General features: G+C 35.9%; 1 protein-coding gene across 1 annotated transcript; it reads left to right on the top strand.

Moving 5' to 3' along the window:
• Positions 1-3,485: 3,485 nt before the first annotated feature.
• Positions 3,486-49,433, top strand: hb (hunchback). The gene is made up of 2 exons (XM_067787121.1): positions 3,486-4,187; positions 42,031-49,433. The coding sequence occupies exon 2, from the start codon at positions 42,085-42,087 to the stop codon at positions 44,854-44,856; it is 2,772 nt and encodes a 923-aa protein (XP_067643222.1). The 5' UTR covers positions 3,486-4,187; positions 42,031-42,084; the 3' UTR covers positions 44,857-49,433.
• Positions 49,434-121,896: the final 72,463 nt, after the last annotated feature.

The following is a 121,896-nucleotide window of genomic DNA, read 5'->3' as shown; positions in this document are numbered from 1 at the left end:
ATTGTATAACGCGATACGGACCCAGAATGATGTGAATAGGTGAATAAATAAAATTTTTTCAAAAAATTAACTCCATTTTCCATTGAAATGTTTATAGCATGTTGTAATAATCAAGGTAATGTCACCAAAGTAACTTCACTTTTTCGATAGCTCTATTTCCCAGTATTTACTTGTATTAAAAAAGTATCAAATTTTGATTGCTTATTTTTAGTACAAAATTCCCCAAAAAATTTGTTTTCTGCAAAATTTTTTCCATATTTTTTTGGGGAGCACAAAGTTACGCAAATCTTTTTGGCTAAACAATTCTAGTAGCGGCTTATATAGTTATAATATTTCTAAACGTATAGTAAAATCTACTCCGATCGTAGTAGAACAGATTTGTATGATAGACAACCCTCTAAAATATGCATGCCGAACTTGTCAGAATAAGGAATGAGAACATTTGAATATTCATTTCATCATGATTTATCGTATTTCGATTCCGACGCTTTTTTTTTTTTTGATAAATGATTGCGGTTGAAGGAATTTGCGAACTGAGTCATGATGCAATCACAGGAGGGTTGCTCGGCTTAAATTTTTTTTAAATTTTTTGGCATTTTGTACCCAAGTCGAATTGACACCCGTTAACTGTATGGTTTCTTTGCGATTTCTCGAAAAATAGGAAGCAATCAGTTTACAAATACCCGATAAGTACTGAACTACATAATTCTTAAGAATATTTTTTTTTAATTTTGGATGAATTTATTAACTATGCAATGATCTATTAGTTTGGCTGAACATAGCTAGTTTTATGAAAAGCACTGACACCAAGGAATCGTGAACCCTCTTAAACCTATGAACGCGGCCACCGTGGTGTGATGGTAGCGTGCTCCGCCTACCACACCGTATGACCTGGGTTCACACCCCGGGTAAGCAACATCAAAATTTTAGAAATAAGGTTTTTCAATTAGAAGACAATTTTTCTAAGCGCGGTCGCCCCTCGGCATTGTTTGGCAAGCGCTCCGAGTGTATTTCTGCCAGGCATGCTTAACTAACGAAACGATATCATTTCGTTACGATAATCAACGTACGAAGTCATTTCGTTTCGTTTATTAACGTTAAGATCGTCAAATTAACGTTAATTTTACGTTCTTAACGTTAATAAACGAAACGAAATGACTTCGTTTCGTTTATTAACGTTGATTATCGTAACGAGATGATATCGTTTCGTTGGTTAAGCATGCCTGATTTCTGCCATGAAAAGCACTCAGTGAAAACTCATCTGCCTTGCAGATGCCGTTCGGAGTCGGCATAAAACATGTAGGTCCCGTAAGGCCAATTTGTAGGGAAAATCAAGAGGAGCACGACGCAAATTGGAAGAGAAGCTCAGCCTAAAATCTCTTCGGAGGTTATCGCGCCTTATATTTATTTATTTTTTATGAACGTACGCAAACTTAACCAATTTAAAATTCAACGACAAAAACTCGACTAGTAAATCGATTCACCAACAAATGTCATTCGTGAATAATCGAGATGCCAAACCGAAATGTACTCATTGAGCATGTTAACTTATCCATTTCGTATGCAAGAGGTAGTATCAAACAAACGTGTTCTGAATATTCTTAATTAACGGTGTATCCGTAGCACTTCCATGAGTACTTAAATGGAAGAGAGTTTTCCGAAATTTCAGAATAAAAATCCCAATAAACCTAGCAGGACCGCAAAAAAGCTTAACACTTTTGTCAAAGTCAAGGCCGGAATATAAAGTTCTAAGACAATAAGCCATTTTCTTTTATATGTTTTCAGTTCATTGCGGCTGCTGAGTAGAGTATCACGCAATGTCGGCTGCCAATTCGAAATCATCCTATCTCAAAGTATTTTCAGGATTTGTCACAAAAACGCCATATATTAAAATTAGGTTGAAGAACGCCTTATCACAGAATGCTTTTCATTAACTCCCTCTTATGTCAAAATGCATTGAACTTTTGCTCCGATATGAAGCTTATGAAACAAATTTTAAGTGAATTTTTTAATAAATTCTGACGTGCGGCATTCTTCAAACAAATTCTGAAAGAATGACCAAACCAACATAACTATTTACCGTTTAGACGGTTAAGCGCCAATTAAGTAAGTAAGTAATTCACGAAATATTTAGTAGAAAATGAATTATTTTCACCAAATAATTTACAAACTTATTATCACCTCTAATATACTATTAAAGGTACTTTTCTACTACAATTTTTTTTGAAGGCGATTGAATTATTCCCCGTTTTTCTTATTTCGTAAAGCAACCCGTGCAGAATTTTCAATTTGGGAGTGTCAAAGCTCTGTCATCATTGGAGAACAAACCTCTAGTAATTTAATCATGGAACTGAATGGGGGTTCTTTTTCCATTGTGAATTCATACAAGTGAAAAATTTTTCTATTCGTCCATTGCCATACCAACCTGTCAAATAATAGCTGACAGGGAGAATGTCTGTCGCGAATGACCAGAGAATGGAAGTTAGGTTTGTTTTTTGCTCGCGGTTATTAAATTGAACTGCCATGAATTGCCCATTTGTGTCTCAAATTAGATTTTCTTTTAAATGTGTATACTGAAAATTAGACTACATATTTTTGAAAAACACTGTTGAGCAAATAATTTAAGTAATCGAACAGCGATTGAACAGGTAATCGAGGCTGTTTACTATTGTGAACGTTTTTGTCAAACATTCGCCACTTGTTTGAATTCACAATGTCTTTTTCTTTAGATCTCATATTTTTCTATCTTTTTTTATTAACATTTTCTTTTTTTTTTTTTAATTTTTTACAATCAATTTCGTTCATGCGACTGAAATTGATTGTAAAATTGATCAATGTCAAAATATTATAAATTTTACATCAAACTTCCATGCAACTAAAATTGAGTTCAAAATTGGTCAACAGCTAATGAGTAACTAAAATTTCACACGATTATAACCTTTTCAACTTGCTGTATCATTCGTCTTAAAAAAAATTTGAAAAACACTATTGAGCAAATGATTTAAGTAATTGAACAGCGATTGAACAGGTAATCGAGGCTGTTTACTATTGTGAACGTTTTTTTCAAACATTCGCCACTTGTATGAATTCACAATGCAGAAGACAGTGCATATTGTATTCAGATACTAAGCCACTGTGCATTATAGACAAATATAAGAAAAATAAATGCATTTTCTGCTCTCTACATAACACCAACTGCACATGTTTAAATGTATGCGTGTAGCACATGAAAATCCTCTCATAACAAATATCCATCTATTGCTGCTGCAGCATCTGAGTGGCGCATATAAAGTTGTATGTGCGATTGTGTGCATTTTTGGTGTGTGTTCATGTGTATGTGAGTTTACACTTGTGTAAGTATGCATTTGACATCTACGCACTTTCTACATACATATGTGTTTCAAAACAGAATTTTGAAATAATTTTCATGTCTACAATTTGTGGTGTTGAGCATCTAATCAGTTAGTTGTGCTCAGAGCCTCAATATGAGAAGGATGCTGCTCATCGGAACGCAATTTTCAATTGGTTAAAAAAAAGACTAAATACAAACAAACAACTAATAAACAATAAGAAAAAGCGTTAAAAATTAAAAAAAAAAGTATTAATAAAAAATAAAATTCAAACAAATTTAAAAAAAAACAGGCATCAATATCAAGTGTTAGTGTGTGTGTTTGCGTTGTTAATTGTTGATTAGCGAAAAAATTAGACAAACACAAAAACAACAAATTATATTATACGACACGCCGCCAAGTCTTGCTCATGCGTATTTTTTCCAAATTGCGAGTCCTGTATCGAGGCTGAAGTTGGCGTTTGTGTCATTTTTTCGGCTGCTTTTATGTTTTTTGTTGTTTTTTTTCGGTTGATGTAAGGAGCGCAAAGTTGCACAAAAAGAGCAAAAAGGCAAAAGAACGCGAATTTTTCGTCACAATAATGCATAAAAAATTATTAAGGAAAGAGAAAGTTGTGATTCTATGAAGAAATATAATTAAATAAACAAATACCGATTATTTTTAAATAAAGTGACTAATTGATGCTCTAAATCGTCTAAATCACACATCTCAACAAACATACAAACAATATTGAAGTTCAGAGCACAAAGCCAATTTAACCGCTTAACTGCCTACTAAAAACTTTTGTTGAGCACGGAGGAGTCATTCAGCATTCCATCCCACTTTATAGATCTTAAGGTAAGTACCTACACAAAAAGGATTTTCCACTCATACCAATATGTCTGCGTTTTGAATTGATTTTTAGAATTTTAAAATTTTTGCACTTACACTTGCAATTGGAAAAAATCAACACTACTTTCGTGAATACATACATATATACATTATATACATACCTCTATATATAGTGTAAGTAGTCTCTGGAGAGAATCGGGACAGGGAGAAGCATACATCTATATTGGGCCCAAGGGCATATGGGAATAGATGGGAATGAAAAAGCGGACGAACTAGCTAAAAAGGGCGCATCCCTTGAAGCTTGCTCCGTAGATGTCCCAATTAGATTGGGCGAGATTAAGCGAAGGCGAGAGGTGCACATGAACCACAAAGCGGGAAAGACGTGGGTTCAAGCGCGGGGCTGTAAAGTGTCGAGGATTATGTGTAGGTCTTACAACCTTAGACTAAAAAAGTTGCTTCTATCATTAAAAAGAGAGGACTGTAGACTCATGACGGGTATTCTGACTGAACACTGCCTTCTGGCGTCACATGCCTTTAAATTAGGCTTAGTCAGTGATAGCAGATGTAGGAAGTGCGGGTTGGAGGAGGAAACGATCGAGCACGTTCTGTGCTCGTGCCCTGCACTTGCCGGGCTAAGACTCCAGCTATTAGGAGTGATACAACTGTCAGATCTAGAAGCAGCAAGTGGCTTAAGTCCTAGGAAGCTTCTAGTATTTGCCAAGGGGACGGAGTTATTTTATAACATAGGTCCTGGTTTTTGATAGGGTTTTTCAGTTTGGTCGTTAAAACAAACTTCTGGTAACACGGACTACGGACTGGTAACTGGGGACTCAATCAGTCTATGTGAGGTCCTCATGGACCGGCCAGTTCAACCTAACCTACCTCTATACATATATATTTTGTACATATGTATGTATGTGAGAAGTAGTTTTTGAAAAAGTTAAAAATGTTTTGTAGGACTTTTAAAGATTTTTAATTATCTATCAAACAAATTCTATGATAAAAAATAGTTGCATTTTCTAACTCAGGGCCTTATGCCCTGAAATTTGGTTTGTCCTTAAAACTTGTATCTTAATTCTTTTTTACATATGTACATGAAACATACATACAATTATTAGGGTATGACTAATCTTGTAATTTGATTATAGAAACTCAAAATCTCTCCGCATAAAAGTATGCCTTGAAAAAATTTGAACATTAAGAAAGCGGGTACTATAGAAATGAGTTGAGGAGAGCGCTAAAAAGGATTGTGTTGACATGTTGTAATGTCGAGGGGCAACAACCCAACGCTCACAAGTGTCTAATATGATAGTCAATTAATTGTCAACCGCACCTACCCGTGGCGAATCCTGCCGAGGCTCTGGCGAACCCGTATTCCTGATGGATCTAAGAGGTGGGAGGGCGGTAGGGCCGAGAAGGTTGCATGTGGTCATATAAAATCGTTCCAGAGATGGTCGGGCTAGTACCTTTATGGTGCTTGTTACAGGAACGTACCGGATCTGCATCCGGCAAAGGACCATCAACATCGAAACCACTCCCCAAGGCCTTCGGGTAGTGTCCTTATCGCCACAACACCAACAACAACATGGCAGTCAGTCCGTTTCTCTTCTTTGGATTCCTGCTCTGGCGGAAAGCGAAGTATGGTGCCAGGAGTTCGATGAGAGCCATAAATTTAAGCTGCCCGATAACTGATACGTCCTACCAGGTGAAGGCAGCCGCTATTAAGTTTTTTAATAGATGAGATGTTAAGCGCCGCTTTAACTGTTAGGTTTTAGATAAGCGCTAAGCTCTGCCCTCAAATCGAGCGCTGTGAGGGATTGCTTTACTTCAATCACAGTGGCATCCAACTCTTTTGTGATACAAATTATATTGGTAAAAGACGAAAGAATATATGTGTATTAGTCAACTGTTGTTCATGGCCAGGGCAGGCGCCTGTGGCTGTATGGTTTCAGACATGTTGAATGCACTATGGACTAGATCTTCACCAAATGCTAAGTCCTGGGGAAGACTGACGATAAGAGAATCCAGATATACCCTCCCCTTTGTCGACTTCGAAACCAACTTTTGACAGCGCGAAGCAACAGCAGCTCTCTAAGGAGAACCACGTTTGAGGCAAGGCGTTTCCTCGCATTAATGCTTAATAAAACGATTCTAGCAGTTGTTCTAAGCCGCGGTTGCAAAATCTTGCACACAATTGCAAGTGTATGCTGATATTGATATTATTGGCAAGTTCTCTCCTTTGTATGAAGAGAAAAATAAAATGTGTATTGCTGTGTATGAGGGCAAGTACTTGCTGATTATGGCAGCCGCGACACTGTTGAAGGATATAAATCCCAATTTGTGAAAGACTTTGTCTATCTGGAAATGAGCTTTAACAGCACCTATCATACCTCTACTGAGGTATGTTATGTTGTCATTATATATATTCAAATATTTTTATATATACATATGTATGTATATGTTTACTTAATGTTGAGTTCTTTTAAAATAGATTTCCAAAAAATTTCGATTACTAACCGCAAAAAGAACTTGAACCAATTTTTTTTTAAACGGGTAATTACAACCTAGTGTCTTGTGGATTTCAACTTTAATATATGTACTTCTTAAAAGCTTCAATAGAATATGTGTATGTAGAACGTAGTATTATTATTACCTAGTCGCATAGTCCGTTTATTCATTTTTGAATAGTTAAAAATCAATAAACACCTTTGTCGATTACTTTTCGTATTTGAATTTCAAATCTATCTAGGTAATTTTACTCGAATGGGTGAACCCTCAGTGACAATACTTACGTGAAGAGTCTAAAATCTAAAACACTATCGATGTACCAAATTTCACCCAAATCAGTTAATCCTTTCACGAGATAGTAGTGGATATACAAAGAGAAGTAAATAACAACGTGAGGTGGCAACCCTAAGTGGCAACCCTACTTATAAAAGTAGCTATTGAAATTCGGAGGGGAAACACCCATACTGGCATGGGTGGCAACCTTCTAAAAACATCCTCAGGTCATATAATGTGATACACTATCTATGTATAACATTTTTTTCAAACGGGTTAAGCTGTTTCCGCGATAGTAGTGGATATACAAAGAGATATAAATAATAAGGTGAGATGGCAACCCTAAGTGGCAACCCTACCTAAAAATTTCTCTTTTGAAATGCGGAGTGAAATACCTTTCGTTTGATGGGTATCTCATGTTATTTTTTTTATTTAAAATGGCAACACCTAGGTAGAAAGTCTTAAACATGGTATAACTATCTATGTGCCAAATTTCATTCAAAACGGTTAAACCATTTTCGAGATCGATCCGGATATACAAACAATTATTACTAGTTTTTTTGTGAAACAATAATGGTTGTGATAGATTGAGAATGCAATTGTGAATGCTTTTAATGTTTACATACAAATAAGACACACGCTAATGTACATACGTTCCTAAATATTTGCAGTAATACATTAATGCCAGCGCATAATTTATTTATATTGTGTGAACAAAACTTTTTTCTTAGTTCACATTTGCAATTTTTAGTTGAAATCATGTAACATGCAAACATTAGGGTGTGTAAGCATGTAGTCTTTACCAAATGGCTTAAATTTCCTCTTTTGCAAACCGACGGCGCTAATAAACAGATGAATTTTCTAAGCAGAAGTGCAATGATACAGTTACATATTTTAGTATTGTAGAGAGATTGTTGTTGATGTAACAGAAAGTATGGGGAATACCTTTTAGTGCGTTCAACATAAGTGTAAGCCTTTTTTTCGAAATTTAGTTCTACTTTGTTAACCTGCCCCCGAGTTCCATCCTTGGTTAACGCTAAAACTCTATCGCTAAAGTATGCAACATGTAGTATCACATTTCAACAAAGAATAATCACCTAATTCCTATGTAAATGTATAAGACTAAGGCTGTTATTCCTGGTGGTCATATGCTACTAACTGTTGCTTTTCTTTCAGCGCACTTGTTACTGCTTAAGATATTTTTGGCGATGGTGTTAAGCGAACTACTGGATTATTGGTTTGTCGATATAGTAGTAGTAAATAGTCAATGTTCTGCCATTTTTATAATAACACTTTATTGTCTGTCAGTATAATGTCAGTCTAGTTTGAAAATGTCTGATTTATCTGCTGTCTGCATTCTGAAGGTTTCACCTTCATTGTCAAAGGCAAATAGGTCCTTCACGACAATAAAATTGGGAGCTATAAACAGTGACGTGGCTTTCAAGCGGTAAGTTCAGCTAGCCCCATGGCTTATGACAAATTGGCTTAGTCCTAGTATCCGAACCGTCATTTATCTTTTGTTTTTGTTTAGTGTATTAATGTACTTCGTTGCATGACAGTTATTTTGATCTTGATTCATAAATAATAAAAACTGTTTTCCACGAAAACATATATCGCAAAGCAATCGAGATATTCTCTTTCTGTCTAATGAGTTACATATATTTACGAATGAGTTTCAAATCCCCCTATCTCACTCTTTGTCAAAGTATTCTCACGTACTAATCTATAACAAACCCAAAATAGTTAATCTACGCGTTCAAATATGTGCTATCCCTAGGAACTAGATTATAAGCTGCCAAATGCTCTGGTTTCTCGTTTATATCTTTATTCTATTTAGAGATGTCACCCTAGAGATGGTTTTAGGTCTAGGAAAAATAGTCGGCATCTCTAAAAGTTGTTCAATGATGAACCAATTATAGTTGGGAAAAATATACATATATCTGGAAATCTGGTCTTTTAATGACCGATTAGAAGTTATGTACGAAAATGAAGATTATTTAGTTATATGTAAATTAGGTCTTACCAAACTTTTTCAAAGCACTATCGCAGAAAGTTTTTCCAAAATATCCTACCTCAACGCTGTAGGAACAGTAACCAGTGATACAAATTTTTGGTTCCGAACATGACCTAAAGTCCCAAATAAGAACTACACCTTTTCAGTTTTAGTTAAGATTCAGTTGAGCTTCAAGTGTAATTTTCTGAACTTTAATTGAAAATTCTGAACTTCAATTGTAACTTTCTGAACCTCAATTGGAAATTTCTGAACTAAAATTGAAAGAGGTGTAGTTCGATAGTAGAAAGATTGTCACTAGCTCGGACCTATAACAAATCTAATGCGGCGGCCGACAATTTCAATGCCCAGGATATCTTCATGTTAAAGTCGTCAGTTGAAAATAAAAGAGATTGAGAGCGAACTAGAAATGGTTCTGAATGCTCTAAAAGTGCTCATAACTAGACAGTTTCACTACAGGAAAATTAAATCCTTTAATTTTTAGGTGATATGAAACTACACACCGACTGTTGCGCAAAATATCACGGCAGCTCCTTCAAAAACGCCCTATCTAAGCAAACTTTTTAAAAATGCTCCACTTCAGGTTTGTTTTCATATACGTTCTGCACAAAATATAACGGAATAATGCCTTTTTCAGAGTTCGGTTCAAGAATATGCAATCTGTGAATTTATTTCAATAACGCGCCATTTCAACTGGAATTCATATGGTTTGTACTGTAAGAGGAGCTGGATAGGGCGTTTTTGAAAGAAAGTTTTGAGATATGGCATTCTTGAAAAAAAAAAAAATTGATACAGCGCTTTCGAATGAGTCTCGTTGTTGGAGTTGCAGTTCTAAAGCAGAGGGCATTCTTGAAAGAAATTGAGAGATGGGAAAATGCTTGAATAAAGCTGAAAATAAGTAATGGTAACTTTTTACTTTGTACGATTTTTAAGCAATTATAACTTTCCTTATCTATAAGGCACTCCATATTTATATAGAGCAATAGAAAAAACCAAAAAACGGCACCCAAAAATCACACACCCTAATGTTACAACGCACATATGTTAGTCACATGCATTGCAATTTTTTGTGTAAAAAATTTTTTGATAATTTTTATTTTTACCGACAAAAATACTGTGGCCGTCATAACTCATTTTACTAAATTTCAAGTGCACTGTTTTGAGTTTGCAGACAAAGCTAGAAAATAATAAAATTAAAAGACCTTTGGGCTTTTGTGCTTTTTTTCGTGAATGTAAACTAAATAATGCAAATGCAAATAAAACACAGGAATTAGAAAAAATTAAGAATTAAGTGATTGGCATGTGATTAAGATGGTTAATAGCGCATGCCAATGTCGTTCTTTGGCAAAGTACTCAGGTATTTAAATAACTAAAATTTTAAAATTCTTCTTCTCAAGGACATATTTGCTAAAGGGACGAAAATATAAAAATGAAATACAAAGTCACAAAACCTGATGTATTAATGTTTAAAAATAGAACTATGGACTTGATCTAATAAGAGGGTGCCGATAGCAGGAGATAAATCAAGTGAACATCGATCAATAGTTATACCGTTTGTTTTAAATGTGGGTCAAAGCAAAGCTTGCTATTATAGTTATCCTTGGTATTCAGCCGAAATCGTTGTTGTTGGAACTGGAGATAACGTGACGCTATGTGCCACAAGGAGTCCATTGCATGGGAATTCTTATTCTCCAAAAATCCGTTTCATAGGATAATTGTAAGCAGCATGACATCTTGAAGATTACCAAAAACAACGGCACTTTGGCTCCCACCATTAAACAAACCCATTTCGGTAAAATAACATTGAAGCGCAGCATGCTTCGAAATCGTTTTCCTTAGAGATATAAATTAGCACATTACTCATTGGAATGCGTTGGCTTCGTACAATTATCGGTTGACATTTACTCGCTGTTGATCAGCCAATTGCTGCTTGATTTTTGGATTCACTTCCCGGAAAAATATGCGATTAGTCTAGAATGAGTCCGGGATGAGTTGCATAGTGGCATACTCCACTAATGCTAGTTCTGATCTCTTTGAATGCATTGAACTTTTCCCTTTTGTTCGAGCATGTCCTATGAAGAGACTAACTGTACCTATTTAAAACCGAACAGGAACGATAGGATCAATTGCCTTTGTACCCATATGGAAACGAATGAAAGCTAATCACTTTTCGTATCAAAAAATGTTAGTTTTCGCAAGAGATTGTTGATTGTGATTGTGCATCGGAGTAAAAATATTATTTAGTCGCCAACTCATTCTTAAAGATATGGCTGGACGATAATGAAACTTATGGTCCTAGTAATTTAGGTGCGATAGAAGGCTACGTATTCTTCTTAAATAATTCGATTCAATCATTTGTAGTCGTTTTTATTTTACTAATTAAGTTGAAGTTATTTTTTAATGACTAATCGCAACTGTACCCAAAAGCTACTACATAGAGGAGATTAATTATGCCCCAATGTAGACAAAAGGTATCAAGCGGAGGCCACAACCTTAAGGGATTAATCGCACTTTTTTTTTTGTTTCAGTGTTATATAAATGGTGCACACGCGAGCTTTTCATAGCTTCGGAAAAACTATTCGGCGGTAATCAACATAATATTAATATTAATTGAAACTGTTCCAGAAATTTCGGCGCAATTTAAAGATAGTATATGTAATAGACTGGGTCGATTCATTAACCGATATCGCGCCATCGATTTTTCGATAGAATTGGGGCTCAGGAAAAAAAGTTCCACTATGCATACCCAACAAAAATAATTTTCGAGCCTGCGAAATTTCATTTTTTGACTTTAATTTTTAAGGTTTTTTCATGACCTATTAAAAAATGTTCATTTGCTTGTAAAATTTTCATGTCCGGTGCAAAAATGTCCGCTAAAAAGTTGGCGTTAGCATTTTTTTCGAAAAAAAAAAAAATTCATTATGAATTACGAAAAGGTATACATATGAAATTTTTTTAGTAGGTCATGAAAAAAAACTTAAAAACCAAAGTCGAAAAAAGTAAAAAAAAAAAATGAAATTTCGCAGGCTCGAAAATAATTTTTTTTTTGGGTATGCGTAGTGGAACTTTTTTTCCTGAGCCTATCGAAAAATCGATGGCGCGGTATCGGTTAACTTTCGTCCATACAAATCGACCCACCCTAATATGTAAAGATGAAAACTATAATATTGTTGGTCCGCCGTCGCTTGAGGTAAAATAATCAGATGGTCAATGGCTAGAATAAAACCATCTTCTTACCACTTACTTACTACGCATTGCGAACCTTAACTGAATAAAATTTATTTTACACTCATAAGAGAATATGAATCATACTCAATCGGTCCCTGTCCAATTTATGTTTTTGTAATACCAGCTAGCGTGCGGCATCGCTTTTTTGTGGTGGAAAACGGTTTTTTTTTAGCCATGTGCCCTCAAATTATTTTTCCTTAAGAGACGCTGTACCGTTGCGATTCTAATTTTCATTTTTATACCATCTTTAAACTCAATAGTAACTTCTGCAGCAGGTGTAAATGTGTTCAGAAGAACTTTCTTGTTTATATCCTTATCATCAGGTTCGTGACGTTTCGTGGTCAACCGCTTTCAAAATGACGGGATAAAATCTGCGATTCTATATATTTCATCCAGAATCTACTAAAGGATGACTTATTGCAATCTACATCGCCTACGCTATTCATATTTCGGGTCATTTGCGGTTTGTAGACATCTATGTAATTTTGTTTCCTAAGGATCACACTATTACTTTTATTAAATATCGCTGCTTTTACGAAAACTGCTAGGGGCTTACTAACTTTTTTGTTTCAACATATCACCAAATGAGATGAGGTATTATCAATAGTGATCATAAGAACTCATAAAATAATTTAAAAAAAAATTTTAAGTTAAACGGTTTTGTTGAAAACAATGGTAGTAGTGCAGTTTAGGGGCCCCACCCTAAAGTTGGGCCAAGATCTTCGAGTGAGGTGTCAAAAGACGCGTATTAATCTCGAAAACAATAATCCGAAAGCGGAATAGAAAAATTTTATCTCTGACCGGAGATATTTGCAGTTGAAGTTGGCGCTAACGCAGAAAGGTGTTCTGTGCAAAAATACTATGGATCCCACCCCCGGTTTCGGAAGTACCCGCGGGTCTTTTTTCGGTTTTTCGTTAATATCTTTTGAACGGGTAAAAAAAGTTAACTTCCGCTTTCGGATTCTTGATCTAGACGTGAATACGCGTCTTTTGATACCTCACTCAAATAAAAAGGCCCAATTTTAGGGTGGGGCCCCTAAACTGCACAATTACCAAAACAATATTTGCAGTAAGTAATAATAATACTAAAAGCTAGAAAATAATTAGGTAGGTCCTAGGTACTAGTCATCACACTCCTCATCAATTTAGGGCGTTGATCAGACAATTAAATAAAAGCATTTAGAAAAAAATGACCACTTTTAAGTGATTTTATTTCAAGACGTCCAGCACATGGTGCAGCACTTTTCTCCATACAAATAAATGCTTTTTGCTTCCTAAGGCTTTTGGGGTGTCTCTTCACTTTTATTGCACAAATGAGAGGGTCATTCTCACGTATTATATTGTATGCTCGTTTTGATAATAATATTTCATCATGTAAACGTGCTTTTCAATAATACAAATAAACTTGCAGTCATAATTTGGTTGCAGTAATTAAATCACAATTAACATGTTAAACAAATGCCACTACGACAACCACATGTTGTCCAATGTCTGCAGAGGCCAATGAAGACGCAAATGTAATTGGGGGTTAACTTGGAACTTGGTTTGCTAACGCATTTTGCAAATTGAGTTCTACTTTTCAAAGAAAGCAAATACTTATTTTAAAACATTTCCACCACAATTTAGTTTTGCTAACTTTATATAAAACTATTTCATATAATCAAAACATACAATTGTCCAAAAATATAAACCTACATAAATATGTACATACATACGTACATACATACATACATACATGCATACATATGTACATATCTTGCGTTTACACTGAATATCATTTTAGCCAAAAAGTGCAGAGGCAGTTATTAAAAATATCATAATGCTAATTAACACAATGAGCGTAATTGTTATCATAATGGCCACTAAAACTGTTATGGTGATGATTGTTATCATAATGTTTTTTAGTTAAACAATATCCTTTGGCTTCCTCTCCGTTCTACATTACGAGTACTTGTAATTTATTATGATATTGTGCGCGTTTACCTTAAGATAAAACTAATTTTGCAAATTTTTACATGGCTTTGTTTTATGTACTAAATTTTTTTATTTAGATGACAATTTGTTGATTATTTTTTATATTTTGTCATGACGCAATAAAACCAGACACGGGAAGTCAGTAGTACAACAAAAGATTGACAGCCCTCAAAATGCGGTCATGAATTTTAAAGCAGTAGGAAGGGAACATTTTTGGTACTATGTTGATACTTTTTTAGTACTTTATGACTTTAGTGTGCGAAAAAGAGTTAAACTCGATATAACTCACACATTAGAAATGGGAACATGACAGAAAAGTGATGAGAAAACAGAGGTAATAGGAGGAAAAAGTAGATAAAGTTGGAGGGAAAAGCAAAGAGAGAAGAGGAAGAGGGAGAGTGAGAGTAAAAGTAAGAATAATGGCAATAGTTTGAGAGAAATTAGTAAAAAAGGGGTTTACAGGAAGAGTAAGAGTAATATAAGGATAAGATTAAGAGTAATAATAATAAGTAATAGTTAGACTTGGATAAGAGCAAAAGTAGGAAGAGTAAGAGGGAAAACGGGACGATTTACGGAAGAATGAAAGGGATAGAAAAGTTGAATGGGCCGATTCAGGTAAACTAGAACATGCAGAGCGGAGAGGAAATAAGAAAGGATGAAAAGATTAGATGAGAGCAGGTGGATATATAGATAAAGTCGGAACCACGTCTGTGGGGTTTGATCATACGGCTATTTCATGTTTGTACAAAAGGTTTCCAGGATCAGCTAGAGCTGTTTAAAATAAAATTTTTGTCTAAACGTTTTCAGGGTCAGCCAGAGCTGTTTAAAATACAATTTTTATAGGCCACATATATCTTTTTTGCCATCAATTAATTTCTATAATCTCTGATTTTTTTAAGTATCGTTGCTGTAAAACCTCTGCCGCTTTATATATTTACGCCAGCCACCATTTTTTGCTCAACGAACCTACCTCTGAACGCTTAGTTTACATAGATAAATTTTGGGACTCAGCAACGTGTATCGCCGATCCCTAGATTCCATATTACAAGCCTCCCAGATACTCTTCTGCGAGCTATTTACTGACATTGTTTCAGGCCGTCAATCATCTCATTGACGTCAAAAGTCTGTTTCCACATTCCTTAGCTTTGTACAATAGGATACTCTGAAGATCCATCTATACAGTTGCGTTGACTAAAAATTTTTTGATTTTGGTTTGAAATTTCGGTTTTCTTGATCTGTTAAGCTTAAAATTTAAAACGAATAAAGTACAGTGTCAAATTGAGAGGTTCCGATTTAGTACAGAAAGGTTTAAGAAATCGCTTAAGCCGATAGATGTTTAAAAATATACGCTAACATTTTTAACCGTGTAAAATTTTGGTGGATGGGTGGTGCCTTAATATCGAAATAACCACGAAAATAATGCCGAAATGATATCGAAGAATAACACAAAAACTGTCCCTCAAATAATCCCAAAATAGTTCCGATATAGTCACAAAAAAATCCCGATATAATCTCGAAATAATCTCAAAATAGTCCCGGAATAATCCCTACATATTTTTAGAGTAATAAATTGCCTCGAAACAGCGCCAGAATAGTACCCATATATTTCCAAAATAGTTTCGGAATGATCGCTAAAATACTAACATGGAAGTTATTCCTAGAACAGTCACAAAATAATTCCAAAATAGGCGCGAAATGATGCCGATATAGCCCTGAAGTACTCTCAAAATACTCTCTTAATGGCTTCGAAATAGTCCTGACATGATGACGAAATTATTTCAACATAGTTCCAAAAAACATTCCAAAAAAACCCCAAAATACATAGCTCTGAAAATAATCAGTAATTTTCTCGAAATAGAGCCGAAATGATCCCAAAATAGTCTGGAAATAAGCGGGAAAGTACTAATATCGAAGAATTATCCTTAATACAACAACAAAATAACGCCAAAATAGTCCCGATATAGTCCTTCAGTGATCTCAAAATACTTCCTTAATAACTTCGAAATAGTCCCGAAATGATTTCAGAGTCTCAATATATATTCCATAATAGTCCGAAAATATTCCGGTAAATAATCAGGAATTGCCTCGAAATAGCGCAGAAATGATCTCAAAACAATTCCAAATTAGACAAAAATTCTGAAGTTTCTAAATACAAAATTGGAAAATTGCATGCAGTTTTTCAAAAACTTTTCAAGCTTTCGAGTTTATTCGAAAATGTTTTTAGAATAACTTTGCATAGTTGCAGGGAGAGGATTCACTGAATTTTTTTTTTTTTTAAATAAGAAGACAATAAATAACAGAAGAAAATTATTAAGGAAGTTCAGAATTTTGTCCATTTGACGTTGATAACGTTGCTATAGCAAATACAAGCTAGGGATCGTGAGCAACTTTTTTCATTTTAAATTTTTTCTTTGCACTTTTTGTTTTGTTTTGACAGTTGATGATTTGCTATTCAATATTGAGGAAATAAACTGGGGCTTTTGATGTTGCATTTTTGCAATGACGTAGTAAATGCAAAGCCGTGTATATTAGCCGTGTTTTTTTACACGCGTATACGTTTCGTTTGCGCGTGAAAAAAACGCCTATCCTCGCTTAGATAATGCTTAGGAGACCCATCTAGCGGCTGTGGTTAAACAACTAGCTACAGCAACAGGGTGTACAGAAAAGCGGAGACACAACGCTCTGATGGCCATAGGGTATAACATATAGCTGAATCAGTTGCGATGAATTGTGGACACACATAGAATACATAGAATTAGTGTAGAGGGTGAAACAAAAACACATATTTCAGTTACATCTGAGTATAATGCGTATTGAAATTTGGTAGGACAAAATTTATGCGCAGCAATTTCAGAGGTGTATTTAAAGTTTGTCGCTTAGCAGTCCATATAAAGTTTAAGCGTAAACGGATATAGGCGTGTTAAAAAACACGGCTATTGTTAATGTACTGTAGAAAATATGCTACGGAAGTTTGCAATGCACAAAATCCTAAGCTCACTTATTGAAAATTTTCTTTATAATTTGTATTGCAATTTTCGTATTCGCAGTTGCCCACATACACATTTTTATCCAAATGTGAAGTTTTTATTGCTAGTTAGCTATTTTATTATTTTTATACTCAGCGTGTTTTGCACCCAGAGTATATTAACTTTGCTTGGATAACGGTTGTACATGTATAAAGGAATCGAGATAAGTATAGACTACCCTATATCTAAATCATAAGTATCGAAAAAAAAATTGATTGAGCCATGTCCGTCCGTCCGTTTACACGATAGCTTTAGCAAATATTGAGATACCTTCACCAAATTCAGTATACCCAGAATAGATTCATATTAAAAATTAGCGATCGGACGTAAATCACGCCCACATTTTAATAACGAAAATTTAGAAGAAAAAAAATGAGATAATTCAAAAACTAATATCGCTAATCTAATGAAATTTGATAGGTGACTTGGTTTTATGACGCAAAACCTAAATTCCAAAAAATTTTTGGCACCACCCACATTTAGAGGAAGAAAATCTGGAAGTTTAACAAGCCGTAAATAAAAAGCCGTTAAAGATATTGCTTTGAAATTTGGCAGAGAAAATATCCTTGCCAAATTATAAAGATTGAGTGAAGATAATTAAAATCTGTAAAGAACCACGCCCACTTTAATATAAAAGATCTTTGAAAGGATCGTGGAAGTGGAATTGTAACAAGAAAATACAAAAATTTAAAATTTTTGAAAATGGGCGTGGCACCGCCCCTTTTTTCAACAAGCAATTTTCTTTATTACGGAGCCAGATCGTAATAAGATTGGGTGCACAAATATTTCTAGTAAAATTTGATGGGATCGGTTAAGACCACACACACTTTTATATATACAGGTCGCAGGTGCCACGCCTCTATTCCGATCAAGCATTACACAATATTTCTAGAACCTAAAAAAAATTCCTTGTAATAAAATTCGAAAAAGTAGTTTATATCATGATAAAAAAAAATGGAGGTAGTTCCATTTAGTGTGATGTTAGTCACTTGACTTTTGCAGGGGCAATGACAATTTCACCAAAAACAAGCTACCAGATTGAAAAAATTAACGAATACGACTAAATTACATTCATAGTTATTTCAAATAAAAAAGAAAAAACAACGAGCCCCATGCCTTGGAAATATTTTAATACGAAATATCAGCCTAGAAAAGAAGGCTTTTAATAAGTTTTTCGAGCTCACGAAAATTGTTGTATGATTCAAGCGTTGCGCTTTAGGAGGGAATTGTTAAACCATTTTTTAGGGAGAACATTACCCTGTAGCTCTGCAGGTTAGCCACTAGTTATGAGAGTGTTTTTGCCCGTTGTACCAGGGGTCATCTTGGGGCAGCCCCGCCTGTACACATTCTGTGCCCTTTTAGCATTGACATAGATGTGCAGACTTTGGAGGTACACTTTTTCTCATCATGCCTTTGAGAAATATTCACTGTAGGGGCATGATAATAGGGCCATGCCAGAACAATGGGATTTTTCGTATATTTTTTTCTGTCTAGGGGTCAAGCTGCCATAAAGATATGAGTCATTAACCAATGTAGGAGTCATTATCCACTATTTTTCAATAAAATTGCATGTTTTACTGTATTCTCAATCGATATGTATGCACATAAATCGTGTTAAACCATATTATTATTGTCGCAGATGACCATTGCATTTTCATTCTAAAAGAAATTTCCATCCCGAAAAACCACAATTTCGCTTTAACAGTAACGGTATGGCAACGCTTCTGGCAAAACAACAAACATTATGAAACTTCAAAAATCCCCAAATACGTCAAAAAAATTTGAGTGGGACTACCTTCTTTTTGTATCATGGTTTATCTAAAATGAATTGTACAATCGAAATTCACGTTGAGTTTATAATGTTCGGTTACACCCGAGCTTAGACACCCTTACTTGTTAGTATATTTTCAATTTAATTGTACTTAGTTTTTTTTTTTTGGTATTTCACTGCACTTTGACGCCAGATTATAAACAATAAATAAATTGCTAATTCTAAAAGCAAAAATATTTTATTCTCGCAAACATGTTAATCGTTTTCTTTTTGTTGGCAGCCATTCTTTTTCTAAGTTATTGTAAACAAGTAAGAAAATTGCATTTTTTAAACTTTTCGAAAATGCAATGCCGCACCGTACACACATACACGCAAGTATATATTTTACGTAAATAAAATAAATAAATATATACGTACATATGTAACTATTTGTGTGTGTATGTAAATAATAATCTACAAGTGCATTACAAAGCCAATGTACAGACCTTAACATACCCAAGATCAAGTGAAGACGGAAGGTGCGCGGCGGCGTCTCCTCAATACCTCGCTGCATACATTTTCAACAATTTATATCAGACAAATTTTTTTGCGCTGCAATTCGGTGTTGCGCATTTTGTTAAAAACTGTAGTGAAAAACTGAAAAACCTATCATCTCCACCCTGACTACCCCCACCGCACACGTTTTGTTTCCAACAACTTGAATGCCTATTCCTTTGCCGCGTCCATTATTTCCGCCTGGCGCGCAGATTTGGATATTACTCGTGATTTTTATTTGTATTTATGTGTATGCAGCACCCGGTAGTCAGAAAAAATTTGCAAGTTTTTTTTAATTTTAAATATACAATCTTTACTAACAAAAAGCACAAAATCTAAATGCATTTAAAATCAGCGAATTTCATAAGCAACTACCACACAGCGCCCACCTCTGCACGCTCCACAATGCTTAACTTAATCCACATAAATGAAGGTATACATAAACTATTAATGTGTGCATGTGTGCGTGTATGCATCATGTATGTGTGTATATTTCACTGATGCCCGTGCTAAATTTCTATTCTTCCTCCTTTTTGGCCATTTTTTGGTTTCTTACAAAAATAAACGCTGATGCCGTTGCTGTCGATTTTGTATAAACAACAAGTTGCTTTTTCCAAAGTTTATGCAGCAAAAACAAAGGTTACAGCAAAAAAAAGAAGAAAATTTATAATTTTTTTTAATTTTTTTTGCACTGCGTTTTCTTGCGCATGCGATAATGGAAAGATGCGGCATGCAAGGGGGTTTGGGTTGATCCGTATGCAATATTGTAAACTCAGTGCCCCTTGTTCTCTTGGTTTTCCTCATTTTATCATCGTCAGTACGTTTGGCTGCCATAATCGTGGTCGCCGTCGTCAGTTGATAGTGTTGTTTTTTTGTTTCTAAACATTTGCAACCTGCAAAAAATGCATCCATAAAAATTTTCCATTTCCCCATTTTCATTTCGTCGTTACTCTGCAGCAGCGATTCCTTTTCGTATTTTTGCCAAACAGCAAAGTCTAAAATATCTAAAAATTAGCGGCACATGTTTTGATTCCTTCAAATGCACAAGTATTCATTATACATTTATTTACATATGGGACTTTCCATGCTAACTCAACGTAAACCAATTGTTTTCGCAACTCCGAATTCATGAAAATTGTTTGTATCCCTCAAGTAAGGTCTCTTTACTCTTAAATTTCTTATTCCAGCCATGGGAAATCTAAAAACAAAATTCTCAAAAAAATTTTTGGATTTTTTTATCTTAAAATAAGATAGTGGTTATTCGCAAAAAAAAATGTTTAAGTCGAGAATGAAGTAAAAAAGAAACAAGCGAAATAAAAAAAAAATTTAATTGGAAATTTGTTTACTGTATTTTTCGGCCGAAATTCCAGAACGTTTTTAATATTATTAAGCGGGGTAATGCTTTTAATGTACGAAAATATTGTTAAAGCAATTCTTTTATTCTAATTTACTTAATAATTTGGGAAAATTGAAATAATTAATTAGAAAAAAAAATTTAATTATAACCAAGCCATAAATTATGTTTGAAACTTGTGTTTCCAAGAAAAAATCTTACGAAAAAAAAAAACAAGTTAAATGTTTTTTAATTTGAAATTTTTTGGAAAAATATATTTTATAAAACAAAACGAATAAACTAAAAAAATATATGCTCAAATTAAAAATTAGAAGACTAGGTTTAAAGTTGGGTTTTTAGAAGTAGCGTTTTTGAGAAAATGTATAAAAAATCTATGAAAATTAAATTCCATGTTTCAATATTTTGTTAATTTGAAATAAAAAAATTGAATGTGCTATAAATTATTTTATACATATTTTTTTCTCACAAATTAAAAAAAAAAAAAACAAATACAGTTAAAACAATTTCAATAACTTGTCAAAAAATAATTATAAAAATAATTTGACTCATTTGAAAATAAAAAAAAAAAATTTTAAAATTTGAAAACTCAAAAAAATTATACACAAAATTTGGTCCATAAATAAGCTTAAAATTTCTAGTAGTATTTATCAGTAAATATTTGTATAAACAAATTTGCAAAAAACGATTAACATTTTTAAAGTTTGAAATAATAAAACTGATTTGTTTTGAATTATGTTTTGCATTATTTTTTTTTAAGTGAAAAAAATTTCGCTAAATTAATAAAAAAAAAATGTATGTCATTAAGACAAAGCTTCTCATTCTCAACGAAAAAGAAACTTCACAAAAACAAATCTACACAACAAGCAAATTAATAGAGCCAGAATATCTCAATTGCGTTGTTAGTGTAGAAATGAGAAAAACTGAAATAAGAATGAAAACAAATACCAGCAGGATAGCGTAGGGATTAAGGCAACTGCAGTTTCACCGTGTGATTCGCGGTTCGGATCTCTGTGAAACCTTTGATAACATTACGAAATTGCCTGATGATGATTACGTTGGCGGTTTTCGAAATGGTACCATCGCCATTGCCAGTAAATGTTTCTTTTCTTCTTTTCAGTTTCTCTTAGAAAAAACATAGTAATTGAATATTCAATTATTATAAGCCGGTGTTAAGCTCATGAATTCTTAATAATAAGTATTAGGACACAAGTTTAAAGTTTTGTATTTAGAAGTAGCGTTTTAGAGAAAATATATAAAAATCAATCAATTACAAATAAAATTTTATGTTTAAATTAATTTTAAATTAAAATGAAAAAATTAATTTTACTAATTTAAAATTAAAAAAAAAAAATGTTTCCGAATTTTTATCAGAAATCATAAATAGCAAAAAAGCTGTAAACAAAAAATTTAATATTTATTTTGCATAAAAAATTATAAAAAAAAAGATTAAACTTTTAAAAACTGGAGTTCAAACTAAAAAAACACAAAAGTTATATTATAATTTGAAAATTCGTGAAATATTTCAACTAAAATTATCTTGTGTTTTGGCAGTTCTGTTTTCAAGTAATTAAACAAAAAATAAATAAATAGAGATGTCATATTTTAACTTGTTTAATTAAAAATAAAAAGAACTAAATTTGTTACAAATAATTCTTTTCTAAAACTTTTTCAGAAAATTTATCAATAGCCATAAAACTAAAAAAAAAAACTCCACCGCGTTGTTGAAAAAAAGCCAGAACATTTTATTTTATTTTAAAATTAAAAAAATTTAGTTAATAATTTGGGAAAAATTTAAACAACGTGACATCAGGACGGACAAGGCGACAGCTGTTTCGATTATACCTTGTAAATCTCTTCAAAGCATTTTCTCCCGGGAGTGGGAGTCGAACTCGCACCCCTACGATAGTTGAAATGGTTGTAAACGCATTCAGCTACGTCATGCCTGTTGTGAAGTCTTTCCCAATTGCCTTCTTTTTGCATATTTTAATCTTTTACACATTGCATACTTCGTATGCAATTATGTGTTAAAGCTATGCTTGGTACGGCGGTTTTCAAAGAAACTTTGGATTTTGCTGCTGTTTTCGTTCTATTTATAGAACTACAACGAATTAACCAATTTTGTCTGTTTGTATGATTTTTAATAATCGGGGATTGCCCATATTGCTTTTTTTTTTAAATGTATGAAAACATTTATTTGAAGCAATTTTTTAATTTTATAATTTATTTAATAATTTGGGAAAAATTTAAACAACGTGACATCAGGACGGACAAGGCGACAGCTGTTTCGATTATACCTTGTAAATCTCTTCAAAGCCTTTTCTCCCGGGAGTGGGAGTCGAACTCGCACCCCTACGATAGTTGAAATGGTTGTAAACGCATTCAGCTACGTCATGCCTGTTGTGAAGTCTTTCCCAATTGCCTTCTTTTTGCATATTTTAATCGTTTACACATTGCATACTTCGTATGCAATTATGTGTTAAAGCTATGCTTGGTACGGCGGTTTTCAAAGAAACTTTGGTTACAAGGTATAATCGAAACAGCTGTCGCCTTGTCCGTCCTGATGTCACGTTGTTTAAATTTTTCCCAAATTATTAAATAAATTATAAAATTAAAAAATTGCTTCAAATAAATGTTTTCATACATTTAAAAAAAAAAGCAATATGGGCAATCCCCGATTATTAAAAATCATAAAAAAATTTAGTTTAAAAAAAAAAATAATAATAATAAAAAATAAATATAAATTAACCCAATATTTTTCAATATCGAGACTAATCACAAAAGTTTCCGTGTTCTGGGAGCACTTTTTACGTTAATTTTTGTGAAAACGTAGAAGTTTAATCAATTCGTTAAAAAAAAAAAAACTAAAAATTGTATTAACTGAAAAATTTAAAATAAAAAAATAAACATATTATCCTATAACGATATTAATTACAAAATTTGGACTATATTTAAGAATTTGCATTAAAATCCGAAAAATATGAAAAAATTTTTAAATCCACCTATAAGTTTTCTTAACTGTACAAAAAATCAAATTTTCAATAAATTATTTTGTGCATTACTTTCTAGTCTTATTTTTAAGACACTTTATACAAAAAGCAATAAAAATATATTTTTTTATTTTGAATTAAAAAAACAATCAAAGTTGTTAGGAATCATCACACACGATTAAACTTAAAAAAAGCCATTAAAATGTAAAAAATAAAATAAAAAAAAAATGTTACTTTAAAATTGCAGGAAAAAGTTAAGTCCATTTTTCGCCTGTATTGGGACTAGTGAAACATTTTTTCTTCCTGTGAGAGTTTTTATAAAATTGCGAAAAGATGTGAACAATCTTAAAATCATATTTTAGTTCTTCTTAGCTTTCAAACAAAAAACAACAATCAAATTTTTAATAAATTAATTTTAACATCATTTTATCCGGAAAATATTTAAAAAAACTAAAGAGTTTATGAAGAATTCAAACAAGCTTCACCAAATTAAAAAAAGTTCCGAAATTTTCAAAAATTTATGACTACCAATTGAATCGGAAGAAGCTAAAACATTGTAAAAAAATCATAGAAACCTTTTTTGAAGTTTGTAGAAAAGTTACCAAATATACATGATTAAAAATCTCTCGGCAGTATGAGTTGCGTTGGAATGCCCCATAAACTTTTACATTTACAAAATTACTTACGTAGCTGAAGCCGGCCAGCAGGGTGCATCAACGGCAAGTGCAAATATTAATTTTACACTTGGCCTTTAAAAATGTGCATATGTATATACATACATACTTACAAACATACATACATACAACGTTGAACGCAAATTTCAAATTTTTTGTTTGTTTTATTTCATTGCAAGACGTTGTGCGAATGTACAATAGACAAAAAGATGTTGCAAAAAATATATGCAAGGGTGATCTTGTGCATCTGTTTTGCGGCTGTTTTTCCGTTTTTTAAATCAAATGCATTTGTGGATATTTTTAAATTTCTTTTTTTCTACATATTAAAGATTGGGAAAGAGTTTAGGTTTTAATATTAATTTACTTCAATTTATAATGGACTTTGGAATCAATAGCTGCGGGATGATGAAACAAACTAGTGGTTTTTGCGATAACGGTGAATCGTCCACATAATACGCAAGGTCAATGAAGAGAAAGGAGTTAAAAGTAGGGACGAAAAAGGGGGTAGCACACTCGGATAGTTAGCCTGCGATAGCACCAGCGATCTACGAAGGGGTTTGATCAACGGTGTCTAGCATAGTTTGGGAAAATAGACCGTAACTGCTATAGCATTAGGTCCACCTGTGACTTAAGTTTTCGGCTGTTTTTGTTTTGGCTCAGATTTTTCGATCTTGCAAAGTTTGAACTTGAATTTACCTTGGAGCTCGAATGCACTTTTGCTATAGCCTTGAAATTCGCATACACCAAAAAAATTGATTGCGAATTCCGTTCTCGATTTCATCTTTTTCACTTCTTCTCGTAGCGGTGAAGATACCACATGAAGGTTTTTAGGAGTTTTTTCGAAGTTGATAGTCCTTTGCCGGATATTGATCTGGAACGTTCCGGAAAATAGTACCATTGCGCTAATAGCCCAATTATCGCTGGAACGATCTGTTATGACCACGTTAAATCTTCTAGAACATCCCGCTTTCTCCTTCCATGAAGAGTTCGCCAGAAACTCACCTTCTGAATAATCAGGATTTGCCATAGTTGGATGAAGTCGACGATTGGGTTTAAGAAGCTATACATTTCGTTGGCAACCACTTGAAAAGGTTGCGATACACGGCCCTTTCAACCCTAATTTCGATTTTGTCTTCCTCTTCGTCCTTCTCTTTGCTTTATCATCATCGTTATTACCTGATCAGCCTTATCAAGTTTACCCTTTTCTTACTTTTCTTCTGGTCCTTCCCATTTTGAGCTTACTTTTGCTTTTCCTTTCCAGTTTCACTTTTCTCTATATTTCTTTTTCTATTTCCTCTTCATTTCTCTTACTATTTCTTTCTCTTTCTTGTGGGTTTTTTCTCCTTTTTATTTATTTATTTTTTTTTTTTTTTCAATTTAGATTTTTCTTTTCGTAATTGATATTAGAGAAAAATTGTAAGTTTACACACGGCGATGGTTACTAGGACATGTTTCTGAATTTCACTTCTTCATCAGCTAGCTTTTCGTGAGCTGAGCGTTGAACTCGAATCTCCAACATTCATATCAGTGCAAGCCTTTAGCTGCTAAGCCATATGAATGTCCCGTTGTTCGCTGTACAATTGGTCTCTAAGAGTTATATATGGCTTAGCAGCTAAAGGCTTGCACTGATATGAATGTTGGAGATTCGAGTTCAACGCTCAGCTCCCGAAAAGCTAGCTGATGAAGAAGTGAAATTTCAAAAACATGTCCTAGTAACCATCGCCGTTTGTAAACTTACAATTTTTCCCTAATATCAATTACAAAAACCATTGTATAAAGCAATATGAGCAAAGCTCGCTAATTAAAATACATATAATTTTTCTATTCTTTTCCAATTCTCCTTCCCCCTTTTTAGCCTTACTTAATATGAGATTTCCCCTTTTTTGTTTTGATTTGGTTTATATCCACTCACTGAAGTGAGGAGTAAATACTTTTATGTAAGGGGCTACAACGAACAACGTGGTCATATCCAAATGTTATCTTGATGCTGCTATTTCCCGGAACTCACCTGTAAAGTGCAAACAACAACGATAACACTCACAAAACCATTCGCGGAGTGTGTTTATCGCTATTAAAGCAACAAAGCCAAGTCAAAAAAAAAAAAAAAAAATCGGTGTTAGTCACCCAGGCGCAAGCACTCTTACTATCAATCTTTTTCGGATACATAATTGGTGGGGTGACATAAAGCCATAACGTCAATTGACCTTATGACCATTTCAAACAGCCACAAATTCAATTGAAGTTATTATTATGTGCAATGATCACAACGTAAAATTTCAAATGGTTACAATGTGACCGATATTGACTCCATGAGCTTTCTGCTTTTTTGAAATGGTCATGAAATCAACTTCTTTTTCCTGAAGAGGCTTGTGGAAAAACGGATGAAAACTGGCCTAATGAGTTCTTCCCTGAGATAAGAAGAACTTACTGATCTTACATAAAATTTAGAGAAAATGGCATGATATTTTATTCCAAATTTTCGCATGCGCCGCTTTTTTTCTTATATTCCGGTCGTATTTAGGTGAAGTGGTCATAACATCAATCGAAGTGGTCAATGCACCTTTTGGCCTTTGACCTTATGTCATCCCACAACTACATTTTGCTTAGCCATCAGATAATTTAAGAAAGTTTTCTGAATTTTCGTATATTTGTTATTTTGTAGAAAGTTTTGGGGGAAGAGTGGCGTTCTATTCCGATATTTTCAAGAGCTATTCCAATACAAACAAAATCGGCTATTCTAAAATTGAACTTCTTGACAAATAGCTTTTATATTAAAAAGCTGCAACTAATTTCATTTACCTACTTAATTTTGTCTATAATTTAATTCGGTGATATTCAAGCGTCATTCACACTTATTATACCTTACATGAAAATGGAAGGGTATATTAAGTTTGTCACGAATCGCAAAATTATAAGTCCTAAAAGAAGAAGGGCTAAACCCACCAATAAGCATACTGAGATGATTAGAATGTCGAGCTGCGTTGATTTAGCCATGTCCGTCTGTTTGTCTGCTTGAATGCAAACGAGTCCCTCAATTTTTGAGATAAGTATCTTGATGAAATTTGGTTAGCTGGTATATTTGGGTGTAAGATTAATAATTTGTCGGAACCGACCGGATGGAATATAGCATATATTCTCCATATAACCGATATTTCGAAAAAGAGAGTTCTAGCCATTTATTCCTCATTTCAACAGCTAGAGGATTGAAATTTTGTAGTATGAATACATATAAGATATATATTGTTGTCTGAAAAAAACTTTCAAGATCGGTCATATATATAATATATTGTAACGATTTTAGAGAAATTCCGCTTATTTCCAACCTTCTGCAAACGTTCGAATCGCTAAATTGTTGAATAGATAACTCCAATATTCAATAATGCAAAATGGTCTCTATTATACTACTTTAAGGTACTTCACAATAACACTTACACTTCACAACTAATTGCGAGTTTAAATCAAACTGATTACTGACTACTCAGCTTGTGCTGCTTTTATACTCTCTGTTTCCTTGTCCACATATTTCTCCAAATGTCTAGACGTTTCTCCTTCTAGAATCTAGTACTTGGTTACAAGCTTTATGCATGTGTATTTGTAGTTTATAGCCTCTCGCATAGCCATATGCGTGTGAGTACTACTTCGGGTGATGATTACATATGTTAATGAGTATTTATCCGTTGCCTTGTATGTATGTGTGTACATGATAATTGATTTGTTTACGTACATACCAGTGGCTGCTTAGTATCGGCTTAGTGATGGTAGTATCGCTTAATGATAGATACTAATATTCGTCACAATATAAGAGGTTTAACGTCATTTCTTCATCATTTAAACAGCTAGAAACTTAAAATTACGTACGACGATTACATATTAGGCGTACATTGTTGTATGAAAAAATCGTTAAAATCGATCGTGTATATAATATATCCCATACAACTGATTGTTCACAGTTTACGAATTTTCGAACACAGTATTTTTCACCATTTTTCACCTCCATTCATGTAGGTACGAGGTTTTTCGCACAGCCGAAAACAGTACCGTCCTTACTTGTTTTCCTTATATACATATGCCAAATTTTTTTATTGCATTTGTCAGAAATTAAATTTTAGAAACAATAATTTGTAAGTACGCACTAAATTTTAAATAAATATATACCTAATAATATGTACACAAAACTTACGCATACATTGCTACATACATAAACATGTGTAAATAAATGTAATGCTACAAATTTCTTTATTTTTATTGTTAGAAAATCTCTGACGCGCTTTCTTGTTAACAAAATGCTGTGACATTAATGTAATATTCTTTGCCGGCATTGCACAATTATTAAGTAAAGAGCAATTAATTATGAATACTAAACTTAGAAATTTTCCGCAATTTCGACTTGTTTGTAAAATGCATTAAAAATTTTAATAAATTGTCTAAAAATTAGCGCCACTCATTAACTTTTTTTTTTTTTTCAAATCATACATATTTACTTGCATGCATACAGAAGTAAATGCTGCAGTACAAGGAAATCATTTTTTCCCGGTTTTTATTTTAAATGTTTTTATGCTTGTCTAGAAACAGCGATGAACTAAGAAATGCCAAATTGTATCCTTTAACTAAAGGTGGCGCGATAACAAAGGACTGTCTATTAATCCTAACAAAACTGTCGTAATGCCTTTCACCCGGAGAAAGAAAGCATACATCCCAGAACCATCCTGGGTGGAACTAAAATACAATTCTCAATGGAGGCAAATACCTAGGGGTAACATGGGTAGAACCCTCACATGGAATGCTCATTTGGATGCTATCTTAAACAAAGCCACAAGAGCTTTCTTCGCCTCTACTCGGCTCTACGGCAAAACATGGGGGATATCTCCAAAAATGGTATATTAGACATTTAATACTGTTCTTTGGTGTGGTGGCAGAAGGCCACGCAAAGAACGGCAACAGCAAAACTAAGCAAACTGCATCGACTAGTTTGCATTGGCCTAACGGGTGCGATGAGAACGTCCACTGCTGATGCACTTAGTGCTTTAGTGGGCATACCTCCTTTTCCTCCTATTCTGATAGAGAAATAGGCAACACTAGGCGCTCTAAGGCTTCAAAATATTTCGGAGTCGAAGCTAGGAAACATGATAGGGCATATGAAAGTAATAAAAGAATTCATAGGAAATTCCACATTGCAACTGCGTGACGTAATGTCCCCTAAGCTGAGAATTGAAGTTTTGAAGTGAACATTGTAGACATAACCCACTGGGAAATAGGGAATCCTTATAATGAACCTGACTCAGAGGTCTGGTTCACGGATGCATCTAAATTTGATGATGGAAGAACGGGAGCTGGCATCTATGGGCCGAACTGCAAGAAATCGATACCAACGGGATGCAACCCCACCATATTTCAGGCAGAAATCCATGCAATAGAAGTTTGCGCTAGAAAATGTCTAAGAAGAGGCTCATCCTCGAAGAGCATCTGCATTATGTCGGATAGCCAGGCGGCCCTGCGTGCCTTGCAACGTCAGGGACATGAGTGTAATGAAAATGCAGATTACCTAGCAAAGCAGGGTGCTACAGCAGCATTCTGTGGTCCAGAGCCCTTTTGTGGAGTCAAAAAAGCACACACTAGGGAAAGCATTAGTAACTGGGAAGCAAAACAATTCAGACGTTACTGGATTGACTGCACAGAGCAAAGATAGGCCAAACTGTTTATACTTCCGAGAACGAAAGTATCAGCCAAACTCATTAATCTAAGCAAGGAGGACCTACGAGCTCTTACTGCGTACTATACGGGACACTGTGGTCTACGATAACACCTAAGTAAGTTAAATCTACCCGATACTCAAATTTGTCGCTTCTGCGAGCTAGAGGATTAAACGCCTGTTCACATTCTCTGCGAATGCGTCGCTATGGCAAGGCAGAACCTCTCCCATCTAGGTGGTGTGACTCTTAATCCATATGTGATATGGAGTAAAAAGCCTGAAGAGGTACGAAGATATATTAAAATTCTCCACATACAAAATTAGGCCGAAATGGTCATGCACAATAGATTTACACAAAGGTCGCAGTGCTTCCAGGCCTAATAATAATCTATATATATAAAAAACAAATACTGTGTGTGTGTGTTCGCTATGGAAACGTATTTCCCACACTTCAATCTTCACCAAATGTTGGCTGTAGGTTCCTTCGATCAACACGAAGGTTTTAGGCTAAACATAATTTCGATATATAAAAGGGGCGTGGCAACTCCCATACAAATGAAATCTTTGCTACTGCATAACTCTGAAGGTATACATGCCAGAACATTGAAATTCAGTAAGGAGTTATATGAAGTCAATCCCTAACACCACCAAGAAAATGTGGAATTAGGAAAAAGGGGGCGTGACACCTCCCCTGCAAATGGAATATATCATACTGCATATCTCTGGAGGTAATAAGGGTAGGATAATGAAAAGTGGTAAGGAGCTATATGACGTTAAGTGCTAACACCTCCAGTTAAATGTGGAATTGGGAAAAAAGGGGCTTGGCACCTTCCCTACAAATGGGATTTTTCAGAACTATGTCTGCCGTACAAACTTAGGTTATTTTATATTCAGACCAATTCTAAATATTCTCTCGGAATTTTGTTCTCGCGGATTTTTTTATTCCCGCGGAAAAATTCCTCCAATTCTTTTCTCCTAGGGAGAAGAATAATTGGGGAATAGGATTTTCGAATTTTCGAAGTCAGCTGTTTTGTCAATTGAAATTTCGTTGCGCATTTCTTATTTTGTTTAAAAAATTGTAAAGTTTAATTATTGTTGCCAATTTGTTTGAAATTAAGAAATAAGGTATAAACAATGCACATTATTGCATTTTATGTGGTATTCACTGAAATGAGTAATGAATTGGTGGCACAGCAACATCAACAGAGGAGCATAAGAAGAAGACCGGCGGAGTTGCCTGCATTCATTCTGCAAAGCAATTTTCTGGCGGCCAAGTCGAGTTGAATTTTATTTAAGCCTTCTTAAAAAATCCTTGCCCAATTTCTGGATGGCTGCATCAAATATGCGAAGAGCTCTTCCGTTGCTTATGATATACTTTTCGACTTAAAATAAAGAATAGTGTGGTTGTTGTTGTTGTTTTATTAACAGTGAGAATATTGTGGTAGAATGTAAATACATATTTTAGCACAAATTTGTACAAATAAGTGTTCTTTCTTAAAATAACCAATTTCCTTTAACTATTTTGATGCATTCCCTTTAATTTAACTAGTGCGAAAACTCCTATGAAATGGCAGAAACCAAAAATATTGTGTTATGGCATTACAATAAGATACAATAATAAAATGTTTTAAACGAAAATTTCACCAAATATGCGTATAAAATTCAATTTAATTTACAGAACAATAAACTAAATTATCAACAAATAAAACAGAAAAAATAACGCAACATTCATTCGATCTCGGGCATTAAAATGTACGCCGGGTAAAGCTAGTAACAATAATAAAAACGGTTATTAAAAATCTAAAAATAATAATGTAGCGCAATATATCTGCTATGAGATCGAGCTTCGATCCGTGACATATACTAATGAATTTTGGCACAAACTGTTCAGACCTACTGTGCTTATGCCGACTGTGGACATGAACAACTTCTTTGCATTTTTTTGGAGCTTTTACCTAGCATACAAGTTTTGTCAAAGTATTACCGAGAGGTGGCCCAGCTTGAACAGTTTTTTAAACATTTTAGGTTTTGAGAACAAGTACCTGCGGCGGCCGTTGCGAGAAGGATATAAGAAAAAAACACAACTAACTACCGCCCTATTCCAAAATTATCAAAAACGTTGAAGCTGTTGGAATACATCGTTAAACAGTAGATGAATTTCCCGCTAAGTCACATAATTTCCTGCAATAAACATGGCTTCGTGTCTGGCAGATCCACAGTTTCCAACCTGGCGGTTTTCTCTTATTACTGTGTATCAGCTTTCAATGATCGGCTGCAAGTGGAAACTGTTTATACAGACTTCTCAAAAGGCTTCGAAAAGGTTAGTCATTAAATTTTATTAGATAAGTTAGCCAATGTCGGTTTTCATTCAACCCTCCTATCATGGATTAAATCTTATCTTTCTCTTCGCAAGTGTGTAGTCGTTGTTGATGATTGTGCGTCCGGTGCCTTCTTTGCCTCCTCAGGCATTCCTCAGGTCCCCTCCTTTTTGTTATTTTTATTAATGATATATCTTCCTGTTTTTTATCTTCTGAGTTCCTTTTATATGCGGATGATCTGAAAATCTTTTCAAAGTTTTCGTGTATTTCTGATGCCCACAGTCTTCGAAATGATCTGGAAAATGTAGCCAGTTGGTGCAGAAAAATCACCTGCAACTCAATATTAGTGAATTTTTTAACATAACTTTTTCAAAATCCTGTTCCCTAATTCCTACATCATATGATATTAATGGATCTAAATTGGCTACGCAGTCTAAAATACGAGATTTAGGAGTAATTTTTGACTCCAAGTATATATTTGACGATCATATATATCATGCAATTGCTAAATCATACGCAATGCTTGCCTTTATACGCCATTGCAGTACTGATTTTACTGATCCATACACTCTAAAACTTCTTTACACCTCGATGGTTCGTTCCACGTTAGAATCCGCTGTGTTCATATGGAGACCATTTTACGATTGCCATATAAAGAGGGTGCAAAAGACTTTCATAAAATTTGCTCTGCGCAGATTAAACTTTGAAGAGCGTATTCCGTCTTATAATGCTAGATATCTCCTTATTAACCTGACAACGTTGGCTAACAGAAGAATCTTGCTTTCGCTTAGCTGAGTGTTTGACATAATTCAAGGCATAGTAGACGCTCCGCTTCTTGTACAACGAATTAACTTCTTGGTGCCACAGAGGAACCTAAGAAGTAATATTTTTTTTTTTTTTTATTAAATGCATGAGGACCTGAGCTGTAAAAAGATTGAATCAATTGAGTGTGCATTCTCTCAGCATTCTTTTAAAAATTTTGATTTTTTGGTTGCATATTATAAATCTCCATTCCTGAATGGCTTAAAATAGTTTCAACAAAAATATAATTCAATATAGAGTGTGAATGTAGAAACCATTCCCAGTCTTTATTGAGTGTAAAGTTGAAATAAATGCACACTTTTTTCCATTCAGTACTAAATGCTTTTTCCCCAAGGTTATTCATATACTATCATTGCCTTCAGATATGTTAAGTCAATTTAGAAGTTGCGTCCAAAAACGTAAACCTGGTAAATAGAAATAATAGCCCCGGTTAACTCATATAAGTAGACAACATTTGGTTAATTCTTTGCAGTTCTATAAATAGAACAAAAACAACAACAAATACAAAGTTTCTCTGAAAACCGCCTTACAAACAGGCATAACTTCAACACATAACTACATACGAATTATGTAATGTGTGGAAGATAATATATGCGAAGAAGGCAATTGGGAAAAACTTTACAACAAATAAGGCATAACGTAGCTGAATGCGCTTATAACCATTTCAACTATCGTAGGAGTGCGGGTTCGACTCCCACTCCCGGGAAAAAAGGCTTTGAAGAGATTTACAAGGTATAATGGAAACAGCTGTCGCCTTGTCCGTCCTGATGTCACGTTGCTTAAATTTTTCCCAAATTATTAAAGAATTTATTATAAAACTAGAAAGTCTAAAATCATCTTCATGGTGTCCAAACATAAGACATAGTACTTCATATCACATTTTGTATACATCGTAATTGGGTTGATTTTTCTTTCATTAATCGTGTAGTATGAAAAAATATGAGGCTCTTGTGGATTGACTGGTTTCCTTTTTAGGTATATCTCGCGGATAACTCGCTTATATAAAAGCACAGGGGTCTTGATTATGTAAAGTATTCCAAAAATGAAGATATATTCGAATTTCGCTGAAACTTCGCAAATCAATGGCTTTCTTGCTATGTGTCAAAATGTTACTATATGTCCTACTTATCATGCTATTGTTGTAAAATGATTATGTAAATGAACACATTGTGCATTGACCAAATAGAGTAAATTGTGGTTAGTTTTTGTCGATCATATAACAAAAAACAGATACTTGAGCTTAAGTAATTTAAATTTAAATACATCAAAGTACATTGGGCTATCGGCGATTTCGTTGGAGCTTCTTCATTCCGAGAATTTTGATAAAATTATGTCTATTTCCATGGCATTGTCCTACAGCTATTCAGGCGTTTTCTATTCACCTAGGTCACCTTCTCCATTTTCTTTCATCTGTGCCCTAAAAATTGGTAGAAGCTCTTCATAGGTTATTAATTTCACTCCGCACAAAGAGATTGACTTGCTCCAACGGACTACAGTTTTTTTAAAGCTGATGTTTTGACAGTATTTGTGGGGATATAAATATAGGACCTAGGACCCGAGTGGTTGAGAAGGACCATTAGTCTATCTGCCTATTTGCACGGCATTGGTAAAATATTGAAATTGCTGAATTCTATCTTACTTGAGTATATTTGTATTCAAAGTCAATTTTCTTCGCTATCAAAAAAGCTACAACTACCTATAGAGTCTCGGTTAATTGACTGTAATTACAAATTATTGTGTTTAGAAGAATATTTTTCTTAAGAAATAGAGAAAACTAGTATATTGCTATTACAATTCACAAACCCAAAACGAGTATAGATACAGTATTTGACCATATACCGCTAAGAAGAATATATGAAGGAACTTAGGAGCCTTTTCTTTATTGAATTGCCTTTTCTTCAATTGTTTAATCACCAATTGAGGGCGTTCAAATGTAGGTTAGTACTTTTTCATGCAAGCACCTTTTATATGGCACATTGGCAACACTTATTTGAAAAATTCAATAAAAATACTTTTCCAGTTAACTTCTTTGGGCTTTATTACCATTTAAATAACGAATAAATTGGTCATCACGGACAATAATTAAATTTTTGTGTTGATATTTTGAAGTGGTTTTAATTAAATGCAACCATGTGATATTTGAGAGGGTTTTGTGCATGTACGACATTTTTCATAATTGATTGGTACTAGAAAAGTGTGTGCACACTCAGCAAAGCCTGCAATCATTTGAATGCTTATTCTGTGTTGAAAAATGTTTGTGTTTCATTCAATTGCTTCATTCTTTCTTCGAATGAATTCAGGTGTGCAGTCTTTTCTGCCACTACTGAATGAAGAATGGATGAACTTTTAAGCCGCATTCCTTAACAAGGAATGAATGAATGAAGAGCAAGCATTCTTAAATCAATGATTTAAAATTTCATATGATTGCACAGTTTTACAGCTCTGGTGAGGACCTAACTATGCAATATTATGCTGCTCTCATCAGAAACTTACGAGAGTTTAATTTGTTCTCCAATTCTTTGAATATAGATTTCTCAATTGAAAAATCTAAATTTAAATTACAATAAAATGAATTTTAAATTTTTTTTTGTAAATATATTTTTTTATTTTGTAAATATATTTAATTCGTTATGTAGTCTGTAAGAAACCTTGTATTTCAAAGATTACTATATTTAAATAAATAAATAAATATTAAAATTACAAATTAACTGAAGTCAAATGTGGAAACGCTTTCACTGCTTATTCAAAAAGTATTTTTTCTTTGACTAGACATACAAATTTGCTGTTAAAAACCTTCTAATGTTAATACTAGCGCAAGCCTACATTTGGCGTTGGGCGGGACCATCAGGGTAAAGAAGTATCTGTTTTTTTTTTATTTGTTTATAAAGCGCGTGTGTATGTAGAGCAATTTTTGCATGCACAACCTTGGCTCTTTAGTTAGCAATTTAAAGTCAACTTTGAAAGAATAAAAGATTAACAACGGACTGATACAGAAAAAGTAAACGCCTTTAACTCGGCAACTTTTCTCTTTCAATTTACGGACTACCTACTTAGATATTAGTCACACGGATAAGTACGTCTTGAAATACTAAATTGTTGCATATTACTTTGTCACAAAACGCCATACAAAAGATGAACAAAACAATAAAGAATTGTAAACATTGAAATATTTAAATGAGTAGCGGGTTCGAAAGTTAATCATTTCAGCCTCCTGAAGACCGACCATCAATTCGCTGAAATGTTAGATTGTGACAAATTTGTATGATCTTTTTTGTGGAATTTTCTAAGGTCATACATATAGCTGCACACACATATACACACAAACGTATACAAATGCGTATGCTTTGATGTAAAACTTGGACGGATTAAGGATTTGCATGAAAGTCCTTGTATATGTGTGTATGTATGTATATTAATAAAACGCGCATAACTAAAATTATGCCACGGTTACCTGTTTTACATACATACATATCTATATATAAAAGCAATGGTTTTTGTTGTTTTGTGTGTGTGTGTGTGTGTATTGTAAATCTTTTGATCCTTGAAAGGCCACAATTTTCGCTTACTTAGCGCACGCGAATAACCTAAGGCGCGCGTACGAATATCACACACACAGACACACGTACACATAAACATCCTACCTGGTTTCTGGCTAAAGGCGTATAGTGAATGTGCTAGATTTTTGGTTGCAAGTAGTTCATTTTATAATTATTTATTTTGCATATAAGAGCAGTGAGCTCAAGAATTTTGCATTTAGTATAAAGAAGTTGTCGCAAAGACGCAGATCAAACGTCATAATAAAGTCTGGCGTAGTGCGGTGTACCAAATAACTACTAGCTAATTTTGTAAATATTTTTTTTTTTTTTGCAAATTATAAATATATTCTCCTCATACATGGTAGTCAATTGTGTAAAGTACAAAAAACGCGAAAGCCACCATTTTTAATCAGCAAAATAGCAGTCGCCAATCGCAATGCAGAAAACATAAAAAAACTTCAACACCATTCTTGCCAGTCATACCAATCGGAATACACTAAAAAAGTAATAAAAAATATATATAAAAAAAAAAACATTGTTATATAAGCTAATATATGTGCATACATTTGAGCACACATACTCACATTCGCATACAAATAAAGTACCACTCTGCTAAGGGGGGTTGGAAAGAAGTTGGTGTTCACAGTTCAACGGCGTAGCATATTAAGCATAAATAAAACGCTTATATACTTATGTGCTTACAAAAATACATATGTATATGCATACATATGAATAAAAGGGGCATTCCATAAAAAAATCGAGAAAGATATTATATACATTCTTTGTCAACGCGAAATTAACAAAAAAAATTGTTTTGAAAAATGTTCAATATTTTTTTATGCTTAATTATAAATAATTACACAAATTATCCAAAAAACTCTTAAACACATTTTTTTTTGTTTTCAGATCTAAATTTTGCAAAGTAATATGTTTAACTTTTATATTAAATAGTTAACAAATTTAAACCAATTTATTAAATGGTTCCAAAACGAACTGTCCGAATATAATTTTTTTTGTTTTAATTTCTCAAAATAAAAGCTCTTTGCTAAGAAAAATTTAAAGAAATCGTTTTGAAAAGCTTTTTAATTTTTTATTCCAAATAGTTAAACTAAATTATGAGAGATCGTTTTTTTTTTTTTCAAACATAAAGTTGTGAATTAATAGAGTTTTTCAAATCTTGAAAAGTTGGGCGGAATGAATAATTTTCGATTTCAAAATTTAATTTTTAAAATAATTGTAGTATTTATGATTTTTCAGAAGAAAACGCCAAATTTTTTGACAAGCTAGTCTATATTTTTTATATATTTTGAAAAAAAAAAATCTATTAAAAAAATAATTGCCAAAATTTTTATTTTGAAAGAAAAAATTATTTACTTTTCAGAAAAATATTTTTTTAACTTGGCAAATCTGTAGATATTTTTTATAAACCAATTAAGTTTTAGGAGAGAATAGTTTAACTAAAATCTTACTTTGAGGAATTGCATTGAACTTTCAATATTTGAAATAAAAAAGCAATTTCTTTTGTAAAAAAGAAATCAAAATTAAAAAAAAATGGAAATTTTGGAAAAAGATAGAAATTTTTTAGAAAATTATATTATCTGGGCGAGATTTTAAATGGTTTTCCTTTTATTAAACTTTTGCTTATGATGAAACAAAATTTACCACACACTGCGTCATTTTTCGGGAAAATATTATGAGCTCACGAATAGTTCTAATTTGTTTTAAAATAAAGTTAAATACCGAACTCTTTAAAAATTTTTAAAATTTTGGAAAAGTTTTGTAAATTTTGAAGAATTTGTATTTTTGTAAAAAGAACTGTAAAAACGTGACAACAACAACAAAGAACTATAGGTCGATGAAATTTTTGGGAACTCATTTTTTGACAAAAAATATTTTGTTTATATAAAAAAATCAATTTAAAAAAAAAATAAACATTATTTACTTAACAAACATTTTTATTCTGCAAAAAGAACTTCACGTTTGAAGAAAACTAAATTCTAAAACTTAATTTTGAAAAAAAAAAATTACAAGAAATAATAATTAAGTTTTGAAAAAAAAATCAAAATTTATGGTTTTACTGTGAAATTTTAATTTGTGCAAAAAATTACAAATATTTGGAAAAAACTAAAATTTAAATTACTGTAGAGAAATTATAACGTGCAATCTGAAAGTGTAAAAACAACAAAAACTTTCAAAGTTTTGAAAATAATTTTTATTTCAAGAACTAAATTCGAAAACTGGATTGAGTTTTGAAAAAAATAAAAATTCAGAGCAAAGTTTGGAAAAAGTTCTTATGCGAAGTTTTAAAAGAAGAAAGTAGTATTAATCCCTGAAATCATTTTCACTTAACAAAAAATAATGAATTTTTGAGAAAAATATGAAATATGAAACATTTAATCGTTGAGAATAAATTTAAAATTTTTTAAGAAAAAATTTAGGTTTTTTGAGAATAATTTTTTTAGCAATAATTTGAATTTTCGAGGAACAAATTTTAATTTTTAAGGAAAAGCTTTAAGTTTTGAGAAAAAAATGTATATATTTGAAAAAAAAACTTTCTAAAAAAAAATTACCTCAAAAATACACTTTGAATGATTTTTGAACGAAAACATCAAATGCACAGTATTAAAAAACAATTAAAATTTAGAGCAGTAACTTTTAATTGAAAAAAAATAAAAAAAATAAAAAAATAAAAATTTGCGGTAAAAACGATAATTTTGAATACAAATTTTGTATATCTTTTTTTATTTCAAATTTTCATAACAGGTTTAATATTTTTTTCTAAGCGCAACTTTGTTATATAATGCAGTAAAATTTTGCTTTAATATTGGTAATTATGGGAAGAAAATTAAATTTTTTTTAGTTTTGAAAAACAATTTTAAATTTGAGAAAAACTTTATATTTTGAGAACAAATTTTGATTTTTGTGGAAAAGAAATAATTTTTGAGAAAAAAATTTAATTTTGAGAGACAAAATTGAGTTTACCAAAAAAAAGAAAAATTTTTTTTTTAATAATCGGGGATTGCCCATATTGCTCTTTTTAAATGTATGAAAACATTTATTTGAAGCAATTTTTTAATTTTATAATTTATTTAATAATTTGGGAAAAATTTAAACAACGTGACATCAGGACGGACAAGGCGACAGCTGTTTCGATTATACCTTGTAAATCTCTTCAAAGCCTTTTCTCCCGGGAGTGGGAGTCGAACTCGCACCCCTACGATAGTTGAAATGGTTGTAAACGCATTCAGCTACGTCATGCCTGTTGTGAAGTCTTTCCCAATTGCCTTCTTTTTGCATATTTTAATCTTTTACACATTGCATACTTCGTATGCAATTATGTGTTAAAGCTATGCTTGGTACGGCGGTTTTCAAAGAAACTTTGGTTTTGTTGCTGTTTTCGTTCTATTTATAGAACTACAACGAATTAACCAATTTTTTCTGTTTGTATGATTTTTAATAATCGGGGATTGCCCATATTGCTCTTTTTAAATGTATGAAAACATTTATTTGAAGCAATTTTTTAATTTTATAATTTATTTAATAATTTGGGAAAAATTTAAACAACGTGACATCAGGACGGACAAACCGCCCGAGGACGAGGAACCGCCGTACCAAGCATACCTTTAACACATAATTGCATACGAAGTATGCAATGTGTAAAAGATTAAAATATGCAAAAAGAAGGCAATTGGGAAAGACTTCACAACAGGCATGACGTAGCTGAATGCGTTTACAACCATTTCAACTATCGTAGGGGTGCGAGTTCGACTCCCACTCCCGGGAGAAAAGGCTTTGAAGAGATTTACAAGGTATAATCGAAACAGCTGTCGCCTTGTCCGTCGTGATGTCACGTTGTTTAAATTTTTCCCAAATTATTAAATAAATTGAAAAATTTTTTGTTTTTAAGAAAAAAACTTTAATTTTTGAACCAAAAACTGGAAATGCTCAATATTTAAAAAACAATAAACATATATACATACATTTAAAGTTTAAAGCGGATATTTAAAAAAATAATAATAATATTTGTGAAAAAACGTAAGTTTCGCGTTTTTTTTTTTAAATTGTTGAATCATAAATTATAATTTTTTTTTCTTTGAGGCAACTTTGTTTTATAATGCTGCAAAACTTATCTAAAACGGGAGTAAAATTAAAAAAAGACTTTACTAACAATTATCGTTTTGAGTTGGAATAACCCACAACATTTAAAGCTACTTTGTCGTTACACACACACACTCGCATAAAAACACTGCACTAGAGAACAATAACATGCAAAAACCAGAATATATTACGTACCCTCACGAGTGTGGCGAGTACAACACCCCATTCAAGCTAACTAGAAAAAGCAAAAAAAAACTCAACAAAAATCCTCCCCTCGCATACACACGCAACTCAGGTTGAATGCTTACGCGTGCTAAAAATGGTAGTAAATTCCGATTTTTATTGCCTTTTTTGCGCTTTGCTGCTTTTTTTTCTCTCCCACTTTTTGCGCTGCGTATAACTACGTACATACATAGATTTATAGAAAAATGGGTGCAATTGTTGGGATTTTGTTGACGTTGACAACGCGTCACTGCCAGACGCCACCAAACACTCTAAAATGAGGGAATATGGTATGGTAAGGGAAGGGAGGGAAGCTTACTTATACATATACAAAAGTAAAATGTATAGAATAATGGTTATGAGGTCGGTTGTTAATATATTCCACCCTCCTTTTCTGATGGCACACACTCCAAACACAAAACGAATACAAAAAAGATTTAAATTGCTTGCGACTTGTGGCAGCGCAAATGGTGCTTAGGGGTGGAAAATATGACACACAGCAAAAAGAAAAGAAAAAAATTACAAAAAGCGCAAAAAAAAAAAAAAATAATAAAAGAGAAAAAGTAGAAAAAGAATGAAAATGTACAAAAATGAAAATGAAAAATCAGCGCACGCGCAAAACGCGTGTCAAAAGCTGAATTACTGAATTATTAATTTGTTTTTATTGTTGTATTTTTTTGAGCACTTTTATCCAGCCATAAGCATGCTTATGTATGTATGTATGTATGTATACATACCACCTATTTTGCATATTTCCACGACAGCACAACTAAACCGATTTTATTTTAATTTTTGCTTTTTTGCGCTCTCTCTTTATATTGCAGATTCTCTAAAAACGCATACAAAAGCGCCACTTTTTTCGCCCCCACCCAAAGAGTATGCAAAATTGGGACAATATGCAGACTGCTGCTACTGCTGCTGCAACATATGAGCAGCACAACAACAACAACAATAACAATTGGTATAACAGCATGTTTGCACAAACGGAAATAAAAACGGAACCGGATACGGCGTTGACGACGACACAGCAAAAATCGTCTGCGAGTAGCAACGATGTAATGTCACATTTGGAAAATTATTTGCGACAACAACAACAACAACAGCAAGTGCACCAACAACAACCTCAAACGCCACAACAAATGTCTACAGTGGATAGCTTATCCGCCGTAATGACACCCTCACCCAGCAACACTGATAGCCTGCAGCAGCTTGTCTATGATAGTGGCATGCAAACACAACTGCTACAGCAACAACAATATCAAGCGCAATTCCAACAAGCACAACAAGCTGCCGCACATAATCAAGTTACCTCAACAACGCCGCATTTACCGCTCGGTTTCAATCCACTAACACCGCCAGGCCTACCAACTGCGATCATACCAACGATAACACATTTCTATCATCAACAACAAACGCAGCAGCACAATAATGCACGCCACAATGGTCAACAAACACCAAGTCCACAACCGCCGCTGCATGCAATCTCACATACACATGCCGCGCATCTAGCACAACCGCCAACAACGCCTATGGATTCGAGCGAGAAATTGCAATCGGCTTTAACGCCACGTAATACCCCACCAATGGATATTACACCACCAAAATCGCCCACAAAATCACAAATCGCACATCTTGCCGAAACCATGCAGCAAATGCACCAGCAGCAGCAGCAGCAGCAGCAAGATAAACAAGCAGACGATGCGCAATCGGACACGAGTGATGATATGAAGTACACAGCCGGCGACGAGTTGGATGATGATAAAATGATACGCGAACCTATTTATAATTCGCATGGTAAAATTAAAAATTATAAATGTAAATCATGCGGTTTAGTAGCCATCACGAAAGTGCTGTTTTGGGAACATGCGCGTACGCATATGAAACCCGAAAAGATCTTACAATGTCCGAAATGTCCGTTTGTTACCGAGCTCAAGCATCATTTGGAATATCACATACGTAAACATAAAAATCTGAAACCATTTCAATGTGACAAATGTTCGTATACGTGCGTGAACAAGTCAATGTTGAATTCGCATCGTAAATCGCATTCGTCAGTCTATCAATACCGTTGTGCTGATTGTGATTATGCGACGAAATATTGTCATTCGTTTAAATTGCATTTGCGCAAATATGATCATAAGCCTGGTCTAGTTTTGGACGAGGAGGGTTTACCAAATCCGTCGGTGGTAATTGATGTATATGGCACGCGTCGTGGTCCGAAATCGAAGAGTTCGGCAGGCGGCACGCAAAAACGCAGCGCAAGCAGCAATAACCACACGAGCTTGGAACGTTTGCATGCGGCGAAGTCTATGCAACAGTGTCGTGAAGAAAATAATGGTGCGGAGTTTAAATTATCTGCTTCGCAACTGTCAGCAGCGCTACAAACATTTTCAATGCCAATGCAACAGCAATCACATCAACACCAACATCAAATGCCCGTATCACCAGCGAAGAGTCCAAGCTCGCTTTCGTCATCATCAGAGCGACAAACAACGCGTACTCTCTCTCAGCACCAACATAAACAACAGCAAATGCAACAGCTTACGCACGCAACACACGCAAAGCTGCAGCGTCAGTCAAATATAAAAAACATGAATCCAACTCAAGCCGCTGCTGAGCAATGCGCGATCACAGACGCAAAATCAACAATGTCAAATTTATTACCACCACTTGCAACAATTTTGCAGCAAAATCCTAATATGGCTTTCTTTCCTTATTGGAATTTAAATCTACAAATGTTGGCTGCACAGCAACAAGCGGCAGCTTTAGCGCAAATGCCTACAAATATGCGCGAGAAAGCTTTACAAGATTTACAAAATATGCACTCAAATAAAGACACCACCTACAACGTACGCTCACCGCAACATGCTGCTGTCAATAATGAAATAAGCGATGATGATAATGATGTTCATGCTACTGATGAAGATGATGATGATGTTGAAAGTGTTGATCGCAAATCAACAGATTCTGCAATGGATCTTTCACAAGGTTCGCCGTTAAAAGAAGATATTGAACAGAAACGCAGCACTCCTGCAGCAGCTTGCGTCAACTTGAAGCTGCAAGAATTAAATAATGATACACCAATTGTAAGCACAACAAACGGCGCTGCAAGACGTAAGGGACGCGTACTTAAACTTGATGCTACATTGCATGTGAAATCGTCATCTGCTGAATCGCTCGTAAGTGAGGAGGAATCAGCAAAAATTGCGCCTGAAATATCACCAATTCCAAGCATAGTACAATCAGCAGCAACAGCCTCAACAAAAGAAGAAGAAGTCGCAAAGTCAGCTGTTGTTGCTATGGATATGGATAGCGCTGCAGACGCGTTAAAAGATAAAACCGTAGTGAACACCGCTTGCTCTAGAAATACGAGCACAAACTCTACCGCCTCATCTTCGGGCAATAGCTCGAATGCTTCTAGTACGTCTTCAAATACATCATCGTCGTCGACTACAGCAAATGGGCCGCCAGCGTTGGGCACTATGTACGAATGCAAATATTGTGATATTTATTTCAAAGATGCTGTACTTTATACAATTCATATGGGCTACCATAGTTGTGATGATGTTTTCAAGTGTAATATGTGCGGTGAGAAGTGTGATGGCCCAGTAGGACTATTCGTGCATATGGCGCGTAATGCGCACTCATAAAATGTTGTGCATTTGGTGAAGGTAGTGAAGGGTAATGCTTGATCTTTTCATACACACCGAAGGACTAATTTTACTACAAATTGCGGTTATAGTGTAAGTCTGATAAACTCAAATTTTCAGAAATATGTAATCTTTTATTTTCGTTGTCTTGTACGCTCAACCGAAATTCGAAAGGCAACTGAACGTCGACTGGTGTAAAAGTTGCCTAACGCTGCGCGTAATTTTTCATATTTTTATTACAAAAAAAAGTATTTATTGTCGTTGTATATAAATTTTGTAAATAATACTGCGAACGTAATTGTAATTCTGTATAATATATTCTAGGTCACATAAATTTAAGTAATTTAAAAATGTGGTACTTATTCCATGTAAGAATTTACCTAAAGTTAAGACTACAATAAATATTAAACAATAATTTAATTATAAAGTTACAATTAAAATAAAATATTTATTTTTATATCATAATTTAAAGGCATGAAACTAAAAATAAAAGTATTCAGTGTAGCATATTTTTAACAATAAAACAAGAAATGTATTATACGAAAAATATTTGCGTTCCCCTTTAAGCTCGGTGTCCAGCTATGAAGAAAAGTTCAAAATCTAACAAAAACATTATGCGAACTAGGGCAGAACTATTTCATTAAGAGAAGATACTAGCTCTAATTTTGTCTCCTAGCAGTGCTTTTAACTTACACTTGACAATGTGGTGTCCTACGAAACGGCAGTTGTCCCCCTTTTCAAATATTTTGAACGCGTTCTTTTTCAATCGTGGCTGGTTCTGAAATAGTTGATGCGTTTGAGTAATTAATTTAAATTCATATAGCGCAGACTTAAGCGTTTTTACTAGAAATGTGGCTACCGACTCTACCACCCTGCATCCGATTAGCAACAGTTCGGAGTTAGTCATTAAAAATGTAGTGCGAAACTGGTACTTTTCGCTGCAGAGTTCTTTCGCATCGCTATACAGAGTAAGACCCAACGGGTCTTTTCGGACTTAAATAAAAAAAATCTAGTTTATCTGTTTATGCAGCCCTGATTTTGCACACTGGTCGAACGTCTCATGGCTAACGCGACAAAGTATAATTCATTGTTTAGGTGTAATGCAACTTCTTTTTTGAGTACTTACAAATTGGCGGGACGGGACCTACTTGTTTTATGCCGACTCCGAACGGCATCTGCAAATCAGATGAGTTTTCCCTGAGAGCTTTTCATGGCAGAAGTACACTCGGAGTGCTTGCCAAACACTGGCCGAGGGGTGACCACGTTAGAAAAATTGTCTTCTAATTCAAACAACCTTTTGCTAAAATTTTGATGTTGCTTTGCACGGGGCGTGAACCCAGGATATTCGGTGTGGTTGGCGGAACACGTTACCATTACAACACGGTGGTCACCGTAAGCAATACTACATTCGCTAGTTTCCGTACACGATCTCACACACTCAATCATTTAGCACCAACTACTTTGTGAACTACGTCAAATTCCATATATAAATTTTTAACCAACCATTTTATTGGATTACATGGCGAAACCCTATAAGTTGGGGGCAGAACGACATACATACAAACATAAGTAAAAATTCCTTTTACTTTGTTTTTGTAATTCGATGGACTAATGTCAAAATAGTACGGCGCCGCAAGTTAATGTGTCAAATCATAATAAAAAAGTACCAATCAGCTGATTTCGGGCCGTCACCTGTTTGTTCCTGTACGATTATTTCTCCAATTTCTGTTGAACGTTAATCGAAGTCGTCATGGAGACTGAGGTAAAAATGTGTCGTGGTTCGGCCAATACCTCAAAAAAGAAAAAAAAATCATTGAAGAACAAGCGTTTTCTTAGGTTAGGAACAAATTGAGACCTAATTGCCCAATTCATGTAGTGGTTTCAGGTTCAAAGCATTATAATGTATCACAATAAACGAGTCGTATTACGAGATGCGACAACTTTTTTGTGTAGCTGTGTAATTTGTGGCTTTTAATTTTTTGACATTAGTTGTGAGGGAGATCGGTTTTGCTCCTTATAATATCAGTTATATGTACGCTTGGAAAAATATAATTTAAATAAGAAATTTAGACAGACCATGACAAGTTAAATTTTTTTTAATTAAAAAAAAAAAAGTATATATTAGGCGGAAGTCCGAAATTTGAAAGCAGTTGGAAACTAACTTCAAACAATGTGGAAATTTGTTTGCTTATATATTATTATTTATATTTTTTATTTTTAATTAAAAAAATGATCTTATTCCTAAAACAATTTAGAGACCGGTTGACAGCTGTCAACTGTCAAAATTGTATTAAATCTAAAATTTGACAGCTGTTAGCTGTCAAAACTGTATTTAATTTCAAAATTTACACTAACACTCTTAATCAGTAGCGTTAAAAAAATATTTTATTTACAAAACCTTTAAAAACTGCCAACTTGTATTTCATATCTTTATTCAGCTTTAAAGTTTTATCAGAAAGCTATTACTTTTTGACCACTGTGCGTCACAGCAACAGGAATTTTAGCTGCAACTGCTTTTTTTTTTTTTTGAAAATAAATCCACTCATCTGTTCAAGAAATATTTGTTTATCTTATTATACCTCGAAGCAAAAGTACCGTTCAGCATAACAAATGGACAGGTAACGGTAGGCAGACACACAGAAACCAGGGAAATTTCTTTAGCGCTGGATACAGAGCTTAGATAACTACGATATTTTATATAACAGGTATGTGGCTTATTCCATCTCAAATCTAATAATGGCGACAATCGATTACTTGCGATTTGCATGAGTTTAATTAAAACTAATCGGATAGATTTCTTTGTAAGTTCAAAATTAATTAATTCTAGAAGTTTTTATTTACTTTTTTTAAATTAAATTTAAAACTTAAAAACTGCCTCTCAAGCCCGAATTCAGTACCAGGTGTTGTTATCCCAACAGCTGATTGCTTCTTCTTGATTATTTTCCATACAACGCCTCGTACTACGATATGTCAGTTAATCGAAATCAATGAAAATTTTCTTTTGACTTGACATTCTTCTGCACAGCGAATTGGTTGAATTCGCTTTGATACCACCTGGTATGGATTCGCCTTGCATCGACTGCTGAATGCAATATTAACTTAACTCGGCTGCCATTTCAAAAACGTCTTATGTCAGAATTTGTTTAAAGAACGCGCTGCTTCACAATTCGAAAGCGCCTTATCCGAGCGAAAATTCAATACATTTGAATTTTGAAATAGGGCATTTTACAAAAACTAACTGAGCTATGCGTTTTCCAACTGGTAGACGAGATATTTGTTTGTTTGTTTGTTTGTAGTTTTAAGTTGATTCCGTTCATTTATTTGAATGAAAGACTACCTTGGCCCGGCTTACTTAGAAGCTATAAAGCCATAACTAATTCTTAATTTGTGAAATCTTTCAGAGGTTTGATATCTTTAGCTTGCTGTACAGTTGCTCCACCAACACACAGGTAGCACACTAAGGCCAGAATCATGTGCGTAGGTTTCTGCGTAATTGAGGCTAGTTATGTACACTTAAACTTTGTATTTCACTTTAACTTTCTCCGTTAGTTCACTTTTTTGTAATTTCAATTTTCCCGTTATGTGGCGTCGCGCCATTTCAATACTTCCTGTTGGAAGTGCAAAAACTTTCCCTAACTCCAGTTTAGGGAAGCCTTGCACATCGCAACTCCGCCAATTCGCAAGAATGGAGTGCAGGTGCCACCCTTAGGTCCATTTAAGATTTCGGCTCAACCAAGTCAAGCCCGAAATTATTTGGTTGAGCCGAGGTTAGCACTGCACAACCATCCCGACGAAAGGACAAGAACGGAATGCCGGTAGACGAGATAGGGTGATATTCCACTCAGCAGTCGATATGTTGAAAGCATTATTTAGGGGCAGATTATGTATAACGCAACGAGTCATTTTTTCTCGTGTGAGCCAAATTTCGTATGACATAAGAGCATTAATTCACTTCAGCGAGTGACAGTAAACCTGAACGCCATTGTGAAAATTTTGATATTTTATAGTGGTGGACGTGAATGTAAATGACTGCGATGCGAAATGTCACGGCGTCATACATAACTTGGCCCTTAAGCCGTCTAAATCGAAAAGTATCAATTTCAAGCATTAATCGTTTTGAGATTCAATGACCCACAATTATATGCACGAATAATAGAAATGAATATACAAATATAACACACACATGCATATAAACTTTTACACATACATACATGTAAACATCGTACTTACATGCATATTGAAGTAAAAACTATTGAAATAAAAAGTTCGAATTATCGAACTTGATACATATGAAGTTTTCATGCAAAGAATTTAGTCTCGCAAACCAAATATAGTTTATTTTTTTAGATATTAATATATTTAAGCATCTATTTATTTATTAGAACATACATACTCATCAGTGTAAAAGTAAGTCAAGAAATTTGTAAAAAATTTCTGTAATCCATATTTATTTTGTTTCCATCCTTATTTTAAATTAAATTAAATTATGTTTTTTTCATAAGAAAATTGTGCAACTTTAAGAGTATTTATGTATGTATAATAGCAAATGTATGTACAAATAAATGATTTTTAATGAAATAAAGAATCTTTCGTAATAAATAAAATAATTCACACAATATTTTTTTCTAGTTTAACTTATTTATTTACTTTCTAGTAACATCTTTGGTTGAAAATGCAAGAGAAAAAGTCAAGGTAACACCACAATTGAATTTGAGCCCTGAAATGACTCGATGTGATATCCTGACAAAAGTTTGCTAATCTGGCAGCACACCTTGAAAATATTGTACTGAGTTTTCTGGCGTTTTCTAGTATGACAACAGAACTTATCGGAATGCGGAGGGGGGGGGGGGGTGCACAAGTTGGGGAAAATACGTGCTGTCAATATTTTTGTAGAAAACAACTCAAGCTTTAAGTATAATACATTAGGGTGTGCCAAGGAATAGCAAATTTTTTTTCACTCTCTGTAGAAACTTCAATAGCGACGATACAATTTGGTTCGATACATTTTTTTTTTGTTCATAATTTAGTGCTGAATATGAACCATGAATTCATTTTATCAAACAAGAAAAAAGTCTTCATACTTTGCATGTCAAAAAAAAATTGTTAAAAACTTTAATCCTTGTGTTACTTAAAAGGCAAATCATCAAGTTCCATAGAGGAACTCTTAAAATTAAAATTAAATCCTAAGCCTCTCACATACTTTTTGCTTCGATATATTCTTTGATATTTTCGTGTTAGACCGGAAAAAATATCGCAATTCTTATGGCACACCTATTATACGTACTATGTAAATACATTTTGGCAAAAAAGTAATTTGGGTTACAACATTTTAAAAAATTTTCAATTTCCTCCAATAAGTGGTGTTCTTCAAGGCTCTCAAAGTTGGCATTTGAACCTTTTCGATTGGCCCAAAACTCTTATAATCCAGCGATTCTTCAGTTTTGGAAGCAGAAAATAGCCGGACAGGGCTAAGTTTGGAGAACATGCTCAATGGGGCGATATATCATAGAACACCAGTTTTATCTCCGCGATATGCAGTCGTTTCTGCGTCAAACAACAATATCGAATCTGCCCAAACGAAAGGAAAGGAATGTAAAGGAAAAGAAGGGAAAGTAAATAAAAAGTAAAAGAAAGAAGAAAAATAGAAAAAAGAAGAAGAAATAAAAGGAAAGAAAAGTTAGAGAAAGGAGAGGAGAGGAAATAAAAGTAAAGGAAAGTAAGGGAAGTTTGTTATAGAAATGAAAAAAAGAGTCAAGAAAGGAGAGGAGAGGAAATTAAAGTAAAGGAAAGTGAGGGAAGTTAGTTATAGGTGTTTTATCGACGAGATATAGACAAGTTTTTGTTATGTTATCGAAGTCTTATTAATTTGCCGTCTATAACAGAGCTAACTGATGAGTTATCGATTTCTTACCGACGAGTTTACGGATTTTTATCGAAAAGTTATCGATTTATTATTGAAAAGTTAGCGACTATTACGGAATAGTTATCGTTATTATAAACAAAACAATATAGATATGTTATCAAATAAGTGATAAGTGATCAAGAACTTATCAAAAATCATTTTGGAGTGGTATTAATTTATTATCGGCGTTTTATCAGTCTGGGATCAAAAAAGTCTCGATAATATGTTAAAAACCTATCGATATGTTATAGAAAAGCTATCAATTTGCTATTGAAAAATTGCAGATCTATTATAGAAAAGTTATTGATTTGGTATCAAAAAACTAGCGATTTATTATCGAACATTTAGCGACAAGTTGTCAATATGTCATCTATTTACTGTCGAAAAGATATTGATTTGGTTTTGAAAACGTTACCGGTTTGTTATAAAAAGTGATCGCAAAATCTTTAATATAAAATTTATGACACATCTGCAACCCGTCGACAAAAAGCCGATAGAAACCAATAAAAAGGGTGAGCGATAACAAACCGATAACTCGACGATGCTTATTCGCTATCGATAATAAGCCGATAAAAGAGGGATACAAGGGGTTTTTGTTGTTGTTGTAGCGATAAGGACACTTCCCGAAGATCTTGGGGAGTGTTATAGATGTTGATGGACCTTTGCCGGATACAGATCCGGAACATTCCGGTAACAAGCACCATTAAGACACCAGCCCCACCATCTCAGGAACGATTTAGTATGACCACATGGTACCTTCAAGGCCGTCCCGTCCTCCAACACCCTAGATTCATGAGGAACTTGGGGCCGCCAGAGCATCGGCTGTTAACGTAATAGGATTCGCCACGGATAGATGAGGTTAACATTTGGATTGGAGAAGCTGTCAGCCCTATTCTGCATTTCGAACTGGATTGGAATTTATTCGATTTGGCAATTTTAGTATTCTGTGTTCCAATCTCTTTCAATCCAACTTCGAATCGTTCGATTTTGTGTATTCTGCATTTCGATCGTAGTTCCGTTTTTTAAGCAAATTAGTTGGCGGAAAAATATTTTCTTTTTATTAATTTATAACAGAATTTTAACAAAAATGTAAGTAAAACTTGTTAAGAAACGTAGAAGCCTTGATGATGATTGCTTTTTATATGTTTCCAGGTCAAAAACAACATGTCGATGTCGAAGTCCTTGGACGTATTTGCCCCGCAAAAGTATCTAACACATACTTGAAAGCATCGTTATTAAGTCTGAAAGTTTTTTTTGAACCTAAATAAGAAAATAATTCATTAACCTTTACCACTTTTAAGTTCAATTTCTTACAATTCGTCACTCATCTCAAATGGATTACACAAATCTCGCAATATTTTCCTTTCCATTCTCGCCTGGCCATTTTCGTATGCGTTGCTTTCCAACTCCACAAATAGACAGCTATAATTTGTGTCTGTTCGTTCGGTTCAGTTATATGCCAAAGCAAGCTGCCGGAGTAGAGGAAGGTGAAGCGAAAACGTAAACAATCCTTGCGGAAAGAATAAATAAATCTTTATAAAGTATTATAGGCCAGTAAAATGAAATTAGAATTCATAAAATTCAGAAATTGTCAACTATATTCGTGCAGGAATCCGTTTTAACAAAACTTGGTGGCCACGGCAGGGAATTGGCCAAAAGAACGACAAAAACACGCTTACAATTATAAAAGCACTTCACTCAAAAAAATATAACACTGCGGCAATATATTCAGTGTTTTTTACAAATTTTCTTTAATTTATAATGACTTTTTCCGGTCAATTTATTTATAGAATTAAATTTTGGTTAGGCTTTTTTGACCAATGTATTTTAGATGCAAAATAAAAACTTTATTTCATCTTTCTACCCGATGTTTCGCTAGTCTCTCTAGCTTCTTCAGGGGGATATATATTTATATTGTTTTAAATATTAAATTATTCTAAAAAATATTATTTGTACCATTCTTTAGTGGTATCCTTGTCATACTCTTTTAAATATTAAATTATTCTAAAAAATATTATTTGTACATACATATGACAAGGATACCACTAAAGAATGGTACAAATAATATTTTTTAGAATAATTTAATATTTAAAACAAAAAAATATATATGCCCCTGAAGAAGCTAGAGAGACTAGCGAAACGTCGGGTAGAAAGATGAAATAAAGTTTTTATTTTGCATCTAAAATACATTGGTCAAAAAAGCCTAACCAAAATTTAATTCTTTAATTTATTTTGTTCCAATGTTCACACATTCCGTACAAACAGCGGAATTCGAAAAACCGTTTGCTCTTCCTCTTCTCGTTACGATTCCGTCGTAATGCAGAATACCCAACTTCGACTTAAGCGGAGCGTAGAACGGGAACGTAATCGAAATGCAGAATAGGGGTGTATATTTTATGGTGGCAACACCTTGAAAGGTTTGCGCTACACAACCCCTTGAATCAATTTGTTATTTTAGTCGCTTCTTACGACAGACATATCTAACCGCGTATATTCTAAGCCCCTAACCCGCTGGGAGCTAAGAAACAAATAAAAAGTCTCAGCGATAACAATCCTATAAAAGAGGGATACAAATCGATGTTATGAACAATACGAATATTGTAAAAATAAAAAATTACTACAAGGCGCAAATACATTAAAAGCCGAGCTTTTTCTACGAATTTTCGGGATGCAACCTACATGTTGTATGTCGACTCTAAACGGCATCTGCAAAGTAGATAAGTTTTCACTGAGAAGCTTTTCATAGAGCTACTCTTTGCCAAAGGGTGACTCCGCTTAAAGAACCTTCTTTCTAATTGAAAAGCCTTGTTTCTAAATATTTGATGTTGCTTTGTTCAGAAATTGAAACCAGGATCTTCGGTGTGGTAGACGGAGCGCACTACCACCATACCACGGCGGTCAAAAGTATGAGTCAAGTGTCATACATTAATTTAGCAGCCGACGCTTCGGAGCCCCAAGACTCTCATGGAACTAGGAGGTTGGGCTGAATGGGTTAGAAGTTCAATTTAGTTACATGATACAAAACCTGGGAGGGGTGGGGGTTTGGTTAGAAGGGTGGTGTCGTTACAATAAGAAAAAGCCTATAACATAACAATAACTTGTCAATAACTGTTGCTGCCTATAAGAAGCCGGTAAATTTACCTACGATTAACTAAACTAAGAACTTAAAGGTCGGGTTAAGTCAGAATTCAATGCAAGTTTTAAAGATCTTATTAAAATTTTTTAATAAATGTTTCAAAATCAAAATGAAAAGAAAAACACTATTATTGACACAATCGTAGGTCCAAATCAAGAAACAAAAAAATTTCACATCTTTTGGTCATAATTGCTTGACATTGCAGCTGAGGACAAACCGCTGTTTCCTCCCTCATAAATTATTACATATACATACTTGTATGTGGGTATGTGTGCACATTCTGCGAAACTAAAAAATAGACCATAAATGCGCATGCAACAAAACCAAAATTACACCTTTTCATATTATCCAACCAATTTTTTTTTTTAGTTTTGTTCTTGACGCTTTTGTTGTAACTTCATTTCCGATTTGCCATATTCTCATTGCGACTATTGGATTTTTTTAAATGGGGTACAACAAATTGGCTATTCGTTTTTTTTCGTCTGTTCTTTCTTTTCTTATTGTATCTACGTTGAACAATGCAAAGTTATAAAATCCCTCAGAAACAATCCACAATCTGAGATAAGTGAAGAAAACAAACCAAAAACTGCAAAAGACGGCAAATAAAAACTGTGTCCATCTTCTCAATCAACTTTTTCGCTTGCTCCCAGAGGTCACAAGCTGATGTGGTTGACGTTATGTCTTTGTTGTTTGTGAGTGTGTGTGTGCGACTGTGCTGCGTGTGTGTGTGTGCGTGCAGTTGTTGCTATCATCTATTCGCATTTATTGCAGTTTCATTTTTTTTTTACTTTGTAAGTTGGCAGTTTGTGAATGTAAAGTAGGGGTCAGAAAATTCGTCCATTCATTTGTACTAAGGAGCAGCACTTCAAGCGCACTTCAGCCACATGCCAACTGCCACATTGAGACAACGACCCTAACGAGCCAAATGAGCCTATTGTACGAGAAATCGATGATTGAGCAGATGGATGATGGTGGAGTTAACAGATTTTCTTCATTTACTGACCGTTAAGAAAATTTTTTCTTAAGTTTACCTGTGTGTGTATTATGTAGGTGTGTGTGTAGGTACATATGTACAATGAAAATGCACATATAATTATTATATTGTAAAAATTACTTTAACTCAAATAAAAATCGTAAATGCATTAGCATACATGTGCACACATACATATACGAGATAAGAAAATATGAGTTCGGATGAGACCGAACGTAATATACTCAGTTGTTTGGCTTAGTAACGACGAGGAGCTCTCCGTTTCTTTAAACGAACCGGTTTCTTTTTTGGAACTGGTTACATTTCCAAATCGACTATTTTTTTGGAAGCGTTTACTTTTTAATTTAATGAGGATCGGGAAACTGCTGTCGTATAAGATCTTGAAGATGTACTTCGGCCCAAAAAGGTCCCATTGTGATACTACGTGGATCTTTCCCCTACTCAAACCAACAGGTCGATTCAGCAAACGCCAGGAATTTCTTAGGTTCCAACTTAGCCAGATCACAAAGATCGTCAAAGAAGGGAGATCCAGGAGAGTTCTTCCTCTTGCGCCAAGGCGCAGGACAATCGGACAGAAAATGTTTGACTTTTTCTATCTGCTATTCGTCTTTGCAGCTCCTGTAGTCATCATTATAGGGAGCACCCAGCCGTTGTGCATGCTTCCCGATTGCTATGTGGCCGGTTATAATACCAGAGATATGTCCCCCTTCCAAGAAGGAGGAGACTTCTTCTGCGTCTCGCTTCCCATTCTGGCCACACGAGCTTGGTTTGGTAGCAGGATTCCAGATTGCTCCATCTCACACCCGCTTCCCTAAGGAAAATCCCTCTCAAAGGGAGCTTAAAGGTAGCGAGCGGCATGCTCAATCACTTCCAGGACGACGAAAACGGAACGGCTGTGGCTCCTCTTGCAAATTCGTCAGTCATCTCATTGCCCGGTATATCCGAGTGTCCAGGCACCCATACCAGACTGAGGGAAGTTTTCTCAGCAACCTCGTAAAGAGATTTGCGGCACTTCTATACTGTTCTGGACATACGGACATACATGTGACCGATGCAAGCGCTTTTAGTGCAACCTGGCTGTCAGACTAAATACAAATTTGATCAGAGCCGTGAATAGCAGCCACATCCGCCAGAAAACGCCGCAATGATCGCTTAGACTACAGGATAGATTCCACCTTAGTTGAGGTGCAAAGCCCCCGCTACCCACTTTGTTATCCAGTTTGGAGCCGTCAGTATATATCTGCAGCCAATCGCTCAGGTCTGGCGGCTCCTTCAACCAATAATTCCTATCCGGCATAACAACGTCAAGCCGTGCCTTATGCATTTTTCAAATTTTTCAAGCAAACAAAGAGTTTAAGTTAATCCAAAGTGTTTGACTGAGTGATCAATGAGAATATCCCTAATCTGCAAGAGGAAGTATCTGAACCGAAGCTCAAAGTCGGATTGGGTTGATTCGTCGAAAACCGTGTGTGAGAGCTGTCCTGAATTTTTTTTATGCAAAAATAGTTCCAGAGCCAAGTCAAACTTTTCCAAACCACCATTAAGTCTATTGGCTAAATTGTCGCTTAGCATGCATCCTTGGTTGCGACTTCAGCTTTGTAGACATAGGTTAGGGTGGGTTAAGTGGGTGTGCGTGGGTATTACCCACACTTCCAGTCGGAGACATTTTTGTCCATGTGAGTGCCCTTAGTTAGTGCAGGGTGGCGGCATATTCGTTTAACCCCATTAACTCCTAGTAGTCCTCAACGAACGACTTTCTTTCCCTGATGAACTCAAGAAGAAGCGAGTCGTCCACCTTCCCAACCCCTGCCAGGCTGTCGAAGAACCGCGAGCCCAGAAATCTGAGCCTTCTTCTTTGAAGCCCCGGATATCGGCAGAGAAAGTGGCAGATCGACTCTTCTTCCTGATCATCTTGACAACTTCTGCAGAGGAAGATTATTGGTATTCTCCACCGCATAAGCATGGGTGCGATAGCACAATAACCTTTGATGACACCCTTAGACATAACCCTGCATTGAAGCTATTAAAAAAAATAGTCACATCCCCTAAATCTTTCTTATCAAATTTCGTGGATCTATGAACGAGTTTATCAACTGATGACTACCCTAACCTTTCTATTGAGAAGGTGATCTAATTGAAGGGCAAGCATACTTGAGGATCAAAAGACTGCAAACCTATAGATTGAATGACGAAATCTAGTTAATGCAGCCGCCATGATCACAATGACCACAGTGTATATACTCAGCACTGAATTCATTGCTACCCTGAGCACTTTTCTAAGAACTTCGTTGAATCCTATTAGAGCTGTCCGTTTAACAGATACACACCTCTTAGCAGTGCATGTCGTGTCCAGCTTATTCCAGCAAATCATAGAAGTATTCAAATGAAGTATATCAATTTGGTTAGCACTTCATAATCAATGTACTATCGTCGACGAATGGCTACAGTTCTTGCCAATGACTTTCCTATAGCAGAGAAAACCTAACTTGGCTTTACCACACCTCCCAGCGCTATTCAACATTAAGTTGTCATAAACTATGGCCCATGTGGGCGCATACACTTTTCCGGTGTACCTACTAGACCCCTTTCTGCTGCTGCAGTTCTATTGTATAGATATAAGTGAATCAGGTTTTTGACTCCTTAACCAATCAGGACTTTTTGATAGTCACATACACGACATTCTTACTATTCAGACTATTATGTTCCGACAACTATAAGCTGTGTAAACTTCGAGAGAGACCTGCGAAAAGAGCGTTGTTATTGTAGCAGTCATTTGACTGACTAACGAGTTCATGGATAGCTCGAATGTGGATGGAGAAAATTAGGTAGGCTCTTCGAAAATGAACTCGATGTAATCCTCAAGTTTATGCTGCTAGATCATTGTAGCGTCTTACAAGCAGAACTACCACTATGAATGTGGTGAATGGAATGCTTTACAGTGCTACTGCAGCTAAAGAATTTAACATCTACTCGGCTTTAAAGCCAGTTCAACTGTAGTGCCATCGGAAGGCCAGGATGTGATTTGTAATTAATTATTTAGCAATATCTCCACATGAGTATAACCGACCCAGGTTGAGGTGTAATATAATAACAAATCCTGTTTTCTGCCGATGCAAATTTTGCTAGAAAAAGTCGAAATTTTTTCAGTGTCGCTCCAATTGGATCTCCGATGGATTCAGCCAGAATCGAACTTAGTCTATACCTTTTTCAGTTTTAGTTCAGAACTTCCAATTGCACTTTAGAAATCTTCATTTGAAGTAGTAGAACTGTATGTCGTCCAAGTGTGCTGCATGTTGTTCAACAGTCCCAAAAAGTGGTGAGAACCTCTGCACACCTAAGCAGTTTAGGGCGCTTAGAATATACCCGCGGCTGATTTGTCTGTCGTAAGAAGCGGCTGTTAGTAAATAATCACGCAACAACAAAAACATTAAATCAAGTCACACTTCAATCATCATTTATACACATACATACATAGAAGGCGACGAAGAGATACCTCACTCACACACATGTAGTCATCAGCCGAAGTTTGCTCACACATACACACGCATATAGCTCAATTACCCATCAGAAGATAGAACAGTTCTAGAAGGCGAAACGTCTAGACCTTAGTAGAAATATGCGGACGAGGCAACAGAGAATATAAAAGCAGCGCAAGCTGAGGAATGATGAATCAGTTTGATTAACATACGCTATTGTGAAGTACGTGATATTAAAGTATAATTGTACTACTCCCAAAGTTGTCTAAATAAAGACCAGTTTGCAATACTGAATATCGGAGTGATTTATTCAACAGTTTAACGATTCGAACGTACGCAGAAGGTTTGGAATATGCGGAATTACTCAAAATTCGTTACAATAGCAAATTGATTCAAGGGATTGTGTAGCGCAACCCTTTCAAGGGGTCACCAGCGCAATTTGTTCAACCTAATTGCCAATCTCACCTACCGGTTGCGAAGCCTGTTTCCTTAACAGCCGAGGCTCTGGCAGCCACAAGTTCGTTATGGATCTAGGGAGTGGGAGGGTGCGATAGCCTAGAAGGTTTCATGTGATCATACCAAATCGTTCCCGAGATGGTCGGGCTAGTAGCTTAATGATGCTTGTTACCGGAACGTACCGGATCTGCATCCGGCTAAGGACCATCAACATCGATAACGCTCCCCAAAATCTTCAGGGATTGTACTTATCGCTACAACAACAACAAAAGGTAGCAACCAATAATCCAACCTACTTCGTCTGCTTATTACAACTGGGTATAATACACACATGTCCAAGTATGCCTATGAATTGGTTGTGTAGAAATTCGGAATATTAAAAACTGTATTCTAGCGGTTGATTTTCCAAAATGAGTACATACATGAGTACATATAGCCATATCAACATCCATATTTGTGACGTATGCCAACTGTCAACATAAAATGCGCGCAATTTATTGATTAATGCAATTTAAAAAATTCAATTGAAATTTAAAAAGAATCAAAAGAAATTTTAAAGATGCAATTGATAATTGTAATGCGCTACATCATTTGCTAATTGTGCGTGATGAATCGGTCTTTTAGAATAGCTGGTGATTTATGTATATACATAAATACAAGCGTGTTGTTATAAAAAATGAACAATATAAATGCATTCACACACAATCTCCCAGATGCATTGGCATTTTTCTTTATGCGCATGCGCAACCACATTTCATATGCAACAATAATTCAAAAGACGTCCGTCGTATAGAATAAATATTTTAAATAAACAGAAATAGTAACACCCTCAAATGTGTAAATGAATGAATGTCTTGACATTTTGACACAATACCGTTTTACATAAGGCAGGGAAGTAGCGTCTATTATGTTTACAGTGGTAAAATGGAATATGCGTAAATGAGGAAGGATCAATCATAAGTGAAGTTTGGGGCATAAGGAATATAGATATATGTACATATATGTATATGTACTCCTATGTTTGTGAGCATTTTTCAAAAATATTTAGTACGCGCTAAACAAATTGCAAACAACAAATACCTTGACAATTCCTTGAATGCGCAAATAATAACGTTTTAATATTTCATTTATGTATGTATGAGTGCCAGTTATGTTATTTATTGTTTTTATGTGTGTAATGGAGAAGTAAAATGCATACGATGAAACTTTTTTAGATATACTAAGCGGAGCGTCAAATCGGGCGCTTTCAGCGAACACAACTATTGATGCATCGTTGAGTGATAGCTCTTTGAAAGCACCGTTGAGTATTTTTCATCCACTCAATGGTTGAGGTTAGCAGTAGAAACACTGGAAGAGAATAGCTTAAACTGCAGCTGCGTCAACTTTTATATGGACAGCCAAGCAGCAATTAAGGCAATAATCTGGCATAGGACAGCATCTAAAAGTGCGTTGGAGTGTAAGCAGTCTCTGGAAAGAATCGGGACAGGGAGAAGCATACATCTATATTGGATCCCAGGGCATATGGGAATAAATGGGAATGAAAAAGCAAATGAAGTAGCTAAAAAGGGCGCATCCCTTGAAGCTTGCTCCGTAGACGTGCCAATTAGATTGGGCGAGTTTAAGAGAAGGCGAGAGGTGCATATGATCGAACTAGCGGGAAAAAAAAGCGTGCGTTCAAGCGCAGGGCTGTAAAATGTCGAAAATTATGTGTAGGTCTTACAACCTTTGACTAAAAAAGTTACTTCTATCATTATAAAGAGAACTGTATACTCATGACGGGTATTCTGACTGGGCACTGCCTTCTAGCGTCACATGCCTTTAAATTAAGCTTGGTCAGTGATAGCTGATGTAGGAAGTGCGGTTTGGGAGATGAAACGATTGAGCACGTTTTGTGCTCGTGCCCTGCGCTTGTCAAGCTAATACTTCAGCTATTAAGAGTGATACAGCTACCACATCTAGAAGCAGCAAGTGGTATGTCCTAGAAACTTCTAGTATTTTCCAAGAGGACGGAGTCATTTTATAATATGGGTCCTGGTTTTTGATAGAGTTTTTCAGTTTGGTCGTTAAAATAAACTTCTGGTAACACTACGGACTCGCTCAGACTATGTGACGTTCCCATGGGCTGGCCAGTTCAACCTAACCTAACCTAACGGTTGAGATTTTACATCAAATTACTAAGCATAATTTTTTCCGCTACATTCGCTCATCGTGTATATTTGGCTAACTGACAGTTCTTTGACGTTTTAAGGTGTTGGTTATGGGAAAAAAATGTTCTCCTTAGGCCCGGTTTTTCAGTAGTTGACTAAGCTAAGCTTAAACTAAGTTTAAGGCCGCCTTCGGGGTAGGCTTTTTTGTGCGGCAACATTGTTTTTTTTTATTATCTAGATAACTTGTAGATACGACAACAGCTGTATAAATATTTCTCCACCGAAATATATATCTAGTTCCGGAGGTGATATCGAAAATCATTATCTAGTTATTCTTAAACCAGATAGTTATCAAGGTGATGTCCAACTTCATTCTTTCACTATCCAACCTTTGAGAAATTTTGTAAAATTTAGTGTTCTTAATTTGATCTCCAACGTTATTATCATTATCAAACTACTATCCTATTATCTCCACCTTGCGAGATTTTGAGAAATGTACAGTTCTCAAATGAATATTCAACACATTTCTCCAGTTGATGTCCTACATTGGATATCGAGTTGAGGTGAAGTTGAAAAAAAAAAACCTCCAGGGTGGTACCACCAAAACCAACAGCTGCTTATTGCGAGAAATAAACACATTGGACCTTAATCATAGTCGAAATAAAATAGATTTTTATTGGTTTAAATATGGTTCTAAATTAAATATCATTTTAAGTGTGTTATAGTCCACTTAAACACTATTTTATATCTAAAAAAGTATTTTAAATTTAAAACGACATGAGCCCGATTTATATTTTTTAAAATAGGTTTTAAATTGGTGGTCTGCCGTCAAGAGTTGCGAGAAATTAAACAATTTGCTATTTAAACGCGATGAACTTAAACGAAAGTGAAAAAAGGCTTCCCCGACAAGCAAATATACGTCAGGAGCTAATTTATTATACCTAGAATGCGTAGTTTGAGGAAAAAGTAGCATCCTATATTGATTTTGGCATTAAATTTAGAAATAAATATTCAACGGAAGGAATTATTTACCACAGGTGTCGATTTTTAATACATGTAAAAAAACTTCGGGAGAGGTGTTAAATGACGCGTTTTAATTTCGGAAGCAATAATCCGAAGGCGGCAAAGTAATACCTTTACTCTGTCAAGATATTTTTGCATTAAAAAATTTTAAGACTTTCATGTGGTTGATGTAATTTTTGTGATATTGTTGTACACAGAAAAGAATTTACTAAAAGGCGTTTTGAGCTGATACAATTTTCACCAGTTTCGCAGCCGTTTGAGGGGGTAAAATTACAATTTCTTATTTCCAACTTCTAATTATTGAATTACATTACAGAATTTTTGAATTCAATTATGCTGGCATTTCCTTTTGTGTCTTCTACTCCCCTTTACATTTGCCAATTCCTCTTAGAAGGAAGCGTGAAATAAAATACGGAATACAACCAGAATTAGCAACAAAAATTTTAATAACTGCTTGGTACGGGCGCTGCTAAACTTCTCCCCCCTTTATCTTAGTCTATGTCATGATCGACTTGAGTTTAACGATTTTCTAATGTAAAAGGGACTTACACTTTCCAGGCCCATGTGCAATGGCTCAACATTCTAGGTCACTTCTTTCCTATGGAAAACTATACTAAACTCCCTTTATTTATGCTGACTTTGCGAAAATAAACCTATATTTGATTTAACATGATTATCATTGAATGTCCTACATGCTTATTAGTATTGAGGTTAGAGATATCCCTATTCGGTTTAGGGTCTTTTAAGTTAAAGGGCTTTAACGGTTAGGGCCACCTAACATTTAAGCTTTGCATCATTTTGCCCGTCACAACTGTCTTGATGCAAGCAACTTTTCTTTACCACATTCTTACAAACTATATAAACTATTCAACATGAGTACGAGTGCTTTAAGGAGCCCAAATCCGCATTAACTACTTATTCGTATATGTTGCGAGATTTAAATAATTTTTTAAGAACGAAATTAAGTAAATTTTTTTTAAATAAGTACGTTTATATTCAATTAAAAAATTGTGCACCCAATTTTAAATTGACGACTGATAAAAAACAGAAAATTTTTTCAAAACTTTTGGTAATAACTTTTAAATAGAATTGAATGATAATTATCCGTTATTTTATAACATACGTCCTGGTTTTTGATAGGGTTTTTCAGTTTGGTCGTTAAAACAAACTTCTGGTAACACTACGTACCCAATCAGTCTATGTGAGGTCCTCATGGACTGGCCAGTTCAACCTAACCTAACCTAACCGCCATCGGATTATGATCACAACGCGTTTTCAGGTACTCCTTTGACAATTTTTGTGGTATTGTCAGAATTTATGTCCAGTAAAAAATACCATTTTTTATACGTGGAGTCAAGTAACCACGGTTGTAAGGAACAGGGTGAACTTTTAAAATTTCTAAAAAATGTCTTCATAGCGCCAATCAATACCTTTTTTTCATGCGGATACCCTGTCCATGCTTATTTTAGCTGAAAATTGTGTTTAATATGTCTATGACAGACCAAAATTTTAAATCCCATTTATAATTTAGGCAAGATTTAAACTAAAGAGTATTTTAGTCAACGACTATGATTACGGGCCATTTTTGATAGCATTAATGAAGCGTAATTAATCAAAAATAAATTATATATATTTAATTTAATTTTATTTTATTTTCGTGAAAATACTATAGTATGAAATCTTACATTTGAGTCCAGTTAGAGAACCAGAAATTGTTAATTAAATTATTTCAACTTAAGTAATATAATTTTTGCTTTATAAAAAATTCCCTCTTTTGCTGAGTATGCTATGATTCTTGAGTTGAGCCACTGTTTCGAAACAACTCTTGAGGTTTTAGAAGTATGCCTAGATATCAATATGAGCTCTAATGGTACTCAAGCCCAAATACTTGTTGGGTATATTCGACGTCATTTTGAACGAACGCAAATAACTGATATGTTAACTAGAGCTTAACCCTGCCATATCGGCGGCTTAAGCTCAGCTTAAACTTCAGTTAAAGTATACTGAACAACTGCAGAAGAAATTAAAGCGTAGTTTAACTGACAAATTGAGTTGAACTTGTACCGAAAAGCCGGGCCTAAGTGTCGCATGAGTTCATTTGTAATCAATTTATTTTTTCACGGTCAGTTGTATGTCGCTTGCTCTAGAGTTGGCAGCCCAAGAAATTTATATATTTGTGCTCCAAATAATAAGATAAATAACGTGGTTCATCAAAATTCCTAAAAGTTAAGTTTCATTACTCTTGGAGAAATAAATGTTATTGTCAAATTCCTACAACCATGCGCTTACTGATGTACAGAAGTATGAAAAAAATGCTGTTTTATATTAAACGCTATGTTTGAAGTAATTACATTATGCAAAGTAAGTCGAGTAGTACATTTAAATTATCATTATGTATGCACAGTTTTTGTGCACAATTTTTTAGAATAATAAAACAACATTTGTCAAATATGAGCATATGATTAATTTTCGTCATTTTTTCCTATTCCATTTCAAGACTGACATGCCATTATAATAAAATGCCACGCGGGCGGAGCCGCGCATTCAGTCTAGTAGTTAAATAAACTTATGTACATTAACAAGTTCGTTTCTTAAGTCTTCCGTTTTGAAGCAATATTTGCAAGAAGTAGTAAAAATTGGTGAATTAAATAGCTTCGTTCATTGCATTAGCGTTTTTCACACTGTTTATATATATCTTCGTCAAACTCGGTAAAATGTGTTAAATCAACTTTTGATCAAAGATATTTTTCCGATATAGAATTGCTAAAAATTAGTCCTCATAATCATTCATAGCATAGATCACTCTGAGCCTTGGATTCCTCCATAATTCTCTTTCAAGTATTTTAGTTCATAGACATGCTGCAATAGTTGATCACTTCCACACTCTACAAATATTCATCCACATTATCTAACCATCTCTTTCGCTAATGTCCTCTTTGCTTTTCGTCTAGCATGAGCGCGTCTAATACTTGGCGTGGCGCTCTTTCATCCATCATCCTGCAAACGTCTGTCAACCATCGAAATATACTTTAAAAATTATTGAAAACAAATTATATTTACTTTAAATATTAGATTAATCGGTGCTAATTCTTGTAATGGGAGATGATGCAACTAAATAAATGCAAGTAATGCCTGAAAATAGAGCTTACCGTAAATCTGTCTAAATTTCGTGCAGCTCACCAATTCATTATCTTCGATGAAATCCGATAACTTTACTCGCGGATACTCCAATGATTTTCGAGCTGTTATTAAAAAGTTACCGACTTCTTTTGAAAAACTATCGATTCGATATCAAAATCGTACCGACTTGTTGCCAAAAAGATATCTATATGTTATTGAAAAGTTATATTTTATTAACGAAAAAATTTCCATTATTTATATATATGTTATCATAAAGTTATAAAAGTTATCGATTTTTATAGCAAAGTTATCAATTTATTTTAAAAGCTTATCGAGTCAATATCGAAAAGTTATCGATTTCCTATCGGAATTTTACCAACCTGTTAGCGAGGACACAGCTTTTCATGAAACATATACCGATAAAACTTCAATATAAAATCGTTGACTTACATATCTCAGATATCAGACCTTTAGCAAACCGATAAGAAACGAATGATTAGGCGATAATAATTCGCTTTCGATAATAACTCGATAACAAAACAATAAACTGAGGTTGTTGTAGCGATAAGCACACTCTCCGAAGGTTTTGGGAAGTGTTATCGATATTGATGGTCCTTGGCCGGATGCAGATCCGGTACGTTAATAAGCATCATTAAGTTGCTAGCCCGACCATCTCAGGAACGATTTAGTATGACCACATAAAACCTTCTAGACCGTCCCGCCCTTTCACCCCCTAGATCCACGAAAAATTGGTGTCGCCGGAGCCTCGGCGTTTTCAGAAACAGCATTCGCCACGGGTAAGTGAGATTGACAAGCTATAAATTGGGTTAGAGAAAGTATAAATTGCGCTGGCAACACCTTAAGAGGGTTACGCTTCACAACCCCTAGAATCAACTGAATCGTCACGTTTTTTTCATAACCTAATAACTATCAAAAATAGTGCCCAAATATATTCCACACAGGTATGCTAAGAGATATATGAAGTTGATTTACCTTCGTTTTTAATTCCCTATTCAACTAGTTGGCAGTAGTGATTCTAGTTGAATTTCTAGGTTGACATTATATTTTGTTTGTCTCCCTAAACTAAACGAAGTCCTTCGCATTTTGCTAATTATATCTGTCAGCACAGAAATGCCTGCTAAGGCCAGAATAACCCGAATATTTCCTTATTGGCAGCACGTCATTCGTTTTGTCACCGGTTCAATCACGCTGCCCTTTCACTCCATTTTTATTACTACTTGCACTCTCTTGGAAAGTTGCTTAAATACTTCCAGATATATAAAGAATTTGTACCACTCCTAGTTAGGGACAGGGAACCCGCTTTTTAAAACATTCTATCCTGATTGATAAATATATATTTAGTAGGTATGCTGGTTATTTATCCATTTTTTGTGAAACAATTCTGTTTTAAAACCTCTTTCCTATGGTTGTTTTTTTGTAGGGAAAACGGAAATGTTCTGCCTTGTTTTTAAGTGTCACTTCCTTACCCCTCGTTTGTTTATCTTATATTTAAAAGTTATATCATAATTAAAAAACTGATACGGCAGCTTTTTTTGTGATCAAAATTAAGTCGGCTACCTGTATTGAATAAAACTTAATTGCTGTTACCTAAATTCTTATTAAAACATCTGCAAAGGTTTCCATTTCTTGATGACTATCAGCTTAAATAATTTTGAACAAACTTCAAACTATTCTGCTGCGCCCAACAAGACTTGCAATAGGAAATCCTGTTTAAATTCCTATCTAGCTCGTTCCGTTCTTTTTGTTTTTTTTTGTTTTTTTTTGATTGGACGTTGGGGTAGCGCGCTACCCTCAAGTGGCTTAATAAAACCAGGCTAATCCTGTTCATGTATCCGCACCCCGTGGGACGCCGTTAGGCATAACTTCACAGGGAGGAAAGGCGATTTAGTCGCCACTACTTCGTATGCGCATTTCTCTGTGCTCACTTTTAGCTTGCATCAATTGCGTCATAACTATAAAGGCCATTTTGCTCACAGCCGTCCAACAATATATTTGTCTGCACATTTGGGGATCTAAATTCCTAATGGAAGGGTCCTCTCCAAAAAAACGAGGGCAGTGAAATATTACATGTTCTGCGCTATCCAATTCGGAAGGACAGTGTGGACAGAAAGGATCCTCTTCTATCCCACGATTATGTAGATATTCCTTGAAGCCGCCGTGTCCGCTCGATATCAGTGTGAGGTGGTAATTTAGTTCGCCGTGTTTTCGATCGTCCCATCCCGTTATATACCTCGTTTCACACCAGCTGCCGCTTTCGACCAACAGTTCCCCACGCAAGGGCCATTTCAGAGCTGTATGATCTGTCTTAACTTAGAATCGTTGCCCGTACCAAGACAATTTTGAATGCACACAACCAATACCAATAGCTACGCAAGTAGGACACATTGGCGCCCGTCTTGAAATGCTGGCTGACACGAACGAATGGAAAAGTGGATTTCTATATAAATCAGGTCTCATCAGCTTAAATATGAAGAAAATTAGATATACGTCCACTGCGGTGTGTACTACGTCTGTTTTAAATGCCCCAGGTTCCATAGCCTTAGATCTTGGCTGCGCATCATACTTGGGGCAAAAAACACTCCTGAAACAATCGTGTGCCATTTGCTGCAAAGTATCGCAAAATGGGTGAAAGCGTGCGACTAGGCAACAGCAAAAACTAAAGGAAATGGGGATGGAAAACCAGGCCTTCTCTGCTGATTGGTACGCCTTAAAAAATTAAGAGAAAAAAGAATAAATATTTAGTAAATAAAAAAATAATAAAACAAAAATTTTATTAAAAAAAAAAAATAATAAATAAACAAGTAAGGAAGGTTAAGTCCGGGTGTAACCGAAAATTACATGTAGGAACACCATGTAGGAAAATGAACCGAGGGAAACCCTGGAATGTGTTTGTATGACATGTCTATCAAATGAAAGGCACTAAAGAGTATTTTATGAGGGAGTGGGCCATAGTTCTATAGGTGGACGCCATTTAAGGATATCGCCATAAAGGTGGATCAGGGTTGACTCTAGAATTTTTTTGCACGATATGGGTATCAAAAGAAAGGTGTTACTGAGTATTTTAAAGGGAGTGATCCTTAGTTCCATAGCTGGATGCCGTTTCGAGATATCGCCATAAAGGTGGACCAGGGGTGACGCTAGAATTTGTTTGTACGATTTGGGTATAAAATTAAAGGTATTAATGAGGGTTTTAAAATGGATGGTGGTAGTTGTATAGGTCGCCTTTTCGATATATCGCCATAAAGGTGGACCAGGGTTGACTCTAGAATGCGTTCGTACAATATGAGTATCAAAAGAAAGGTGTTAATGAGTATTTTAAAAGGGGGTGGGTCTTAGTTCCATAGCTGGATGCCGTTTCGAGATATCGCCCTAAAGGTGGACTACGGGCGACTTTAGAATATGTTTGTACGATATGGGTATCAAATGAAAGGTGTTAATGAGTATTTTAAAAGGGGTGGGTCTTAGTTCTATAGGTGGACGTCTTTTCGAGATATCGCCATAAAGGTGGACTAGGGGTGACTCTAGAATGCGTTTGTACAATACGGGCATCAAATGAAAGGTGTTAATGAGTATTTTAAAAGGGAGTGGCGGTAATTGTAAATGTGAAGGCCTTTTCGAGATATTGATCAAAATGTGAACCAGGGTGATCCAGAATGTCATCTGTCGGGTACCGCAAATTTATTTATATATCTAATACCACGAACAGTATTCCTGCCAAGATTCCAATGGCTTTTAATTTCGCCCTGCGGACCTTTTTCATTTTTTTCTACTTAATATGGTAGGTGTCACACCCATTTTACAAAGTTTTTTCCTAAAGTTATATTTTGCGTCAATAAACCAATCCAATTACCATGTTTCATCCCTTTTTTCGTATTTGGTATATAATTATGGCATTTTTTTCATTTTTCGTAATTTTCGATATCGAAAAAGTGGGCGTGGTCATAGTCGGATTTCGGCCATTTTTTACACTAATACAAAGTGAGTTCAGGTAAGTACGTGAACTGAGTTTAGTAAAGATATATCGATTTTTGCTCAAGTTATCGTGTTATCGGCCGAGCGGAAGGACAGACGGTCGGCTGTGTATAAAAAATGGGCGTGGCTTCAACCGATTTCGCCCCGTTTCATAGAAAACAGTTATCGTCCTAGAATCTAAGCCACTACCAAATTTCACAATTATTGGTAAGTTTTTGTTCGACTTATGGCATTAAAAGTATCCTAGACAAATTAAATGAAAAAGGGCGGAGCCACGCCCTTTTTGAAATTTTCTTTTATTTTTGTATTTTGTTGCACCATATCATTACTGGAGTTGAATGTTGACATAATTTACTTATATACTGTAAAGGTATTAACTTTTTTTTTAAAATTTGACTTAAACATTTTTTTTTAAAGTGGGCGTGGTCGTTCTCCGATTTTGCTAATTTTTTTTAAGCATACATATAGTAATAAGAGTAATGTTCCTGCCAAATTTCATCATGATATCTTCAACCACAGCCAAATTACAGCTTGCAAAACTTCTACATTACCTTCTTTTAAAAGTGGGTGGTGCCACGCCCATTGCCAAAAATTTTACTAATTTTCTATTCTGCGTCATTTAAGTTATCGTGTTAACGTCCAGGCGGACGGACGGACGGACGGACATGGCTCAATCGAATTTTTTTTCAATACTGATGATTTTGATATATGGAAGTCTATATCTATCTCGATTCCTTTATGCCTGTACAACCAAACGTTATCCAATCAAAGTTAATATACTCTGTGAGCTCTGCTCAACTGAGTATAATTAGAAAAGAAACAGTTTAGTAAAAATTTGAAGGTATTTTGGCTAGATTAGCGGATTTGAGACATCTTCTCTCTTACGTGCATATCGAATATATTCACAGTTCGTCTAGTAAGCACACATAACACAAGCGTGCGCTGGTATAACTGGCATACGCATATGTGGATTTTACACCCAGCTGATAGAATTCGGAGCGACTTTGAAAGAATTGCTACGTGATCCCAACAGACGTAGGACCTAGTACGCAACCCACCTCCCAACGGAATACTTGACGGTAGTACCGGAGGGAATGGTACTTAGACTTTCAGACTCTTAGAGGAGGTATAGGGCGTTCAAATCCCAAACTGACTTTGAAGCTTTTGATGCTTTCTCCTCTGAAAAAAAAGCACTTTTAATTGTTTTCCCACAAACTGTTGAAATCTACACGTTTTTTTCCGACTCCGCAAAGTATCTGCAAGGAGCAATTTTTGTCGACAAGCTTTTCATGGCAGAAATACGTTCGGAGTTTCTTCCACGCGACTGCTGAAGGCCTGTTTAGAAAAAAACTTTTCTAGAGTATTTGGGAATGGCCCGCCATACAAGCATGTTAATTTTTATTTATGTATGTAGATTATACATACTCATACAAATGAAATAAAATTAACCCTCTAAGCAGATTAAAACACGCCATTTTTTCAGACCACATTTATAGAATTGTTTCATTCCATTTACATCTCCATGTACATATGAATGTATATCCATTTGTATGAGAATATGTACTCTTAAATAGTATAATCTAAAAATATACCTCACTGTTATAAACAGCAGGCTATAATATATTTTAAGTAAAAACTAACTAGGGGTGGAAGTGTTACAAGATTCTGCATCATGTCGCGTGTGTAGAAACGTACGCCAAATATCCGTTTGAATAGATTAATACCCATTTTTGGTTGTCGTGGGTGTGAGCTAACCATTCAACTATCGACCGATTTGTTTAAGGCAGGAAAATGTGGAAAAAATTGGAAGATGTACGAAATACATTGCTTATATAATAATATATATGTATTGATTATATACCCAGCAAAAAATGGCATAAGTGGTTTGAGGCAATAGGGATTACTGCTTCCACTCCTGATATATAAACCTTAGATTAAGGTAAATATAGTACAAAACGAAGTACTTGCTCCCATCGAGCGAAGAGCCAGTGCATATGTGCCTTGGCAACCACGCTACCGTTGGCAGCCATAATTTCGAAATAGTAAGATTTCCTTTATTTGGGAACCAGCATTAACCCTAACAACAACATCAGCCCTGAAACACAGCGAAAAATCACTCTTGCCATTAAATGCTACTTTGGACTAGGTAGGCAATTGAAAACTAAAGTTCTCTCTCGGCAAACGAAAAGCATGCTCTAAAAATTACTTATCGTACCCATCCTGCTATGTGGTGCAAGAGCATGGACCATTACAACATCAGATGAAGCGGCTCTAAGAGTATTCGAGAGAAAAGTTCTTCGAAATATTTATGGACTTCTACGAGTCGGCGACGGCGATTACCGAAGAAGATTTAATGATGAGCTTTATGCAGACATCAACATAGTCCAGCGGATTAAAACTCAGCGGCTATGCTGGCTAGCTCATGCTATGCGAATGAAAGATGACGCTCCGGCTAAGAAAGTATTTTTATCAGAACCCGCCTTTGGCAGCAGAGGAATAGCCATCGTCTCTCCGCTGGAAGGACCAGGTGGAAAACAATTTATACTCCCTTGATGTGAGCAATTGGCGCAATTGGCACTCCTTGTTCGACGACCATAACCTTTCAAACGGTTAAGCGCCAATTAAGTAACTAAGTACATCGTTCACCTTATAATAATGCTTTATTTCAGGCCTATCTACGATACAAATAAGGCTTATCCCTAAGCCTAACGACATGAACGTAGGAACTGAAAATGAGTTTTCGATGATAGGTTACCAGTGTATTCCCAAATAATAACTGTGTTTTTTTACATTTATATACATATGCACTTATAATTTTTTTTAACACTGCGGACTCACTCAGTCTATGTGAGATCCTCATGGACCTGCCAGTTCAATCTAACCTAACATATGCACTTTATATGAACGACCAAATGCATAAGTTTATCTACACTTATGAAATTGTTGCCCAAAAAATGAGTACTGCTAAATTTAAGTATCCATTATACTCAATTGCAACTGAGTGTGTCTCTCCATTTTATCTCTACGCTATTCTCCACTTCTATGACCGAAATGTGTATATGTCCACGATTCATTGCAGCCGGTTCAGCTATATGTTATACACTATGACCAACAGAGGTCTCCGCTACTAAACACAACCAGTTTTGTAGCAAGCTATTTTAAAGCCCCGTCACATTAGCAGTTTTCCATATAGATGCGTTTAACTCAGTCTTATGCATTATGAGTAGATAGCACGTATTTTTTATCGAGAACAGCAGATTGAGCGACACTGGCGCCATCTAACATGAAAAAGGAGCCAACTTCCAACTTTTGTTGAAAGCACAACATAAGAAGAAGAATTTGACATTTGCTTTGGCTAAGGGCGCTTTCATACTTTGCAATTGAAATAATTTTTCCCACTCGTTGGTAACTTTTCTAACAAACTGTTATTTAACATATGAATAAGACACAAAATATGTCAGAAAGTATATTTAGTGTATAGTGAGAATGTTTATAAAAGTGATTCGCAAAATTTTGTATGGGAATGGCCAAGGCGAAATGAACTTCAGTTGCCAAGTCTGAAGTTCCTTCATATTTATAAACGCAACATTTTGCGTCATTGTTGTTACTTGCATGCATAAGATTGCGTTGAATGCATCTATATGAAAAACTTCATTGTGACTCGGCCATAACCACTGTCGCAAGTGTTCTATAATTGCCGCTAGATAGGCCTTCTAAACATTGTTAAAGTCATGATAAGCATTTTTTTACCCACAAACGTGTGTACATACTTGTAAAAAACACAACAAATGTTTTGAAATAGGTGATTATAAAGATGAGCAGAGGAATTAGGGTGCGAGTTATGTAAACCGCAATGAGTAGTTTTTTCCCGTGTGAACCCAAATTCATATCACATAAGGGCATTCATTCACTTCAGTGAGTGACAGTAAACCTAAATGGCTTTATGCAATTTTGGGTATTATATAGTGGTGACTAAGAATGTGAGTGTCTGCGACGCAAAGTATCACTGCGTCATATACAATCTGGCCCTTAAATTCGGATTGTGTCTTATTATAAGTCCTATACAAGCCTGATTCTTAGTGGGTTATAAGCGTTATAAAAAAGGAACTCATACAGTAAGTAGTATCTTAGAATGAGTACTTATGTAAGCCTTATTTTTTTGGTCCATCAGTCTTATAATAAGTTTGTTATACTTTGATAGTACCTAATAATAATTCCTAATGTAAGCCTTATTTGATATTGACTATAAGGCTTATGTATAACGTTATCTTTGAGATAAACCTTAGGCCTGAGTAGTATTATAAGGAATACGCCATACAATTACTATTTCTTTTAGAATTAAGGCCTGATGCCATAAGCCTTTTGGCTTTATGAAAAAAGCCTTATATAAGGTTCAATGTTTTTGCTGGGTACTTATATATACATTTTTATGTATGTATGTGTGTACCCCATTCCTAGTAAGAACTACTACAATATTAAATCAATTCAAAGTAGTTGTTTGTTGTCTAAATTATCTGGCTTATGCCCAGCTGTCTGTAGGCGTTCCACAAATCTTCCTATTTATAATATTAATTAAAAAAGCTATAAAACTAATAATCCGGAATCGTAAACAAAGCTTTTAAAAACTATCATTATGCTATAATTACGGTTAAAAAAGTAATATTTGCAGTGGGCCTGTAGTCTTCATGGTTCATGTGTCTGGTCTTTTCCGCGTTCGTTCGGTAGTAACACACCATGCGCGCCTCCTCCAAGATTATCTTAACCCATTCCATGATAATTTTATCAGCCATTTATTACTTACTTACTGAGTCCCCATGTGATACGAATTTCTTTCAACTCTTCCACAGTGGAAAATTTCTTAGACTGTTCAAGTTTCCCATCTACAAACTTCTAGAGTTTTGTCAAGTTCACTGTTCTAAGAATTCTTAATGCTTTGAGGTATGCTGTATTGAGAGAGACGGAAGCTCCTATCGTGCCACAAGCTTAGCGTAATAAGTAGGATATGCATACTTGATGTTGGTTCGACATATGTAGGAACACTATACTGGTGACTACCTTGAAATATTTGGAACAAAAAAATTGTGTTCCCCTCCACAGTGTCGTACGAATTTAAACCAGCTTCTAGAGCTCTTCTGGTGGGTCTCCACGTTATGCGGCATATAGCAGGATTTCAAAAGAATAGCCTTATATTTTTCTAGCTCGAAGCTACAGCTGCCAAGTCCTCATATCTGAACTTACACAACAACAGGGAGGCAGGGAGGGTTGTCTTACCATGATCCAATTTTGTGTACTAAACGCCGAATCCACAAGCGTTGATCCCAGGAACCTTTCCTTTAAATTAAACGTAAAGTGAGCCCTCCTCAAGAGTTAGGAGGAGTTCGCTCGACGCCGTTTCACAGTGTTCAAATTTTATATGTACGATTCGCAACATTATTGGACTCCAAAACTGTCTTCTTCAAGCTAACATATTCTCCTTGCGCCCTTTAGTTCATATTACACTGGTCGACGGCCAAAATTTACCAGAGACGCCGTTATGAAATTCGTATGTAAAACCACTCCCTGATTTCGAAAGTCGAGTTCAATTTTGATTCTATGGTACCGTTTTTGAGATATTTGCAATTTACCGTTATTCGAAAAAACCAAAAAGATGGCTCCGTTTAATTACGTATATCTCACGAAACGGTCAAGCAATTGCAAAAAAGTTTACAGAATCGGAAAGACGATAAAATTTTCTATAAATGCATCATACATTATTTTTTGCTCAACCAGATAGTTTTCGAGATATTAGCTTATCATTTCAGATTTTTGTTTTTTTTTTTTATGAAAAAATATGAAAAAAATTACTCTTTGCGAGAGCAGCATTCCAAAACCACAACTTTTTCCAGATATTTTTTCTTTACGTAAAGCTCTGTTTAATTAGAAAAAAGATAAGCTATCGTCGAAAAAAATCGATGCAAAACTACGTAAGTTATAAGCGATCAAATAAAAATACGCAGGTTGCGCAATTTCAACGCATACCTCAAAACGTATGTATGGTATAAAGAAGAGTGAAATATCTAGCTATGCTCTGTTTCTATTTAGTTATAAAGTTCAATTTATGAATGAAATTACCCATATTTTTTACTTTTTTTAAATTTATTTATGTTTATACTATATTCTAACAATCTTTATCTTAATTTGATTTTACTATGTAGTCGAAATAATTATGTATTCTACTTTGACGCTTATTCAGTTTAGGATCTGTTTCTCTTATGAGAAACCAGCAGTAATCACCCATCATTGCGACGTCCCAGAATCCTTGATATCGATTCTCAATTAATTTCATTTGCTGATGAAACCTTTCGCCATGTTCGTCACTTTCATCGCCAAGATTTGCCGGAAAAAAGCTCAAATGTGAGTGCAGAAAGTGAATTTGTAAGGACATATTTACGCCTGGATAGAAAATATTAGTTAGGTAAACAAGTTATAGAATTTTGGGAAATTAATTTTAATAGGCCTTTAATATTTTCCCATTTTCGCATAATTATTGATTAAGCCGTTCACTATCTGCTCGTAGCTAGGGCTTTTGTGTCTACCGAGAAAAGAAGCAACTACCTTTTCAAAGGATTCCCACGCTGCTGCCTTAACTGATGAGAGTAGTCCTTTGAATTGATTATTGTTGATCAACTTTTTTATATGTGGTCCAACAAAAATACCTTCCTTTATCTTGGCTTGAGAAATATCTGGAAAAATTGCTTTCAAATAGTCGAATGCTTCGCCTTCTTTGTCCAAAGCCTTAACAAAGTTTTTATTGAGACCGAGCTTGACAAGAGGGGTGTATTTGATGTTATCCACACCAACGGTAAACTCAACTCTTTCCGGCCAATCCTTTCTGACGTAGTGGTCCTTACGAGCTCGGTTATCCCACTTGCAGAGGAAGCAGCAGTGCTTGGTGCAGCCAATTTGTAGACCGCATAGCATTGCAATAACTTTGAGATCAGAACATATTTTCCAATCATGCTCTTCATGTTTGAAAAATTGGGTTATTTTTGCATTTCCTCGTAGGTTTCCTTTGTATTTACTGCATGTGCGATCGGGATAGAAGGCTTTTTGTTACCAATATGCAATAATACAGCCTTAAAACTCAGTTTATTGCTGTCTATGAACAATCGCCACTCTTTTGAATCATAAGTCTGACCAAACTCTTTGAATAAACCAGGAATGTCGTTACAGTAGCATATACTTTCTTTCTTGGTATAGTGTTTGGAAAATGGTTCGTGACGTGTTCTACAATATATCACCTTAACATAGGATGACACAAATTTAAATTGTTGCATACGAGAAGTGTAGATCTTTTCCTTGGATAGTTCCAAATCTCTTATCCAATCATTAAGTTGTGCTTGTGACAGAACGTTTCTCTCATTTCCCATGCGAAATTCAGTACAACTTGATTCCCCGCACTCAGATATTACTGTTGACAATGGAACTGGATCCGCAACTGCCGTTGAATGTAGTACTGGTAATGTCATTCTAGGTACGCTGGCATAGGTTACTCTTCTTGATCTTCCAACGCCAAGTATATTGTTTGACAAATAAAACACTCTATTGAATGACAATACATTGGTGTATCAAATTTTATTTGTTGTCCTGATTCCGACTGAATCAATTCTACTCGACACGATGTACACAAAGTGTTCGGTGTCCATGGTTTTTCAGCATTTTTAGGCTCAATGCCAAAATACAGGTTTCGAACCCAACCACTCTTCCTTTCGATGCAACCACTCTACCTACTATAAAACAATTCGAGTATTAAACGTACTATTTGATTTATTTAAAGAAAAAGTATTATCACTGTTATCGTTTTATTCGTTTATCCCGATAATATCGCATTTGCACTTTATACCTTTAATATATGTATGTATACATACATTGAAGTTGCGCAACCTGGGTATTTTTATTTGATCGTTTATAACTTACGTAGTTTTGCGTCGATTTTCTTCAATGATAGCAAAAACATCTGGAAAAAAGGTTGTGGTTTTGGAATGCTGCCCTCGCAAAAAGTAATTTTTTCATATTTTTTCATAAAAAAAAAACAAAAATCTGAAATGATAAGCTAATATCTCGAAAATTTTCTGGTTGAGCAAAAAATAATGTATGATGCATTTATAGCAAATTTTATAGTCTTTCCGATTCTGTAAACTTTTTTGCAATTGCTTGACCCGTTCGTTAGACATACATAATTAAAGGGAGTCATCTTTTTGGTTTTTTCGAATAACGGTAAATTGCAAATATCTCAAAAACGGTATCATAGAATCAAAAATGAGCTCAATTTTCGAAATCAGGGGGTGATTTTACATACGAATTTCATAACCGCGTTTCTGGTAAAGAGAAAAAGTTGAAATTCGTGGTCCAGTGTTATTATTCCTTTCCACTTTTTCTGCTTCAAGCGTGTTACGATTGTTCTCTTTAGAATTTCTCTTTCTGAAACGCACTTAAAACTTTCATAGCCCTCGACATTTTCCCAAACTTATTGTACAAAAGTTTCCCCATTTGCTTGTTATTTGGAAAATGGAGTGCTGACCCTCCTCTGCACGCCGAAATACGCGAAGTATCTTCAACCAAATGCCGATATATTCGGCTCTGCCGCTTCAGATGGAGCAGCATATTCTTTGACCTCATCACGCATTAAATCCCTACTTTGGCCTTTGGTAACACGCTGATTTGTGCTCTATTCACCAGCTTAATACACGCGTTGCTACCTTGCCTTTGGAAATCAGGAACAAAAGCTTAAAGCCATCTCAATCACTCTATAATGTTGTGCTCTACCAACTAAAGGCTATTGTAACACCCGCCGAATAGAATATTGAAGGCGATTTACTAGGTTCGTATTCCACATCACCTCAATCATGAAGCTCCCTTTCTACAGTTTTCCTCCCTTCGGTAGACATCTGCTTCGCCACTTAACGCATCCTCTCGATAGCAGCCGGAGTCTTAGTGTTACCACCTTTTGATCTCTCCAAGAAAGCTGTAGTTCTAATATTATCTCCATTTGGTTTATTACACACCTTTAAAGCCGTGCTCTATGTTGTGGGTATAAATTTATTTTTCCTTTCTACTCTCTGACTTCCAGCAGTCGTGGTTGTTGCTCGCTATAGGACCCCCTCTGCCCAGCAGCTTAATACACACATATCTTGTCGAAACGCCTAGCCTGCTTTACGAATCTGCAATTGCGTCCTGGTTTTCTCCTGAAAGCAAGCTTATCGCCTTCCGGCGATCATTACCTTTTATTCAGAGCGTAGCTCCTTCCTCCTCATCCCCTCTTGCAGTATCGAAGGTTTCGCACAGAAAAACTCTTGTCAGCAAAAAGCCTTTGACCTACTTCTAAGGTCTCCCGAGTCCATGCAAAGTGCTCACTCTCAGTGTCTGTTGGTTCGACCACTGCTTCTAAGCGCTGGTTAATTCTCAATGCCGCACGAATTTACTTGCCATTCCATCGTCGAGCTGGTCGACTTTCTGTTACTTTCGTTCTCCAAGTGCGACACATCACTTATAGCGCTTTATATTCCGTAGATTGCGACCACATTCTCGCTCTCTCCTCTTACTTACCTCGATAAAATTTTGAGTGATTCATATTGGTTGTGCGCCCCTTACTTCTCAAAGTGGCCCGGTATTGCGAAGGCTTCATTGAAGTGCAGTTAGCAGTTGTTGGTCACCGACATCCCGCCGTCCTCTTGTGAGTCAAAACGGAGTAGATGCAAACTCCTTAACCCAAACTATAAAGCATAAACAGATTTTAGATATATAAGCCTATACTTTTGTTAAAAAGATTAATTGTGAAAAGAATTGATTTGATTTGGTACTCATACCCCAAGTTTGAGTCGAAGATGGCACACTTTTTTGAAGTAGACCAAAAACATACTTCGCTCATCGTTTAGTTAATGATTCTCACGTTGAAGCACGCCTACTTAAGACAACGATCAGTGTGGCTAATTGAAAATTGACCTTGCCAACAAAAACTGCAGAGTAAGAGTTATGTTTTGTATGTACATATTTGGAGAAATAAATTTCGATTTCATGAAGCGAATATAAAACATTGAAGGAGCTCATAATAAACAAACATTTTGTGGTTTGAGATAAAAAGGTAAAAGAAATATTTAGCAGTCTAACATAATCGTAATGCACATGTGAGGTTTCAGGGAATTCTGTGAAAGTCTAAGCATGTGTTTATATATGTAATTTTATTTTTTTTTTCTTCTTACCTATTTAAGTAAATTTAATTATGTATGATTGGCATAAACAAAAAAAATTTGTTAGTTTACATCTGTTGAAAGGCAAAATTAGCTGCTAACAAACCGTATATGAGTACGCATATAGTTATAAGTATGTATGTATGCGTGTATAAAGTTTTAATAGACCAAAATACTGGACACGGCTGACCGGCGCTCATTACTTCCAAGCTAATATTGCATGGATGTTTCAATTTAAATGCGTGAAAAAGTAGAAAAATGGTAAAAATAAAATTAATTACAAATTCGTTAAATAAAAAAGGACCATCAGTATCACAAACTCATACATTATTTATATATACATGTTCGTATGTATGTATGTATCTATGTATATTCACATACTTTATCGAAACGAATTAAGTTGCACGTGTCAGATGCTGCCAACTTCCCTTTTAAGCTTCCGCCAAACACATCAACACATAAGATGGTCATTTAAGGCTATTCTGAGAAAAATACAGCATTTCTAGTCAATAATTACAAGGGTCTATCTTCCTTTAGATCCACCATACCAATGAAATGAAATGAAACTGCTCTTTATTCTTATAAGGTACCGGCTTGAGTTGTATTTGTTTAATGCACAGGAAGAACTAGTCTGCTTCTCTGTCGTTAAAGCCATCAAACAAGTTCTAGGAACAGTTTGTCTTATGAGAAGGTATGAAGACTATCAATTCTAAACATTACTGGAGCCCTGAAAATAACCCCGACGGCTGCACTGTGTGCCTTTCTTTACACTTGAACTGCAGACTTGATGGCAAAGGACATACTTAGCTATAACAAGTGCAATGGGGATCGGTGCTTCACTGGGTACTATGCGGGACATTGTCTCACCTAAGTAAGTCAAATCAATGCGATACTCAAATTTGTTGTTTCAGTTCGAGGATGAAACGCCGGTTGGCATTCTCTGCGAATGCGTCATTCATCTAGGTGGATTGACTCTTAACCCCCATGTGATATGGAGTAAAAAGCCTGAAGAGGTACCTAGATACATTATAAGCCTCCACACACAAAATTAAGGCTGAAACGTTATGCACAATAGATATACACAAAGGTCACAGTGCTTCCTGGCCTAATAATAATAATAATAATTTTTGGTATCATGCGGATTTGCGCCAGCTCAAACCACGCGTTCGAGTTTGTCTTTGGAGGTTTGGAACCACTTCTTCCAGCCACCACAAGCTCACGATGTTGTCGCACGCTATCATCTTCACACCGTTATACCACCCTCCCAAATCAAGGATGGAAGGGGCTTACTTGGTTGTTCCCATCATCTTGAGCATTAAGCTTTCTCCCTTTCTACAGATCCCACCTTTCAGTAGTCATCTGTACGAAAGGATAGCTACGATCAACCAGCGCCGGTCAGTGACTGCCTTGTCACGTAACTCATCTTCGTACCGGTTGCAGTACAGAGAATTTATCGCAACAAACCTCTTAAACTGCCCTCGACCTACTTCGACCGCCTCACGAGCCCATTCCAATCGCTCTGTCTCCACTTCTGCTTGACCGACCACTTCTCCCAGGCGTTGGACAATTCTCAGTGCTGCACGGTACCTGATAGGGGTCTCCTACTTCCTCTGCTCCGTACCCTTCTCCACTCGGGGTAGCTTGAGCGCAGACTATACAGCCCACTATAGTATAGCGTCATCAATTACAGGACGAACAGACTAACTGATTTCGTATCTGCGCTTCGAAAGGGCTACTAGATCCACAAAAAAAGGTGGATAGTTGGCGCAAGAGTACTCAAATGGCAGTCAAGGTGAAACACGTGTCCACGTGTAGCTCATTCGTAGGATCTATACTGCTATTATTCGACCCATATTTGTATATGCGGTAGTCGTATGTGGGCACAATATTTGTGGACAGCAGGTTTATGCTAAATATTCCGTGCAGAGATTATTGTGTGGAGGTTGTATATGTCCATATATAAAGACGGCTCGAAGTTAAACGGTGTTCATATCTGCGTAAAGCTCATACTGCTCATCTTTAAATCTACGTTAGGTACTCGTCGTCGCCAAAGCATAGGCGGACCAAATCTTTCGAAGAACTTTTCTCTTGAACACTCCCAGAGCTGCTTTATTTGATGTTGCCATGGTTAATGCCTCTGCACCACGCAGCAGGACGAGTACGATAAGTGATTTGTAGATCATGATTTTCGTTTGCCGCGAGAGGCGTTTACTCTTCAATTTCCTAGCAAGTCCAAAGTAGCATTTATTCGCAAGAATGATTCTACGCAAAAAGTTCAAATGCAGCAGGTAAAATGAACTTGTCTTTTTCCATCTTACCAGCTTTTTTTTGTCATACTGACTAGAAACCTATAATGGGTTCAGCGCCGGTACAATGTGACAGAATTACGCCCCCGCAGTTCATTGATAGAGCATTTCTCATAGAGAGGAAGTAGAATCCATCAACTAACTGTTGCGTTTGCAGCATCTCTTTGCTCATCTTGTCTATCACATTTGGTGTTACTAGTCGATAAAAAGAAGATCACCAAGGACGCTTGAGCTAAACCTGCCATAGATCGCAACGTAATATGCTAGAAGACGACGTGCTGCATAAGAAGGTTGGTCGATTAGAATTTCGAATAAGTGCAAGGAACGGCAATTTATTTAATATTAAAAATTTTCAGGGTTTGCGCGCACGATAAACCGCAGATTCCGACTCACAACTTTCTTCCAGTGAGTAACCTTTAGGTTAGAATACCCAGAAACATGGGCATCCCAACAAACATCTGATTGATGAGGCCACATCTCAAAGAGGCTTAAGGGGTCATGACTATCCTTAAGCATTATGAGGAAATACGGCACCCACGAACACAGACGTATGAAATAAAAAAGCACAAGCAGGTTCTCAGTGATATCCACAAAGAAGCGTCGGACCTCTATGTCAGGAATTGCACGGCGAATCCAGTTCTTAAAGAAAAATACCCAGAACTCGCAGAAGAGGAACGCACTCTCCCTAGGGAAACGCGCGTTAGTCTAGCTCAACTTCGATCTGGATACTGTAACAGGTTAAACTCTTACCTATCCAGAACCAACCCCGAAATACAAAATGTATGCCCCGTTTGCAATGTGTCCCCACATGACACCAACCATCTCTGCAATTCGCCTCTAACACCCATAGTGAGAGGGTCTACCCTTGTTGAATATGCAAGTTTCCTTGGACTCCCTTTAAAGGACATTAATGACAATTTGTGATCGGTCGTACCTATTGGATGGGGCGAAGCACAGCTACAACAACAACAACTCATAACTTTGAAATACATGCCGGCTTTCGGCGCATACGAATACCAAGTTATATAGTTTTTGTGTGTACGGGTGCTCAAAAACTTTTAAATCATGAAAATGGACAGTTCGTACTTAATATGCAAAATCCGAGCTTAAGCGCCCAAAAGTATGCAACAAATGACAAAATTTTCCTTTTCAAAGGAATATCGGCAAAAACATAAAAATTTTAAAAACTATAAATAAATAGATATATGTGCATATTCTACGATATTAAAAAAATATTTAGCATGCGCGATAGTTACTATAAAAAATCGTTATAGTTAAATTAAGATTGACGATTTAAACTTTTGGAATTAAGGAACGGGCCTAGATTATTTCAAATATGTTTCAATACATAAATAAAAAGATTAAAAAAAAATTTTTTTTTGGATTGTTCTGTCCTCTTTACCCCTCCTGCAATCAGCTGTGCATACTCAACTCCATCAGACAATTCACTTCCGTTATTTTACATACGTACATACTTACATTACACATAGACAATAAAAATAACGCATAGAAATAAATATTTTTATTCACATTGAATGTATACCTTATTTATTTGTCATCGATGGACATTGCCATGTAGAAGCATACAAACACACTTACATATCTATGCACATATTAAACAATGTATTCAACACCCCTTATTCACTATTTTACAAAACGCCATCCAAGAGACCCTTAACAGATGCGCTGCTCTAACCGCCACCAAAAACGGCTGGACATAGGCAACACCGTAATAAAAATAAAAAAAATCCAACTCTGAGTTTAAGAATTGTTTTGTAGTAAAATTGTGCACTCGTTTTTGCTATTTTATTTCATTTTTTTCCTAAAAATTTTTTTTTTTGTTTTTGTTGTATTTTCACAAAAAGAAACTCGCAGTTGTTGGCGGTGCATTATTTGGTTACTAAAGTGCCATCAGAAGCAGATGTTTCTCGATACCGATTTTTTGTTTTTGTTTCTATTTTTTCCATCACTCTTTGATTTTTATTTACATGCGGCGGAGTGTGAGGGAACGCGACAATAACTTTGGTAACGAGGAGGATGCTGTGTCAATGTCCATTTATTTATATACGTACGCACTTTTAATAAAAATATCTATGTGTATATATTTAGGTATTTGCATATATGTATGTATATGTGCTCTTATGTTAAGCTGCTACTACTTTTATGATTACGAACATTACTTTTTAAGAGCCGCTGTAGACACTTACTTACATATGTATAATTGAGTTTCATAAAAACCACCCTCAAACTAAGATTACGATTAATAAATGTATGATTTCATTAAGTAGCCATTCATCCCTACTGGGGGCCTTCACCGCAGATTATAATAGAGCGAATAACTTGAATTTCGTTGGAAAAAAAAAATCAAACTATAGGAATCGCTTCATAGGTAGTACAGGAGTTGTTAAGGCGCATGCATCAGGTTTTTTGAAAAATTTGGTCGAACCGCACTGGTCTGACGAGTGGATTCTAATTATGTTACCCTTATGTTGCACTCTGAAATTCTGACTTTTGAACAAGAAAAGGGATCCTGCAAAGTGCTCCAACTTTCGCGGAATCAGCCTTCTTAATAACGTATATAAGGCCTTGTAAAGCCTACTTACTTACTTAATTGGCGTTTAAACGGTTATGGCCATCCAACAAGGCGCGCCAGTCGCTCCTTCTCTCTACTAACCGGCGCCAATTGGTCACACCAAGGGAGTGTAAATCGTTTTCCAGCTGGTCCTTCCAACGGAGTGGGGGCCACCCTCGACGTCTGCTTCCATAGGCGGGTTCCGATAGAAACACTTTCTTGGCCGGAGCGTCATCTTTCATTCGCATAACATGGCCTAGCCAGCGCAGCCGCTGCATTTTAATAGGCTGGACTATGTTGATGTCTGCGTATAGCTCGTACAGCTCATCGTTAAATCTTCTTCGCTACTCACCATCACCATCGCCAGCGCGTAGAGGTCCATAAATCTTTCGATATATAGCAGGACGGGAGCGTTAAGTGACTTGTAGAGTATGATTGTCGTTTGCCGAGAGAGGGCTTTACTTTTCAATTGCCTACGTAGTTCAAAGTAGCATTTAATGGCAAGAGTGATTCTTCGCTGGATTTCAGAGCTGATGTTGTTGCTGGTTCCCAAAAAAACAAAGTCTTTCACTATTTCGAAAATATGGCTGCCAACAGTAGCGTGGTTGCCAAGGCGCATGTGCGCTGACCCTTTGCTCGATGACAGCAGGTACTTCGTTTTGTCCTCATTCACCATCACACCCATCTTTACCGGTTCTTTTTCCAGTTTAGAGTAAGCATAACTAACGGCGCGGATGTTTAGGCCGATGATATTAATGTCGTCAGCATATGCCAGCCATTGCACGCTTTTATAGAATATTGTTCCAGAGCGTTAAGTTCTGCAGCTAGTATAATTTTCTCCAGCATCAAATTAAAGAAATCGCACGATAGGGGGTCACCCTGTCTGAAACCTCGTTTAGTTTCGAACGGCTCGAAGAGCTCCTTCCCAATTCTGAATGAGCTGATGGTGTTGCTCAACGTCATTTTGCACAGCTGTTTAAGTTTTGCGTGGAAACCAAATTCAGACATAGCGGCATATAGGCAGCTCCTTTTCGTGCTGTAGAAGGCGGCTTTGAAATCGACGAAGGGGTGATGTGTATCGATTCTTTTTTCGCGGGTTTTTCCAAGATTTGGCGCATAGTGAAAATGTGGTCGATGGTAGATTTACCAAGTCTGAAGCCGCACTGATAAGGTCCAATCAGTGTGTAGAAGTCCACGAAAGTGGGGAAAGCTTCTGACCGCCATTCACCTGGGAATGGCCAGAGCGATTCTTTTGTATTCGGTTCAAGCAGCTCACTAGTTTTGGTCGCTTGCGGCCAAGTATCCAAGTATCCGACAACCTGGCTAGGCCACTCTGACATAATCCCTTTAAGGGCTACCCGGGAGATCTTTCATCAGCAGCGTCTGTCCACCACGAGTCTGGAGTCTGTCTTGGATCAAGCGGCTCGCTATATAAACGTGCAAGTAAAATTTGTCACCCCCGCTGAGCGGGCTGTTCGCTGGGCTTAGAACCCGCCACGTCAAACCACACTCCAATGAAAAGCAATAACAAGGCTCGGATAGGGTCTTGTCAAGCGTATCACCGAAAGATTGAGGTCCACCGTGAATCAACTGATTTCACCTTATTAGTGCGTCTTCAAAGCTGGTTAGTCTACCATCGACCAGTTTTCACTAAGCGCCAAATCTATAGAAAAAACCCGCAACAAAAGGATTGATACACATCACCACTTCGTCGATTCTAAAGCCGCCTTCGACAGCACGAAAAGGAGCTGCTTGTAAGCCGCTATGTTTGTATTTGATTTCCCTGCAAAACTTATATGGCTCCGCAGGATGACGTTGAGCAACGGCTCAGTCAGAATTGGGAAGGACCTCCCCGAACCGTTCAAAAGTAAACGGGGTTTCACCCCGGGTAGCCGCCCCATATCGTGCGATTTCTTTAGATTGATGCTGGAGAAAATTATACTAGCTGCAGAACTTGAGTGCTCTGGTAAGCTGACGATATTGATATCGTCGGCCAAAACAAACGCGCCGTAACTTTAGCTTACTCCAAACTGGAAAAGTATGACTCAAAAGCACGGACCATGACAGCGTCAGATGGGACTGCTCTTGGAGTATTCGAGAGAAAAGTCTTTCGAAAGCTTTGCGGAACTCTACGCATTGGCGAAGGCGAATACAGAAGAAGATATAATGATGAGCATAAACACATCAAATACATCGGCTATGAAAGATGATGCTTCGGCTAATAAAGTATTGTTTTTATTGAAATCCGCCTATCTAAGCTCACGACTGCGCTAGAAGGGCCTTGGTGTGACCATTTGGCGCCAGTAAATCCAGCGAAGACTAGCACGCTTTGTTGGACGGACATAACCATTGAAACGGTTAAGCACCAATTAAGTAAGTAAAGAAGATAATGAAAATACGGCTCATAATAACACTTTGGATACTCACCTCCGACATCACGGACATGACCATAAATCATTGGTGCCATCTTCAGTGTATTTTGCTTTCTCGAAAGAAACAAAAGTTACTCTTCCAAATATGCAAAGCCTCACCTACTACAAAAGAAATGTCTCCCCGAAGGTAATATATTGATTGAGTTCGCATTGTATCGGATTAGACAGACACTTCACAATTGACCAGCAGCACGGAGTTGCAAGTGCTAGGGTGTTCTATTTATGCAATCCGTTCATGCTGATCACTTGACTTCGAAGTCGTCACACTGGCTCACTTTAAGTATTCTACACAGCGGTCAAGGGAAAGCCGAGCCCCAGTCTATGATCATGATTTAGAAGAGAGACTTCAGTTTTATTACAGTTTTTTTGAGCTGAAGGATGACATTCTCTGCAAATACATCGCTCCGACAAGGCAGAGATTCTCTCATCTATGTGGAGTAAGTCTTAATCACCTTGTGATATGCAATTAAAGGCCTGAAGAGGTGTCTAAGTACATTAACTGAGAGGTCAAGCACAATAGATCTTAACAAAGTTCGCAGTTCATCCGGGCCTTGTAATAATAACAATAACAAGATAGCAATTTTTTCAGAGGTAATGTCGACACATGGCCTGGTGATCGGAGTCAAGAATCAGCATCGGACGGCAGTCGACGCTGTTCACAAAATCGTTCAAGGTGCACATCGCTTGACCGGACAACCTTTACAATCTAAAGTGTTGTACATTGTACTGCAGAGTCTGATGTATAATAAACGTAAAACCACCTTCGTTTCCTTCGTCAGGGGCTTTTTGGCTGACACTGTTTAGGTTTTGTTTTTATGTAGTTATGTCGGTGGTTTACCGCAACGTGTAAGACATTTATATTACCATGCTCAAATCATACAAGAAACTATTCTTTGGGTACCACAGAGCTGAGGTTCTCGTCGCTTAATACATATACCCCAAAAGTATAAAGATTTTGGCCTGTCTTTACCCTGGGCAGTCAATCCAGTGACGTCTGAATCGTTTTGTTTCCCAGTTACTTATGGTTGCCCTGGAGTGTGCTTTTGTGAGTCAATAACCAAGCACTGTGGAAGAAAACACACCACCCAGGCGGTAATCTTTATTGACTCCCCACGTAATGCATTAGCCGGCCTTTGCGAAGGCCCAATCACTGAATGCATCCAATTGACCAGCACATCATCAATACTGTTCGTAAGAGCCGAACTGCATATACAATTGAAAGTGACGTTATCACAGGCCATCTTATTTGCATGTCAAGGTGAATTTCCTTTTTGTGATAGCCCTACCTTATAGACTAAGCAGATTGTACAAATGAGCTTCACACGATTTCCTCAGCTGGTAGGCATGGTGATGCGGAGATCGAGGTTGTAATGTCAAATTCTCTTTGCGAATGCTAAGCTAAATCAGTCTCTCCTAATATTTCGATAAGAACCACATTATACTGATAGCATAAAACTGCAGTTTTCACTACCTTTTGCGAAGATATACAACAACAACCAGGCGCCATATACATAGATTGGAGCATAAAATACGTACCTACATCCATACATAGTTCAACCATATGACAAATGAAATGTTAGATTCTTACACAGGAAAACAGCTGAAAATTTGTGAAAGAGGTGCACCTTTGTGTGAAGCACAAATAAATTCAAGGGCTGCAACAAAAGCAAAAATTTCAAAAGGATGAGAGTGAAAATAAACATCTTGCAAAATTGTCGAGAATTATGCATGAAATTGATGGATGATTTTTATATTTGTTGGAACTTTACAACAATAGCAATGAAAGTGTTGCAATCATGTGTTAATTGAAAGGATTCATTCACTTTTTGTGCGAAAGTTTTAAGCGAAAATTCAATGATTTGGTTTGACATAGCACCTGCTTGGAGTTACAGCGATGACAATCCGTCAGGCATGACTTTTCGCAAACAAATGCGAAATTTTCCTTTTGTTCACAAATAAAATTGTACTAAGTAGTAAAGAATTAAAACAAAAATTTATTCGATTGAAAATTTGTGTGAAGGGTTGATTTATGTATATTGACGAATGTGGTTAAAATAATGCAATTCACAAATTCAATGTGATTTTGGGTAATATTCGGTAAAGCAGCTGAGTTTTTGCTGCTGTTTAGGAAATTTCACGTACATATGTATCGATGAAGGTATATGGTTGGTATGCACTTATTCTCCACTGGATACAAATAAGAGTATCAGTTAACGTACGATTACAATAATCCACCCCTCCTTTCTTCATTTTGATTTCATACGCACCTTAAACAACAAATATATCGCACATGCCAATATGACAATGTGATATTTCGAATAAAGTTCTGTGGCAGCACAGTATGTAGTAGAGATATACGCCGCCGCCGCCGCCGATTGTCGCCGGTTTTTGCACGCCGCCGCCTAATGTCAAAAACATCGGCGCGGCGGCGGTGGCAGCGGCGTCCGGCGCGGTACTATATTTTCTACTCATTTAAGACTTTCTAGGCCATTTACACTGCTCTACAAACTTTTTGTATTACCCTGGATCATCACTATTTTTATTTCTATTTGCTATATTACCCTAATTATAAAAATGGTCGAAATTTAAAATTCTATGGATACGTTTTTGTTTTTTTTTTTTTTTTGTTTTTTAAAATTTGCCTTTTTTGAAAAGGGAGATCGATTTATTTTATCATATCTCTGGAACGGGTTGTCCGATTTTGTTGGAGAAACCAGCGTATAAAAGCAAATGAAATTGCCTTAAAATTGTTTGAATACAATTTTTTTAAATACTTATTGGTTTTAGAGTTATTTGCATCGCATTATAAAAAATAGATTTTTTGTATTAAAAATTTCCATTTTTTTTTCTTTAATTCGTAAAAAATCGAAAGAGACAAAAAGTTACAACTTTTTTTAGATGATCGTAAAACTGCGAACATTCCAAATAAGACAAGCTTTACTTCATGAAAATCCATGGATAAACGGTAATATTATTAACAATTAAGTGAATGAAGGGAAAATACGTATTTTTAATATTTTTGTTTATTTAGCTATTTAAGATACCTTTATTAAAGAAATTCTATAAAATTTAGTACTTGAAACATTTCTGCTTTTTGCTTCTCTACTGTAATTTTCAGAATTTGATTCTCGTATAAGAAACCAATTATAATCCCCCATCATATTTTCGTTCCAGAATCCTTGATAACGCTCCTCCATTGACTTAAGTTGTTGGTAAAATCGTTCTCCATGCTCGTCCCTAACATCACCAAGATTTGAAGCGAAAAAATCCAAATGGGAGTGTAAGAAATGCATTTTTAGAGACATGTTTACACCTGAAATTATATGTATATGTAATTTAGAGGTTACAATTATGATGAATATACAAAAATCATATCATATTCCTACTTACCGATTTTCGAATAGTTGGTTAGTAAATCAGAAATGATTTCCATATAATTTGGACTCCGATTAATTCCTAAAAAATTTGAAACAATCAGCCTAAAAGAGTTCCAAGCAGCCTTTTCATCGGGTGATAATAACGTGATAGTAGTTTTCGGATTTGTGGACCATCAAAAACACCTTCAGAAATTTTTGAAGCGGATAATTTTGGAAATATTGTTTGAATATATTCGAATGCTTTTTCATTTTTGTTTAGCGCCTTAACAAAATTCTTGACTAATCCAAGCTTGATGTGTAATGGCGGAAAAATCACATTCTGCTTTTTTATTAGAGCAGCATATTTTATATTTTCCGTGCCTACTTCGTGATTGGTTCTTGCTGGCCAGTCCTTCCTTACATAATGTGGCTTCGATCTCAGCTATCCCAAAAGCAATGAAAACAACAATGTTTTGTGTAACCACCTTGTAGTCCAGTTAGTAAAGCTACCAATTTCAAGTCGCAACATATTTTCCAATCGTGTTTTTCATAATGAATATATTTTAAAAAATTGGACATGGTTTCATATGTCTCCTTCATATTTACGGCGTGAGCGATGGGTATTGATGGATTCTGATTGCCATTGTGTAATAAAACTGCTTTAAGGCTTTCTTTGTTACTATCAATAAATAATCTCCATTCACTTGCGTCATATGTTTGGCCAAGCTTTCCAAAAAGTTCAGTTATATCACAGCAAAAACATATATTGTTTTTATTTCTATAAAAACAAGCATATGGCTTATGTCGCTCACGATAGGTAGTTATCGAAACCTGTTTTTCTAATAAATGTCTTTCTTTTAGACGGAATGCAAGTAGCTCTGACTTATCTTTTGGAAGCTCTAGGTCTCTTATAAGATCGTTAAATAAGGACTGTGTCAGAGGCTTTGGGCAAAATCCATCTGATACGCTGGAGATTTTTGAAGACGAAGAAATAGGCGATGGAGGAACTTCAGTATACGTATCATGTTGATTTTCAGGGCGTGGAACTCCATCTGAATTTAGTACGGGAAGAGTAAAACCACCAGCTGAAATCGTGGGATAAGACCAAATCATATGTTTTCCAAATCCTTTTTTTTTACTTAAACATAAGTAAAAGTTAGCATCATGATCACATGTTTCTCTCCACATAATAGGTTTTTCAATTTGCATGTTTTCTCTGTTAAAAATGAGTATCATAAATATTTTTAATTAATAAATGTAATTGTTACTTACTGAGAGTAGGATTTCCATTTCTTTAAAATATATATACAGCTATCACAAATTGAATTTGGCGTCCAATATTGCCTCAAATTCTCAACATCTATTTTAAAATAATCCTTAAATGAATTTTGTAGTGAAATAGTGAAATTTCTCCGCTCTTTTGCTGTAGGGTAAAGGCCACATACATAACAAAATATATTCGGGTCATTTTTGCAGACAAATTTTCTACTGTTATTATTCATTTTTTTTTTAATTCACTAACCAATTAATAGTTTTTTGCTGTTGTTGACAACTTGAGTTTTCGCGATCAGGAATGCTAGTTAAATAACATTGAATGAACTAAATGAATTATAGGCCACTTCGATTTTCAAAAGTATGTATCTTTTTTTTCGTTAAGTTTGTCACAATCGACGACAATATACCATACAGGGCAGGCATCCAATGAGGCTGTAAATTTTTTAACCACTACCTGCGAAAGGGTTTGAAAAAAAAAGGGTTTTCATAAAAACTTCATATACTATGGGAAATGGCCTGGCAGACTGGGATGTTCTGTAGGTAAGTATAACAGTTTCTATGACGGAGTGATAATTTGATTTTTTTGTTTTTATGATTTAAGCATTCTAAGAACATCGCAAGAAATGCCTCAAGGAAAAAGTTGTATATATTTGATAACAAATATATATGACCATACTGCTTTCTTACGAAAACCCGCGTTGGCAACTTAAATTTTCCATACAGTATGAGGCACTTTTTCTTATGATCTGCATTTTGCCTTAAGAAAAATTGACGGGGAAAAATTTCTTGAGTGTCATTATGGAGTTTTCTCATTTCTGGCGATGCCCGTAGTAAGCTCTAAAGAGACAAAGTTGCGCAAAATGTCATACCTAAATAATTTGTTTGTAAAAAACTATAATAGGCTTGATATGCAAAATTTTCGCAAAATTGGGTATTTTCACTTTATTGTCAATAAAACCAACATTTATTCATGTATTTTTACGAAATAAGGTTTCAACTATTTATAATGTTTACAGTTTTAAGACCGTGAAATAAAATTGTTAAGTTTTTAAAACCTTCGATTTTTTATGAATTTTGAAAAATAAAAAAATGTTCGATTTTGCAAAAAAAAGTTTTTTTTTATATCTTTATTTGAATAACTCCACAACCGTCAATCATATAAAAAAAAATGTCTTATCAAGACTTGAAGAAAATTTTGCGGTGAATCCAATGGTGTTTCTCTGCAGATATGATAAAATAAATGGAAAGACCTCTGTGAAAATTAGTAATTTTAGAAAAAGAAAAAAAAATCGTATCTATAGAATTTAAATTTTTGGGTGTTTTTGTACTTAGGGGGCCATAATACATCGAAATTAAATAGTAATTTCCCTTGTTGACTAGTGTTATTGTTCATGTCGAAAATTGGACGGATATAGTCGAAAGGGGTATCAACGGATGCGCATCACTGCCAGTTATAAGAATCCAATTGCGAAACTTAACTCTTTCTAATCGTTTAAAAGTTATTTAAGAAAAACAGGCGCTTTCCATGCCGGCTTATCACGGATTTTGCATCACCAAATTCACCAAGTTATAAAACAAAACAATAAAAGAAAAATTTTATAAAAAATTTAAATGCTCACTTTGCATAATTTTTAAAAAAATTAAGAAGGAACAATGTATTCAAATAAAATGACCCAAGTCGAACATGTTTTCAAATTGTCCTTAAGTTGTTAAAAAAGCAAGTTACCCGAAGAAAATGCTGATTTTTTCAAAAATTCTATATTCCGATTGGCCTATGTAGGTTGACATTTCCTAATGTTGGCGGCCCTATCCCAACTAATCCCTTGTAGTGAATCACAGTGATTCTAGCCTATCAACCAAGTTTAAATATCACCTACACGTTTCGGCTCCTGTTACATATGTGAATACGTATATGTATTAACCAGGTGAGGCTTTGACCTTCGCAAGAACACCAAAAGTGGTAAAGCAAAAGTTTTCCCCAGACAGCCGAACAAATGACCGTGTGTGCTACTACTCTAACGTAGTTGTCAGTCGAACTAGTTTGAAAACTGATGCTACGCGGTTATTCATAATGAATTCTTGTATCAAGAGGCATGAAAACAACAGTTTGGACTGAGCATAACCTTAACATCTATCAACTTAAAATCGATCGACTTTTATTCTAAAACATCGTTTTGGTTTAGCGAAGACTATTGAAATCAATGTTTCGAACACAAACGTCTGCAAATTTTGATCTACATTTAAAAAAAAAAAAGGTATCCAGGGCCTTGTAAGATTTATATTATGTAGGATTATACTATTTTCGCCCATGATTTACGCAATAATATACACTTGGACTGCTTATGATTTCGAGGGCGGCATCCTTGGCCGAATAGTTACTCCCTAACGTTTCAAGGTGTTTCTTTGGTGTAGCTCGGCAGTATAGCGCGACAAAAAAAAATCCGTTATAAAGTCTTCGGAGCTATACATAAAACTTCTACTCACGTTCACGAAGGTATGAGTTCGAAGCCGCAGTCCTATAGCTTCCATCCTGGCATGTTGTATGAGGGCCAGGAGGCGTGGTAGCGACTGGTGGTGTACAGGATTGCTACTGTTCGCACTTCGGGAATTATAGCTCTTAAAACAGCCGAAAAAACTAGATAACCCCTTTGGCATGATTAACAATAGGCCAGCGTTGTTCATCATTGCTAAGACTGTGCCATGAGTGAGCCATGAGTATTAAAAGAACATCAATAGCAACCGTAAGTCGCCTTTGTGCGTGGCCAGCAAGGAGTCACAAATAATTTAAAGAAATCGTCTCGTTAACGATTATTAGAAGTTAGGCCAGAACATCTCCTTCGGTGGAACTACGCTTTGTACGAGACATACAGACAAAAGTGTGACCATTTGAAGTACCAGTCCCTAAGACCGAGGTTAGGTTCGAAGCCTCCCTGGAGTAAGTGAATGAAGGACAGTCCCTCCGCAACGAGGAGGTGGTTCCCTTAAATACATACAAACAAAACCTTTCCTAAATATTAATTTTGTATATAGAAAAAGCTGTTTAAAGCAAGAACACCGGCGTACACCGGCGCGCCGACCACGCCGCCGCCACCGGTATATAATAGTGCCTACGCCGCCGCCGCCGATATAGTGATCGGCGTAAACCTCTAGTATGTAGGAGTGTACATATGTACCTATGTATGTACTCGTATGTATCAAAAACTATAACATAAATGCTGTTATATTGAGATTTGTTTATGGGGCGTACAACGGTTTTAGCAAATCATTATTTGTTTGTTGCTTTCACATACTTATATATCTACATACATAAGTACTTCTTAAATTTCGCTTGTGCTAAGTTACCTTAAGCATAAAATTTCTGTAATGTAAAACCGCATCCGCTTCTTTAACTGAAATTCTGAAAGAAAAAAAAATTGATCTATAGCCAAATAATACGTGTACACCACACCTATCAATGTTGAAAATAAATCTTAATCTTTAATCATACAAATCATTTTTTGGTGGCATTTCGGTTACACTGCAATAACAATGACAATATCAACGTCAAAAAATGTTATCGCCCCGTCATCATGTGATACTTGTACATGGTAGCAGCAACAGTAAAAAAAATAGCAAAAGGTATCGATCGACATAAATGGCATCAACTTTCCAAAAAATAAAACGCACCTGTTCTTAATGTACATATATATGTGTATCCAACGCAAACAATGATGCCTCGTTTTTTAATATTTCTTTTAAATTTTTTCTGAAATATGGTTTATTTTGAAAGGGGTTAGAATTGACCGAAAATAGTTGTGCTTATTGAATTGTAATAAATTTCATGTCGATTTGTTTATTTAATTTGCTAAATACATAAGGCTGATTTTATGAAGGTAGGCTGTACACCTTTCAAATTTCAATTTAAATTCAGAAATTTGTAATTCAAGTTCAGAAAATTACAATGCAAGTTCAGAAATTGCAATTTAAATTCAGAAATTTACAATTCAAATTCAGAAAGTTGCAATTCAAGTTTAAAAATTTACAATTCAAGTTCAGAAATTTACAATACAAGTTCAGAGTTTCCAATTCAAAATCAGAAAATTACAATTCAAGATCAGAAATTCCTATTTAAATTCAGAAATTTACAATTAAAAATCAGAAAGTTACAATTGAAGTTCGGAAACTCCAATTTAAGTTCAGAAAATTTCAAATCAAATTCAGAAGTTCCAATTCAAGTTCAGAAATTACAACTCAAGTTCAGAAAATTACGATTCAAGTTCGGAAAATTACAATTCAAGTTCAGAAAGTTTGTCTGGAATTTTATCTTTCATGCAATGGAAATGAAAGTATGTAAGATGGTAAATGTTAGCGCTAATAATTTGATACATGGATATGAAGGCCTACTAGCTGTTAAGCAACCTTTGGACTTCTTAACTCATTTAAATCAATTTTGCTAACATGAAGGAGATAGCGAAGAAAACCTCCTTTCCTCTCTTCTCTTTCCTCCTCTTACAAGAGGTCAGTTACAAGGACATCCAGCTATATTCTTAGTGTCACAAGCATTGATCGGCATTGAGTATAACAGCTGTGATGACGAAGATATGACCACTTACGGAGCGTCCACAATCCCGCAAGTAACGTATAAGTAAGTACTGTTTGCACAGATCAAGTTTTCCTCCACTTGCCTCTCGCAACTCTGTGGAGTTCTCCCCTTTCAACTGCTCCCAAACTGTGTTGTCGACTGAAGTACTTTCATAGCCAGAGCGTCCTCATTCACTTGTTGCAAAGAGTTATCCTCCGTTGGATTTCTAAGATCGCGATGTACACGCCTTGGAGAATACTTGGGGTACAGTATATCCAATCCACCATTGTCAACGAAGCATCAACACTTACTTATAAATTTCTGAATTTGAATTGTAATTTTCTGAACATGAATTGTAATTTTCTGAACATGAATTGTAATATTCTGGACTTGAAGTGAAGGTTCTGAACTTGAATTGTAATAATCTGAACTTGAATTGTGATTTCCTGAATTTAAATTGGAATTTTCTGAACTTTAATTGCAATTTTCTGAACTTGAGTTGTAAATTTCTGAACGTAAACTGGAAAAGGTGTAGGTTTGGTGGAATAGAACAGTTAAAAATGGGAGGGAATATTCATCTGGATATTCAAACGACGATATCCTAGCACCAAAGATGAAGCTTGGTGATAGTTTTCTAATTATTACTTTCAAATCTATCTTCGCATTCCCGTAGTTGAAAAATCCGAACATAACCTAGCGTACATTATACATTTTTATAATCATTTGGATTATTATTGAATTGGAAAAGACTCCGCGCAACACTGAATCACATTTATGTGATTAATAATTCTGTTGGAATGTACGTGATTTCGAGCAGCAGATGCACAATAACACGTCTGAGTCCATATATAAAACTTTATTAGGTTACATAAATGACCAAATCAAATTTGATGTTAATTGGAATTTGGTTTACAATTAAAACTTCAAAAACTAATAAAAGGGACACTTTTGAAACCAATTTTTTAAAGCACACCTTCGGCCAAGTTTTGGTAATCATCGAAAAGGATAACGAATACAATGCCTCGGATTGGACTATAATTCTTTCTGGGGCAGAACTTCTACTGTGCGATTTCTCAGCGCAACGTTGAAGAAGAAGAACGTTTTTTGGAAAAACTTCTTTCGAGAACCTCTCAAAACCCAAGGTATTAAATTATTGAGAAAGAATTAAATGAGAATGTTCACACTTACATTACAGACGCTTCGGATGTTTGATTTTTCTGCCTCATGCAAACGATCTCGCGAAGAAAAGAACGAATGTTGGAATTATAGTGCGAGATTCAGCAAATATGAATAAATGCGTAATTCTCTTTGCTGATATTCAAAGTGTTTATGAAAACCAACGAGAATATTGTATATTATTTTGTTAGTTATTAAAATTAGATAGTTATTAAAATTAAAAAAACCTGTACCAGATAGAACCAGAATGATTCAGCTCTACTGCATCAAGCAAATAAAATAAAATAAATATAACAAAAACAACAAACGGAAAAACTGAAATTAAGCCACATAAGGCGCAGTAGTGTCAAAGTTGGCCTCTGGTGTCAAAAATTTTACGACTAGTGTTCGAATCTCACTCGGGGAGAAAATAATTTCTAATTTAAATATACAAAGATATCTGATGAGATATTTGGTAGGGTCGAAATAGCTATAATATCAGCCAGTATGTTTAATTCCTTTCAGTTTTTCCATCATAATAAAACTGCAATAATTTAATAAGAGAAATTATTATGAATACGTCTTAAAATCATTAAATTTACGTTTGTAATAAAAAAATAAAATTAAATAAAACAAAGTAAAATAAAAGAAAATAAAATTAAACTTAATCAATGTAATTTTTTTTCATAAAAATCTAAATTAAATTAAATTAAATTTAATAAAATAAAATTAAATTAAATTAAATTAAAAAAAAATAAAATAAAATAACAAAAAATAAAATTAAATAATATTAATTAAAATTAAATAAAATAAAATGAATGAAATGAAATGAAATAAAATAAAATAAGGTCAAAGAAAATAAAACACAGAATATTGGAAAGGGAAAGAAGTGGAAAGGAAAGGAAAGGAAAGGAAAGGAAAGGAAAGGAAAGGAAAGGAAAGGAAAGGAAAGGAAAGGAAAGGAAAGGAAAGGAAAGGAAAGAAATGGAAGGAAACGAAACAGGTCGATATGACCCCATCGATATCTTTATTCATCCCAAAAACGTTTGTGTTCAGAGCTCTATGTCTCCCTTGTTTCTTTAGCGTCTATACTAACTGGAGAACGTTGTCATGACGTGGTGTGATGGCAGCGTGTTCCGTCTACCACACCGAAGGTCTTGGATTCAAGTATCGGGCAAAGCAACACGAAAGCTTAAAAGAAAAGCTACTGCAATTAGAAAAAAGTATTTCTAAGCAAACACTCCGAGTGTATTTTTGTCATGAAAAGCTTGTCAGTGAATATCTGTCAGCCTTGCAGATGCCCTTCGAAGTCGGCATAAAACATATATGTAGGTTCCGTCAATTTGTAGGGAAAGTTGAAAGGAGGACGATGCAAATTGGAACAGAAGCTCGATAATCATTTATTCGTTATTCTTTCACTCGTTATTCATTCATTCATACTATACCCCATGGCACTAGTACAGTTTGTATATAAAAGTAAGCCAGTGTATATGTATGCATACATATGTATATGCATAAATACAGTTCGTTTCGTCTTCCAGAGCTCATATGCGTAATGTCCTAGTAGCGTTTTGAAAATCATAATCAACTTCCAATTAAGTAGAGTAACAAGCAAAAAACAAAAAACACTGCAAAGTTCATCCCTCTTACGAACATACGCCATTCAATCTCAAGCTAATCTTGCTACAAACATTTCCCTAAACCTTATCCAAATGATCCTAACACTTCATAGGCCAAAAAACTGCTTTCAGGATCAACTAAGGTTAAGTGAGCAATTAAGTTATCGTATTAACATGACAGGAAACTCTCATATGATTATGGGTTTTATAAAAAACTCCCCTCCAATCTACCCGCGATACGTACGCACACAACAAATTTATCGGAAAGCCATGTTAAAAAAATCGAATGAATTTGTAGTGAGTGATCTTTTTTAGCTTCATTATTCTGAATGTTACAGCACTCAATAAAAATTTGCTTAAGTGGCGCTTAAAATCAAATTAAGGGTGTTTTTTGTTCGATGTTTTTTGATGATTACAACCTAATTTACTCCGCATGTACCAACATGGTTTGTTTTTTTTTTTTTTTTTGGTAATTTTTTATACTCACTTCCTTCCCCCTTAGGTTGAGTGAGTGTGACGTGTGTGACTCCTGCACAAGAATCGGAAGTTGTAATTTTTTTATATTTTGTACGCCTTTTTATTGGTGGTTAATTTGACACACGGTTGCTCAAAACGTAATTGATATGACGAGGGTAATTCCCATTCAGTTTTTTGGTTAACTTCTGATACAATTTTTTGTTATTTTTTTTTTTTGTTTTTTTTTTTTTTTTTTTTTGAACGCTCTTCTGTTCATTGCGCAACAAGTAAGGGTTGCGCCATCAACAAAACAAAAAAATATTAATGAAATATAAAAAATAAATGACTATAGAAGTAAATACTTTAGGTAGACCACTTTTCAAATATATTACAACCAATGATCGGCTGCCACTGTGATAAAAATAAACACACACAAAGAGTTGGCTTATAAAAGGGTGTGAAATCGGATTTAATTTCATTGTCGTCTTTTTTTGGGCAATAACAAATATTCACGTGTCATTTACCGAAATGGAGTTTCACAAAATGTTTTTATGAAAGGGTGGAGGCAAACGCACGCGCTGCCGTGAACTCCATATCAGTTTATATACATACATTCGAGTTTATACGAGGGTTGCTAATAATGTTTGGTATTCGTCAATTCCTTATTTTCTGAAAGAAAAAAATAAAAGAAAAAATACATCGAAATATTTAATGAGGTTAGTTTAGGTTAGGAGGGCATGCGTGGATATTACCCACACTTCCACTCGGAGATATTTTTGTCCATTGTGAGTGCCCTCTGTAAGTGTAGGATGGCGGCACATTCGTTTAACCCCATTACATCCTAGTGGTCCTCAACCAACCACTTCCTTTCCCTGATGAACCGAAGAAGAAGCGAGACGTCCACCTTCTCAACCTCTGCCAGGCTGTCGAGAAGCGTTTATCCAGAAATATGAGCCTTCTTCTTTGAAGCCCCAGACATGGGCAGGATTACGAAAAGTTTATTAACTGAACCATCGGTTGTATGGGATACATATACCACCGATTTATACAAGTTTTTCAGACAACAATGAATGCTCTTTGCGTAAGCATTTGGTGAAATTTGAAGCCCCTAGCTGTAATTACGAAAAGCCTCTCATCTGAATAATCGGTTGTGGGGGATATATGCTATGTATACCGATCTCATCCATTTTTTCAGACAACAATATGTGCAATATACGAAAGCATATGGTAAAGTTTGAAGTTGATAAATTGAGAAAGTTACGATAAAAATCCTCTTTTCTGAAAAATCGGATGTATGGGTCGAAAAAAAAGCTGCTAATGTCCGCCCCTAAATTTAAACTTTATGTTGAGAAGGTTTCGGAAAATTTTTTTTTAATTTAAAATTGATATGCCATTATTTAAGATATGAAGTCGTTTTCACATGATTAGGTCAGCTAACAAAATTTGAGTCAAACTTGTTGTTTCGTATTTATAATAAATAATAACACTATGCGACAAAATCAACTTTTTTTCTGGGTATTGGACAAAACCCACTTTTTCGTAGAGATTGAGGCTTAAGTAAACAAAGTACTATCTACGTTTTTCCAACTTACCCTCCAAAAAATAGATATCGGCTTACGAAGTTCGAAATTCTACATTTCGAAATTTTATTTTATTTTTTTGTTAACGCGTTCAGCAAATTGAAAAAGTAAAAATGTGGGCGTGGTCCGCTCTTTTCCCTTATTTGAAGACCTGAATTCTTTTTTTGAGAAATTTAGTATAAAAGCTGTTATTCGAGGTGAAAATTCAGAAGTCAGAGACTGACTGTATTCAAGTTACAACGAAAAAACCTTTTCGGCTGTATTTCGAAGGGTCAAAAAAAATTTAAAAAAATTTTTCCGAAACCCTCTCAACATAATCTTTAAATTTAGGGGCGGTTAGCAACTGATTAGCAACTTTTTTTTTTTGTATGGGACCAACCCAGTCTAGGGGATATATGCTATAGTGGTCCGATCCGGCCGGTTCCGACAAATGTTTAATCAGACACAAAAATATACCCGCTCACAAATTTGTATCTAGATATCTCAAAAGTTGAGGGACTAGTTTGCTTACAAACAGACAGACGGATGTGGCTAAATCTACTCAACCCTTCATCCTGATCATTTCGGTATACTTAGGGCTGATTTCACCAACTCGACTTAGCCTAAAACTTAGTTGCAACATAAGTTAGCCCAGATTTAAGGCTAAGTTTTTTTTCGGTTTCACCAACTTAGCTACTAAACCCATTTGATATACAAAACCCCTATCAGCTGTTTTATATATAGTAGTATTTTTGGCTACGTTTTAATTACACACCACCCAGTGAATGCTCACAAAAGCAAGGTGTGGGGATATTTTCATAATGAAATAAGTATCAATACTGCCATTTAATTCGACCCAAAATTTGTTCTACAGCAACACTGTTGAAAGTCGAGAATAAAGCGGGAGTCATTGGTGCCGTATGTCGTATCGCTGTAGTCGTATCCCTAACGTAATCAGCTGTTTATCGTTACGACGGTAAACCAAAAACCAATTGGTTGGCTACGATACGGTTACGACCTTAGCGGCACCAATAATCGATTGCATTGATTCCCATAAGGTTGGTCGAATCAGCTGTTATAAGCTTAACGATACGGTTACCGATAAAGCACCAATGTCTGCAGCTTAAGCCAGTTGACAGGTAGGCTAATTTGTGACTCAGCTAAGCATTGGTGGTGACCCAGAAAAATTAAAAAATTAAAAAATATGACTTAGCTATATTTTCTTTTTCAAATTATTTGTACCTCCTTTTCGGCCACCGTGGTGTGATGGTAGCGTGCTCCGCCTATCACACCGTATGCCCTGGGTTCAACTCCCGGGCAAAGCAACATCAAAATTTTAGAAATAAGATTTTTCAATTAGAAGAAAATTTTTCTAAGCGGGGTCGCCCCTCGGCAGTGTCTGGCAAGCGCTCCGATTGTATTTCTGCCATGAAAAGCTCTCAGTGAAAACTCATCTGCCTTGCAGATGCCGTTCGGAGTCGGCATAAAACATGTAGGTCCCGTCTGGCCAATTTGTAGGGAAAAATCAAGAGGAGCACGACGCAAATTGGAAGAGAAGCTCGGCCTTAGATCTCTTCGGAGGTTATCGCGCCTTACATTTATTTTTTTTTTTTTATTTCTTTCTCCTCTTTGTGTTCCATTTTATAATGTATCCCTATTTCTCATTTTCTTACTCTTCCCCTTTTTATGTTAAGCACTGTTAAATAATTTTTTCAAAACTGTTGTGTCAAGATGAATATATAAAAAAAAATAAATAAATGTAAGGCGCGATAACCTCCGAAGAGATTTTAGGCCGAGCTTCTCTTCCAATTTGCGTCGTGCTCCTCTTGATTTTCCCTAAAAATTGGCCGGCATGTTTTATGCTGACTCTGAACGGCATCTGCAAGGCAGATGAATTTTCACTGAGAGCTTTTCATGGCAGAAATACACTCGGAGAGCTTGCCAAACACTGCCGACTTTTGATGTTGCTTTGCCCGGGGTGTGAACCCAGGGCATACGGTGTGGTAGGCGGAGCACGCTATCATCACACCACGGTGGCCGCCAGGATGAATATATATGTTAATAAATAACTAAGTTAAGTCGAGTTGGTGAATGTGAAATTGTCAAGGGGTTTTTTCTTTGCTGCAAATGTAAATGTTTATACATGTATAAAAAAACAGCTAATGCGGTTTTTTTTTTGTTTAATTAGACTGCAGTTTGCCGAGACTTAAGCAGCAACCCCTGTACATAAAGTACATATACATACATACATACCCATATATGTATATTTGTATAACCGAAATATAAATTTAAAAGCGTTGATAGAATACATTTTATAATACGGTGACATGCGTTACAAAAAATTGTATAACAACAAACCGTCTGTCCCCAACAAGAACATCAACATAAAAGAGAATTGAATAGATGGGGGAAGTGAAGATGGTTCAATTTGTTCGGATTGGCGCCTGATAAAACAAACGCCTTTGTAACACTTTAATTTTTCACTTTCAAGTTCAATGTCATTTTGCCCAAATAAATAAATATGTGCGCGTGGTCGGTGTGAGAATTAAATGGGATTTTTTGGAAAAGGGGTTTCTGTATGTGGTTGTATGCTAACATACCACAGCTGGGAGGATCTTCTTTTGGTAGACCAATGTGTTGTACGCTTGTTTATATGCTTTGTGATGTTATATAATGTATTGATAGATATATCCAATGAGAGGGTGATTTCAGCTTGTGTGCTATATGAGAGGAAGATGCCTTCATTTTGTATTTATTTTTTTGTTCAATAAGTTTATGTTTTATACAGATAAAAATGGCTTACACCGATTTGTGTTAACGTACTGAAATTTTGATCTAAACTCGTTATACCATAGAGCATGCTCTATAGTTGGATTTCGTTCTTAAAAGAGATCCCTCCGCGAACGGACGGAGTCATTTTACAACATAGGTCGTGGTTTCTGATAGGTTTTTTCAGTATGGTCATTGAGCAATCTTCAAAGAGCACTATGAACACTTTCAGTTATGTGAGGTCTTAATTGACAGGCTAGTTCAACCAGCTAGTAGCTCAAACTCCCAATCTCCGTCTTCTCGTAGCTTTAGAGAGACTCCCTGGAAGTTTTAGGGAGTTTTATCGTTGGTAAGGTTAGTACCAACGCGGGACGATTTGAAATGACCACGTTGAACCCTCTATATCATCTAATCCCCTCCTTAACAGGATTCACCACGAGCTGGAGAAGCTATGAATTGCCCTGGCAACCCTTGAAAGGGATGTGTTTAAGCACTTCGCACTCCAGCTTATTAATACATAGAATTCTGATTGCAATTCGATCTCGATAGGGCTGGCACAATGCCTGCATTTTTTCGTTTGGTTTTCCGAGGTCGCTGGTATCCGAATTCCATCAGCAGCTGTAGTACTTCGGTTATATGATCCTACAGCTCATATATTCATCTGGCATGACTTCTGCTCTCAGAAGCTTGTGTAAGATGGGGGTTGAAAAATCATTGGCGTTCACTTGCGAGTGCAGTTTTTTTGCATTTTTAGATGTATGTATAGCGGTATCCACGTGGTTCCATCTTCACGCATTTCTTGTACATTTCTCGTACGGTTATGGTACGGGAAGGCAGCTTATATAAGCTACCACAAAAAGGTCATCCTATACAAAATAAGTATTATCATGCTTCAGGAACGGGCAATGCCGATCAAACTCAATACAATAGAACAGATGTCATCATGAAGGGAAAACTTTTCATCTCCAAGACCAAATACACCTTTTTTGCACACTTTGCAATAGAAGTTGTCAAGCAGAACTTCAATAAGATGAAGCGCCCAATTTGAATATGAGTGCCAAACGTGTGTAGCTTATTCTCATTGTCCTCCTCCTCCGCCGCTACGTGAGCTCAAAGGAGCGGAATTTTAAAAATCCTTCTCTTTATGCACATCATGTCACGTACAAGCGTGGACGCCCGTACTTTGCAAAGAAACCGCTACCCTACCACAAATCCGACAACCGATCTTCACTTTTCTGCATGACCACTCCAGTAAATGTCGCACGGTGTACTGGTATTTTTGCCCCGCTTATTACATCACTTCTATGATGGTGATGCAAACCTTTGCCTACACAAGAGCATCAATCAGCTGGACAGCGGCGTCTTCCCCATTAAGGAACCGGCCATGTTCCTAAGATGTAGACCTTAAGATATATATGTAGGTTTGTGATAGTGCATTCGGTGGTAAAACTGGTAGCAGGCGTAGGACCGCCTATTCCGAACCTAACTTGTACAAGTAGTTATCCGCTCTGTTCCCAAGATCTCCCGTTGAAATATTTTACTCATTTTACCAGACCGAAGAATACCACAAAAGATGACGGAGAAGTTGGGCTTAACAAATACATCGGTGACTGGTAAAGATTCTGGAATATGAGAGCAAATGTCCAGCATTGCTATGATGCCAATATTGGTCTTAGCGAACTCATACTGCAAAAGAGTAATGTGAGCTAGCCCTGTTCCTTATCGTAACACACTAAACTCTTTTTATATCAGGCTTGGCACCGACGGCCGGCTGATTGGGTCTTATCAGTGCGTCTACAGTATTGGCTAATATACCATTCGTCAGATATTCACATTACTTCCACATATTTTTGTCGACTTCAGGAGTATGCTGTTATATCTAAATTTAAGTTCCCTGTAAAGCTTATAAAGTTTTGCCAAATGACCTTCTGCGACTCCACTAGCTCCATACGGATGGGGAAGATTCTATTCGACCCATTCTATACCAAACCAGACTTCAATAAAGATAACTCCTTGCGTTAAATATTTCTTTGGACTGAAAAGTAAAGTTCACTATCGACAAACGAAAAAATCACGCTCTGTAAGTTGCTCATAATACCTGTCTTGATTTATAGGTCGTAATCATGGACGGTGTCTTGGAGTTATCGAGAAAAGTTCTCCGGAAGATTTATGGTCATATCCGTGATGCCAACGGTGAGTAAAGCAATGAATAAAAGCCACAAAGCTTCGCTGGCTAAGGCATATTATGCGAAAGATCGAAGACACTTTCGCCAAGAACGTATTTCGCTCGACAACGCAGTTTAAAATCAGAGAGGGGGAGACCTCCGCTGAGTTAGGAGAGGCCGGTTGAGAAAAACTTAACCTCCCTTGGCGTCAGTAATCGCAAAAAAGTGATAGCTGGCGCGACTTGTTGCGAAACAAACGTGACTTCGTTGTCCCAGAAATCAGTATCTTCCTTTTTTTACTCTTTAAATGATCATTCGAAGTCTAAGCTTACCAATACAATATATTGTGACGAATGTTGGCATCACTAAGCTGTTGGTAAATAGTCACGCAACAACAAAAACATGAACCAGCCACTCTTAAGTACGTGTACACATTAAAGCTAGCAACACTTATTAGAAAAAGCGACCAAGAGCTATCTAACACACACAGATGTAGTCATCAGCCGAAGTAATTACTCACACATACACACGCATATGGCTGTAAACTACAAATATACATGTACATATATAGCTGATACCTAACCAAGCATAAGCTACACTTGTTCGGGAAATGACTAGAATTTAGGAGAAATGGTTTAACGAGGAAGCCGAGAGTGTAAAAGCAGCGCAAGCTGAGTAATAACGAATCAGTTTGATTTATCAGTTGCGAAGTGAAGTATAATTGTGAAGTATAATTGTACTACTCCCAAAGGAGTCTAATAAAGATCATTTTGAAATACAGAATATTGGAGTGATTTATTCAACAGCTTAGCGATTCGAACGTTAGCATAAGGTTTGAAATATTGGCTATTTTATATAGAGCTTACGATTTCTTCCGGAGCACAAGCCAAAATGTCAAAAACCCCGAAATGTATAGAATATTGCCAATGCTGCGACTGAATTGAAAGTCGAGAAGATCGCCAGTATTACGAGTAATTAGAGATTCGAGAATCTCGCGAGCCTTACGAGTAATTCAAGATTCGAGAATCTCGCTAGAAGCCGTGTTCTTGATGTCTCGTTGAAAAATAAAATATTGCGAACAAAATTATATGTATAATCATAGCGGAACGATACAAGGTGGCAGCATGGTGACATACCTACAAACATAAATAAAAATCCCATGTACTTTGTTTTTGTAAATTCGATGGACAAATGTCAAAATCGTACTGCGCCGGAAGTTGATGTATCAAATCAAATAAAAAAGTTAATAATCAGATGTTCCATGCTGCCACCTTGTATCGTTCCGCCATGTGTATAATAAATATGTTTTGAGTTAAATGTCATTGGAAGCAATATAATCAACAAAAAAGTCACAAGTAAAAAAAAACAAGTTTATAAATACTGTTCATACAGCGATTAAGTAAGAATGTCGAGAAGCTCGCGAGATTTACGAATACTTCGAGACGCGAGAATCTCGCGGGAAGTCGAGTTCTCGATTTCTCGGGTCCCGAAAATCTCGCTTGTGTTCGAGAAGAAATCCTAAGCTCTAGTTTAAAATAAGCGGAATTTCCCTAAATTCGTTACAATATCGTATCACACACCTAGATCAATAGGGAGCTAAGCCGAAAATCTGAAATTTTGAAACTATGCACACTAACGAGTTCTCCAATTCAATACGTAATAATCTGTATACTGTATTAAATATTAGATCCAGTATTCACCCCATAGAGTGCTGAGTAAAAACTAAAAATTACGTATATGGTTTTTTGAGTTAGACATTGTTTTGATCTAGGTGTGCGATATGCGCGGTCTACGTGTGGAAATTAAGCTCGCTAGCTTGATCAAGAATCTGCAATTGGACCGATATATTGAGTATTGACTCTTCTTGCCTGCTATACAGGAAGCTAATAACAGATTGACACATTTCATTCGACCTCATGTTTTATGCGGTACATCTTTCAACGGATCTTATGAATGACTGTGAGTGCAGCCTTTTCCCTCCGGTCACTATCAGAAATCTGGGCAGTGTTAAGTTTCTTTTTAACAATTTATCGGAACCAACAAGATCACACATATCTTGATTAGACATTGTTGATAGATATCAAAAGCAATTATATGCCTGATTACGTACGAATATCGGTCGGTGCCAAACTACCTTCCTTCCTTCCTATGCACGAATTGTTTCCACATTTTTTACCAGATGCCATTTAATGCTTGTCATGATTTAAATCTTTCTTACAGAACAAAAAATCAGCAACATGATGACTTCATCCTCATCAAAAGCAGTTCTCAGGACATTTTATGCTCCAAAAAATCAGGAAACATTATTAGTTTCTAATCCTGTCAGCGTGTGATTGGCGTACGTTCAAGGTGAGTTGTCGCAATATTTTTTGCATTGCATAAAAATACTGGAGGATTATGTATTTGGTTGGAAACTCGCTTGCCGTACATAAGTACCTACTACATACATACTCACATAGCTAGATGTTGTCTAAAGTGCCATGAATAGAGAACAATAAAAACCAAATTGCTATCAGAGGTTGAAAATCAAAATCGCCTACTAAATGAAAATGTCACGCTTATCAACCTGAGCCTGCGCATTGTCTAATCGATGACTGTGTAAGTATTATGATGATTTCGCTTCGGTGGTATGGATTTTTAAGAGTGTGTGCAACATATTTATTCATATACGTACTCATGTAAGTAAGGACCAGATCCGGATGTAGAAAGTGAACGGAACTTCGTATTTGCATCAAAATAAGGAGAATAGTTAAAAGAGCACAAGAAAAAATGTTCAATAGAAAGGAGGAAAGAGCCGCCGGCAAGAGCTGCCCAATCATTTTTCTCAAGTTCTAGACCTTGCATGAAACTTGCTCCGTAGACATCCCAATTAGACTGGGCGAGATTTAGCGAAGGCGAGAGGTGCACATAATCGGCCAAGCGGGAAAAGCGTGGGTTCAAGCGCGAGGCTGTAAAGTGTCGAAGATTATGTGTAGGTCTACCACCTTAGACTAATGAAGTTGCTGCTATCATTAAAAAGAGTGGACTATAGACTCATGACGGGTATTCTGACTGGTATTCTGACTAGGCACTGCCTGCTGGCGTCACATGGCTTTATCATTAGGCTTGGTCAGTCATAGCAGATGTAGAAAGTGCGGGTTGGAGGAGGAAACGATCGAGCACGTTCTGTGATGTGCTCGTGCCCTGCGCTTGCCAGGCTAAGACTCCAGCTATTAGGAGTGATAAATCTGTTAGATCTAGAAGCAGCAAGTGGCTTAGGTTCTAGGAAGCTTCTAGTATTTGCCAAGAGGACGGAGTTATTTTATAACATAGGACCTGGTTGTTGATAGGGGTTTTCAGTTTGGTCGTTAAAACAAACTTCTGGTAACACTATGGACTCATTTAGTCTATGTGAGATTCTCATGGACTGGCCAGTTCAACCTAACCTAGACCCTTGTCTTCCGGACATGACGATACTAGAAGCTTACCGAACGGTATCAATAACTCCCGAACTTTTCCAAGTAAAACGATGCTTCAGACAAACTGACTCAGCAGCAGAACTAAACCACAATAAGTAGTACAATATTTTATAGGATCGAGCCAAAAGTTGCTTATGATATTGAATTGACGTTAGCCTCAACAAAAGCGCCGTAAGTTCTGTCTGCTCTGGCGTAGATAAAGTAGCGAAAAAAGTGGGTCGTGCTGTGAATGAAGATAAGAATGGTATTCACTCTTTTGTTGACGGATATAAATTTAAGACAGTGATGGAATTCGTCAGTCCGGAGAGCCCAAAAACCCAACGGAGAGTCCCTCTTTCTTACAAGTGTTACTTTGGACTGAGTGGGCCATGTTGTTGTTATTGTAGCGATTAGGACACTCCCCGAAGGCCTTGGGGAGTGTTATCGAGTTGATGGTCTTTTGCCGGATGCAGATCCGGTACGTTCCGGTACCAAGCCCGACCATCTCGGGAACGATTTGTTATGACCACATCCGACCTTCTAGGCCATACCGCCCTACCGCTCCCAGAACCATGAGGAGTTCGGGGTCGTCAGAGACTTGGCTGTTAATGGAACAGGATTCGCCACGAATTGGTGAGTTTGACAATTGGGTTTGGAGAAGCTATATATTGCGCTGGCAACCTGAAAGGGCTGCGCTTGAATGCGGTATTTTAGTCGCCTCTTACGACAGGCATACCTACCGCGGGTATATTCTAGCCCCCCGCCCCCTAACGCTCTGGGGTAATACCAAAGTAAGGTTCCGCGAATGTAAAGTCACAATTTATAATACTGATATCATATCTATCCTGATGTATAGAATGATGGACTTTGGCGAAAGAAGATAGCGGGGTTATTGGTTTTTACGTATGAAAAGTTTTCTGGAAGATTTTTGGTCTTTTATGTGATACCAACGGCGTGTAGAGGGAAACATGAATGATGAGCGGTAAGAATTGTATGCTGATATGAGGTTAGTGCAGCAAATAAGTTAAATAACAAAGGCTACGCTGTGACCTAGCTAGGCAGATATGCTAATGGATGAAAATCCGCTGGCCTAGAAAGTAGGCCTATCTACACTGGTTTTTCGTAGGAGAAGAAAATGGAGATATAGCCACTGTGTTGGGAGAGACAGGCACATGAAGACTTGTTCTCCTTTAGTGCTCTCAATTGACATCAGTTATCAACGCGCAAACTCACGCAGGCTATTATGCCATGATGATAATATTGGTAGATCCAACACTGAACTGATAAGGTCCAATCAGCTTGTCATTATGCTCTTCACTAACTTTCGGCTCCGAGTTTGAACAGCTTACGTTCACTTTTTTATTTTTGTAGTCGGGATGATGGCATTATCACTTCGCCATTTTCAGGTGGTGTATCGAGTATTCGTCACGTCGATAACAGAGTCTCGAAATCTTCCATCATGCGCCGGATTTTTTATGGTGGATTTTCAGTTATTATTTGTCTTATCATCCAGCCTCTCAAGCTCCTCGTACTCGCATCGTTCTGCCTCATGTTTCCTTTTTCCAAGTAGGCACCTTTCATGGGCCCTGTGTACGGAGGCTATCATTTACGTGGCGGCGAAATACTGCTCATGGTATCATAAGTTTTTGGGCCTAGCTTCATCGTCCAGTCGTCGATTGCTCTTAGTAAGTTGGAGCGAAAGCCTAATTGGCTATTCATCAGCTGGCTGTTTCAGGTTCTCCTTAAAAAACGTACAACCAGACCACGAATACTATGCCTGCCGTCGATCATGATGTGATCAATTTGGTTTTGTGTAAATTCGTTTGTAAATCTTTCTATGCTGAAACCTTTTAGTACAGATGACCGTATTTCAAACCGCTGCAAAGTGGATCAGCCCCCATTCAGTTGAGAGCTGTTCGGTCGTGGAGGCGAAGTTTGCCGGCTGTAATACTAAGGAGCAGCGAAGAATCACTCTTGGCAAACGAGAAATTATGCTCTAAAATGTTCTTATCGTATACGCCTTGATGTATGGTCCAATAGCATGGACACTGAGAACATCAGATGACGCAACTCTAAAGTGTTCGAGAGAAAAGTTCTTCGAATATTTACGAACATCTACGCGTTGGCGACGGCGAGTAGCGAAGAAGATTTAATAATGAGCTGTACGAGCTTTACGCAGGCGTCAACAAAGTCCAGCAAATTAATCACAACAGCTGCGTTGGTTAGGCCAAGTTATGCGAATGAAAGATGATAATCCGGCTAACAAAGAATTTTTATAGGAATCTGCCTATGGAAGTTCCCATCCCGCAGGAAGAACCAGGTGGAAAACGAATTCGCTTGGTGTTAACAATTGGCACCAGTTAGCGCAGCGAAGATGCGACTGTCACCATTTGTTGGACGGTCGTAACCGTTTAAATGGTTAAGCGCCACTTAAGTAAGAAAGTTAGACCATGGACCGCCTACTTGCCCATTTTGGTATTGAAGGCGCCAAGCTATATTTTCCTGGCATGGCGTCTGTATTCATCGTATATTCTTTTTAGTTTCTCCTTATCCGCATCATCTATTGATTCAAAGGCATAGATAAATGTTACTTTGCAAGAGCTCGCCTTGATGGATATCGTGGTGAGACACTCATTCCATAGACGCCATAAGCCCTATTATCTACCGGTCATGCCTGTCAATCGCTTTATAGTAGTGATTTCAGCCTGTGCCCTCTGCCCTCACGAAGAAAGGGTTAGGACATGCCAAGTAGCTGCCCTCAAATTATAGTCTTATAGTATTCACAAAAAAGTGCTCTCATCAGCTTCTTGTTACTTTTTTCTCAATGGAAAGGGTTTTTACAAAGTGGGTGCCAATGGCAGCGTACAAGCGGGATTCGGGATGAAAATGAGGAGGTGAAAGAGGTACATTTTTGAAATAATATGGCGACACTTTTGGGCCAGTAAAACGTCTTACGGTTGTGCTAACATATCTTAATCAAATATACATTTTTCTTTTCCTATTGGAAGCAAATCTATAATAGAAACAAATTATGCATGAACCCATCTTGCATGAATGATTGGTGGTCTCAAGAGGCTTGTACATATGTAAATACACAACGAGAAAAAATATGAAATCACAGCAATATGTACCATATTTCAAGAAGGTGACTGCGCGTGCGTCACACGCGTCTTAATAGATGCTTGCCATGAGCCACTAGGCGACAAAAATGAGATCATAAAAGTTCAAGCTGGATGTCAAAAGTTATGAACTGCAAACAAAATTGGGAGGAAGTTGGAATATACACAAAAAAAAAACTAAGAAAACAACAAATAAAAGGAGCAGCCGGCGAAAGGTGCTGCTACAAAAATAGAAGCGCACAAGAGTCCTTACTGGTCTGCTATACGCCGTAACGTTTTCTATTCTCACAAAAGACAAAAAAAAAAAAGACGAAGGTATGCTTTGTTTAGTTTTGTGTGGCTGAGGGTTATTATGAGTCCTGCATTGAACCGAAAATGAGACTCTTTAATTTACAAATATGCAGACGGGGTACTTCTTGTTGCGTCTTCCTGCTGTTACGCACTTTTGCGCGTCATTTACATACTAACGCATTTGTCATGGAGCACGAGACTTAGGGGTAAGAGTGCGCGCGCGGTTCAGAAGTCAAGAGGTTGGGACACAATCTTAACACAAGCACACATACATACATACACATTAGACTGGGTCGATTTGTTAACCGATATCGCACCATCGATTTTTCGATAGGATTTGTGTTCGAGAAAAAAGTTCTACTAGGCATACCTAAGAAAATAATTTTCGAGCCTGCGTAATTTCATTTGTTTGACTTTTTTTCGACTTTGATTTTTAAGTTTTTTTTCAGACCTACTAAAAAATGTTCATATGTATTTAATTAGCGAGCTTTGCTCATATTGCTTTATACAATGGTTTTTGTAATTGACATTAGAGAAAAATTGTAAGTTTACAAACGGTGATGGTTACTAGGACATGTTTCTGAATTTCACTTCTTCATCAGCTAGCTTTTCGGGAGCTGAGCGTTGAACTCGAATCTCCAACATTCATATCAGTGCAAGACTTTAGCTGCTAAGTCATATATAACTCTTAGAGACCAATTGTACAGCGAACAACGGGACATTCATATGGCTTAGCAGCTAATGGCATCTACCTCTGCACTTATATGAATGTTGGAGATTCGAGTTCAACGCTTAGCTCCCGAAAAGCTACATAGCTGATGAAGAATTGAAATTCAGAAATATGTCCTAGTATCCATCGTCGTTTGTAAACTTACAATTTTTCTCTAATATCAATTACAAAAAAAAATTTCATTTGATTGTAAAATTTTCATGTATACCCTATCCGACCCAAAAATATCCGCTAAAAACATTGGCGATAATAGGTTTTTGAAAAAAAAAAAAAAAAATATTTTTATATTTTCGAGCCTGCGAAATTTCATTTTTTACTTTTTTTCGACTTTGATTTTTAAGGTTTTTTCATGACCTACTAAAAATTTTCAAAAAAAATTTTTTTTTTTTAACCTGGTATCGCCAACGTTTTCAGCGGACATTTTTGGATCGGACAGGGTATACATGTGAAAATTTTTTTTTCCTGAGCCCAAATTCTATCGAAAAATCGATGGCGCGATATCGGTTAACTTTCGTCCATACAAATCGACCCACCCTAATACATATATGTAGTATGTATATGAATATAAATATTTTTTGGAGGTGGCATGATGTTTCTGAATCTCTCCGTGGGGATATTGATTTCTAATGAATTGCTTATGAATATGTGCACCCTCCCTCAGTATACTTCGTCCATACGTGCGTAGGTATGTTGGTATGTATGGTAGCGTAAAGTAGCATTTTAAGAGTTGTACCAATTAAGCGATCTTTTAAAACAACTTAGCAGCATTTTTTTCTTATGCCCAGCCATATTTGTAAGTTCGTATGTCCTTATGCAACATAACTCAAGTCGGAAGACTGTCGCAGCCGACCAAACAAATTTGTGAAAACCCGTGTCAAATGGCGCAGTTGCATGCGACTACAGATTCATGTACCAAGTTTTTTTGTTTTTTATTTAGTGGGGGATGAGCAGGAATATATCTCAAATAATTAATGAAAATTATGTAAGTAGACAAATATGTACATATGTATTTATTTATGTAAATAACATATTTAACTAAGTAAATGGGAGAGGTTTAAGATACTGACTAAACTGGCCGATGGGAATAGTGTCTGAAAACTCGACAGATAACAAAAGACTGTAACAAGCTCTTATGCGAACAGTTAGAGCGATCTCGTAAGTCTTTCACCGTTTTGTAACAAATCACGTCAGCTATTCCTGTTTCGTGATAACTGGCTTCAATTGGAAGCGTCGAAAGTGGGCAAGCCTTGCATATCCTTCGGGGTCTTAAAGCGCAAGCAGGACAAAATTAAACTTCCTTCGACAAACACTTTTGCCGTTTTCTAACAAGTCACGCATCACGGACGGGACCATAAATCTTCTGGAGTACTTTTCTCTCGAATACTCCTTGAGTCATTCAATCGTTTCTTCTTCTTGTTCTACTTGTACCAGTCCCTCGCTTCATCCATTAGGTGCGACCACACATAAATCATCATTGATGTTCTCTAACAGAAGACCGAAAAAACTAGAAGTTTTAACTTGCTTATGTCGTGGTTGATTCTGGATGAGTAAGAGTTTAACCTATTACAGTGTTTAGACCAAAGTTGTGACAAATTGGCGCGAGTTCCCTTGGGAAGAATGCTTTCCTCAACTGCGAGTTTCTGGTATTGGAATCTGAGAACGGGGTTCGTTGGGTATTTATCGGCACAGGATTTTGCCCACTCATAGCGGTTGAGGCTAAGGACCTGTTTATGCACTTTTGGTTCAAACGGCTAAGTTCTTGTGAACCGGATTTGTTGTATCTCGAGACACGCTATTATTCCCAGCCATAAATAAGGACAGGGATGAAAAATATATAGAGCATAATTTTTAGAGGACTTTTTCTTTTAAATTTCCTACTCAGTTCAAAGTAGTGCTTGTTCGCAAGAGGGATTCTCCAATGGATTTTTTAGGCTGACATTGTTTTCGCTGTAAATTCTGGTTCCCAGATATAAAAGTTCTTCATTGTCTCGAATTTATATATTTATGAAGTGGTTGCCAAGGCGCAAATTTGCCGATTCTTTCTTTGATGACAGCAAGTACTTCTTACTCTCCTCATTCAGCTAGGCCCTTTTGCATCTTTATCCAATCCAGAGAAGGTAGAGTTTTATTCAGATGTAAAAGATGGTACCAACACTTAAATCTGTTGATAAAATAATTTTCCACAGAATAAGATAAAAAAAAAACAAAATACGCTTTGTATGCGAAACATCTCCGAGAGGTTTAGGCTGAGCTTCTCTTCCAATTTGAGGCAAGCTCCTTTTTTAATTTTTTCTACGAATTGGCGGGACTGAACCTAAATGTTGTATGCCAACTCCGAACGGCATATGCAAGGCAAATAAGTTTTAACTGAGAAACTGCCAAACCGCTATCGAGAGGAGACCAAGCTACTGGCTCATGAGGAAAGTCCTGAAAATTCAGCAGATGATAGGAGATCGTAGCAAGCTCTTATGCAAACAATTACAGCTCACCGTAACCCACGTACCAGTTGTTCATTCATTATCATACAGTCGAAACCGCCTAGGCGATTTTGGCCGTTTTGTAACAAAGCACGCCAACTGTCCCAGTTTCGCAATGACAGATGCTATTGATACCGCCAACGGAGATCATGTCTTACTCCACCTATCTCTCCCAACTTGGTGAAGGCCCCCCCCCCCCCTCCCTCTGCTTCAAAATATTGCTGTCGATAGAAGCATTTCTTAGTCCGAGCGGCTTCTTTTATTCTAGTACCATCATCCGGTTTAATTCTGCTGCTAGAATAATCTTCTCCAGCAAAAGATTAAAGAATTATCTGATGCCTCGCTTCGTTTTGAATGGTTCGGAGATGTGGTGTTGCTCAACGTAGACTTACCAACTCTAGAGCCGCACTGATTTCTGACAGTTCAACAATTTTGTTGACTTTGAGCTTTAGTCTTTCGCGCAATATGCGAGATATAACCGCCTCCGTGTTTAAGCAGCTCGGCGGATAGTTCGGCGTTTTCCGTTGCCTTGTGATGTTAAGGCGCGGTGTTGACATTCTCACTTCATTTCAGTCGGGTGGATGAACATATATTCCTTCATTACAGATCTCCCTGGCAATCTAGGATGGAGGATAAGTGTTCTCATCACAACTTATGTACAACATTTAGGTACGTCGGTTATTAGGTTGCCACTGGCATTCATGCCGGAATCTGACCCGGTGTAGAAACTTGTCGTCATCCATCGGATTTTTTTGGTAGAATTTTCGGGAATTTTGCTTTCTATCAGCCAGCTTCTGAAACTCTGCGCACTCAGGCTTTCTTTCTTCTAACGAGGCGTCGGTCTTCACTCATAAGGTCGATCCCAATGAGAAAATGTGTGAACCAAAAGGAGTGATCATCAGCTGCCAGTTTCGAAAGCAGCTTCCATAATTTTCCGAACACTTGCGTGACCTTTCTTTGCTGTATGTGTTGCGTGTGCATTTCTTGAATGCCACAAGTCGATATTTGTATCTCGTAGAGTGCGAGCATCCGCACTACCTACCGTCAATTACGAAGTGATCGATTTTTGGATTTAAGGAGTTGCCAGCGCAATTGTCAACCTTGCCTACCCTTGTCTTGTCCTGTTTATTAAGCAGGGGAAACTCTGGCGACTCGACGCTACTCACAGAAGGAGGGGACTTGATGGCCTAGAGAGTTCAGCGTGGTCGCATCAATTCATCCCCGAGATGAGCGGAATAGTTAGTAAAATTTACCAAAACCTTCGAAGAATCTCCTTATCCCTACAAGAAGAAGAAAAAGAACTAGACGTAACCGATTTGGTTCCGCGTTCTTCGACCAAAGACAACCAAGAAGACCTTTTGGTGGAACGTACTACCGCACCCTGGCGTTCAAGTCGTCAAGCACGATTTTAACGTCACGGCGGGACAGTTTAGTTTTTCGTTAGAGACAAATCTTTTTTGATTTATTGTTATTAGTCCGAAGATGTTTCTGGTGCCCTGATTCTTCATTTTTTCTTTAAGTTGGAGGGTGTACATGTTTTATTCCGACTCCGAACGGTTTCTGCTACGGCAGACGAGTTTTACTGAGAAGCTTCTTATAGCATAAATACACTCGACGGGCTAACCAAACCAATGCCGACTGACGACTTATTTCAGAAAAAAAAATTCAAGTATTTATACGTTAGTTGTTTCGTCACTTGAGTCGTGGACCCCTATTAAGCCGGGCCATCACGCAAACTACATATTACGGCAGACAGTCTTCCGGGTTTATAACATAAGGTATCCTACGAAGAAGAAATGGGAGGATGGCTCAGACAGTGGTACCGACATTACAGTGACTAGGGCTTGGCTATACTCGAAGCATTCTGTTGTTGTTGTAGCAGTGCCTCGCCCCATCCAATTGGTGTGACCGATCACAAATTGTCATAAATATCCTCTAACGGGAGTTCAAGGAAAATTGCTGTTTCAATAGGGGTGGGCCATAATGAGAGGGGTGTTAGAGGCGTTGGTTCCACAATACAGTTGACGAGATGGTTGGTGTCATGTGGGGACACGTTACAAGCAGGACATATGTTTTGTATGTCGGGGTTGATTCTGGATAAGTAAGAGTTTAACCTGTTACAGTATTCAGATCGAAGTTGACCTAGGCTGACTCCCGTTTCCCTAGGGAGTGTGCTTTCCTCTTTTGCAAGTTTAGGGTATTGCTCTTTGAGTACAGGATTCACCGGGCAGTTCCTGGCATAGAGGTCCGACGCCTGTTTGTGGAGTTCACTGAGGACTTGCTTGTGTTTTTTTGCTTCATACAGTTGAGTTCGCAGGTGCCGTATTTCCTCATAATGCTTACGGAGATGACTCCTTAAACCCCTGGGCGGTGTTGGCTTATCAATCAGATGTCTGTTGGGGTGCCCAGGTTTCTGGGTATTCAACAGGAACTGTTTGGTTATCATTTCATTTCTCTGCCTAATGGGGAGTATTCTCGCCACATTATGTAGATGGTGTTCTGGGGACATAAGAAGACAACCCGTGGCGGTTCTGAGGGCGGTATTTTGGCAGGCCTGTAGCTTCTTCCAGTGAGTAGTCTTTAGGCTTGGCGTGGCATGAAATCGGCTGGCCAATTGCTTTGTAAGTGGTAATGAGCGTTTCTTTGTCTTTTTCCCAAGTGTAGTATCGCGTGGAATTCACCTCACTTCAAACACACTTAACACTACAAACATTCGTTCATTGACCCAGATAACTACCATGAGTTCATTCGCGTTTGCCAAGTCGCCTAATGTATTAATGCGTCATACCAAACTGAAAATTTGCTCATAAGCAAAATTCGCTAGATCTTGCTGAACAGAGATGCTGCCATCTCAACAAACAGTTTGCTAACTGCCAAGAATTTTAAAAGACAGGATTAAAGGTCCTGCCAAACTAAAAACAAACATTACGTAATCCTGAACCCAACAGGATACAAAGGAAGGCGACATTTGGCGCTAGAAAAAGGATTCCCAGAAAATTCCTACCATCATCAGTTATGAGGATTTGAGCAAATTAAACTCGAAGTTAAACAACATTACGATAGGCAATAAGAATGACTGACCAAATAAAAGCAAGCGAGGTAGAATAAAGAAATCTTCAACAATAGCAAAAATCAGGAGCAAACAACATTCAGACTGGCAGCAAGGAGTTATAAATGTTTAAGTTAATTAAAATTTTTTAGAATCAATTGAGCAGCCTCACGGACGCTAAACTATGAGCAAAACTTCGTTTTTGCTTAGGAAATTTTTTTTTATCTGCATTTTAAGTTAGAATCAATATTGCAAAGTAGGACTAGCTTGATAGAAAAACCTTGAGAAAAAAATATATAAATAAAATTCTCAAATAAGTTAAAAACAAAATGTGTCAGTAAATTGGAATGCTTCATAATTTTCAAATATTTATAAAAATTTTTTTTTGGAACACTCAGATTTCATACAAAAATTGCGAGGATATTTTATAAAAAATCCAATTAAAACTTCCTACTTTAGAAACTCTTTAAAATGTACCACCTTTTCACCATTTAAGTAATAAATTAAAATGCAAAGGGACTTCTCGAAAGTCCAACTCCAATGGTGGGACGAAAATACTCTAAAAACTAGGGACCTAGAGAAAGAACTAAATGCACTAAAAAAGCTCTGGACGATTATAGGAATGACTAGGGAACCAACCCTAGAAGATGTGGTAAACCCTACGACCAAAGAAGAAGAAATAGCTAGGATGATCAGGATGACTTTCCCCGATAGGGATCAATATTAACATTATAATAACTCTGTAAAAAAAAATTCTGTTTATGAATAAATAAAAATGAAATAAAATCTCATAGGAATAAAGTTTTAGATATTTTTGTAAAATTAGTTAAAAGAAAAAAAAAATATACTAAGCTATTAAACCATAAAAATTTTTGAAATGTTAAAAATGTTAACCTAAATAAAATAATTTTAAAAAATATTTTAGAATAACAATTATTATAATACAAAAGTTATAAATAAAATGGAGTACCTAGAAAAAAAAAAGCAAAGACATTTTATTGGAATTTAAACCCTTATTTACTGAAATAGGAAAATAATTACAGAAGTTTCAAAATGTCCTGGTGGGCAAAAATAGCTCAAGGCATCACGATAGCGATAGCCGGTTATGAATTAGGGAAAAAAAATTCAGAAACAGAAAACAGGATAGTTAAATATGAACCACCAGCTGAACCAGAAACAAAACCTCCTCCAAACACTCCAGATGTTTGGCTAGCAGTTTTAATCTGCGTTATCGCGCTATTAGCAAGAAATACTTCAAGTAAATTTCATAAAGCCGCAATCGACAACAAAGGCTGCTTCGAGAGCCCTGCCCAAATTCAATAGCAAATAAAGAATTTGCATAATTTCTTTGATCGCTCCTGATATCTTTGAAGACAAAGATAATCAGGAAGCAATAGCAAAAATCCACAGTAGTTCACATGGAAATACCAACCACAAAAGCTATCGCGGTAGAAAATGTATACCAAAAATAACAATTTTTTCAAATTACATGAATGAAATGAAAAGAAACTCCGTGTCGGTGAAAGTATGCAAAATTAAAAAATAAAATAATAATATTACCAACAACAGCAAAAATGAAGAAAAAGTCACAAAGAAAAACTCACAAAGAGAACCTATATATGGGGTATTCCATCCCATTTCGACCAATTTTGAACCCGACTCCTTTAGAATTGGCTGAAAGTGTTTCTTCTTTTTCTGGCTTACGAAAGACGTTTTTCAGAATTTTTTCAAATTTTTTCATCCAACTCAAAAAAAGTTATGAATTTAAAAAAAAAACACCGTTTTTGTTTTAAAATGCTATAACTTTTTCAAATCATATTGACCGTTTGGGATTTTTTTTTAATTTGTTTTTAAATGTACTTTTCGGAAAAAATACAAAAAAAATTTTAAAGTTTTTTTACTTTTCAGTTTTTCGAGATTTTTCGAATTTCGCCATTTTTTTTTTCTCATAAAAAACTTTAATCAATTCTTCAATCATCCCCACTAATCCCGGAGTGGGCCGATTTTTTTTTATATTTTTTTTTATTTAATTGAAAAAAAAAATTTTCAAAAATAAAAATTTTTTTTTATCAATTTTATTTATATAACAAAAAAATGTAAGAAAATGATTTTTAAGTATTCATTTCTTTATATATGTTACATTATTTTTAGAAAACTTACATGTTTACTGTGTCATTCATTAATCCTGGTTATTTTAATCGTAGATTACCATAATATATAAAGAAAAGAATACTTAAAAATCATTTTCTTACATTTTTTTGTTATATAAATAAAATTGATAAAAACAAAATTTTTATTTAATGGTAATTTCCGATCAGTTTTATTAATTTATATGTAGTTTTTCAGCTTTACTGGCTAAATTTTATTTGCACTTGACCCTAATAGATCAGTAAAGCTGAAAAACTACATAAAAAATTTTTATTTTGGAAATTTTTTTTTTCAATTAAATAAAAAAATATATAAAAAAAAATCGGCCCACTCCGGGATTAGTGGGGATGATTGCAGAATTGATTGAAGTTTTTTATGAGAAAAAAAAATGGCGAAATTCAAAAAATCTCGAAAAACTGAAAAATTAAAAAAAAAACTTTAAAAATTTTTTTGTATTATTTTTTCCGAAAAGTACATTTAAAAACAAATTTAAAAAAAAAAGATCCCAAACGGTCAATTTTTGAAAAAGTTATAGCATTTTGAAAACAAAAACGGTGTTTTTTTTAAATTCATAACTTTTTTTGAGCTGGATGGAAAAATTTGAAAAAATTCTGAAAAACGTCTTTGGTAAGCTAGAAAAAGAAGAAAAACTTTCAGCCAATTCTAAAGGGGTCGGGTTCAAAATTGGTCGAAATGGGATGGAATACCCCATATATATATACATATATATATTAAAGCGCTATAAACATTTTCACGCTCATTTTCATCTTAGGATAGAAAATTGTTAGCGTAGAAAAATTATCAAGCAACCAGATTTTTGAGGAAGTTATTGACTTAGGACAATATTCGACCAGGCATACAAGAAATGCCGGCAATCTAGGACTTGAAATTCATAAGGAAAAACACAGTTGTCCTGAGGGACAAATTGGTGAAACATTAATCGAATATTTACTGCAGTAGGCAAATTAAAAATAATAAAAAGATATCCAAGTTATCCACGATCTAATAATTGCACTAACGCTAGAGTTAGTGAAAGTGAGAAATTCCGGTTAAAAATTAAATAATTCTTCATTAATATCATGACGATTCTGTCT

The sequence above is a fragment of the Eurosta solidaginis genome, chromosome 1 (genome assembly GCF_040869045.1).
Source record: "Eurosta solidaginis isolate ZX-2024a chromosome 1, ASM4086904v1, whole genome shotgun sequence".
Classification (NCBI taxonomy): Eukaryota; Metazoa; Arthropoda; class Insecta; order Diptera; family Tephritidae; genus Eurosta; species Eurosta solidaginis.
The sequence above is the reverse complement of the archived record's forward strand: the minus strand, read 5'-3'. Positions and strand labels throughout refer to the sequence as shown.

Bases quoted from the DNA above. Each gene is read 5' to 3' on its own strand.
- hb (XM_067787121.1), top strand. From the start codon at position 42,085: ATGCAAAATTGGGACAATATGCAGACTGCTGCTACTGCTGCTGCAACA.